This window comes from Cervus elaphus, chromosome 1, assembly GCF_910594005.1.
Source record: "Cervus elaphus chromosome 1, mCerEla1.1, whole genome shotgun sequence".
Lineage (NCBI taxonomy): Eukaryota > Metazoa > Chordata > Mammalia > Artiodactyla > Cervidae > Cervus > Cervus elaphus.
Genome location: NC_057815.1, coordinates 18,430,835 through 18,575,013, shown reverse-complemented (window position 1 = coordinate 18,575,013; position 144,179 = coordinate 18,430,835). Strand labels below are relative to the sequence as shown.

The 144,179-nt window shown below is 37.3% G+C and overlaps 2 pseudogenes; both read left to right on the top strand.

Moving 5' to 3' along the window:
• Positions 1–8,745: 8,745 nt before the first annotated feature.
• On the top strand, positions 8,746–20,461 carry LOC122681899 (annotated as a pseudogene).
• An 18,523-nt stretch (positions 20,462–38,984) lies between these two features.
• On the top strand, positions 38,985–122,150 carry LOC122681841 (annotated as a pseudogene).
• Positions 122,151–144,179: the final 22,029 nt, after the last annotated feature.

Below are 144,179 nucleotides of genomic sequence, written 5' to 3'. Positions count from 1 at the left end.
GTAGCTAAGACCTGGATGCAGCCTAAATGTGCATTGACAGAAAAGTGGATAAAGACTATATGGTATATGTATTCAATGGAATGTAACTCAGACATAATGAGGAACAACATGGTGCCATTTGCAGAGATGTCAATGAACCTAGAGGCTGTCATACAGAGTGAAACAAGTCAGATAGAGAAAAGCAGATACTGTATAATATCACTTATACATGGATTCTAGAAAAATGGTAGAGATGAAGTTATATGCAAAGCAGAAATAGACTGTTATAGAGAGCATATTAATTGTTAACTAGTGAGGTACGGAGAGTGGAATGGGATGAATTGGGAGATTGGAACTGAAATATATATGTATATATATATAATATACAACTAATGGTGACCTGCAGTATAGTACAAGGAACACTGCTCAGTGCTCTGTGGTGACCTAAATGATAAGGATACCATAAAAAGAGTAGATATATGCATGCTTATGTCTGATTTACTTTGTTGTACAGCAAAAGACTAACACAACATTGTAAAGCAATTGCACTCCAATAAAAAGTAATTAAAAATAGAAAAAGGTATGCTAGTCACTCAGTCGTGTCTGACTCTCTGTGATCCCATGGACTGCAGCCTGCCAGGCTCCTCTCTGTTCATGGAATTCTCAAGGCAGGAATACTGGAGTAGGTGGCCATTTCTTTCTTCAGGAGATCTTCCTGACCCAGGAATCAAACCCAGGTCGCCCCCATTGCAGGCAGATTCTTTACCGACTGAGCCACAAGTGAAGCCCAATTTAGGTAGTCTAGTAATATCTATGCTATGCTATGCTATGCTTAGTCACTCATTCGTGTCCGACTCTGAAAACACTGAAAAAAATAAAGGGTCACTCAGTCATGTGTGACACTGAAAAAAATAAAGGGAGAAATCCACAGGTTTGGGAAATATGTAGGTGGAGCATGTTTTTCACGAATTGAAGAAAAGTTTCAGTCACTCTAGCCACTTCAGTAAGTGCTAAGTCGCTTCAGTCGTATCCAACTCTGCAACCGCATGGATTGTAGCCTGCCAGGCATCTCTGTCCATGGGATTTTCCAGGCAAGAATACCGGAGTAGGTTGCCATGACCTTCTCCAGGGGATCTTCCCGACTCAGGGATGGAACCCACATCTTTTAAGTCTCTTGCATTGGCATGCGGGTTCTTTACTACTAGCACCACCTTGAAAGTTCAACCAGGCTTGTTTAACTGGGCATAAATGCTTTCAAGATTCAAACATATTGAAGCATATTATCAAGCATATTACCTGTCAAGCAAGCTCCTTCTGAATCACTATATGGATATTTGATATTCTGTGTATCAACTCAACAGTTGATGAACATTGAGATTATTTCTTGATTCTGCCTATTGTGCACAGTAACATTAGGAACATTCACATATGTGTCTTTGGAAGTTTTTTTCCTTTCTCCTGGGTAGATTCCCAGGAATGAAAATGCTAGTACATACAGTAATTTAACATTCCACTTTTTAAAAAGGTGTCAAAATGTTTTTCAAAGTCACTATTTTGTCCTTGTCCAGTCACTCAGTCGTTTCCAACTCTTTGCGACCCCATGGACTACGTATGCCAGGCTTCCCTGTCCTTCACCTTCTCCCAGAGTTTGCTCAAGTTCATGTCCATTGAGTCCAGGATAGAATCCAACCATCTCATCCTCTATCATTCCCTTCTCCTCCTAGCCTTAATTGTTGCCAGCATCAAGGTCTTCTCCAATGAGTCGGCTCTTCTCATCAGGAGGCCAAAGGATTGGAGTTTCAGCTTCAGCAACTGTCCTTCCAATGAGTATTCACGGTTGATTTTCTTTAAGATTCACTGGTTTTATCTCCCTGCTGTCCAAAGTGCTCTCAAGAGTCTTCTCCTACCCTGATAGCTATTGAAGATGTACCTTCTTCCCGCAGCCTGATCACCTTCAGGGCTACCAACTTTCCATTCACCTTGCTTTTCCCTTTGTATACTGTAGCATAAGATCCTTCCCCTAGCTTTTCCAGTTTTCCGTGTGAGTCAGCTTTTCCAAATTTGGGACTTGTTGGAGAACTGGGGTGAGCTGGAATGTCCCAAACTTTAGGAGACTCTGCCCGCGGAGGAGCTCTTATTAAAGTTAATGCAAATATTGTTCTCAGAATGCACCCTCTTTACTTGATTAGTGGGTTTCTCAAACGGGTCAAAAGCACTCTGTGTCCTCTGAACCCTGACTTTCTTATCCTCAGGAATTGTGTCCATGGGTTTGATCACTGAGTCCATTCCTGGGCAGTTCCGTGTGGCCATCTCTGTGAAACATATCTCACTAAAGGCGGTGTCCTCTTTCTTCAAGGCAATGCAGCTGAAACTATCCGACAAAGTTCTCCACAACTTCTTCATCTTGCCGATCTTCTCGGCCAGCTGCGGCTCAATGAGATCACACATCTGGGCGACACAGGGCTCCGGCAACTTCCTCAAACTGGTCCAGAGCAGAGCGCAGACAGCTGGAGCGCGGGGGCTGGGACGGCAGCGCCTCCTCCATCTCCTGCACCTCCCCCACCTCCTCTGGCAGATAAGTGGGATTTTTTTCAGTAAGTTGGAAAAAAAAAAAAAAAAGAATTCCAAAGAGATGGGGAAAAAAAAAAAAAAAAAAAGTTTTATTCCTCCCCCCCACCCCCCGGGTTTTTTTGTTTGTTTGTTTTTCTTTGTTTTTTTACTTCATTTCTCTTACTGTTTTCTATAGGGGACATTTGTGGTGAGAATTCTATAGTTTTAAAATATCAAGGCATGTTGCAGTCAGGAAAAAAAAAAAGAGTAGTTTACCTTTCCCCTGAAATACTGGTACTCTGACTGGATGCAGTAACTGGTGAGATTTTGAGTTCCCCTTTTTGGTGGAAAGTGAGAATATATTTTAGTTTCGTGAAAGATGGTGTAATACACTAAGGTGGAGTTTTTTCATTCTACTTTTTCTTTTGCAGTATAAAAGTTTTTTCATTGTTTTTGCATCACTGGGCTGTGAAAAGTAGTTAAGAGCTGTTAAAAGCTTGTCAGGCAAATAGGCACATAACAATGGGTATTTATCATGTTCCCTATGACAAACATCCCCTTCTCTTTTTATAGCTGGGCAATTCCTTCCCTGTGAGTGATAGTTGAAGGAATTGGTTGAATTCCTTATATAGTGAGTATTAATTCAAGTATAAGTATTAGTTGAATGGAAGCTGAAACTGCCAGATAGTTTTCTCAGGACATGGGATATAATACTGTTTCTGCCAATCCAATTCAGCAACTCTGGACTTGGAATCGAGAGACAAGGACAAGGAACCCATTATGTCAGTGTACAACATCAGTAACAGGAGCAGATGCTTGAGGTTAGAGGCAGCAAAGAATGGTACCTAGTTTTCAGCATCAACAATGATAGCACTGCACCCCATGGTGCCTATGCTCTGTGGCAAGTGCAACTGTTTTCTGATTGGACCAGTGTTACTGATTTTGATGCCTCTGTTCCCCCTAAATTTCCACCTAAATTTTCCAGTTCCAGTTATCTAGTCTTCCTGGAGTTTCAGTGAGTTATGTAACACCCTTTTGATAAATTCATTATTTTCTTTTTAAATATGTCTGTTGCTGCAGCAACTAAGTTGTCTGTTGCAGCAACTAAGAACAATGACTGATTCTGGGTTCTTCAAAGTAGCCAGCAGTCTATGAAAAGACAGTGAATGTACCTTCAGTTCAGTTCAATCTCAGTCGTATCCAACAATTTCCAACCCCATGGAACATGGTAGGCTCCCCTGTCCATCACCAACTTCTGGAGCTTGCTCAAACTCATGTCCATCAAGTTGGTGAGGTCATTCAACCATCTCATCCTCTGTCATCCCCTTCTTCTCTCGCCTTCAATCTTTCCCAGCACCAGGGTCTTTCCTAATGAGTCAGTTCTTTGCATCAGGTGAACAGAGTATTGGAGCTTCAGTTTCAGCATCAGTCCTTCCAATGACTATTCAGGGCTGATTTTATTTAGTATTAACTCTTTTTATCTCTTTGTAGCCCAGGGAACTCTCAAGAGTCTTCTCCAACACCACAGTTCAAAAGCATTAATTTTTCAGTGCTCAGCTTTCTTTATAGTTCAACTTTCACATCCATACATGACACTGGAAAAACCATAGCTTTGACTAGATGAACCTTTGTCAGCAAATTAATGTCTCTGCTTTTTATATGCTGTCTAGATTTGTCATAGCTTTTCTTCCAAGGAGCAAGTGTCTTTTAGTTTTATGGCTGCAGGCACCATCTGCAGTGATTTTGGAGACCAAGAAAATGAAGTCTCTGTCTGTTTACATTGTTTTCCCATCTATTTGCCATGACGTGATGGGACTAGATGCCATGATCTCAGTTTTTTAAATGTTGAGCTTTAAGCCAGCTTTTTCACTCTTCTCTTCCACTTTCATCAAGAGGCACATTAGTTTTTCTTAACTTTCTGCCATAAGAGTAGTGTCATCTTCATATCAGAGGTTATTGATATTTCTCCCTGCAATCTTGATTCCAGCTTGTGCTTCATCCAGTCCAGCATTTCACATGATGTACTTTGCAAATAAGTTAAGTGAGTAGGGTGAAAATATACAACCTTGACATTCTCCTTTCCAAATTTTGAACCAGTCCTTTATTCTATGTCTGGTTCTAACTGTTGCTTCTTGTCCTGCATATAGATTTCTCATGAGGCAGGTAAGGTGGTCTAGTATCTCAATCTCTTTAAGAATTTTCTACAGTTTGCTGTGATCCACACAGTCAAAGGCTTTAGTGTAGTCAGTGGGGCAGAAGTAAATTTTTTTTTATTGAATTCTGTTGATTTTTCTATGATCCAATGGATGTTGGCAATTTGATCTTTGGTTCCTCTGCCTTTTCTAAATCCAATGTGAACATTGAAAGTTCTTGGTTGATGTACTGTTTAAGCCTGGCTTGGAGAATTTTGAACATTACTTTGCTAGCATGTGAAATGAATGCAATTGTGTGATACTTTGAACATTCCTTGGCATTGTCTTTCTTTGGGGTTAGAATGAAAACTGACCCTTTCCAGTCCTGTGGCCACTGCTGAGTTTTCCAAATTTGTAGGCACATTGAGTACAGCACTTTCACAGCATCATCTTTTAGGATTTGAAATAGCTCAATTGGAATTCCATCACCTCTGCTAGCTTTGTTCACAGTGATGCTTCCTAAGGCCCACTTGATTTTGCACTACAGGAAGTCTGGCTCTAGGTGAGTGATCACACCGTCATGATTATCTGGGTCATTAAGATCTTTTTCATATAATTTTCTGGGTATCCTACCACCTCATCTTAATATCTTCTGCTTCTCTTAGGTCCATACCATTTCTGTCCTTTATTGTGTCCATTGTTGCATGAAATACTCCCTAATGTTCTATATGAAAACTCTATAATCTTTCCCATTCTATTCTTTTCCTCTTTGTCTTTGCATTGTCCTCTTAAGAAGGCTTTCTTTTCTCTCCTTGCTCTTCTTTGGCACTCTGCATTCAGATGGGTATATTTTTCCTTTTCTCCTTTGCCTTTCACTTCTCTTCTATTCTCAGCTGTCTGTAAGGCCTCCTTACAAAATCATTTTGCCTTTTTGCATTTCTTTTCCTCGGGGCTAGCTTTGATCACCACCTCCTATACAATGTTATGAACCTTTGACCATAGTTCTTCAGGCACTCTGTTTATCAGATTTAATCCACTGAATCTGTTTGTCACTTCCACTGTATAATTGTAAAGGATTTAATTTAGGTCTTACCTGAATGGTCTAGCAGTTTCCCCTGCTGCTGCTAAGTCACTTCAGTCGTGTCTGGCTCTGTGCGACCCCATAGACAACAGCCCACCAGGCCCCCCCATCCCTGGGATTCTCCAGGCAAGAACACTGGAGTGGGCTGCCATTTCCTTCTCCAATGCGTGAAAGTGAAGTCACTCAGTCATGTCTGACTCTTAGCAACCCCATGGACCACAGCCTACCAGGCTCCTCCATCCAGGGGATTTTCCAGGCAAGAGTACTGGAGTAGGGTGCCATTGCCTTCTCTGGTGGTTTCCCCTACTTCCTTCAATTTGTATGAATTTTGTAATAAGAAATTTATGATCTAAACCACAGTCCTTATCAGGAAACTTTTAAAATAGGAAGCTGATCTGTAATCACATTTGCTTACCTTGAAGTTAACAGTTTTACTTTGACCCAGAACCAATTACCAAGCAAATAAATCACAGTTCCATTAGGAAAAAGAAAATAGCATTTTTAACTGATACTTTGAAGTGAGTTTAAGTAAGTGACTATTTATAGTTGAACCAACAAGAGATAATGAAATTTTGCAGATTGGCACCTAGTGAAAAGCTTGCTCAAGGTAAAGAGAGAAACTATCGTCAGTCATAGGAGAACTGGCAGTAGGAATTTGAAAGGAGTTATAGTTACAAAAGGTCAAACTCATAGGCACAACCATGGGACCAAAGCAGATAGGAAGTTGGAGATCAGTGAAGAAGTATTCTGATCTTAAAATCACAGGCCTCCAATCAGCTGTTGTGTTCTCCCATTTCTAATCACAGGAACTAAATGAAAACTGGTGAGCAACATAGTATACCTTGAATGAAAATTAATTTACTTTTGAAATTAATTATGAGAATTTTGTGATATACCCTATCTTATTAAATTAAAATATTGGGAAAAATCCTAGGAAAATACATACAAATACATATAACACATACTAATAATAAAGAAATGTCTGTATTATCCAAGAGAAAATTAATTAAACATTCGTTTTTCTAAAGCAATTTTGAAGGATTTGGAATTAGAAAATATGATTTTTATTTAATATTATATGGTTTAGAAATGAACAGTTTCAGAATGATAACATAAGGAGGATCAAAAACTTTCTCTTGAATAAGACAGAAATTACAAACAGCCACATTAAATCTCTGGAATTTATCCTAATAGCATATAGAAAATTGAGAAATATTTAATGAAAAAATCCATTAAATTCTGGTAAAAATGGGGGCAAATTCTGAATTTGAGGAAGCATAACTCACTTTCAGCCCATCTGTAGCTCATCATGTTGGGAGCCCACTATAGGCAGAAAATAAGAGATAAAAGAAAATGGGACTTCTTCTCCTGCCAGCTTCCAATAAAAGGGTGTGGATTCTTTCTTCAGGAAGGTCAGAATCCCAGCACTTCTTATTCCTCTCATCTTAGTTTTGGAAGAGCTCTAGTCTAGACAAGAGGGACTGAGAGACCTGGGCACACATTTTCTATTCAGTTATCAACTCATAAGATAAAAGCATTATGCTAGTGCTAGGTGCACAAGCCAAGAACACTGAGTCCTAACTACCCTTGAGCCAGCTCGCTGAATGAGCAGAGGCTTTATGCTGAGAAAGGCAATTCAAGACCAGAGCTACTGCCCCTGCCTAGTGCCTCCCTCACAGAGCAGGAAGTCAATTCAAGAGCAGAAAACATTGTTTCCACTTTCTGGGTTCAGAGTTCAGTTCAGTTCAGTCGCTCAGTCGTGTCCGACTGTTTGTGACCCCATGAATCGCAGCACGCCAGGCCTCCCTGCCCATTACCTGTTGGTCTTTTAATGGACTAGAACCTGGTGGTCTGGAGTCAACAATAAGAAAGTAAGAGAGAGAAAGAGGCTGATAGCGCTTGTTAGTGCTTTAATGGACCGGAACCTGGTGGTTCCGAGAGTAAGAGAGAGAAAGAGGCTGATACCCCCTGGTTTACGCGGAAAGCCAATAGAGCCCTGTCCTTAGGGCTCGTGCCGCTGCACGTAGGCACCGGCCGCCCTCTCGAGTGGGTGAAGGCACAGTGTGCCTTCTCGAGAGGGTCTTAGAAGCCCGGGCAAGAAAGTGAGCTCAGCGGGCCTCCGCGCTCCAAGGAATTAGACGGGGGGCGGGGGGGGAGAGAGAGAGAGAGAGAGAGATGGGGACCAAAGCTCTGATGGAACAAAGGTGTTTTAATCAACATGGCGTGGGCATATATGCTGTCTTACCAGATGGTTATTCTCAGCAAAGACAAAGATTAAAATTCCTTACAAAACATCAGATGATCCCTATCAAAGAGAGAGAGTTGCAAACAATCACCTTTTACCATTTGGCTCATAAAAAGGAAGAGGGTATTTATCACTGTAATGAGAAATGCCTGGATTCCTCAGCCCCGGGAAAGGCGTGCCTCTCCACTTAATTCCTGAATATTCAGGAATCAATAAGGGCCAGAGGGTTCCTGACAGATCTAAAACAGCACACAGGAAGCCTCTTGTTCAATGCATCCTGACAATTCCCCCTATTTTATTATATTTGTAAAAAAATAAGGTCTTGACCAAATGAGTTTTGTTAGTATTAACCAACCTTATAGAAAGGCAACGATAAACAACAAATACAATTATCAAGACAACCACTAAAGTTATAGTTCTAGATGCTGTGGGTAATACTTTGGAACCATCCTTGTGGGTCTAGCCCGGATAATTTGTTCAGCTAAAGTTTCCAAGTTAGTGGAAGAGGGCAGATGTTTAGAAAAAGTTTCAAAGATTTTCTTTTGCAGTAATTGTACATTCAGAGAGTCATTATCATGTAAATGACATTTGATTTGTTCCCAATAGTAGGTACTATGATTGAATTAAACAGGAGTATCACAAAATTGGCAATTAATATAAGTTATAGATCAAGTTGTAAATTTCTTACGGCTATAACAAAAGGAAGTGGGACACAGGCCTATATAATATGAATGATTATAGCGAAAGAAATAGTTACTATGACCACGACTAGTCTCTGTGAAATCTCTGGTCGGAGTCCCAAGTTCTTGGGTGCTGGCAGCAAGTTTCCATATGTTTTATATGTCTCTAGTTCAGGCCCAATTTGTTTACTGAGGATGATGATTCGAGGAGGAGGAGGATGTCAGCCAAGAAGTCCTTTCTCATGGTAATGTTTCAACGTTGTGTTAGTAACCTTTTACATAATGTTTTTTGTTCTTTCCCTCTTTCCCTAAAGTTTCAGTAGTAAACATGGTTCACAGACAGAAAAGGGCAGCAATGCCTGAAAGTCTTCTTTTGGAGGCAGGACGAAAGCACAGGTTTATAGACCGACATTTATGCATAATTTTGCTGGGCCCATGCACAAAGGAAAGACTTCATAACCTAAAGAAATGTTAATTAGTTTTCCCTCCTCCCCAGGGTGTGAGGGTTCCAGGGAGAGGGCAGGGTGGAGGCATTGGTTGTTATGCTGGGTCTTTTCTCCGTCCATTTTATGACATGAAATAAAAGGGGGTTGGGTAAGTAAATTAGTTAATCCAGCTTGAGTGGGCGGGGGGCGGTCACAGGCCAACGGAGCATAGCGATAAGGTTTCAGGACTCTGAGGCATTCCCTGTTGAGAAATCAGATTCTTAACTTGACTAGTGAGGGTTTTTATTTGTCCCCAAGTGGGGAGATCATAGGGTTGATGTCGCTGAGGGCGGTGCTTTCTGGAGATCTTTAGAGCAGCCATGGCCTGTATTGGAACTTCTTCCTCCTGGGGTTTTTGTTGTTTCTATTTTGAATGTCGGGGGCCCCCTTGGGTTGAATTTTCTGAGGAAAAAGTTTGTTGGACCCACCTGGGGAAATACAAGCATATTCCTTTACCCATAAGATTAATTTCTCAAATTTCTATTGTTTATTGAACCCGTCTTGGTCCCAAATGGGCAGAGGAAGAGAAGTGTCCTTCAATTCCTCGAAGTTTTTCTTCTCTTGTTAAAATATTTCCCTGTGGTAGGTTTAAAAAATTTAAAACAAATAAAGCTGTATTAACAATAATTATGGGTTTAGAAAATATCTTATGTTGGAATCTAGTAAAGTCTGCTTTAGATAAGGAAGACAGTAGTGTACCTGTGTATTCCCCCTTCTTTAATTTTTTTATTTGTAACTTTAGTGTGTGATGTGTTTGTTTGACTATGTCTCATGTCTGTGGATTATAAGGAATATTTGTAATATGTTTAATAGAAAAAGATTGTAACAATTATTTAAAGTATCTAGAAATATAGGCAGGGCCAGTGTCTGTTTTAATAGAACTAGGAGTTTATGGTGGAGGTTTTTATATCTTTTAATACAAAAACTGAATATTTAGAATCAGAGACTAGATTAATGGGGTAAGGATATAGGCAAATAACTTGAATAAGAACATATAATTTATTTTGTTGAGCAGAATGAAATTTAGTGTAAAGGCAGGTTTCTAAGCAAATACAGTTTCATTAACATAGCTTAAGAGAACATTTGCATGAGTAAAACATACGGGTTTGTCAAATCTGTTTTGAGTTTTAGGCAGAACCAACTTGAAGACAGAGTCTGGGGTAAATGTATAGCACATTAACATAGCTTAAGACAAACATTTTCATAAGAAAAATGCATTGGTTAACTCAGGGTTTGAGAAAAGTTAAGTTCAAGTGAAACCAGGTGTCATTATGGCAACACAGTATTTCAAGAGAAACCTCTTTTTAAATTTGTATAGAGAAGAAATATATATATATATATATCTAGTTTTTTTTTTTTTTTCTTTTTTTCCTGCTGTTTAAGAGAGAGAAAAATGTCTGACACTTGCAGCCTATTTTTTCCATTTGGAGACCCCTGTCTTTTTTGTCTGTTAAGTCAAACTAGATCGGTCAATAAAAGACTGAAGGTTTGTGGGGGCAGGGGCCCAAAAAATCTAGTAGATATTCTAGAGGGGACTGCTTGACGGTAAAGGAGTTTAGGGCTGGTATAATCGAGGGCAGCACTGCTGGATGTTGAGGGTTTGAGGGAAAAGATGGAATTTGTCCCTGGTTTTTGTTGAAGGGGACCTGGGAGGTCTCTTGCTTGGAGTTTCCCGGAATAGGTTTTGTTTTGTTTTTTTTTTTTTAATATCAAATTTAGATTTCTACTCTTTGGCCCAATGCATTTTTCTATGGCAGTAAGGGCAGATTTTTGGAGGTTTTTTAAAAGTTTTTTTAGGGCAGCCTCTTTTTAAATGATACTTATCTCTACATGTAAAACATCTATTATTTTCTTGTTTTTAAGGCAGCAACCATTGTTTCAGCTAGCATTTGTATCTTTTGAGTTTTTGATTCTATATTGTGACAAGCCTTCAAATAATCAAAAATAGTCTCTGTATCACGAATTGGGGCTATAGACCTTTGACATTCCTGATTTGTATTTTTATAAGCAAGTAATTTTTTTAGTTGCCTTTTAGCTTCTTCTTCAATTGCTGTACAGAAATAGCAGTTTCTAATCTAGCTAAGAAATCGGCATACTTTTCATTAGGTCCCTGTAATATTTTAGTGTAGCTGCCTGTAAGCTCCCCTTGAGGAGTAATTCAATCCCAAGCTTCAAGGGCCACTGTTTTTAATTGATCATGTAACAAAGGAGGGCGTCGTATTTGAGCTTTTATAGCGTCAAATTGTCTGGTGCCAGTTAACATTTCAAAAGTAATTTGGTTTTGCCTGAACATTTTTGTTAGCATGATCTCTGGCTGTATCTTGAAACCACATTGTCCATTGAAGATACTCTCCTGGTTTAAGGAGAGCTTTTATTAAAATTTGCCAATCATAGGGAATAAAGTTTCCAATAGAAGATGCCAGAACATTTAGAATCTCTCTAGTAAAAGCTGAATGTGGCCCATACAAAGTTATGGCCCTTTTCACTTGTTGTATGTGAAAAAGGTTAATACCTTCATATTGAGGTGTTATTTGCCCCTGAGCATCAACATTTTTTAAAACTGGAAAGGCGGAGAAACCTTCAGCTTCAGAGACTTGCAATTGCAAAGCCAGCAACTCAGAGAGCCTCTGTTGGGAAGCAGGTAGATTATTGTTATTCAGAAAGGTGTTGTCAGTTTTAATGTTAAAAGGTGTCTTAGGGGAGTCTTTGTCAAAATGATCAGGTTTTATTGAGGGAGAGACTTTGGGATATGTGCCCTCTGGCAGGGGAGGAGCACTTGGAGCAACCGGCGAAGGGTTAGTAGGAAAATCTTGAAGTATCTTTTGTTGTTCTAATTGGGCCTTTTGTAAGGTATCATCATCTAATTTATATTCATGTAATAAGTGTTCTGCCTGTTGCCAATATCAGGAGGGCTAGAATTACCTTGAAATGGCAGAATCACAGTTTCAATGAGAGCCCATAGGGGCCAGAAGTCTATCAGAACTACCTTTATTAGGGAACCAAGGGTTACATTCAACCACTGTCTGAAGGCAAGCCTCTACTCTCTGGCAAGAAACCGAAAATCCCTGAACTTTAAATAAGTGCTAAAGTAAAGTAGAAAAGTGAGGGGCTTTCCAGCTGATTTACCCATGTCTTAGTACTTACCGGCCTCAATAGGCCCTGGGGGTCACTCCGTTCGAAGTCACGTGTACCAGAGTCCCTGTTCGGGCGCCACTTCTTGGTCCTTTAATGGACCGGAACCTGGTGGTTCTAAGAGTAAGAGAGAGAAAGAGGCTGACATCCCCTGGTTTACACGGAAAGCCAATAGAGTCCTGTTCTTAGGGCTCGCGCTGCTGCACATCTAAAGCATACCTAATGCTGCACAGATAATCAGCTGTTGATAAAGATGTAGTGAATCCCATAGCTCTCTAGGATCCTTCTGCCTTTCCAAGGCCTCTTTTTCTCCCATGATTTAACAGAACAACATCCCTTATAAAGCAGAAGTCTTGGCTTACTACTCTGGAAGGCATGTCGTTTCAAGTTGCAATGCTATTGTCTGGAAAATTTATGGAAGCAACTGAAACTCTTCCTAAAATATTTGATTATATGCTGCATATAGGAGCTTCTTTGATGGCTCAATGGGAAAGAATCCTCCTGCAATGCAGGAGACCCAGGTTTGATCCCTGGGCTGGGAAGATCCCCTGGAGGAGGGCATGGCAACCCACTCAGGTTATTCTTGTCTGGAGAATGCCATGGACAGAGGAGCCTGGCAAGTTACAGCCCATGGGGTCACAAACAGTTGGATACCACTGAAGTGAGTGAGCATGCATGCTGATGTGTGTGCTGCATGTAGTTATACGTGCTCATTTGTCACTGGCCAGAAAACAGTACATAGATTCTAATAAAGAAGCATAGTCACATTTTTCAATATCATATATGAAGTGATACATTTTTATGTAAGTAAAGCAAAGGATAATTTCCATTCAGTTCAGTTCAGTTGTTCAGTTGCGTCTGACTCTTTGCATCCCCGGGGACTGCAGCATGCCAGGCTTACCTGTCTATCACCAACTCCCAGAGTTTGCTCAAACTCATGTCCATCAAGTGCATGATGCCATACAAACATCTCATCCTCTCTCATCCCCTTCTCCCACCTTCAATCTTTCCAAGCAGTAGGCTCTTTTCCAATGAGTTAGTTCTTCCCATCAGGTGGCCAAACTATTGGAGTTTCAGCTTCAGCATCAGTCCTTCCAATGAATATTCAGGACTGATTTCCTTTAGGATTGATTGGTTTGATCTCCTTACAGTCCAAGGGACTCAAAAGAGTCTTCTCCAGCACCATAGTTCAAAAGCATCAATTCTTTGGCACTCAGCTTTCTTTATAGTCAAACTCTCACATCCACACATGACTTCTGGAAAAAAACCATAACTTTGACTAGACAGACTTTTGTTGGCAAAGTAATGTCTCTGCTTTTTAATGCAGTGTCTAGCTTGGTCATAGATTTTCTTCCAAGGACCAAGTGTCTTTTAATTTCATGGCTGCAGTCACCATCTTCAGTGATTTTTAACCCCCCCAAAATATAGTCTCTCACTGTTTCCATTGTTTCCCATCTATTTTCCATGAAATGATGGGACCAGATGCCATGATCTTATTTTTCTGAATGTTGAATTTTAAGCCAACTTTTTCACTCTCCACTTTCATTTTCATCAAGAGACTCTTTAGTTCTTCATCACTTTCTGATAAAAGGGTGGTGTCATCTGTATATCTGAGGTTTTTGATATTTTTCCTGGAAATCTTGATTCCAGCTTGTGCTTCTTCCAGCCCAGTGTTTTGCATGATGTGTTTTGCATATAAGTTAAATAATCAGGGAACGATATACAGCCAGCCTTGATGTACTCCTGTCCCAATTTGGAACCAGTCTGTTGTTCCATGTCTGGTTCTAACTGTTGCTTCTTAACCTGAATACAGATTTCTTAGGAGGCAGGTAAGGTGGTCTGGAATTCCCATCTCTTTCAGAATTTCCCACAGTTTGTTGTGATCCACACAATCAAAGGCTTTGGCATAGTCAATAAGCAGAAGCAGATGTTTTTCTGGAACTCTCATTTTTCTATGATCCAACGGATGTTGGCAATTCGATCTCTGGTTCCTCTGCCTTTTCTAAATCCAGCTTGAATATCTGGGAGTTATTTCATGTACTGTTGAAGTCTGGCTTGGAGAATTTTGAACATTACTCTGCCAGTGTGTGAGATGAGTACAAATATGTGGTAGTTTGAAGATTATTTTGCACTGCCTTTCTTTGGGATTAGAATGAAAACTGACTTTTTCCAGTCCTGTCACCACTGATGAGTTTTCTAAATTTGCTGGCATATTGACTTTAACATCATCATCTCTTAGGATTTGAAATAGCTCAAATGGAATTCCATTACCTCCGCTAGCTTTGTTCGTCATAGTGATGCTTCCTAAGGCCCACTTGACTTCACACTCCAGGATGTCTGGCTGTAGGTGAGTGATCATACCATCATGGTTATCTGAGCCATGACAATCTTTGTTTGTTTTTTTTTTTTTATATTTATTCTATATATCCCTGCCACTTTTTCTTAATATCTTCTGCTTCTGTTAGATCCATACCATTTCTGTCATTTATTAGTGATAAAGGATATTAGGGTAGCCTATCCCTTCTCCAGCAGATCTTCCTGACCCAGGAATTGAACTGGGGTCTCCTGCATTGCAAGAAGATTCTTTACCAACTGAGCTATCAGGGAAGCCCAATGATTTCCATTATTTAGAAGCAAAAAATAAGATTTTTCTTTTTTTTTAAAGTCAAGATGATATTTATTAGCTATGCTAGTTAGCACTTCTGGTTTTTAGCACCTTTATTTGTTAAGTTGGAAAAAATCATATCTTATGGGCTATGTGAGAACAGGAAAAAAAATATCAGTACATCTATCAAATAGTAGGTAATAAAGATAATTTCTAATATTTTTATGTCATTTGGTTATTAAACCTACTGTCATTCTGTCAATTTAGTACAGAAGATTTTTCAAATGTAATATTTAAGCATGGCATACATAATTTTCACAAACTATTAAACATGTTACCCAGTACCCAGGATAAGAAACATAACAGTGCTGTCATCCTGGAAAGTTCCCCCACCCATGTCCTAATCGTAAATCACATCCTTCACAAGGATGCTCCCATTATGGTTTGTAATATATTGATGAATTTTGACTGTTTTTGAACTTGATAACTACTTCCTAAGTCCTCAAATCTGTCAGCATGTTACATGACCAATAGGACTTTGCAGATATGATTTAAGTTAAGAATTTGAGATGGAGGAAGTGACCTAGGTTATTTAGATCGGCCCAATTGATCACACAAATATTTAAAAGCAAATAAACTTTCCTTGCTACTGTGGATGAGAAAGAGTGAAATAGAGGAAGAAAATCAGAGACATAGAGAAGAGGATACACAAATAGAGACAGAAATACAGGCAGAGCGAGAGACAGAGAGATGGCAGAAAGACAAAGAGAGAGATTCAATGAGGGGAGAAGGGTGAGGAACATTCCTGGCATTAATAATTCAGGTCTTCACCATGACATGAGGAATGCAGGGAATTTTTAGAAGCTGGGAATGGTTTCAGAAGGAAGTCTCACGTGGAGTGTGCAGAAAGGAACATAACTGCTTTAGTTTAGCCCAATGAGAGCTGATGAGGTTTTGATTTAAAAAACTGTAAGATAACAAACTCGTGCTGTTTTAAGTCACAGAATTTATGACAATTTGTTACAGCATCAATAGGAAACAATACAGTTATATTTCTATGGCTGGAATTGCTGAGTTATAGAGTCAGCTTATGCTTGAGTTTATTGGAAACTGTCAAAGAACTTCCAAGGCTGTTTTACCAGTCTATACTTCTACTAAGATTACATGAGAATTCTAATTCCTACACATCTTCGTCAATATTTGGAACTTTCTTTTGTCATTTCCATTCTTCTAGTAAAATTGTGTATACTGTGATTCTATTCTCCATTTCTCAAATAATAAGTGAAGTCAAATACTTTTCGTGTTTATGGGGCAAGTAGACTGTTATCTAGTGATGTGACTGGCAAGTCTCTTACTTATTTTTCAATGCATTTCCTTACCTAATCCTGAGAGGTTGTTTTTCTGTTTGTTTGTTTTGTTTTGTTTTTAAATATACTAGAGTATATGAGTCATAATATGAGTCATCTCTCAGACATAGTATCATCAATATTGTCACATCTTCTTATAATCTGTCAATTTTTCTTCTACTATCTTACTGGTTGGTGAAGACAAAACAAAAATGAATATGCTCTTAGCCTCTTTCTGTATTATTTAAGGAAGCTTTTGCTATTCCAAGATCATTAAGGTTTTCTCCTATGATTTTTTTTTCAATCTTTTATTTTTTGCCATTTATATTTAATGCAATCTATCCTTAAGACAAAAGTTTTAAATCTGTTACAAATGACAAAGTGAGGTATGGAGATTTAAACATTAAATAGAAAATGAAAGAAGAGATTAAATTGTGTTCTTCTGCTGTGCTTATCTACAAACACTGCTTTATCTACTGACCTTGTTAAGTCTTCCCTGATAACTCCAAAGTTGAATGGATCTTTCCCTTTCTCAGCCCCAACATTTCTCAATTCTACTCATGAGGTATACTTTTTAACAATTGTAGATATTGCATGTATTTGTATGTGTTACCTTCCCTCCTGGATTTTAGACTCTGTGATCAATGGCTGCTTCATCATACATCTCTATGGGATTCACATAATTAGCCCAACTTAGAACTGGTGGTATTTATTCCATGCTTGCTAAAATAAAGGAAAATAACCATTAATTTCTCTGCTTTACACATATAGTTCACATGGCAACAGTACTTCCTATATGACTCAAAAAAATCATGAAAACCTTATTACAAATAACAAACTTCTGGCATAAAAAAAAGGTCTGAGAAGACAAAAATCTTTTTCATGGAAATACATTTTATTTTATTTCTAAAATTTATTTATTTATTTTTGGCTGTGCTGGATCTTCATTGCTGCCTGTGAGCTTTCTCTAGTTGCAGTGAGCAAGGGCTACTCTCTAGTTGTGTGCAGATTTCTCATATGATGGCTTCTCTTGTTGAGGAAAATGGGCTCTAGGGCACATGGACTTCAGTAGTTGGGCTCCACAGTTGTAGCTTGAGGGCTCTAGAGCACAGGCTTAGAAGTTGTGGTACACAAAAGCTTGTTGCCCTGCAGCATATGGAATCTTCCCAGACCAGGGGTCAAACCCTTGTCCCTTGTGTTGACAGGCAGATTCATAACCAATAGACCTCAAGGGAAGTCTGGAAATGCATTTTATTTTAAATATAGCTGTCTGTACATGTCAATCCCCAAATCCCAATTTAGCCCTCCCGCCAACTCTTCCCCTTTGGTAACCATAAGTTTGTTCTCTAAAGATACTGATCATAACAGATCATTCACTTTAGAGATGCAATGAGAGACAAGCAAGGAACAGGAATCACAGTGACCAATAGAACTATTATATAATTGACTTCTTTAAGCTCTAAGGCCATCAGACCAAATCAAAGTAGTGCATATATTCAGCCTCCTCTATGTCTCACGTACACAAAATTTTCAAGATGGTATATATCTCAGAACCTCACTTGGGGCCCAGATTTTGTCACACATGACAAGAAAATATATCAATCATGTGGATAGTAGCTACTTAAATGACAAAACAGTACTTTATTAGCACTAATTTTTGACTATTCAGTACCTGGTCAGTAACACATAGTTGCATTCCAGTTAGTGGTGGCTAAGAAAGTGGGCACTCTAACCTAAAGTAACCAAAATTTAGAATTCACTTCTTATATAAACAAAGTTTTTTGTTGTTGTTCTTGTTGTTCCACTTTTTGGCCTTCTACCTCAAAATACTCCTACTTTTGGACAATTGTCAAGAATATTTGTGTTCTTGGAGTTTTGCATAGGAAGTTATGGACAATTAAAAAGATCCATTCCCATTCTCTAAGAGTAAAATGCTATCTCATGTCCTTCTTTAGTTATATCAGGAGCATTTTTTAGCACTTAGAAAAAGTTGTGCTGTTAAGATAAAGTGTGATTGTAACATATTTGAATAAATTAGAAGAACATATGTATCTTAGGAGAAATTGACAGAAGTGCTTGAAACACAGAGAGCTACACTATTGTTTTTTTTTTTTTTTTTTTACACTATTGTTTTTTAAATGCATGTTAGAAGATTTCATTACAAGGCAAGATCAAGTTTGATTTTTATCTAATGAACCTGAACTTTCTGCCAATATGAGTCATTTCAGCAGCACACCTGAGTTCACAGAGTACAACCACATCAGTTTCTGATAGATTAGTAGGCAATGAGAGTACTCAGCCTTGATTAAGCTGGGAGATTGCAAATTCTGATCTTGATATCAAACTCTGTCTTTTATAGGAAAATCATTCTACTCTAAACAAGGATGAGATAGTATTTTAACTAAGTGATCAAAACAGCTAATTTACAGCTAAAGCTTAATATATACCATGAAGATTCTATTTTATATTTTTACTTTCAAAAATATCTCCGAAGCAATGTTTTTCAAAGTGGTTTACTTAGTTTTGAGAAGTGGTTTTCATATCTTAAAAAAGTAAAAAACTGGATTCAAGATTCATTTTATCCTAAAGACATCATAAATCTTTAGTATTTATCCTAGTCTGGACAACAATTTTGATTTTTCACTGGAATTTTTGTTGAGACATTTTTTAGCTGTCATAACCATAGAAGACTGATAATTCTTTGTAACTAAGTCCAATACATGTTAATTTGTCCAACCCTTGAGAACAAAGGGTTACTCTCTAGTCAAGAAGAAGGCAAATGGGAAACATTGGAAGAACTTTTTATTAGTAGTGATTATTATTATTATTATTGTTTTTAATTTCAAGCATGAGCTCAAAAAGGAGTCATTGTGACTGACTTATGATTACTTTCTGTAAAAGTCTGTATCTTACTCATTTTTGTCTCCACAAGACTCAACACAGCATCTACCATCTGAGCAGAAACTGAAAAAAAAAAAGAAAAGAAAAGAAAAATGCTTCTAAGATATTTTTGCACTGTGAATGCCTAGAAGCTTAGATGCTTATCTAAGACCTACTTTATTCTATTTTCATTACATTTAAAATTTGTAGTTGTGGAAAGAAAACAGTACCCATGGATTACAGTACCTACAGCCCAGTAGGGCTATGGTGCTTACACCACCTACCCCACTCTTGGATATGCACAGACCACTCAGGCATATTGGACCATATGGACAGCCCACTAATGTCACTTATACCCAGGCTCAGATCAATGCAACCTATGGGCAGACCACATATGCAGCTTCCTATGGGGAGCCTCCCAATGGATATTCTACTTGAACTGCACCCCCAACAAGTGTACTATTAGCCTGTCCAGTACATGGTACTGCTGCTTATGATACAACCACTGCTACAGATATTACCAACCAGGCCTCTTATGCAGCTTAGTCTGCATATGACACTCAGCTTGCTCAGCTATAGAAAGCAGAGTAGCTACTATGGTCAACAAAGCAACTATGAGCAGTGGACACCTACTAGTTACACTCCATCCCCCAACTGAATGCTATAGCCAGGTTCCAAGGCAATATAGGCAAGAAAACAGCAGCTACGGCAACAGAGTTCATTCCCACAGGACCACTCCAAGAGTACTCCACTCCCGCTTACAAGCAGGAGTCTGGAGGATGTTCCTGACCAGAAGAGAATGGGAGAATAAGTGACTTGGTTAACCTGGGCAGAGGAAAAGGGAGATTTTATTGTGGAAGTATGAGCAGAGGTGGGCAGAGGGAAAGATGAGGCAGAATGGTTGCTAGAGAGTGAGGTGGCTTCAATAAGCTTGGTGGACTCATGGATGAAGGACAAGATCTTGATTTAGGCCTACCGTAGGTCCAGATGAAGACTCTGGAAACAGTGAAATTTATGTGCAAGGGCAGATTAAATGCCAGTGTGACATTAGGCAACCTGGCAGACTTCTTTAAGCAGTGCGCAGCTGTTAAAATTAAGGAGTGGACAACACATAATCCATATCTACTTGGACAAAGAAACAGGAAAACCCAAAGACCATGATGCTACAGTGTCCTATGAAGATATGCTAAAACTTCTGTAGAGTGGTTTGATGGGGGAGATTTTCAAGAGTCTCTCTTGCAAAGAAGAAGCTTCCAATGAACAGCATGTGGGAAGGAATGACACACCATGAGGACAGAGGGACACCACTACCTCCTGAGGAGGTCCAGGGGCCATGGAGGTCCTGAAGGACCCATGGATCACATGGAAGGTCATGGAGGGGACAAAGAGCCCTCCCACATAAAAGGCCCTGGGGTTCCCAAGGGGACCCATCTTGAGGAGGAAACTGGAGGTGCCCTGATTCAGGGCGTGGAAGACAGAACTTCATCCAGAGTGCAACTAGTCTAAGGCCCCAAAACCTGAAGGCTTCCTCCCGCCATCTTTCCAACTCCTAGGCAGTGGCTGTGGCAGAGGTGGCTCTGGTGGTTGGTGGGAAAGAAAAAGTGACCTCATGGACCCTGGTGGTTCCAGTTCAGTTCAGTTCAGTCACTAAATCGTGTCTGACTCTTTGCGACCCATGGACTGCAGCTGGCTAGGCCAACCTGTCCATCACCAACTTGCAGAATTTACTCAAATTCACATCCATTGAGTTGGTGATGCCATCTAACCATCCCATCTTCTGTTGTCCCCTTCTACTCCTGCATTCAAACTTTCCCAGCATCAGAGTCTTTTCAAATGAGTCAGTTCTTCACATCAGGTGGCCAAAGTATTGGAGTTTCAGCTTCAGCATCAGTCCTTCCAATGAACACCCAGGGCTGATCTCCTTTAGGATGGACTGGTGGATCTCCTTGCAGTCCAAGGGACTCTCAAGAGTCTTCTCCAACACCACAACTTAAAAGCATCAATTCTCCAGCATTCAGCTTTCTTTATAGTCCAATTCCTACATCCACACATGACCACTGGAAAAACCATAGCCTTGACTAGATGGACCATTGTGGACAAAGCAATGTATCTTCTTTTTAATATGCTATCTAAGTTGGTCATAACTTTCCTCCCAAGGAGTAAGCATCTTTTAATTTCATGGCTGCAATCACCATTTGCAGTGACCTCTTAGCTTCATCCAATTGGACCAGAATAGGCAACTTACATAAGCAAGGTTAACTGAAAGCTGGTCAGCAACTTGTGATGTGACTATTGATTTGGATTATTGGTAGTCACATTCATAGACACTTAAAGTAGGAATGTCTTGAGATAGTAAGTTTAACTTACTTTCCAAGTTCAATTAATCACGGTCTCAGGATGAAATAGATGATTCCCTCAAGTTAGAATTATTCAAGGAGGATTTACTAGAGTCAGAGAGATGTGTGCAAGGTTTGAGTGAGACAAAGAGGATATCTTTGGCAGAAGAGAGGATAACTGGAGAGTTTAGGGAAGTGAGAATAGAATAAAATGACTAGAGCATAGGGCACAGTGAAAAATGTAAGGGAATGCGTCTCAAAAGTTTTCATAAGTTTGGTAATGTGCATTGAAAACTCTCTTAACAGATGTGAAAAATTTGAGGACTCCAGAATTGTCTGAATATGATATATCTACATTTTTTCTTTCTTTCATTTTTTTCTTTTTGTAGGATAAAGTACATGTCATTGGGCCTCTGACTTGAGGAAATTCCCACATATCCCTTTAAAGAAGTTGAACCTTTCTTCCCTTCTGAGGTAAATACCAGAAAATTTTAATGATGAAATCTGTTTTCCTTGTCCAAACAGTAACCCCTGTTCCTTGCATCTTTTCTTTCCAATCTTTTTCTAGGAAGATAGAGCAAATGTGCATTTCCCTACTCCTCCAGCTAAGTACAGGAAAAGGGACAGCCTAGCAAGACAAACTCTTAGACATAGTCTCCACACTAGCAAAGCACCACAGCAAAAAGCTATGACTGAACATTTATCCATTCCAGCAAAGGCTAGGTGGGAAACCTAAATTTCCCTTATCTGGTTATATTCTGAGTGGTCCCAAAGTGATATAAGGGAAATTGAATTGAGAGCTGGAACTTTTATCCTGAAAGGACAGACCCATGGTACTAAGGGAGTTATATAAAGATCCTGGATTTCCATGCTGCCATGAACTAGTGAGATGTTGCTCTTCTTTCCTGCTAAGGTAGTGACACGGATATTTAGTAGAGTCAGAACATTGACTGCCACCAGGTGCTATTAAAGCCTCCCATCTGTAGAATCAGTAAAGCTATGTGGGGAACAATGAGGCATCTTCAACCTTTACAAATCAGGAAGTTATCACTAAAAGAATACTTGGGGACTAGAACCTCCATCCCTTTATAGCAGTAATGAGGAAACACTCCTCAGGTGTCAATAGAAGCCAGTTGAGGGACCTGAGCAGCTACTCCTACATTTGCCTATACAGACCACTGTAGGTAAACTCTGTGAACAGTGTACTTCACCAACAGGTAATTGTTTTTATGACCCAGGATCTTGTGAGTCTAAGAAGAGTATAGGAGCCTAAGTCAGAACTAAGTTTGAATTCTTTGAGGTCTCTCTAGATGGCTACTTACAGACAGTATCAGTTGGGCTTCCTCAGAGTAGAAGTCAATGGGAAGAAGGAACCATCATGCATAGAACTGGCCATGGTAAAATTCCCAATTTTTAAGTTAGCCCCCCCCCCCCTTTTTTTTTTTTAGTTGGAGGCTAGTTACTTTACAATATTGTAGTGGTTTTTGCCATACATTGACATGAATCAGCCATGTAAGTTAGCCTATTTAATCACTCATTTTCTTCATTAGCCTACAGATAACCAAAGGATGACCTTGTTGGGGGACAGCCATTTTTAGTGACTGGACTTTCTTACTCAGTTATGTAGAACAGAGTTGAGAGTGGAAGAATCAGAAATCCTTTTGAGTTAACTTAAAGATGTTCATTCCACCTCATTTTGACTCCAGTAATCTGAGGATAATAAGGTATCTGTTGAAAATCATGACAGTTAATCTATTAAGTGATTTTTTTTTTTTTAAAGACAGAATGCTCACCACTATTAGAACATAGATAATCTGGAAAGCTGAAAACATGACACAATTTTTGCTTTATGGAGTTAACTGCTCAAACTGGAACAGCAGTGAAATATCAATAGTTGCCTAGTTCAGTTCGGTTGCTCAGTCGTGTCTGACTCTTTGCGACCCCATGGACTGCAGCATGTCAGGCTTCCCTGGCCATCATCAACTCCCAGAGCTTGCTCAAACTCATGTCCATTGAGTTGGTGATGCCATCCAGCTATCTCATCCTCTGTCATCCCCTTTTCCTCCTGCCTTCCCAGCATCGGAATCTTTTCCAATGATAGTTGCCAAAATATTCCACATGGTCAAATTTCCAGAAGCAGTCAGGGGCTCATCCAGTACAATATGACCTTTGTTGCCCTAAGACAAATGGGATCATTGTTGGCAAAAGTCGTAAGTTGACTTGCAGTTGTAGTTTTTGCATTAGAATCATATAGAGTATTAATAGTGTTCCCCGTCTATGATGGTGGATGTGCTACCATATCTGATTTGATGATGGCTTCAAGTGGAGATTGTAGTGATTGGGTAGTGTTGGCTTTATCAGCAACTGGATTGTAGTTAGTTTCCTCAGAGAATGGATTTTGTTTACTGTGGAATCCACCTAAGTGACCCCAAATTTCCAATTTGCAACAGTGATTTATTTCTGCAAATTTTGACCCCTCTCCTCTCAGTGATCACTATCCTGCACTCCTGGTTACTGAATGTATGAAACTGTCATTTCCTACATTTTGTTCAGTTTTTAGTTTTTCTGAACAGAAGGGCAAATCCATCCCCTTTTACTCCACCATGTCCAAATGTGGAAACTCACTTCTCTTTCTTAGTTGAAGCAGTTAGAAGATATTTCTCAGAAGATCCTTCCTCTAGGAGAAAAATACTGGCTAAGGTGATTGGAGGTTGAAGAGGGAAACAACATAGAATATCCAGATATCAAAATTGTTCAAGGGACTGGTATGTTCTTTTGTTCTATTTTTAGGGAAATCTTAACCATCATGTGAGAACTTAGGTTGCCAAGATTTATCCCTAATTCTTAAAATGATAAACCAAAGAGATGTGCTCAAAATTTTTTAGGGGGTGGAGAGCTTCACCAATGGCATTACAAGATGCTTCTGTGAGTATGAGCTTATTGACCCCTCTTCATCTTGCCTTTCACATACTTTTCTTTGCAAATATCCTCTCTTTGCAGTGAGTTTAATTAATTACATTCTGAGCAAGGAACAGTCTCAGCATCCCAGCAACAGCTTGATGGATCACAGGCTGAAGATATAAATGACTAGTGAATATATTCAATTTATTAATTGGATTTTCCCATATAACTTCCAGCCAAATCCTTTTCAGGGCAAAAGGAAGGCCAAAACATATGCCATTAGCTCACTAACATTTTCCTTACAATTACTGGCTCTTCCCTTTGACATCTATGTGTTTGTAAATAGTCACACATCTAAACAGAGATCTCATCTCTGTCTATGTTTTAAAGTTCATCTGTTCAACATATTTTCATTTTTGGGACTGTTCCCAATAATTAGTCTAAAACAAAGTCTCACTATAATTTTACATAGTGAGACACTTTGTCTAGTTGTTGTTATATGCATTTCCTACATTTCACTCATCTTTTGAGCAGTTTTCATTTCTCAAAACTAAAATGTAAGATGTATGTCTGTGAAGGGCTTTTTTTTTTTTTTTTAAGATCTAAGTCAGTGAGCCGGGAAGAGGAACAAGAAAGGTAACTAGTGGACACTGAGGGCCTTTTTACTTATAACAACCTCTCTACTTGGGATTGTGCATTGAGTGTCTCATTCAACAACCTTGTGATATACCTGCTGTTGTTCTGAATTAATAGGTAAATAAATATAGACCAAGAAAAAGACCAAGTTCTGTGCATAGGCTTTTCTCAATTCTCCCAATTTGAAACATTTCTTATATTCTCCTCTTTTGCAAATTAAGTGTGTAAAGTCAAGCAGAGATTATACTGCTCTATTTTATTTTATATATGCTTATTTAAACACTACTAGGATTTCATTCTAATTATAATATAAGCAACTCAAAAACTAAAAAGTGGTTTTTTTTCATTTTTATTTTTATTTTCACTTTCTTTTCTTTTCTTTCTTTTTTTTTTATAATAGCAAATGAAGAAATAGACAAAGGATTAATCTCAAAAATATACAAGGAACTCCTGAAGCTCAATTCCAGAAAAATAAATGACCCAATCAAAAAATGGGCCAAAGAACTAAACAGACATTTCTCCAAAGAAGACATACAGAGGACTAACAAACACATGAAAAGGTGCTCAACATCACTCATTATTAGAGAAATGCAAATCAAAACCACAATGAGGTACCATTACACGCCAGTCAGGATGGCTGCTATCCAAAAGTCTACAAGCAATAAATGCTGGAGAGGGTGTGGAGAAAAGGGAACCCTCTTACACTGTTGGTGGGAATGCAAACTAGTACAGCCACTATGGAAAACAGTGTGGAGATTTCTTAAAAAAATGGAAATAGAACTGCCATATGACCCAGCAATCCCACTTCTCGGCATACACACTGAGGAAACCAGATCTGAAAGAGACACATGCACCCCAATGTTCATCGCAGCACTGTTTATAATAGCCAGGACATGGAAGCAACCTAGATGCCCATCAGCAGATGAATGGATAAGGAAGCTGTGGTACATATACACCATGGAATATTACTCAGCCGTTAAAAAGAATTCATTTGAATCAGTTCTAATGAGATGGATGAAACTGGAGCCCCTTATACAGAGTGAAGTAAGCCAGAAAGATAAAGAACATTACAGCATACTAGCACATATATATGGAATTTAGAAAGATGGTAACGATAATCCTATATGCAAAACAGAAAAAGAGACACAGAAGTACAGAACAGACTTTTGAACTCTGTGGGAGAAGGTGAGGGTGGGATGTTTCAAAAGAACAGCATGTATATTATCTATGGTGAAACAGATCACCAGCCCAGGTGGGATGCATGAGACAAGTGCTCGGGCCTGGTGCACTAGGAAGACCCAGAGGAATCGGGTGGAGAGGGAGGTGGGAGGGGGGATCGGGATGGGGAATACGTGTAACTCTATGGCTGATTCATATTAATGTATGACAAAACCCACACACAAAAAAATTATTTATTTATATTGTAGTGAAGAGGGAGGCGGGAGTGGGGATCGGGATGGGGAACACATGTAAATCCATGGCTGATTCATGTCAATGTATGGAAAAAAAAAAAGTGGTATTTTTAGAAGTATAAAATGCTTTGTTTTCTGAGTAACCAATAATTTTGAGTTTCACACTACATGCATATATTCAAATACACATGGAAGTGGTGGTGGTTTAGTTACTAAGTCATGTCTAACTCTTGAGACCTCATGAACTGTAGCCTGCCAGGCTCCTCTGTCCATGAGATTCCCCAGGTAAGAATATTGGAGTGGGTTGTCATTTCCTTCTCCTCAAATATACATATTACTTTGTATATTGGTAACTTTTATATTTCATGTATTATATTCTTCAACTTTTTTTAAATTTGAAATTAATCTTTAATTTCTTTCTTCATTAAACATGATATACTAACTTCTAAAATTGCTGCATGGTATTCTGTTGTGTGCTAAAGCGTAACTTTTTAATCATTCACTGCTTTACTGTTTTATACACACACACACACACACACACACACACAGTGTTTTATATTATAAATAATACTACAACCAACATCCATACAATTACATCTTTTCATATATGTAAATGTATAATTCATTTTCTTTCTCTATTTGGCCATTTTCCTCTTTTAATTTAGGAGATTGTAGTTTAATTAGCGAATGCACTATCCAGTAACATTGCCAGCTTTACCTCGTCTTGCTAAAGAATTTAAATGATCTTCTCTCTATCCCAGCACTTTTTGGGCTGACTGATATTGGCAGTCAGATAACAAACTCTTGATTCACAGCCATTCAGGTCTTAAAAGTATTGGATGTTCCAGTACTCACATTGTCAGAGCAGGTTCATAGAGTTATAGAAATTAAGAGATTGAAATGACCTTTTGGCTCCACTGTTCCATATACCTGCCAGCACAAGATTCTTCTTTATAATATAACTTATTAATAGCATGGACTGGAATATATTTCTTTAGAATTAGTTCTTCCACTCAAACAAAAAGGAAAAAGTCTTCAATGAGAAGAGGCATTCACCTAAACGAGTGATTTCAGCATCACATAAAAAATAAGGCTATAGTTTTACTGCAATGTTAACAGAATTATATTGAATGATGCTATTTAGCTTGATTTAAAATGTTCTTTATCAGTACAATTTCTCTCTTTTTCTCAGAGCAGTATTCCATTACTTAAAACTTATTACCAATAGAAAAAGTAATTCATCTCAAAGGTAAATTTTCTAATATTCCTAACTGGAGAAGTTTGATAGCTGAGGGAATGGGCCACATTCTGATTTCAAGAATAACCACTTAAAGTAAGAATAATACTGCCAAAATTGACATGCCACCCTCCTCATACACAAATATACAATTTAATGATATATAGGTTTTGTTAAATTTAGGTAAGACAAAAATGTTCAGTTCTTAGGACATTGTGTAGCACACACTCAGCAACTGTTTTTTTTTTTTTTTTCTCATCTCATTTATTCACCTTCCTTACCACCTAAATTAATCTTCAATTCTTTGTCTTAGATATTCATTCATTTATTTATAATATACTGAGTTCCAACACTATTGTGGTAAATACTACTGGTATAGTAAATGGATATGGGGACTAACTAAATGTCAGTTTGTTTTGTTCTTTTGGAAATTATAATCTATTTGGGAAATTGGTTACTAATCAAGGAATCACACACAAAAATAAAAAATAATCAACTATTGTAGGAGAAAGAAATAGGTAACATGAGAGTCCAGAGAGATTAATTTGTATAGTCAGAGCAAGACACCTAAATGATGAATCTAAGGTGGAAAATGGAGGAGAGGAAAGGCGAGAGTATCCCATCATAGAAAGAGAATACAATGAAAATTATAAGACACTGATGAAAGAAATCAAAGGACATATGCAGATGGAGAGATTCTCTGTGTTCCTGGGTGGGAAGAATCAATATTGTGAAAAAGACTATGCTACCAAATGCAATCTACAGATTCAAAAAGATCCCTATCAAATTACCAATGGCATTTTTTTCCCAGAAATAGAACAAAAAACTTCACAATTCATATGAAAGGGAGCACAAAAGACCCTGAATAGCTAAAGCAGTCTTGAGAAAGAAGAATGGAGCTGGAGGAATCAATCTTCTTGACTTCAGACAATACTACTAGCTATAGTCATCAAGACAGTATGGTACTGGCACTAAAATAGAAATATAGACCAGTGGGACAAGATAGAAAGCCCAGAAATAAACCCATGCACTTATGGGTACTTTATTTTTGACAAAGGAGGAAAGAAACAATGGGGAAAAGACAGCCTCGTCAATAAATGATGCTGGGGAAACTGGACAGCTACATGTAAAATAATGAAATTACAACACTTCTAACACCATGCACAAAGATAAACTCAAAATGGATTAAAGACCTAAAGGTAAGACCAGAAACTATAAAACTCTTAGAGGAAAACAGGCAGAACACTCAATGGCATAAATCAAAGCAAGATCCTTTATGACCCACCTCCTAGAGTAATGGAAATAAAAACAAAAGCAAACAAGTGGGACCTGATTAAACTTAAAAGCTTTCACTCAGCAAAGGAAGCTATAAGCAAGGTGAAATGAAAACCCACTGATAAAGGATTAATTTCCAAAATATACAAGCAGCTCATACAACTCAATACCAGAAAAACAAGCAACCCAATCAAAAAGTGGGGAAAAGATCTAATCAGACATTTTTCCAAAGAAGACATGCAAATGGCTAACAAACACATGAAAAGATGCTCAACAATGCTCATTATTAGAGAAATACAAATCAAAACTACAATGAGATATAACCTCACACCAGTTAGAATGGCCATCATCAAGAAGTCTATAAACAATAAATGCTGGAGATGGTGTAGAGAAAAGGGAACACTCTTGCATTGTTGGTGGGAATGTAAATTGATACAGCCATTATGGAAGATGGCATGGATATTCCCTAAAGAAAACTAGGAATAAAACCACCATATGACCCAGCAATCCCACTGCTAGGTATATACCCTGAGGAAACCAAATTGAAAAAGATACATGTATCCCATTGTATTGCAGCACTATTTACAATAGTTAGAATATAGAAGCAACTTAGAAGTCCCTCAGTAGATGAATGGATAAAGAGGTTGTGGTATGTATACACAATGGAATATTATTCAGCCATAGAAAGGAACACATTTGAGTCAGTTCTAATGAGCTGGATGAACATAGAACCTATTATACAGAGTGGAATAAATCAGAAAGAGAAAGATAGATATTGTATTCTAATGCATATATATGGAATATAGAAAAATGGTACTGAAGAATTTATTTATAGGGTAGACATAGAGAATAGACTTATGGACATGGGGAGGAGGGAGGAGAGGGTGAGATGTATGGAGAGAGTAACATGGAAACTTACATTTCCATATGTAAAACAGATAGCCAATGGGAGTTTGCTGTATGCCTCAGGAAACTCAAACAGGGTCTTTGTATCAGTCTAGAGGGGTGGGGTGGGAGGGAGATGGGAGGGAGGCTCAAAAGGGAGGGGATACATTTACCTATGACTGATTCATGTCGAGGTTGACAGAAAACAACAAAATTCTGTAAAGCAGTCATCCTTCAATTAAAAAATAAATGCATTTTTTTTAAAGAGAAAAAAATCAAGACTAAAATATTCAATAGCTAAAATGAAATACATACTAGATAGAATGAACAGCACTCTAAGTGATACATAATTGTGCATAAGTGATATGGAAAACAGAATAATGGAAATTATTCAATCAGGACAGCAGAATGAAAAACCCTTAAAAAATGAAAGCAATTTAAGAGATCTAAGGAATAACATTAAGCTTTCCAAAATTCACATTTTAAGGGTGACAGAAGAAAGAGAAGGGTGACAAAACTCTACCTGAGGAAATAAGACTGAACACTTTCCAAACTTGAAGAAGGCAGCAGGCATCCAGATTCGTGGAGCACAGAGGGTTTGAAACAGCATAAACTGTAACAATGAAATGAAACCAAATATTGAAATTATACCAATGGCAACAATGTGGATGAACCTAGACACTGTTATTCTTTTTTTTTTTTTGATACTGTTATTCTTATCAAAATAATTCAGACAAAGACAAATACTGTATGATATCTCTTAAATGTAGAATCTAAAAAAAGAAAAAATGTCAACTGATATATATGCAAAAGAAAAACAGACTGGCAGATACAGAAAGCAAACTTGTGATTATCAAATGGGAGAGGGACCGTGAAGGAACAAATTAAGGGTATGGAATTAGGAGATACAAACTACTATGTACAAAATTAGGAGCTACAAGCTACTATGTACAAAATGGATAATTAACAAGGATATCCTTTATAGCACAGAGTGTTATAGCCATTACCTTGTAATACCTTTTAATGGAGTATAATCTACCAACAATACTGAATCACTATGGTATACAAGTGAAATTATTACTGTAAATCAACTGTATTTCTATAAATACTGGGGAGGGTATGAAGAAAAGAGAATCCTCATACATTGTTGATGGGAAATTGATAAACACTGTGGAGGAGAAGGGGACGACAGAGGATAAGATAGCTGGATGGCATCACCGACTCAATGGACATGAGTTTGGGTAAACTCTGGGAGTTTGCGATGGACAGGGAGCCCTGGCATGCTGCGATTCATGGGGTAGCAGAGTCAGACATGACTTGAGTGACTGAACTGAACTGAACTGATGGAGAAGAGTATGGAGTTTCCTTAAGAAACTAAAACTAGAGCTTCCATGTGATCCAAAAAACCTACTCCTGGGCATATATCCAAAGAAAAACATGGATTGAAAGGATACATGCAACCCAATGTTCATAGTAGCACTGTTTACAATAGCCAAGACATGAAAGCAACCTAAATGTCTATTGACAGATGAAAGGATAAAGAAGATGTAATATAGGCATATAATGGAATATTACTGAGCCGTTAGTGAGAATGAAATAATGTCATTTGCAACAACATGGATGGACCTAGAGATTATCATACTATGTGAAGTAAGCCAGAGAGAGAAAGGCAAATACCATACAGTAGTGCTTATATGTGGAATCTAAAATATAATAGAAATGAACTTATTTACAAGACAGAAACAGATTTGTAGACATAGAAAACAAATTTATGGTTACCAAAGGGGAAAGCGGGAGAGATAAATCACGAGTTTGAGATTGGCAGGTACAAGCTACTGTGTATACAACTGGTGAACAACAAGTTTTATTGTTTAGCAGAGGGAACTATATTCAATCTCATAATGAACTGCAATGGAAAATAATTTTAAAATTCAATATTGTATTTAGAACATGGCATACACTATGGTTATAGATAGTAAATGACTTTGCCATAAATTTTGTGAGTAATATGTATAAGGTACGGAGTTAGAGTAGGTGAGGTTCAGAAAAAGAATGAGACTGGCACTCTACAGGAACAGATCACCTTTAATGAAGCAAGAAGGGGCAGCAGTCAGATTAGCGAGCTACTGCACTTATCTAAGAAAAGAGTAAGTATATATAGGCATGTATGTAGAAAGATACTGTCTTAAGGTGGCCTCTCCTTCTCCAAGGTTGCTGGGAGTAGTTATCTCTTAAATGGCTGGGGCAAGGAGTTCTGGAGATCGGCCAGAGGCTGGCAGGCTTGCAGATGGGCGTAGTCAACCTAATGTCTACTTTTTCTTCAGGTGAGAGAGTTCTTTGTTTTGCCTAGAAGGGTGGGGAGGATCTGGAGGGGACTTTTAACTCCAGGCTACCTTAAGCCATGCAAATTTCCTTCATTCTAGACCTTAAGGAATATATATATATATATATATATATATATATATATATATATTATATATATATATAAAGAGAAAGAGATGTGGCCGCTGTTAATGTTCAGGGCTACTTCGTGCTGATAAATGAGGGCCAGGGGTTTCTAGTCCAGGAGGAAGTCTAAGGCCTGTAGTGTTGATTTTCTTTTCTTGCCATCAGGGTTTCAAGCAAAAGAACAGTCTTGACTTGGTCTCGAGAGATGGCCCAAATCCGTTCTTGGAGAAAACTTTGAAAGAGATTGAAGAGACAGGGTCCAAATAAGAGGAATAAAATAATAAGTACCAATGGCCCCAGGAAAGGGAGCAACCAAGGGAGGATCTGTTGGAACAGGTTTTGGGGAGTGTAAAGGTTTTGTAACTCTTTTTTGCGGTGTTCAATTCTGTCTCTAAGTTCTTTGACTCTGCCCTGGACTATGCCCATTTCATTAACAAAATAGCAGCAGTCTTCCCCTAGAAAATGGCAGGCCCCTCCCTTTTCTGCAGTGAGAAGGTACAGGGCTTGCCTATTTTGTAGGGCCACAGAAGCTACTGAGTTAATTTGTCTTTGGACTGAAACAAAGGACTCTGCTACTTGCACCATATCCTCATTAAGTTCTTGGGACAGCTTGCAGTAAAAATGGGCCATGGTCGAAATGCCTCCAATCCCGATGCCGAGGGCTGCTGCTATGCCGGTCCCAATAAGGAGGGGGGCTATGACAGCTAGTCTTTTTCTGTGGGAAAGTTTCCCTTGGGGGTAGACTATTTGTTCTACCTCTTCTTCTTTGAGGAATGTTAGGCCCGGGGTCAGGAAGACCAAGAAGCAAGGTCCGGGGGGTCAAGGGGGAGACATGAATATGCATAGGTCCCACAGAGAATGAAGATTCCCAGGTTGGTGCAATTATTTGTGCTGTTCCAGAGAACCCAAGTGGAACAGAAGGAGGGAGCGGAGTTTGTAAGACCAGTGTATTTGGGACTAGAGTAGTTGATACAGTCTAGGCTTGAAGAGGCTGAGAGTAGGATGTTGTCAGAGACTGGCCCAATAAGTTGTGTGTTTTTTGTTGTTGTTGTTGGGAAGGGGAGGTATAATTGTCCTGTGAAAGCCAGGTTGAGGGTAAGGGAATTGCTATGTGTGGTGAGGGAGACAGTGACATGCATATCCAACACTGGGATGTGTGTTGTGTGTACTGTAAGAATTGGAAAGAAGAGTTGAGAAGGCGGGTAAGGTGTTGGTTATCAGAAGGAGATTTTAGGAGAGGCCATAATTGGAAAAGGAGGTCTAGGTATTTATAAGGCTCAGGGGTCACCTGTAACTGGGAAATTAAGTTTTTTTGATAACTTGTTCTTGTTTGTTTGTTTTTCTTTTCTGATTTTGATCTAGTATCCAACCCCCATCTGAGTACCCCCAGTGGGTAATGGGATAGAAACATATGTGTTTCCCCCCCCCCCCCCATTTGGCCTATGGCAGGTGCTAACGAAACTTATTCTCTTTTGTACTTTAACAGCGAGTAGGGGTTTGGACTTCCCCCCTCCCCAAGGTTCATGGTGCACGGCCTTGGAGCCATATTATAACATGAGGAATGAACATAGGAATAAATGTCTGGGAAGGCCAGGGACTAGCCAGAAGGCTGGGGAGTGCAGCAAGGATAAGGAACAGAGGAGTCATGGTTCTGTTAGTTAGGTAGTGCAGAGGAAATAGTACCCTAGGAGTAGAACACTGCTAACAATGTAGGTGATACCAACGGAAAGACGAAGGATAAGTGACCAGTCCTGAGGTGAGATAGTTATTAGGTCTATAGCAAGGACTAAGATTAAGAGTGCAGTTATAGTTAGATGGGAAGAGGCCAGTCAGGGCAAGGGGCAGAAGGTCCTTGGTGGTTGCTTGAATCTGAAGAGGAACAGTGTTCATTAGAATGTAGAATGATGTAGAGAATGAGAGTAAAGAAATCAATTTCATCTGGAGTTAGGTTGTAAAAGGTCCCCTGGAGCCACAGTTGAGACACCAGCGTGGTCAGGTCTTTGAGGGAGGTTCCTGTCAGGGTGCGGGTCCAGAGTTCTTGTAGTAATTGGGTCAGGAACAGCTGTAGGTTGAAGAGTGTCCAGATCATTCAGTGTCTTCTTGCATGGTCGACAGAGGTTGTTGTTGGGTGATTTTTAAGGAGGTAGGCCCTGTGAGAGAGACCTGATAGGGGTCAGTTAAGGAGTGCAGCGCAGGATCAGAGGTGTGAGAGAGGTATACGCAGGAGGTGACTCCAGTGGGTAATGGGATAGAAACTTTTTTTTTTTTTTTTGGCTTGAAGTTTTACTACTCTGTCTAAGGCTGACATCTCAGGCAAAGTGGGTTGTCTATTTCAATAACATGATAAGAGTTAACTACAGGCTTTTGCCTAGGCATGTTTTTATTATATCATGGTTGGAGCTGTTGGGTCAGGAACAGCTGTAGGTTGGAGTGTCCAGGTCATGCAGTGTCTTCTTGGATGGTCAGCAGAGGTTGTTGCTGGGTGACTTTTTAAGGAGGTAGGCCCTGTGACAGAGACCTGATAAGTTAAGGAGGGCAGTGCAGGATCAGAAGTGACCCATTTTAGTCGAGAGAGGTGTACCCAGGAGGTGACCTTCTCGAGTTTAGCTACAGTTGGGGTAAGCAGGATGATTTTGAATGGTCCCTGCCACTTTGAGTTTAGGTCACCCTGGGGATTATCTGATGGATAGACCATATCCCCAATTTGTAAAGGGGGCAAGGGGGCTTGGGGGTCAGGGGCAGGCAGGTTGTGGTTGATGAAATTTCCAGAGGGCATTGTGGAGTTCTGCCAGCAGAGGGAAGTGTAAGAAGCTTGGTATGGGAGGAGGTTCAGGGGGAATCCAGGAGGGAGCATGGGCCTTCTGTACATCACATCAAAGGGGCTCAGCCCCAGGGGCTTTCTGGGCAAAAGCCCGCACTTTGAGGAGAACAATTGGCAAAAGTTTAGTTCAATCCCGATGTACCTCGAGAGTTAATTTGGTAAGAGTTTCTTTGATTGTTCTGTTCATCCTTTCTACCTCTCCCGAGGACTGGAGATGATATGGAATGTGAAATTTCCAGGATATCTCTAAGGATTGGACAAGTTGTTGGGTGACCTTGGATGTAAATTCCAGGCCCTTATCAGACTGTAGGGATGAAGGCAGGCCAAATCTGGGGATGATTTCTGTGAGGAGGATTTGGGCCACAGTGTGGGCTCTTCTGTTCATAGTGGGAAATGCTTCTACCCATCCTGAAAAAATGCCCACAAGGACCAGGAGATATCTGAATCTCCAAACTGGGGGTATATGAGTAAAGTCTATCTGCCAATCCTGTGCTGGGAGGCTGCCTCGCATTTGATGGGATGGAAAGTGGGTAGGTTTAAGGTTGGAATTGGGATGAATACATTGACATGTTTGACAGGAGCGGGTAAGGTTATCTAAATATTGTTGGTCAGCAGTGGATATTGGGAAGTGGTTACGGAGGAATTGTTGGAGTGTCTTGGATGAGAGTTGAAAGAGCTGGTGTAGATAAGAGAGGATTTTTCTGGTGGTGGGAGCGTCAGATGGAGTCAGAGCTAAGATGACAGGGACTGGAGCGAGGGATGGGACAGGGCTATCTCTTTTGCCTTCTGGTCTGCAGCATTGTTGTAGGCTGATATGAGACTTCTCTTTTGATGTCCCCTACAGTGGAGGATGGTGGCTTTGTTTTGTAAGAGTGCTGCTTCTAGAAGTTTGTGGATTAGGTCTGAATTAATAATGGGGGATCCCTTTTGGGTTAGGAAACCTCTCTCTCTCCATATTAGGATGTTTGAGTGAAGTATGTTATAGACATATTTGGAGTCTGTGTGGATGTTAACCCTTAGATTTTTAGCCAGAGTCAAAGCTCTGGTGAGAGCTATCAGTTCTGCCTGTTGGGAGGTGGTGTGAGGTGGCAGAGGTGAAGCTTCAATTGTCTGGGTCATGTAATTGTGGCAAAGGTCCCCATGGATGATGGCATATCCTGCTGCAAAGGGTGGAGATTTTTGAGACCTGCCATCAACGAACCAGTGTGGAGTGTCTGGGTCTCGGATGGACTGATCTGTTACATGTTGAAAAGGGTTTTGTGTAAGATCTACTGTTAGGTTGCAGCTATGTAGGAGAGGGTCTGTTTGTAGAGGATATGGGTAATAAGCTGGTGGGGTTAAGGGGAGAGCAGGGGGAGAATGAGAGCCGAGGGTCGAGGAGAAAGGCATGAAGGATTTGCACCCTCGAAGGGGGAAGGGAGAGGAAAGCCCGATGTGATAGTAAGTCTTAGAAGGTGTGTGGAGAACAGACTGCTGAAGGGGCATGTCTAGAGAGTTTATTTGCTTCAGGTACGAGGGCTGTGATAGCAGCCATGGCCTGTATGCAGGGAGGCTACCCCTTGGTCACCATGTCAAGCTGTTTTGACAGATAGGTTATGGGAGCCCAGGTGTCTCCGGCCCGCTTACATAGAAGTCCCAGAGCCTGTCCTTGGTTGGAATGGGCAAAGACAAAGAATGGTCTGGTGTGATCTGGCAGGTGGAGAGTTGGCATTCAGAGGAAGCTCTGAGTGAGCTGGTGAATAGGATTGGCCAGAGAGGAGGGGTTAAAGAGGGACTCATCTAGACATCCTTTAGTAGCCTCATAGAGTGGCTTTGCAATGAGGGAGAAATTAGGGATCCAGATAGAGAAAAAGTTTAGGAGGCTGAGAATAGACAGGTGTTCTCTTTTTGTTATTGGAAGTAGACAGTTAATTAAGGCCTGGATTGTATCTGGGGAAATAGTTTTTTGTTGGTGGGATATGGGGAGCCCCAAGTAGGTGACGTTTGTCTGTACTTCTTGGGCCTTGGATCGGGACACCCGGAAACCCCAGTATCCCAGGGCCCCAAGGAGTTTGGCAGTATGTTGGAGACAGAGTTTTTGGGTTGGGCTACAAAGGAGGAGGTCATCTACATATTGAAAGAGATGACTTGGGGTTAGGTCAAGTGTCTGTAGGTCCTTTTGTAAAGCCTGTCCAAAAAAGTGGGGGCTGTCTCTGAACTTCCTCCTCTCTATTATTGAACACCTTGAAGGCTACTTCTAGAAGTTCTCTTTGGGGGGGGGGGGTCCTCAGGGCCCTTCTCTAGTTGTCAAAGCTTGCGTCTAATGTCAGAGGTGGACTGGCTGACTATGAAGGTATAGTAACCCAGCAGGGGTGGTGATATCTAGGTTGGTATACTTTTGGACTATCTCTATGAGGCATGCCAAGAATAAGGCTGGGTTTTCGTCTGCCCCTTGGGTGATTTCTCTGACTTTATTATAATTGACATGGATATGAGTATTTTTCTGCATTCTTTCTAGAAGGCAAGTAATCATATGATTGAGTCCCTTGATACCTGGGTCATTGGGCTGGTAAGTCCAGTGGGAATCTAATTGAGGCACTGCCTCATCAGCAACTGGGCTATCCCGGTCTTGGTTATGTAAGTGATCGGCATAGGGTTTTGCTGTTTGTCTTTTTCATCTGGAGTGAGAGTGGCATTTAAGATATCATATATGTTACTCCCTGTGAAGTTATAGGCCTGGGAGAGTCTCAGGAATTCTTTTCTGTATCTGGTAGGATTTTCAGAAAATGATCCTAACTTTTCTTCTATCTGGCTCATATCTGACAATGAAAATGGCACGTGGGCTTGGGTGGGGCCCTCTGGCCCTGCCACCTCTCTCAGGGGAAACATATGTTGGGTACGTGACCGTGTGGCAAGAGGGGAGGGAAGGGGGGGGTAGGGAGTAGCGGGTAGTGAGTAGTGGGGTAGCGGGGTTGAGGGGGAGTCAGCAGAGGTTTTGGGGTCAGTAGGTGAATTGGATGAGGGGGAAGGAGAGGGTTAGCAGGGTGGCAGATAGGGAGGGGGCTCGTCTGCTGGGTCAAACTCTGGGGGTACAGAAGATTGTGACCGGTGGTTAGTTGAAGAAGAAGAGCCCTTTTGTTTGGGAGGCAAGGTGTGTAGAAGGACCTCGTGGGTGGAGCAGTTCTTGCATAGGGAGGGCCTGCTCTGAAGAGCCCAGAAGTCTTGTGCATGTGGGACCTCTGACCCTTTGCCATTCTGTTTGAGGAAGTTAGTGAGATCTGATAAAATATTTAAATTGAAAGTCCCGAACTCAGGCCAGCGGTTTTGGTTGTCTAATTGGTATTGAGGCCAGATCTGTATACAGAGTTGTTTTAAGTGGTTAGCTTTGAGTTCAGTGAGAGAGAATGGCTAGAGATTTTTGAGAACACAGGCCAGAGGGGAATCCTTTGGGACAGATTGGCCAGATCCCATAATTGAAAGGCAAGCAGAGGCTCCTATTGGGAGCTCGAGTCGTCACCCATAGTCGTAATAGGAGTTATGACAAGAGAGCTCTGTGGCGAGGTGGAGCACCCCCCACCATCGCCTACAGAGTGGCCCTAGGCCGGGATTCCCCAGGACCTGGGGAGGACTAAGTTTTAGGGCGCCTCTAGAAAGCCATTTGGATTAGGATCTTACCTTAATTTAGGGGCTGGCTTGAATGGAGTGTTGCATGTAAAGCGGTTGAATGGCAAATGGCCTCTGTCCTGGAGTTGGTCGGTCTCGTGAAAAAAAGAGTGTAGAGAAAACAGGAAGAGAGAGAGGCCAATATTCCTCAGGGTACGTGGAGAAAATAAAGCCATTACACTGCTCATGAAAGCACAGGGCATCCTCTCGAGGAGGTCTTGAAAGCCCGGGCAGGAAAGTGAGCTCATCAGGCTTCCATGTTCTGAAGAGCTGGCCATGGAAAAGGAGAAGGAACCTCAACCTCCCGGGTTTCGGCACCAAAAATGTAAGGTACGGAGTTTGAGTAGGCAAGGTTCAGAAAAAGAACGAGACTGGCACTCTACAGGAATAGATCACCTTTAATGAGGCAAGAAGGGGCAGCAGTCAGATTAGCGAGCTGCTGCACTTTTCTAAGTATATATAAGCATGTATGTAGAAAGATACTGTCTTAAGGGGGCCTGTTCTTCTCCAAGGTTGCTGGGAGTAGTTATCTCTTAAATGGCTGGGGCAAGGAGTTCTGGAGATCGGCCAGAGGCTGGCAGGCTTGCAGCTGGGTGTAATCAATCTAATGTCTATGTTTTCTTCAGGTGAGAGAGTTCTTTGTTTTGCCTAGAATGGTGGGGAGGACCTGGAGGGGAGTTTTAACTCCAGGCTGGCTACCTTGAACCATGCAACTTTCTTCAATACGTTAAATATACTTTCATTTAAGCTGAACCTTTATCATTTTCTCATAAACCTCTCTTACTAATAAACTGCATATATACTCTGCCTAGTAGATATTCCAGCAACTATTATAGTAAAAGTATCACCATTGCCCAGCAGACACTCTCACATTTCTTTTTTATCAACATAATGCAAACTCTCCTACACAATATACTATCTATGGTGAAACAGATCACCAGCCCAGGTGGGATGCATGAGACAAGTGCTCGGGCCTGGTGCACTGGGAAGACCCAGAGGAATCGGGTGGAGAGGGAGGTGGGAGGGGGAATCGGGATGGGGAATACGTGTAAATCTATGGCTGATTCATATCAATGTATGACAAAACCCACTGAAATGTTGTGAAGTAATTAGCCTCCAACTAATAAAAAAAAAAAAAAAAAAGCATATACTCCTTATAATTTTACTCAACTGTCTTCTAAGGATAGCAATACTTTCTCATAACATTCAAATATTTGTTTCATAGAATTATAAATTGCTATTGGTGAATCATAATATCTAAAGGAGAGAATGACATAGGAGTTCTATTTGCTCTCTCCTGGTCCTCGCTAGCAATATCCACTCAACCTTGTGCAGTGTTGTCCTGAGTCTTCCTGAATTCTCACATATGGTGAGCCCATTGAAGTTATGTGATCATGTTCCAAAACCATAAGTCAGGACTGACTAAATAATGAGCTGAGAGTTGTAAAAAAAAAAAAAAAAAAAAAAGTTTCTATTTATATTAATAGTGCTCTAGCAAACTCAACAACCTAATCTCTTTTGTGTGTATCCTCTCTAACTCACATTACTTTCCTGTATTAACCACACACTCATGTTGAAAATGATAGCACATACTTTCCTATAGAGTTGCACCATTTTAAATTCCCCTCAACAGTGTTCCAATTTCTCCACATTCTCACTTACACTAATTGACTTATGTTTATTTATTGTTTTATGATAACCATTCATGACAGGTATGAGGTGATATCTCATTATGGTTTTGATTTGTATTTCCCTGATGATTAGTGATGTTGAGCATTTTCTTCACATAGAGTATTAAAGTTCATAAAAAATAAATGATAGCACATAAAGAAAGGGGACATTATAGCAATCCATAGTTTCTTTTTCTTTCAATCCTGTTCTGCTTCTCAGTAAACTGAATAAAGAGTGTTTAGAACGTGTGTTTCAGAAATTCAATAAAAACAATTTTGTACAGTGTTTCCTCTTGTAAGGTAGAATTAAATTAAATCATGTTCAAACTAAAAAAAAAAAATGATGATTCTTCATGCAAGTAAAATGGGTTTATAATTGTATAAAACTAGAATTTTATAATATGATGATAAACACTAAAATACATGATAATAATTTAAAATTTTAACTTCCCTTACTTGTAATATAATTGCAATTAAATTTTTCATTTTGCAAGATTTTAATTCACAAGCATTTGTGAGAAATAAAGCATTCTGACATTCCCTTTACTTGGTTTCCCACACGATAATATTTTGCAAAATTATAGTGCAATATCATAGATGGATATTGATATTTGTACCATCAAGATACTGAACATTTCTGAGCTCAGTTCAGTCGCTCAGTCATGTCTGACTCTTTGTGACCACATGGACTTCAGCATGTCAGGCCTCCCTGTCCATCACCAACTCCCAGAGTCTACTCAAATTTTGTCCATTGAGTCAGCGATGCCATCGAACCATCTCATCCTCTGTCATCCCCTTCTCCTCCTGCCTTCAATCTTTCCTAACATGGGGGTCTTTTCAAATTTCTAGGGATTCTTTTTTTTTTTTTTTTTTTCATTTATTTTTCTAGGGATTCTTAAATTATGAATTCATTTTTTCACAGTTATAAGACATTCTAATGCTTAACTTTGTATTAAGCAAGTTTTGATAGTTTGTGTTTTTCAGGAAGGTAGTCCAGTGTAAGTTGTCAAATATATATGTATAAATTTTTTGCAGTATTCATTTATTACACTTTTGACTTCTGGAGGGTCTGTAATTGTGTCTTGTTTCATTTCTAATATTGAGAATTAGTATTATGTTATGATACTCTGATTCTACTTAATCATTCTGTTTTATCTGGCCTCTGGGGTCTGTTGCAGAAGGAAATGGCAACCCACTCTGGTATTCTTGCCTGGAAAATCTCATGGACGGAGGAGCCTGGTAGACTACAGTTCATGGGGTCTCAAAGAGTCGGACACGACTGAGTGACTTCACTTCACTTTTACTTCTGGGGTCTGTTGACATCTGAGTGTGAGGGATTATTTCTCATTACCATTGAGTGAGGTTGGGGGTTCTGATTTCCCATAAATATCTCCATTAACATCATGGGAGCTGTTACTTATAAACTGAAAGTGTTGAAATTCCAGCTCCCCATTTGACTTTCTCTAACGTCACCTTGTTGGGGGCTGGAGGGGTACCTTTTTTTTCTCCCTGTGAGTGTAGAGATCCAGGTTACCCAGTGGATTTTCACTGGAATGGGTGAGATTGAGGCCACAGTTATTTCTATGCATTTGGCTGATGCTGAGAAGTTATTGTTTAAAAATTTTTGTCTTACTAGGCTGCCTTTTTTCTTATCCTCCTGTGAGCAGAGACAAGAGTTTTGTTTGTTTGTTTGTTTTTGTTTTTAATCTGAGACCATTGGGATACCTGAGTGTCTGGATCCTTCAGATCAAGTCTCAGGCATATAAGAACAAAAGAAAACCTAGATAATCAACACAATGTCTTTCCCAGGTCTCTAAGTATCTAGCCAGTCTGTCTTCTCTCTACATTTCATAATGTGTTTGTGTTTGTTTTATATAGTAATGTTCAGGGTTTTCAGTTGTGCTTAGCAAGCATAGTGAAAAGTATATCTACTCCATCTTTCTGGGAGCAGAATTTTATTATATTTTTTTATTTTTTTTTTTTTTTTTTATGGAAAAAAATATATGATGCCTTTAACAGAACTTTATTCTTTTTGAAATAGGGTCTGCATTTTCATTTTATATCAATACCTACAGACTATGTAGCTGGCTCTGCCTGGGTGTTTGACATGAAAGGAGGGGATTTCAGTGAGTGTTCAATATGTCATTTTGAATTTGAAGTCCTGCAGTATTAAAAAAAAAATTGATTACATCATTCTCTCTTTTTAAGTTTATCCAGTATTTTTGATCACTCTAAAGACAATACTAAATTCTTTAAGGTCTATAAGGTTTTACATGATCAGGAGTCTGACTGCCTCTAGCTTCATTTAGCATCTTTTGCTCATTACTCTTTCCTCTACAATCATCACTCTCTATCTACCAGGTTAAGTTTATTCCTAGATACAGCACAATTGGGGAAAACTGACTGGTCAGGGAATTAGGAGAAAAAACAGCCAGAGCAAACAGCAAATTCAAAAGTTCTGGTTTTATTTTGCTGTTAATGTGATTTTTTTTAAATCTAAAAACATAGATAATGATATTATTAACATTCTGGGAAAGACTGGGGTTGATCAGGTTGCTTTGGAGGGACTCAGAGAAAGGAAAATACTGAAAAATTAGGAAAGAAAATATATATATTTTTAATACTTCTTCTCTACAAGAAGAGATATGAAGTAGCAAATGTTACATATGAGAGAGGATCTTTGTTTTTATAAAGTGTATATATTCTCGTGGTTCTTTTGAGGGATCAAAGATACTGAGCATAATGTCTGACACATTGTCTTCAGTATTACAGTGACCTGCAGAGCCAAAAAATCTCCATTTCCAGCAGTTGACTAGAAATAGTACTGAGGGAAGATAGTTCTCAAACAATTAATGATTTCTTGGTTTTCCTTTTACATGGAAAAAGAACTTTTGACCACTGAAAATATTAGAGTATCTGTGACATAATTTTCCATTTATTATAACTTTCAAAGAAGTCTATAACCTAAATGAAAGTGCACATTTTCATAAGAAATCTTATTAATGGACAAATTATAAATATAAAGTATATGTTGTATGTCTCCCAGACACTTAACCATTACTGAGGTTTATTTTGCACATTTATTGTTTAAATTTTTTAATATGTATTGCACGTACTTTACCGAATTAAAGAGTATGTGCCACCATCAGATAAATATGAACACATTTAACTTTTCCATACTTCTTCCATAGTGCACAAAATTTAACTGAAAAGTTTGCCATTTTCACTAAAGACATTCTGAACCAATTCAGAAAAAGAGACCAAATGATACAAAAAATATATTTTCCCCTCTTGACTCATATTAATTTTGCATTATTTTCTCCTTAATTACAGACAGTATTCATAAAATATTTTTGTGGATATTAGTCTTAACATAAAGCTTAATAATTATGTCATGTCCCACATTTCCCTTAGGTTCTTATTCTTTGCAAAATGTATATGGACTTAAAGCACAAAAATACAAATATGTTTAGGGTACATGATATTCACAAGAAGTCAAATTACATGCGAGGCTATTCAGAACATTTGACAGAAAAAAACAGTGTCGTGTCTTAGACTGCAGAACCACCAACTGTTCGGCCTTCTTTAGTGTCAAAGGAAAACCCACTGTGCTTTACTAGTGGCCCTTAAACACTTCATCACTCAGTTTAGTGAGATTCTTCTACAGATTAAGAAATCTCAGAAATTATATTAGGTAGTTATTGCAGTAATAATGTCATGCAACAAATGATCTCAAAATCTCAGTGGTAAATTTTATTGTTTACTTTTTACCCATGGGTATTCAAGATAGCTGGGGACGCCCCTACTTCCTATTGTAGGACAGCTCAATATGTCTTTTCCATGTTTCTCATCCTTCCCCAGAACAGGTGGGCTTTTGTCATGATCATGGCAAAATTCAAATACACAAGTATAATTACTTAAGCGCATTTCAAGACCCTGCCTGCAACAATCCTTTGATTATATCAAACACACAAAGAAGTTTCTGTGAAAGCTTGGCATTTTCCCCAAGACACATTTCTTATCCTCTACTTCCTGAAAATTTCTCTGATGTATCCAACCCAGAGATTCTCCTCTATTGGTCTCCTGTATACTTATTTTTTAAGTCACTTAACAAAAATATTTCATAACATTTCCTTTAAGGTAAATTATTTTCAATGAATTTTTTATATTTGATAAAACTTCAGAATTATATCCCAATGACTGTTTCTCAATTTTTATCACATGTTTACAGCACAAAAAATTAATAAAATAAATTATTATTGACAGAAACTATGAGAAAGATCTTTAGATTAGACAGTTTTGGTTTAACTTCTGTTTGTCAATAGTGTATACATCAAGATAACTACAAAATATACATCATGTGTGTACTTTAAAAAAATAAAAATTATTATTGGGTCCATGTCCAACACAGTCAACAGGATCTCTAGCCATTGTGGTTATTCATGTACCTGGAATGATGAAAGTGCCACTTTGCCACACGATTTTACCAAGGCAAATGAAAGGAGCATAGCAAATGATGCACCATCTCCTAATTTATTCACTCAAATGTAATCTCAGGTATATTACTTCTACTTAAATTTCATTGGTGAAAGCAAGTTATATTAGTGAAAATGAGTTCAAGCTTTAACTAAATAGAAAAGACGTAAATAAAAAAAAAATCATACCTTATCACTATTGGCAAACTATGAGTAACTTTTATTAGTTATATGGAAGAAAATAAAACCTAAGGATGTAGAATAACTTCTGAAGCCACATAACTAGGAAGTAGAAAATTATTCAAGTGAACAATACTTGAAACTGTAGTGTTCAGTTCAGTTCAGTTCAGTCACTCAGTCATGTCTGACTTTTTGTGACCTCGTGAACCGCAGCACACCAGGCCTCCTTGTCCATCACCAACTCCCAGAGTCCACCCAAACCCATGTCCATTGAGTTGGTGATGCCATCCAACGATTTCATCCTCTGTCATCCCCTTCTCCCCCTGCCATCAATCTTTGCCAGCATCAAGGTCTTTTCAAATGAGTCAGCTCTTCACATCAGGTGGCCAAAGTATTGGAGTTTCAGCTTCAACATCAGTCCTTCCAACGAACACCCAGGACTGATCTCCTTTAGGATGGACTGGCTGGGTCTCTTTGCAGTCCAAGGGACTCTCAAGAGTCTTCTCCAACACCACAGTTCAAAAGCATCAATTCTTTGGTGCTCAGCTTTCTTTATAGCTCAACTCTCACATCCATACATGACTACTGGAAAAATCATAACCTTGACTAGATGGACCTTTGTTGGCAAAGTAATGTCTCTGCTTTTTAATATACTGTCTAGGTTGATCATAACTTTCCTGCCAAGGAGCAAGAGTCTTTTAGTTTCTTGGCTGCAGTCACCATCTGCAGTGATTTTGGAGCCAGAAAAATAAAGTCAGCCACAGTTTTCACTGTTTCCACATCTACTTGCCATGAAGTGATGGGACCAGATGCCATGATCTAAGTTTTCTGGATGTTGAGCTTTAAGCCAACTTTTTCACTCTCATCTTTCACTTTCATCAAGAGACTCTTTAGTTCTTCTTCACTTTCTGCCCTAAGTGTGGCATATCTGCATATCTGATGTTATTGTTATTTCTCCCAGCAGTCTTGATTCCAGCTTGTGCTTCTTCCAGCCCAGCATTTCTCATGATGTACTCTGCATGTAAGTTAAATAAGTAGGGTGACTATATATAGCCTTGACATACTCCTTTTCCTCTTTGGAACCAGTCTGTTGTTCCATGTCCAGTTCTAGCTGTTGCTTTCTGACCTGCATACAGATTTCTCAAGAGACAGGTCAGGTGGTCTGGTATTCCCATATCTTTCAGAATTTTCCACAGTTTATTGTGATCCACACAGTCAAAGGCTTTGGCATAGTCAATAAAGCAGAAATATATGTTTTTTCTTGAACTCTCTTGCTTTTTCGATGATCCAGTGGATGTTGGCAATTGGATCTCTGGTTCCTCTGCCTTTTCTAAAACCAACTTGAACATCTGGAAGTTAATGGTTCACATATTGCTGAAGCCTGGCTTGGAGAATTTTGAGCATTACGTTACTAGTGTGTGAGATGAGTGCAATTGTTTGATCATTCTTTCAGATTGTCTTTCTTTGGGATTGGAATGAAAACTGACCTTTTCCAGTCCTATGGCCACTGCTTAGTTTTCCAAATTTGCCGGCATATTGACTGCAGCACTTTCACAGCATCATCTTTCAGGATTTGAAATAGCTCAACTGGAATTCCATCACATCCACTAGCTTTGTTCATAGTGACGCTTTCTAAGGCTCACTTGACTTTACATTCCAGGATGTCTGACTCTAGGTGAGTGATCACACCATCGTGATTATGTGGGTGGTGAAGATCTTTTATGTATAGTTCTGTGTGTTCTTGCCACCTCTTCTTAATATCTTCTGCTTCTGTTAGGTCCTTGCCATTTCTGTTCTTTATTGAGCCCACCTTTGCATACAATATTCCCTTGGTATCTCTAATTTTCTTGAAGAGATCTCTAGTCTTTCCCATTCTATTGTTTTCCTCTATTTCTCGGCATTGATCACTGAGGAAGGCTTTTTTATCTCTCCTTGCTATTCTTTGGAACTCTGCATTCAAATGGGTATACCTTTCCGTTAGACCCCAAATAATCTTCTGACCATATTTTTTTCCTTATTGCAATAAAGCCTAGAATTTCTGTAATAATATGGGACAATCCTAGATTTCACCAAGTTTGTTTCCCATCTCTCAGAGACAGTTTCCCTTCATTGTCTGGTAAGAACTATCATGAAAATCATAGTTTCTGTAAATCATTTTTCTGTAGTTTTTATTTGTTTTGAGCAGAAGGGTGAATCCAGTTCATGTTACTTCATATTGGTCATAAGTGACTGATATTAATATAATTTTTATAACATGCTGAAAGTCTCTTTCTATACCATGTGAATAGAATTTATTTTATAATGAATCAGGAGCCAATCAAAAACCTTTTAAGATATATTCAAATGGAACATTTGGATTGGGAATACATGTAAATCCATGGCTGATTCATATCAATGTATGACAAAACCCACTGGAAAAAAAAAATAAAAAAAAAAAAAAAAAAAGAAATATAAGTCATTTTGCAGGCTTTAATTTGAATTTGAAAAGGAGAGATGGCAATTGTGTGTAAAATTAGGAATCAATTTATCATAAATTCACAATTTAGATAACTATATAATATTATAAATTTCAATTTTATATATATCAGGTCAATCAATCAAACAAATGGGAATGATTAAACTTGAAGCATTTGTTAAAATTGTCCAAATTTCCCTGGCATGGTAACTCTCTCAATATGTTTTTCTGAATAGACAATTAAGGACTTTTGTGGAAAAAATTTCTTTGGAATTTGATTTATTCATCTCTTTACCGTTTTTTGTTTGTTTGTTCAGTCACCAAGTCATGTCTGACTCTTTGCGATCCCATGGGTTGCAGCATGCCAGTCTTCCCTGTCCTTCACTGTCTCCCGGAGTTTGCTCAAATTCATGTTCATTGAGTTGGTGATATCATTCAACCATCTTATTCTGACACCCCCTTCTCCTCCTGCCCTCAATCATTCCCAGCATCAGGGTCTTCCAAAGATTTGGCTCTTTGCATCAGGCGGCCAAAGTATTGGAGCTTCAGCTTCAGAATCATTCCTTCCAGTGAATATTCAGGGTTGTTTTCCTTTAGGATTGACTGGGAGGTTTGATCACCTTGCTGTCCAAGGAACTCTCAAGGCATGTAGCAGGGCTCTCAGATGTGGTGCTCTGGGACAGGCAACCCAGAAGGAATGGGGGAGGGGGGCAGTGGGAAGAGTGTTCAGGATGGGGGAGCACATGCACGCCTGTGGCTGATCTGTGCCAATGTGTGTCAGGGGCCACCATAGTGTTGTGAAGTGATTGTCTTCCAATTAAAATAAATAGAAAAAAAAACTAAAGTCTTCTACAGCAGAACAATTTGAAAGCATCAGTTCTTCAATGTGCTGCCTTCTTTATGGTCTAACACTTACATCTGTATACGATTATTGAAAAAAACATAGCTTTGATTTTATGGACGTTTTGCAAAAGTGGTGTCTGTTTTTTTAAATACACTGTCTAGATTTGTCATAGTTTTTCTTCCAAGGGGCAACTGTCTTTTAATTTCATGACTGTAATCACTGTCGACAGTGATTTCAGTGTAAAAAAAAAAAAAAAAGTGTCACTGTTTCAATTTTTTCCCATTATTTGCCATGAAATGATGAAACCAGATGCCATACTCTTAGTTTTGTAAGCGTTGAGTTTTAAACAACGTTTTTCAGCCTCCTATTTCACCTTCATCAGTAGGCTCTAGATGACCATTATATCTACTACTGTGGGCAGGAATCCCTTAGAAGAAATGAAGTAGCCATCATGATCAAGAAAAGAGTCCAAAATGCAGTACTTGGATGCAATCTCAAAAACGACAGAATGACCTCAGTTCATTTCCAAGGCAAGCCATTCAATATCACAGTAACCCAAGCCTATGCCCCAACCAGTAATGCTGAAGAAGCTGAAGCTGAATGGTTCTATGAAGACCTGCAAGACCTTTTAGAACTAACACTTTAAAAAGATGTCCTTTTCATTATAGGGGACTGGAATGCAAAAGTAGGAAGACAAGAAACACCTGGGTAACAGGCAAATTTGATCTTGGGGTACGTAATGATGTAGGGCAAAGGCTAATAGAGTTTTGCCAAGAGAACACACTGGTCATAGCAAATACTCTCTTCCAAGAACACAAGAGAAGACTCTACCCATGGACATCACCAGATGGTCAACACCGAAATCAGATTGATTATATTCTTTGCAGCCAAAGATGGAGAAGCTCTATACAGTCAGCAAAAATAAGACTGGGAGCTTACTATGGCTCAGATCATGAATTCCTTTTTGCCAAATTCAGACTTAAACTGAACAAAGTAGGGAAAACCACTAGACGACTCAGGCATGACCTAAATCAAATCCCTTATGATTATACAGTGGAAGTGAGAAATAGATTTAAGGGACTAGATATGATAGACAGAGAGCCTGATGAACTATGGACGGAGGTTCGTGACACTATACAGGAGACAGGGATCAAGACCATCCCCATGGAAAAGAAATTAAAAAAAGGCAAAATGGTTGACTGAGGAGGCCTTACAAATAGCTGTGAAAAGAAGAGAAGCGAAAAGCAAAAGAGAAAAGGAAAGATATTCCCATTTGAATGCAGAGTTTCAAAGAATAGCCAGGAGAGATAAGACAGCCTTCCTCAGCAATCAATGCAAAGAAATAGAGGAAAACAACAGAATGGGAAAGACTAGAGATCTCTTCAAGAAAATTAGAGATACCAAGGAAAAATTTAATGCAAAAATGGGCTCAATAAAGGACAAAAATGGTATGGACCTAACAGAAGCAGACGATATTAAGAAGAGGTGGCAAGAATACACAGAAGAACTGTACAAAAAAGGTCTTCAGGACCCAGATAATCACAATGGTGTGATCACTCACCTGGAGCCAGACATCCTGGAATGCGAAGTCAAGTGGGCCTTAGAAAACATCTCTATGAACAAAGCTAGTGGAAGTGATGGAATTCCAGTTGAGCTATTTCAAATCCTGAAAGATGATGCTGTGAAAGTGCTGCAGTCAATATGCCGGCAAATTTGGAAAACAAAGCAGTGGCCAAAGGGCTGGAAAATGTCAGTTTTCATTCCCAATCCCAAAGAAAAGCAATCCCAAAGAATGATCAAACTACTGCACAATTGCACTCATCGCACACACTAGTAAAGTAATGCTCAAAATTCTCCAAGCCAGGCTTCAGCAATATGTGAACCATTAACTTCCAGATGTTCAAGCTGGTTTTAGAAAAGGCAGAGGAACCAGAGATCCAATTGCCAACATCCACTGGATCATTGAAAAAGCAAGAGAGTTCAAGAAAAAACATATATTTCTGCTTTATTGACTACACCAAAGCCTTCGACTGTGTGGATTGCAATAAACTGTGGAAAATTCTGAAAGAGATGGGAATGCCAGACCACCTGACCTGCCTCTTGAGAAACCTGTATGCAGGTCAGGAAGCAACAGTTAGAACTGGACATGGAACTACAGACTGGTTCAAAATAGGAAAAGGAGTTTGTCAAGGCTGTATATTGTCACCCTGCTTATTTAACTTATATGCAGAGTACATCATGAGAAACGTTGGGCTGGATGAAGCACAAGCTGGAATCAAGATTGCCGGAAGAAATATCAATAACCTCAGATATGCAGATGACACCACCTTATGGCAGAAAGTGAAGAGGAACTAAAAATCTCTTTTAGAGGAACTAAAGCTTTCTTGATGAAAGTGAAAGAGGAGAGTGAAAAAGTTGGCTTAACGCTTAACATTCAGAAAACTAAGAGCATGGCATCTGGTCCCTTCACCTCATGGGAGATAGATGGGGAGACAGTGGAAACAGTGTCAGACTTTATTTTTCTGGGCTCCAAAATCACTGCAGGTGGTGACTGCAGCCACACAGTTAAAAGACGCTTACTCCTTGAAAGGAAATTTATGATCAACCTGGATAGCATATTAAAAAGCAGAGACATTACTTTGCCAACAAAGGTCCGTCTGGCCCGGGCTATGGTTTTTCCAGTGGTCATGTATAGATGTGAGAGTTGGACTGTGAAGAAAGCTGAACGCCGAAAAATTGATGCTTTTGAACTGTGGTGTTGGAGAAGACTCTTGAGAGTCCCTTGGACTGCAAGGAGACCCAACCAGTCCATCCTAAAGGAGATCAGTCCTGGATGTTAATTGGAAGGACTGATGCTGAAGCTTAAACTCCAGTGTTTTGGCCACCTCATAAGAAGAGTTGATTCATTGGAAAAGACCCTGATGCTGGGAGGGATTGGGGGCAGGAGGAGAACTGGACATCAGAGGATGAGATGGCTGGATGGCATCACCAACTCCAAGTGCATGAGTTTGAGTGAACTCCTGCAGCTGGTGATGGACCGGGAGGCCTGGCATGCTGCAATTCATGGGGTCGCAATCAGTAGGACATGACTGAGCGATTGAGCTGAACTGAACTGTTCCTTTTACAATTAGGGTAGTATCCTCTTGAATTCCCCCCTCCCACCCCCCACCCCCTGAAATTCCCTTGCTTTTTCTATGATTTGGTTAATGTTGGTAATTTGATCCATAGTTCCTCTGCCTTTTCTAAATCCAGTTTGTACTTCTGAAATTTCTTGGTTCATGTACTGTTGAAATTTAGCTTGAAGGATTTTGACCATTACCTTGCTAGCATGTGAAATGAACAGAGTTAAATGGTAGTTTGAACTTTCTTTGGCATTGCCCTTCTTTGGAATTTTAATGAAAACTGATATTTTCCAGTCCAGTGAGATTGCTGAGTTTTCCAAATTTGCTGACATATTGATTGCAGCATTGTCACAGCATCATGTTTTAGTATTTTAAATAGTTCAAGGGGAATTCCATCACATCCATAGTTCTTCAGGCACTCTGATCTAATCCCTTGAATATATTTGTCACTTCCAACCTATAATAATAACAGATTTGATTTAGGTCATATCTGAATCAGAGAAGGCAATGGCACCCCACTCCAGTACTCTTGCCTGGAGAATCCTATGGACAGAGGAGCCTGGTGGGCTGCAGTCTATGGGGTCGCAAAGAGTCAGACAGACTGAGTGACTTCACTTTCACTTTTCACTTTCATACATTGGAGAAGGAAATGGCAACCCACTCCGTGTTCTTGCTTGGAGAATCCCGGAGACAGGGGAGCCTGGTGAGCTGCCATCTATGGGGTCGCACAGAATCGGATACGACTGAAGCGACTTAGCTGCAGCAGCAGCATATCTGAATTACCTAGTTGGTTTTCCCTACTTTCTTCAATTTAATTATGAATTTTGCAATAAGGAGCTCTGTTATGAGCCACAGCTCCAGGTCTTGTCTCTGTTGACTCAAGAGGGTCTCATCTTTGGCTTCAATGAATATAATCAGTCCGATTTTGGTATTGATCATGTGGTTGTGTTCATGTGTAGAATTGTCTCTTGTGTTGTTGGAAGAGGGTGTTTGCTATGACCAGAGTGTTCTCTTGGCAAAACTGTTAAACTTTATCCCGTCTCATTTTGTACTCCAAGGCCAAACTTGGCTATTACTCCCGGTATCTCTTGACTTCCTTCTTTTTCATTTCAATCCCCTCTGATGAAGAGGACATCTTTTGGGGTGTTAGTTCTAGAAGGTCTTTTAGCTCTTCATAGACATGTTCAACTTCAGTTTCTTCTGACATAGTGGTTGGGGCATAGACTTGGATTACTGTAATGTTGAATTGTTTGCCTTGGAAATGACCTACGATCATTTTATTATTTTTGTGGTTGAACCCAAGTACTGCATTTCTAACTCTTTTCTTGACTATGAAGGCTAGTCCATGTCTACTAAGGGATTCTTGCCCAAAGTGGTTGATGTAATGGTCAATTTAATTAAATTTTCTCATTCCCTTACTTATTATATTTTTCAACAGTTGCCTTAATCCTCTCCTTATTTTGAAATGCAAAACATCTTACAAGTCCTAGAAGAATCTTCTAGCATGCATATTTGAGTCTTACGTTCAAAGTTAGTGACTACCCTGGTGGTTCAGTTGGTGAAGAGTCTGCCTGCAATGCGGGAGACCTGGGTTCGATCCATGGGTTGGGAAGATCCCCTGGAGAAGGAAATGGCAACCCACTTCAATATTCTTGCCTGGAGACTTCCATGGACAGAGGATTCTTGTGGGCTACAGTCCATGGGGTCACAATGTTCAAAGTTAAATTTGTCTTGCAGTCTAACATAGGTGATGTTGATCCACTATTTGGAGATGTTATCTGTCACCTTAACATGAGGATCTGCTTTAAATGAAGTATATGAAAGTGTTTCTTCTAATTTTTTTTTTTTTTTAAGAGTCAGAATTGTAAGAGGCCAGAAGTATAAAATTTGAAGTCGCTCTGCTAAATTCAAATCTAAGCTCTTTCATACTAGCGCACTTAGAAAAGTACTTACATAATAAGCATACAAAAATATCTGGCTATAAGTATTTTGTTAGCTGCAAAGCAGTTTTTTCCAGGCAATTCTGCAAGTGCTTTAATGCTAACAGTGATTATTTCAACTGTCTAACTATTTAATTACCTTACATTTATATAGAGAAAAGTTCTTATATTATTAACCATTCAGCAGTAATCCCAATAAAACTTTGTGATTAATAGAGATGGAGCTAAGTCTTTCCAGTAATATACACTCTTATCACCATATGCAGGAAATATCTATGGAATAATAGTCACATAAAGTGTCACCTAATAATTATAAAATCACTTTATTAGGGGCATTATAAAAGAAGTTGCTGTATTTTCTTCTTAAATTTTTGCTGTATATGTATCAAAAATAAGAAGAAAAATATTACTTTTGAGTCCTCCTGCTTAGGTCTATATGAAAAATGTTTTCTATGTGATGTTTCAAGGCTAAACTAAAAGACAACTATTTGAAGGTCTAGATAGGACACTGTGACTCAGAAGTGATGAAGATCAACAATCCAGTAATCTCTTGAGGCCTGTTAGAGTATTTTCTGAAATGTCTCTCTATAGTGGTTGACTCTATTATCAGTAACTTGAAAGAAGTGTGTTTTCATATGTCCAGTACACACGAAGTTTAAAAATTTTAAATGTACCATAGATATATTTTTATTCTAGAACTTCTGTTTGTTAAAGTAAAATTTAATCAAAAAGAAAGAAATCACAAATTAACTGTTTTGAATACATGCTCTTAAAGAAAGGAACTATCAGACTAACCTATAAGACATCCATTCAAAGTTTTATGAGTCATTTTATTACTATAGAACTTATTTTTAAATTCTAGAGATTAAAGGCAATCACATCATTTTGGGTAGTTAGTCTTTCAGTCTTGTCTGACTCTGCAACCCCATGGATTGTAGCCCATCAGGCTCCTCTGTCCATGGGTATTCTCCAAGGCAAAAATACTGCAATGGATTGCCATACCCTCTTCCAGGGGATCTTCCCAAACCAGGGATTGAACCCAGGTCTCCCACCTTGCAGGTGGATTCTTTATCATCTGAGCCACCAGAGAAAATCAGACTAATACAGAAATATGAAATTTACATATAGCTTTTTTTTAATGTGAACTTTTCTTTAATATTTATAAATTTCGTATTGTATCCTTTGACCTTTTGCTTAATCTCTACGGGGCTTTTATATTCCAATGTTCTTGAACTTTTTCATTCAGTAGGTATTTGTGTCTATTTTGATTAATGCTTTTTTCATTTTCATGTACAACTGTATTATATAATTGAATATGTTTGGGGACTTCTTTTAGAAATTCTGATAAATATGTAGATTCTAAACCTGTACATCTTGCTGGATCCTAGATTTCTTAGCACATAAAAATATTTAATCAGGTGTCTTGGGTTGATATTGTAATCAAGCAGGACCCCATGGAGCTTTCTTGGGACAAATCCTCCACCATGTCCCCTGTCTGCCTCTTATCTGAAGAAATGCTTGGTTTCACAGGCCTCCTCTGAATCACAAAAGCCTCCTAAAGAGTTAATTATTGAAAGAATGTGAACATGGAATAAGAAAAAAAATAGCAGTTGGGCCAGGAGAACAGATAACAATTTAAATAGGAAGTCAGTCTTATATAGTCACAGAATCTTTAGTTATTCCCTGAAGGACACAGGTAACAATGTCGGATGAACATCCTTGAGTTGTTTTATGGATACTAAAATCCCCACCAGCTGAGGGAAACTAACTATGTGATGAGGATTAGCACATAGCCCCCAAACCAGCCAGAGCCTGAGGAATGATGTTGTTAACCCCTGTGATATCACTCTGTTACAATCAACAATCAGATAATTGTGCATGAGTTGATCAGGGACCCAGTGACACTGTCCCTCATGTTGCCTCTAAAACTCCTTCCCTGAAACCCATCAGAGAGTTGGAGTTTTTGAGCATATTTCTTATTTGGCATGTGCAATAAATGATGCACTTTCCTTCACCATAACCTGGTATCTGTAGATTGGCTTTATGGCACACAGGTAAGAGAACCCAAGTTTAGTTTGGTAACAATGTAAATAGCTGTTATTCATATGGCAAAAATCTTTTCAAGTGTATAGCAAAGGAATAATCAGTTTTAGAAATTCATTTTGTTAAACAAAATCAGAAAACTTTGAATTTCAGAAATTATCATGTCATATTAAAAGAATAAAGACAAATGGGAATAAGATGGTTGTACCAGATGTGATGTTGAAAAGGTTTAATACATCACAAAAGTGGAAAAAAAAAATCAGTAAAAAGAGACTTCTCATTTTTAAAATGTCTTATAGATTAGGTATAGTGAAAAGGATTTCTGGTATCTGTATATTAACTTAGTTTTTAAGCTTTATTAAAAAAAATGCACTTTTTGACTCAGGTCATGAAATTGCATTTACTGTGTGTGTATGTGTGTGTGTATTTTATAGATTTTTATATTTTGCATTTAACAGATTTTAAAGAGATTTATAGATAGCAATAAGTACACTGTTTTTCAGGCAACAGCATCCTTCAATAAAGGGCTGAAACAGTAGATCCAAAATAAATAAATAAATAAAATGTCTTAAAATTATACATTAAATTTGTAAATAAATAAATCTTCAATAAACATAAACTGAAATTCAAATCAATTTTAGAGTAACAGTGACATCAAAGTAAGTTCTATCATTTTTAAGTACTTAATATATACCAGCTAGTACAGTAAGTTATACCATTACATATCATAGCAGAAACAGGAGGCAAGTATTATTGCAAAGTTTGCTTTGAGAACAACTAAATTTCCCAAAGTGATTGAGTGGTAGAGCTTGGTCACCAATCTAGGTCTGACTGATTCCAAAATACAATATTCTTAACCATTCAGCTAGAGAAATATAATTTAGCAAAATAATGACATGCCTTTAAATATTTTGAATCAAGTAAGTTAAGAAAGAATAGAGATGTGAGAGTCTTCAAAGTTGGCAAACGTATGTAGAAATATACCTGCAGATAAAACTATAAAGTTGTGAAAACTTTCTGGATTTCAATCAAAATAAAATATAACAGAAATTTTAAAGGGTGATTTTATTGATCAAATAAGAGTATCATTCTTACAGATTGTCAAAGATTAAGCAAGACTTGTATCTATTATAGCATTATTAAGTAAAAACTTTAAAAAACTACATAAATATAATTCTAAAGAATTCACTCAGTGTAATATTATGAGATATTCACAGAATTAATACAGTTAATATATAAACTGAGGTTTTAGAAATATATTTAATATCAGAGAAAGCACCAATGTTTTTAAGGGAAAAGTAAATACAAAATTGTAAACCTAACTATGTGCTCATATACACACAAACCATATATGATTAAAAAAAAAAAAAGGAAGACCATCTTAAGAGTTAATTGTGGTTATCCATAAATGATGCTATTATGAACAAATTTTCACTTTTTCTCTGTCCTCTGTATCTGCAAAGTTTTCAAACATGATTTTAAGATGCTATTTTTCAGATGTATCAAGTAAGATTTTAAATAGTTATACTCTCAGGTCAGTTTATTTCTCTTCCTCAGTTCTTGTCTCATTGCAATAAATATTAGGTATGATGAACTAAAGGGTTTAAAACAACAGACAAGTTACAGTTTAGTTACAGCTCAAGCAGACAGAAGTTTATTAAACAGACCCTCCCAAGACATGGGAGTAGTCCAACCCCAAAGGAATTGTAATGATCTCTCTTGGCTTCCCCCTTTTTATACTTCTCATCTCTTTTGATTTTGCCCTGCGCAAAATAGTGTTTCACCTAACATAAATCAGGACAGGGGATGCAAATGGGCATACACTCAAGGCCAATTAGTAGTTACAGGTTATATAAAAACAGGCTCTACTGTCCATCTCTTCCGATAATTCAGTCTGTTATAATCAGATGTATATATGTTTAGAATATTTATGAACTCTTAATAGATTCCTAGCTGCCTAAGGTTACTTGAGGAAGCCCCTGTGGTTAATTTGCATCCACTGTGTGCCTAGGCTTAGTCACTTGGTTGAGTCCGACTCTGTGACCCCATGAACTGTAGCCCACCAGTCTCCTCTGTCCATGGAATTCTCCAGGCAAGAATACTGGAGCAGGTTGCCATTTCCTTCTCCATGTGCCTAGGGCACATGTGCAAAATTTGAAAAAGTCTCCGAGGTTATTTTGTAGTGTATCTGTGAGCTTTCCTGGGTGTGTGTGGAATGGGATGTAGATATTGGCTTGCATCATTTCTGGCTAGGCCACCCCTCATTCCTCATGCTTAACTTCTTCACAATGCTATTATAGAAATTAAAAGTTTACATATACTTGTATCAATCATTTTTTTTAAAATACAGTACTATAAATTTATAATATATATTGCTACATGGAAAATCAATTACAACATACAAACAAAATAAAGTAACAGGCCATACACCTTAAACTTACCTGGTATTACAAGTCAAATTTATTTAAGGGGGAAAAAAAAAAGAGAGAGAGAGAGAAGAAAGGAAATTGAATTTCACCAATATACTCATTCAAATTGTTTGCTTTTTTAAATTTCTGTGTTGAAGAATGTTCACTATGTGCCTGTATTCCAGATAACTTTTATTATAAATGGATGTTGAACTTTGTCTAAAGTTCCTCCTGCCTCTATTGAGATAATCATTTGCTTTTATTTTTCAATTTGTTGGTATCACATGGTTTGATTTGAGGATTTTGAAGAATCCTTGCATCCCTAGGATAAATCTCAGTGTGTGATCTTTTTAATGTATTGTTGGATTTGGGTTGCTGGTATATTTGCATCTATATTCATGAATGATATTGGGCCGTAATTTTCTTGTTTTATGGTTTCTTTTTCTGGTTTCAGTATCGAGGTGAGGGTGGCCTCATACAATAAGATGAGTGTGTCTTCCTCTTCAACATTTTTGAAACCAGTTCAGAATGATAGGTGTTAACTCTTTTCTAAATGTTTGATAGAATTTGCCTGTGAAACCATCTGGTCCTGGACTTTTGTTTGTTGGGAGTTTTTACATCACAGATTCAATTTCACTGCTTGTGGTTATTCTGTTCAGATTTTCGGTTTCTTCCTAGTTTAGTCTTTGGAGGCTGCACATAATAATTAGTCCTTTACTTTCAGGTTGTCCATTATATTGGCATATATTTGCTTATAATAATCTATTACAGTCTTTCTGTGATGTCTGATGTAACTTCCCTTTTATTTCTAATTTTATTGATTTGAGCCATATTCCTTTTTTTCTTGATGAGTCTGGCCAAATATTTAAGCAGCTTTTCATTTGATTGATATTTTATATTGTGATCTTTGTTTCTATTTGTTTCTGCTCTCTGATCTGTATGGTTTCTTTCATTCTGCTAACTCTGGGTTTTATTTGTTCTTCTTTTTCTAATTGCTTCAGGTATAAATTTAGGTTATTTGTGATTCTTCTTATTTTCTGAAGTAAGATTGTAATGTTATAGACTGCTCTCTTAGATTTTCTTTTTCCTTTTTTTTTCTTTTTATTTATTTATTTTTTGCTGTGTTCAACTCATTTCCTAATGACATGCTGTCATTTTTCTCTAGGTATTTTTTGATTTTCTGTTTGATTCTTCAGTGATCCATTGGTTGTTTAGTAACCTATTGTTTAGCTTCCTTGTTTTTTATTCTTTTTTTTTTTTAAGATTTTTTTCTCTTATAGTTGACTTTTAATCTCAAAGTGTTATAGTTGGAAAAGATGCTTGATATGCTTTTAGTTTTCTTAAATTTACTGAGGCTCATTTTGTGATACAGCATGTGATCAATCATGGAGAATATTTCTTGTGCATTTGAGAAGAGTGTGTAGTCTGCTGCCTTTGGATGGAATTATCTTAAGTAAATATAAATTATATCCATCTATTTTTTGCATCACTGACCTTCATTACTTTTACTTAAATACAGTGATTTTTGAGAGAGCAAACCAACAAACAAAAAAAACTTTACAGCAAGTATTGTACATAAACATAAACATGCATGTCTACTTGATAATTAAGCAAAATAAACTTTCAGGCACAAGATTTTAATAAACATTGAAGAATGAGACTGTGAACCTGAGACAGAAGTACTAGGAGCAACAAAAATACACTTCATAATGCTTCAAGTGGTCCCGTCATACAATCTACAGGTTGATGCCTGAGTTTCATGAATCCTACCTTTGTCAGCAAATGAAAACATTCAATTTGTCTATATCTAGTGAATATCTACATAGATGTGACATAGACAATTACTTTTTCAAAATAATGTTATAAATGCATCACATGCACACAACCACACACACACCCTACTCATTCAGTCTCTCAAATAAGGAAGTAAAAAGGATTTTGGAATTTTCAACTTTTTCCGCCACTGAAGTACATGCGTATTAACACCACACATAGAGACAAATGATTCTGCTACAAAATAAAATAGTTAATTAGTGCCATCATGACAAATGTCTAGTGTTAATTTCCCCCAAATCAGTCATTACTGTGGCTCACTTGCCATGGCTCCTCAGATTCTTCAGACTTGTTTTCACACCTCACCAAACAATCCACAGTGTGGCAGCTATTATACAGGACAAAGAATATGCAATTGTAACAATTCAGCTGAGACTCAAAGCCATGATAATCAGCATGAATAGTTTCCAACTGTCTCCAAATGCCTGGAATATTTCCTCTATATCTGCTCTGTTCTCCACCGGCTGGTTATTTCTGTTCCCTTCCCCCTAGGCTGTGAGTGATAGCTTATGGAAAATTATGTCAGATTTGTGATCTCTGAAGAAGAAGATTTAGCTTGGGGACCAGGAACCAGACTTGGTCACTCAAGAGCTTTTGTGTAGTAGAGTTTTATTAAAGTAAGAAAAGGGGCAAAGAAAGCTTCTGATATAGACATCAGAAGGGGGACAGAGAATGACCCCCTCACTAGTGTTAGCAAGGGAGTTATATACTTTAATGTTATTACAAGAAATCAAAAGAATGTCTCAAGATTGTAAAGATCTTACTAGACCCACTACCATAATTTGCATTTTAAGATAACAGGATTAGCCAGCAGGTTTTCAGGAAGGTTTTCAAAGTTAGTGGAGGTGATGGAATTCTAGTTGAGCTATTTCAAATCCTAAAAGATGATGTTGTGATGATGCTGCACTCAATATGCCAGCAAATTTGGAAAACTCACCAGTGGCCACAGGACTGGAAAAGATCAATTTTCATTCCAATCCCTAAGAAAGGCAATGCCGAAGAATGCTTAAACTACCACACAATTGCACTCATCTCACACACTAGTAAAATAATGCTCAAAATTCTCCAAGCCAGGCTTCAACAGACAGGAACCATGAATTTGCAGATGTTCAAGCTAGATTTAGAAATGGCAGAAGAACCAGAGATCAAATTGCCAACATCTTTTTTGGATCATCAATAAAGCAAGAGAATACCAGAGAAATATCTATTTCTGCTTTATTGTTTTATTATGAAAAAGCCTTTGATTGTGTAGATCACAACAAACTGTGGAAAATTCTTTCAGAGACGGGAATACCAGACCACCTGACCTGCCTCCTGAGAAATTTGTATGCAGGTCAAGAAACAACAATTAGAACCAGACACAGAACGAAGACCAGTTCCAAATCGGGAAAGGTGTATGTCAATGCTGTATACTGTCACCCTGCTTATTTAACTTATATGCAGAGTACATCATGTGAAATGCCAGGCTGGATGAAACACAAGCTGGAATCAAGATTTCCAGGAGAAATATCAGTAACCTCAGATATGCAGATGACACCACCCTTATGGTAGAAAGTGAAGAAGAACTAAAGAGCCTCATGAGGAAACTGAAAGAGGAGAGTAGAAAAGCTGGCTTAAAGCTCAACATTCAAAAAACAAAGATCATGGCATCCCTTCCCTCATTTCATGGCAAATAGATGGAAAGACAATGGAAATAGTGGCAGACTTTATTTTTGGGGGCTCCAAAATCACTGCAGATGGTGACTGCAGCCATGAAATTTAAAAAAAAAAAAAAATGCTTACTCCTTGGAAGAAAAGTTTGACCAACCTAGACAGCATATTAAAAAGCAGAGACATTACTTTGCCAACAAAGGTCCATCTAGTCAAGGCTATGGTTTTTGAAGTAGCCATGTAATGATGTGAGAGTTGGACTATAAAGAAAGCTGAGCATGGAAGAATTGATGCTTTTGAACTGTGGCCTTGGAGAAGACTCTTGAGAGTCACTTGGACTGCAAGGAGATCCAACCAGTCCATCCTAAAGGAGATCAGTCCTGAATGTTGATTGGAAGAACTGATGCTGAAGCTGAAACTCCAGTACTTTGGCCACTTGATGTGAAGAGCTGACTCTATTGAAAAGACCCTGATGATAGGAGAGATTGAAGGTGGAAGGAGAAGGGGACAACAGAGAATGAGATGGTTGGATGCCATCACCAACTCAATGGACATGAGTTTGAATAAACTCTGGTAGTTGGTGATAGACAGGGAGGCCTGGCCTGCTGCAATCCATGGTGTCACAGGGTCGGACACAACTGAGCAACTGAACTGAACTGAACTTTCAGGAAGCAGAAAATGTCCTCAAGCAGGAAACATTGTTGTTATATAATCCTTAGTACAGAGTTTAAACTGAGTTGCTTGTTGTGTAATCATCAGTTATGGACTTAAAGAAAAAAAAAAAAGTTTTTTTGTGACTAAGACTAAGGAATGAGGGGGGGGGGGAAGTTTATCCTTTTCTCCTCCTTGATAATCCCATACCCCTATCTCCACTTCAAGAGCCCCAGACCCCTTTCTCCTCCCCGGGGACCCTGGACTTCTAATCAACCTGCCTAGGAATCGACTCTCTCATGAGCATCTCCAGGTCCGTTCTTGCGGATATGCCAGGGAATAAAGATAGCAATGATGGTTCCTGCTTTGAAGTTCTCACAAATCAGAAATCAAGCAAGAGGAAGGTCCATGTGTGTGCACAGCACTGCAGTTGGTGAAACCAACAGAGGAGGTATCCATGAAAGTGGCACCAATGGATTCCACCAGGGTGGGGGCTGGGGAAGGGAGACTGAAAAGGCACAGAGTCAGGAGGAATAATTCCAGCTTGGCTGGCAGGAGGGCACTCATGACAGGTAGTTTATGAGGCCAGACTCTTCATTTCCAGAAAGAAAATATTCTTTAGTTCTGTGGGTAAATCTGGAGGGCTTTGGGAGGGAACCATTAAAGGCTTTGTGCAGAGAACAAAACTGGAGTTGTCCTAGCAGATGTTGCAATGCTGCAGAACCAGGCAAGATGGATAATGGGGGTGGGGGTGGGGTGTGAGCTCAGAGAATCTGACTCACCAAGTCCCCTGCCACCTGCAAGCACTTCCTTTTTGTCAGTATTTTCTCTTCTTTTTCTTTTCTGTTTTCTTCTCTTGTCATGATTAACTTGTGTTGCATTTATATTCCTTTTAATGGTGTATATATATATATATTGTAGATTTAAATTTTACAGTTACCATGAGGTTTCGATATAGCAGTCAAATAAGACTGTTTTAGTTGCTGTTCTTTTAGTTTCAAATGCATTTCCAATAACTTGCATTTGTATTCTCATCTTCTCACAACTGCTGGTTTTGATATCATATTTGTATGCACGTGATTTCCTACATTTACTTTATGTTTGCCTTTACTAATGAGCTTTTCCATTTGCAATTTTCTTGTTTCTAGTGGTGGCCTAGTCAAAAACTTCCTGAACATGGGAAAGGAAATAGTCAAACAAGTCCAGGAAGCACAGAGAGTCCCAGGCAGGAGAAACCCAAGGAGGAACACACCAAGAGACATAGTAATCACACTGACAATAATTAAAGATAGAGATAAAATATTTAAAGCAACAAGGGAAAAATGACAAATAACAAACAAGGGAACTCCCATCAGGTTATCAGCTGGTTTCTCAACAGAAACTCTATGGACCAGAAGGTAATGGTATGATACCTTTAAAGTGAAGAAAGAGAAGAGCCTACAATCAAGAATACTCTACGCAGCAAGATGCTCCTTCAATTTAATGGGGAAACCAAAAGCTTTCCAGACAAGCAAAAGGTAAGAGAATGCAGCACCACTGAATAACGTTAGCAGCAAATGCTGAAGAAACATCTCTAGGCAGGAAATACAAAAGAAGGGAATGACCTACAGGAAATAAACCCCAAAGAATTAAGAAAAATGGTAATAGGATCATACATATTGATAATTGCCTTAAATGTAAATGGATATGGATTAAATGTACCAACCAAAAGACATAGACTGGCTTGGGGGGGGTGGGGTATGAAAACATGTGCAAGGATGCAATTCCACTTGCCTCATCACTCTGTTAGACCCTCCAAATTGTATGTAATTATTTTATATTGTTAGGTTAATCATGTTCCCATTATGGCTTACAGTTGTAATGATCTTTTACTTTTATCTGGTTGTTGATTGTGAAATACTCTTTTTTGTGTGTGTGAAAACTGATAAACATCCTTTACTATTGTGATTATGTAGCTATTACTTAATAACATTGTGTCATGACTGGTCAACAGGAAAACAATAGAACTCTCTATCATGAAAACAATCATTTAATAGAAAAGCCTGTAATTACTTTTTAAAATCCAGATGCATATCAGAATTGTCTTGACATTTTTTGAAAAATAAAACTGCCAGATATTGCTTTTTTTTCCTCTGGAGCTCCAGATATGTTTCTAATGAGCAGCCATGTTTCAAAAACAACTGGACTATATTATCTTTTACTTCCATCTAGTCTGTTTCACTTTTTCTGTTTCACATTCAATGCTCCCATTTCTCTTAGTTTATGTTTTCCGGTTTCTTCATCTCTTCTTTTTTTAATCTTCTTTCTCAAAGCATTATCAAGCATAGTAGAAAAGTTTTTGCATACATATATAAATAATATGTATAATACATATATTTTAGAAAACTTATGTATTTTTGCCTAACTAAAAATTTTATGACATTTTATTCCACTTGTTTGAATTACCATGAATAGAATGCTAGATTTCTAATAAAAAAGAGATATGCAACAAGCAACAAAAGTTTACTGTACAGCATAGGGAACTGTAGCTAACATCTTGTAATAACCTATAATGGAAAATAATTTCAGAAATAATATATGTGTATATGTATAACTAAGTCACCTTGTTGTGCTTCTGAAACATTGTACATCAACTATACATCATATATAAAAGAAAAACAAAAACATTGGCTTCAAAGCCAGATACTATGAGGGTTCCCCCTCCATTGCCAGACCACTAGACTGGGAATCCTAACGGAGGGCTCTGAACTTCTATTCCTGTGGAAGAACATCTGTGGTATAAATATTTTCCAGTTTGTGGATCACTCACCTGGTGGGTATGAAATTAGACTTTATCACAATTTTGCCCATCCTGCTATCTCATTGTGGCTTCTCTTTTTCTTTGGATGTAAGATACCTTTTTTGATAGGTTCCAGCACTTTTTTTTCTTTTTTTGAAGCGGGGGTGGTCAATGGTTGTTCAGCAGTTGGTTGTGATTTTTTTTTTTTTCTTTTAAGAAGTGGACTCATTATCTTTCTACTCTGACATCTTGCTGGCCAATTTCTCTATCAATTGTTTTATTATATAGGATAAAGAAACAAGCATATAACTCTTCTTCACAATTTAATGCTGCTGCTGCTGCTGCTAAGTCACTTCAGTCGTGTCTGACTGTTTGCAACCTTATGGATTGTAGCCCACCAGGCTCCTCTTTCCAAGGGGTTCTCTGGGCAAGAATATTGGAATGGGTTGCCATGCCCTCCTCCAGGGGATTTTCCCCACTTAGGGATCAAACCCACATTCCTTATATCTCCTGCATTGTCAAGCTGGTTCTTTACCACTAGCATCACCTGAAAAACCCAACTTAGTTAATACTTCTATTAAATATCAACCTTCTCAAAATATTGCAAAGTTATAATGACATCAGTATTAATGAATCATGCTTTAAAGATATAATATAGGATAGGTCACTCAAAGTGAAATCTCCTTATGCATGTGTGTTGGTCTTCCACTTAGTAGGTGGGAGTAAATTCCCAGATGATGAAGACATAAACATTTCTAAGTTTTGTTTGCCACATTATCAGCAAAGGAGAAGCATTTGTGTTCAGTAAGTCAATGTTCTTAAACTCCAGGTCTTGTTTGATCCTTACCCCCAGATCTTCATGAATTCACTCTTTCTTGAAGTATTCCTGGAGTGTATACAATGATTCATAAAAACAAGTTATCAAGTTATTTTAAATAATACAATGATTTTTTCTTAAACATAATTTGCTTTGAGGACTTCTAGTAAATATTTAAAATCATATGGATATGTCTGAATGTATTAGTAAGTTTGAAAATACTTGAAAATGCTTGAAAACAACACCTTTTGAGTTATTACCATAATACTGATGAAGAGATAGAGTCAATGGGGAAAATTCAATTATTGAATCATGTATTCTGTTTTTCTTAACTTTGGCTTAAATTTCAGTGAGTCAGGGAAGCAATCTAATAATACTATGTGCAAAGAATGAATACTTTTATGGCTCCAAAGTAATTATAGATTTGGTGCTAGTTCCTTAATTTAGTTGAATTAGAATGGAAAAAAAAATGTTATGGTTATGGTTATTTCTATGGTTCATAATATTGTGAAGTTTTTTCATAGATATTTTGTGTATTTGAACCTATATTTTGAAATTGGTTTTGTTTAGCTCTGTTTCATCCTCAGAAACATATTCTCTGTATATATTCTCTTTGATTTACTCCTGGGAGTTTTATATGAGATGCTGTATTTTCTGTGTTTGCAAAGGTTTTAAAATTATTAGTCGTGGATAAAGCATGGAAAAAGCATTATTTACTATGATAATACATTTGCATAACACTACTCAATGCATTTCCACATTTGTTAAATAATTCTAACAATAATGTGAAATAAATAATGTAGTGTTTGTTCAGTTAAAGAAAGTTTTTAAAAATCTATGAGAACTGATACAGTTGGACATAGTATGCAGTAAAAAGTTTCTTCTGTGTGTGTCAGGTAGATAGCTGTTTGGTGGTGTTATTTGAAGAGATTTATCTTGAAAGTTTGCGCCAAGATTATTCTTCCACCAAAATGGTTTTCCAACATTCTTTATAAAATTTTGTTGTACACTTTTTTATATATGTAAATTATATTTCAATAAAACTATTAACAAACACTAGTCATTATGTCTTTTGTGTATTTTTTTAATTGAATATGTGTTTTGGAAGGAGTAAAACATTTATTTAGAGGACATAAATTGACAACTCACTTGTTTCAAGTTCTGATGCATAAAAGGAAGAGAAACGCTTATGGGTAGATATGTGTTACACATCTATTTGTGTTGCTTCCCACTTTTTACCAGGGGCGAATCTTTCTCTGCAAAGACTTACTGCCTTCCAGAGTAAATTAGGTTCTCACAGAGCTACTGAGAGGGAAAACTCTTGATTTATACCGATTTTGAGCAGCTGTGACAGCTATTTTATTCAATATAAAACCCCACAGTCAATCATATATAATAAAAGTGAAGCCTACATAACTCATTGAGATACAGTGAGAGCCAATTCCTTGTAAGCTGACAGAGCTTACAAACAACTAAATGGCTGTCATTTTTGAATAACCCTATATCATGAAATTTATATTTTACTTTACTACAAAGGCAACTCAGGTATTCTGCAATTTTGCAAAATTATAAGAATGGAGAGTGAACATTTTAAGTATCCAATGTAAAGGTGGAAACATACAAATTTTATGGAATAAAAGCACATTCAATAAAATGTTGGCATGGTTTCTATATTAGAAGAAGAAAAAAGAAGAGTAGGAGAATTAAATTGAAGTCTTTCTAATTTTGATTGCTAGAGCCTATGTTTTTTTGTTAAGTTTTTGTCAACATTGTATAAAAGCATCAAAAGGACTTTATGCAAATTATAAATAAACTATAGCCTGTTACAAACTCTATTAACTAATCCTTTTGGAGTTCTTATTCTAAATCTATGTTAAATACCATGGTAAATGATATAAACATATCAGAAATTAATTTAGGTCCCTGAAATTTTGTTAAATTTTGGTTATAATACAAGGCTTATAAAATGTTTAAGGCTACAAGCCCCAAAGGGATATAGGATTCAGGATAGATAAATCACGACAGGTTGGAACAGTCTTCCCAAATGTGGACTTTCACCTAGTTCTTAAAATGTGATGTTTTTTAGGGGACAACAGGAACTGGAAAGATTGATTAGCTAGAAAATTAACGCGAGAAAGCTCAAGTTATGATTGAAGCACTGTAATCATTCATTTAAATTTTGCTTAGAATCTTATTTCATATAGTATATATTGACATTTTTAATTTGCTTTTTAAATACATAGCATCACAAGTAGTTTTTTTTTTTTTTAGTAATTGTTAATAGAAGTATCTCAATAAAAAGATACCTTTAGTATTGAATGATGGAATACAAAATTAAAATTAAATAATAACAAAGTTCATGATATTAGTATATGACACTTATCCATCTATTTATCTATCTTCTGACCTTCTTGATTTTCCTTTGATTGTGACAGAATCCAGTCCTGCTAGGTTACCTTTTCACACTCACCTTAAGAGATATATGCATTGTGTGTTTTAACAAAGCAGTCTGAAGAAAGGTAACTAAAGATGTTTGTTGTTAAAAAGGAAAATATACTTTTCTTTGTGGTAACTTACTTCAGTCATGTCCAACTCTTTGCGAGCCTATGAACTGTAACCCACCAGGCTCTTCCATCCATGGGATTCTCCAGGCAAGCATACTGGAGTGGGTTTCCATGCCCTCCTCTAAGGGATCTCCTTGACCTAAGGATTGACCCCATATTTTTTACATCTCCTACACTTACTGGCAGGTTTTTACCACTAGCCTTACCTGGGAATCCTGTCCTTTGCTTTAGCTTAAGCCAGTATGCATAATTGATATATTAAAATAGAGAATATATATTCATATTAACTTATGCTGTTTCCTTGTAGATTTCCTTCCTAGTATTTTTTAGGATATATATATATATATATATATATATATATATATATATATATATATATATATATTTTTTTTTTTTTTTTTCTGAATCTTGGAAGGAAACTTTAGTTGAGAAATCAGGAAAGCATTTATATTGTAAGAATAGAAGGTTAAAGATTAACATAGAGGTATTATTGATTTGAAAGAAGAAAAGCTAATTTGTAGAGTCCAAGATTAGCGTTACCATTTCACAAGAAGGAGAGGGTCAGTCACGACCTCAGCACTAAGCCTTATCTTCACCTGTGGCCATAGACAAGGAACCACAGACTGGTTAAAAATTGGGAAAGGAGTATGTCAAAGTTGTGTATTGTCACCCTGCTTATTTAACTCATATGCAGAGTACATCATGAGAAACTCTGGGCTGGAGGAAGCACAAGATGGAATCAAGATTGCTGAGAGAAATATCAAAGACCTCAGATATACATATGCTATCACCCTAATGCTAGAAAGTGAAGAGGAACTAAAGAGCCTCTTGATGAAGGTGAAAGATGAGAGTGAAAAAGCTGGCTTAAAACTCAGCATTCAAAAAACTAAGATCATGGCATATGATCCTATCACATTGTGGCAAATAGATGGGGAAAAAATGGAAACAGTGACAAATTTTATTTTCTTAGGATTTAAAGTCACTATGGATGGTGACTACAGTCTAGAAATTAAAAGACAATTGCTCCTTGGAAGGAAGCTATGACAAATGTAGACAACATATTAAAAAGAAGAGACATCACTTTGCTCACAAAGGTCTGTGTAGTCAAAGATGTGGTTTTTCCAGTAGTCATATACAGATGTGAAAGTTGAACCATAAAGTAGACTGAGTACCAAATAATTGATTTTCAAACTGTGGTGCTGGAGAAGACTCTTGAGAGTCCCTTGGACTTCAAGGAGATCAAACCAGTCAACCCTAAAGGAAATCAACCCTGAATATTCATTGGAAGGATTGTTGCTGAAGCGCTGATAGTTTGGCCGCATGATGCAAAGAGCTGATTCATTAGAAAAGACCCTGATGCTGGGAAAGATTGAGGGCAAGAAAAGTGGATGACAGGATGAGATGGTTGGATGGCATCACCGACTCAATGGACATGAGTTTGAGCAAACTCCGGAAGACAGTGAAGGACAGGGAAGCCTGCCATGATGTGATCCATGGGATCTCAAAGAGTCAAACACAATTTAGTGACTGAACAACAACAAAATAGTCTTATCTTTGGCTAATGGTGAGTTATTCTTGTAAATAGAGTATTCAAAAACACCAAATTTAAAAAACAAAATCCTGAAAATGTCAACTTCAGCATGTGATTCCCTGTAGTACTGTGAACCTTGCTACTGATCCTTATGTTGTTATTCAAATACAATCCAGTAAGGATTTTCCTAGTAATTTCCAAAATTTGATTATTCACTACAAACTATAGTTGCTGCTAAAGAAAATTAACCATAAAATTTCATTTTTATCAAACAATTATTTTAGATCTATTTGTTGTTCAGTCTCTAAGTTGTGTCCCAACCTTTGTGATCCAATGAACTGCAGCACCCCTGCCTTCTCTGTCCTCCACTATCTCCACAGTTTGCTCAAGTTATTGAGTGAATGATACTCTCTAGCCATTTTATCCTCTGTTTCCCTCTTCTCCTTTTGCATTCAATCTTTCCCACATCAGTGTCTTTTCCAATGAGTCAGCTCTTCGCATTAGGTGGCCAAAGTACTGGAGCTTTAGCTTCAGCATCGTTCCTTCCAAGGAATATTCAGGGTTGATTTGTTTTAGGGTTGACTGGTTTGAGCTATCTATAATAATTGGTAAAGGGCATGAGGACTGTTAGAATTATTTTGAGTAATATTATTTCAGAAATTTCCAAAAAATCCTAAGATTTTTATTTCTTTCTCCCAAATTCTGAAGATTGCTATCTGAAGGGAAGGTTGTAAGATTTGCAAACACTATCACTTTGAATCTGAGTTCACACAGGAACCACTATAAATAAGAAAACTTAAAAACTATTCTTTACAGAATTTCTAAAGGTATTTTTCTGTACATCATGGTAACATTCTTAGATGATATTTGGTTTTGACTCAATTTGAGTTAACACCTGTGATTTAGTGAAATAAAGTGTATTTGTACAAACATTCAAATATGGATTGGGTTGATTGTTTTATCTCAATGCTTTTTGTGTATTGTTCCAATGGCTGAGTATCAACATACTCAAATTATATACCATCTTCATTTAATTAAAATTATTTGAAGATGTAAGGAATAACTTAATTTAGCATGGGATACAAATATTTTAAAGTTTATTTTAAATGTAAGTTTCTCAGTTGTCTCTTTTGAACTTTCAATATTCTCATTAATACCTTATAAAAAATAGGTTTAAGAAATGGCTGTATGGCAAAAACCACTACAATATTATAATGTAGCTTCCAATTAAAATAAATAGATTAAGAAAGATAATGCAGTAGTTTATACTAAAAGAAAAACTTCTAAGAATTATAATAAGCAAAATGCATTTTCATAATAGTATGAAAATGATTTATCACTCAAATAAAGCTACATTTAATATTTTTGCTTGTCTTATGGAAACTGACACATGATTTTTTCTTTCACATTTTTGTTTTCCATTTTGGTTTGCTTCCCCTGAAGCAATCTGCTTTCAGAAGGAGGTCAGGAAGGAAAAATTCTGTCTGCAGCATCATTCTGATTTCAAATCTAAAATTACATCTGCCCTGGATTTTAGAAAACACTTTTAACTAATGAAATGCTTCCTCTATTAAATTTGCTCTGATTCTATGGTTGCATTTCCATAGAAATTTGAGAAATGGCGTCACAGGTGACACTAAATGATAGTTAAGCTTTTTTTTTTTTTAACTACTTAATAGATTTCAGGTTTTTAACAGTCTTGCAGTTAAAGATAGGAACCATTTTACAAAAAGTCAATAAAATATCCTGAAATATGATTCAGTAAGTCAACATGGCTGTTTGACTTGCTATTAAATCAAATGACTATTTTCATATGATTGACATGTTACTTTCTTAATTTCATCTACTCAAAACTAATTACTTGCTTGAAGAGTGAAGAAACAATCATTTACATGTATGTTGTACAAAAAAGAGCTCATGAAGCTTTAGTAAATTGAAGCTTTATTGTTCTGTAGGAAATCACAGAGCAAGGAACAGTCTACAGTGCCATTTATCTCAAATATGTAAAAACACCATTTCCCTGTATAAAAAAATTAACATATCCAAAATAAAAATACTGCTTAGAAGCACTGATTTTTTTTTTTTTTTTAAGATATTTGTAGTGTATAAGAACAGATGGGTCACACAATTATGTACACAACCATCAAAACTACCCAGATGGGTAGTCATGAAGAAAGCAAGGTCAGAGGAAAAGGGAAGTCAAAAAGTGGATATCATAGGGCAGTTTACTAAAAAAGTAATTTATTTTACTTCCTAAAGTTTAAAAGTAATGCCAAGAAGTCTTTTCATGCAAAATAGTCATGGCATAAGGTATCAAAAGCAAGCTAATTTTTTCTTACTGTTGTTTAGTCCCTAAATCATATCCAACTCTTTGTGACTCCATGGACTACAGCACGCCAGGCCTCCCTGTCCTTCATCATCTCTCAGAGTTTGCCGAAGTCCATTCAATCAGTGATACCATCCAACCATTCCATCCTCTGCCACTCTCTTCTCTGTCTGCCTTCAAGCTTTCCCAGCATCAGAGTCTTTTCCAATGAGTCAGCTATTCTCATCAGGTGGCCAAGGTATTGAAGTTTCAGCTTCAGCTTTACTCTTTTAAATGAGTATTTAGAGTTGATTTGCTTTAGGATTGACTGGTTTGATCTTACTCTCCATGGGACTCTCAAGAGTCTTCTCCAGAACCACAGTTTGAAAGCCTCAGTTCTTCAGCACTCTGCCTTTACAGTCCAACTCTCATATCAGTAGCTGACTACTAGATTGACCATAGTCTAGACTATACAGACTTTTGCTGACAAAGTGATGGTTTTGCTTTTGATATGCTATCTAGGTTTGTCAGAGCTTTCCTTCCAAGAAGCAATTGTCTTCTAATTCCATGGCTGCAGTCACCATTCACAGTTACTCTAAAGCCCAAGAGGAAATCTGTCACTACTTTCCCCTTTCCCCTTCTATTTGCCATAAAGTGACAAGACTGGATATCATGGTCTTAGATTTGTTGTTGTTGTTTCAGTTTTAAGCTGACTTTTTAACTATTCTTTTTCAACTTCATTGAGAGGCTCTTTAGTTCCTCTTCACTTTCTGCAATTCAAGTGGTATCATCTGCATTACTAAGGTTTTTGATCATTCTCCTGGCAATCTTGATTCCAGTTTGTAACTCATCAGGTCAGGCATTTTGCATGATGTGTTCTGCATGAGTTAAATAAGCAGGGTGACAATATACAGCCTTGTCATACTCCATTCTCAATTCTGAACCAGTCAGGTTCTAACTTTTGCTTTTTGACCTGCATATGGGTTTCTCAGGAGACAAGATGGTCTGATATTCCCATCTCTTTAAGAGGTTTTCACAGTTTTGTTATTATCCACAAAGTCAAAGACTTTAGTTTAATCAAGGAAACAGAAGTACATGCTTTTCTGGAATTATCTTGCTTTCTCTATGATCCATCAAACATTAGCAATTTGATCTCTGATTCCTCTGCCTTTTCTAAACCCAGTTATACATTTTAAAGTTCTCAATTCAGGTACTACTAGTAAAGGCTAGCTTGAAGGATTTTGAGCATAACCTTACTAGCATGAGAAGTGAGCAGAACTGCTTGATACTTTGATCATTCTTTAGTACTGCTTTACTTGGAAATTGGGATGAAAATTGACATTTTCCTGTCCTGTGACCACTGCTGAGTTTTCCAAATTTGCTGACATGTTTAGTGCAGTATTTTAATAACATCATCTTTTAGGATGTTAAATGGCTCTGCTGGAATTTCACCACCTCCACTAGCTTTATTGACAGCAGCACTTCCTAAGGCCCACTTGACCTCATATTCCAGGATCTTCACCTCTAGGTGAATGACCACACTCTCGTGGTTATCCAGGTCATTAAGATCTTCTTTTGTAAAGTTTTTCTGTATATTCTTGCCATCTTTTCTTGATCTCTTCTGCTTCTTTTAGGTCTTTACCATCTCTGCCCTTTATTGTGACCATCATTGCTTGAAATGTTTCTTTGATACCTCCAATTTTCTTGAAGAGATCTCTCATCTTTCCTCTTTTGCTGTTTTTCTCTATTTCATTGCATTGTTCATTGAGGAAGGTTTTCTTGTCTCTCCTTGCTATTCTTTCAAACTCTGATTTTAGTTGGGTGTACCTTTCCCTTTCTCCCTGGCTTTTCACCTCTCTTCTTTCCTCAGCTATTTGTAAAGCTTCCTCAGACAACCACTTTTCTTTATTGCATTTCTTTTTATTCGGGATGGTTTTGGTTAGTGTCACCTGTACAATATTGCAAACCTCTGTCCATAGTTCTTTATGCACTGTGTTTACCAGATCTAATCTCTTGAATCTATTTGTCACCTCCACTATATAATCATAGGTGATTTGATTTAGCTTGTACCTGATTAGCCTAGTGGAGTCCCTGATTTCTTTAGCTTAAGTCTAAATTTTGCTATAAGGAGCTGATAATCTGAGCCACAGTCAGTTCCAGGTCTTGATTTTGCTGACTATATACAGCTTCTCCATCTTCAGATGCAAATAATGAGATCAGTCTGACTTCAGTATTGGTCATCTGGTGATATCCATTTGTAAATTTATCTCTTGTGTTATTGGAAAAATATGTTTGCCATGACCAGTGTGTTTTCTTGGCAGAATTCTGTTAGTCTCTGCCCTGCTTCATTTTGTACACCAAGGCCAAACTTGCCTGTTATTTCAGGTATCTCTTGGCTACCTACTTTTGTATTCTTATTCCCTATGATGAATAGGGTATCTTTTTTTGTGTGTGTGTGTGTGTGTGTGTGTGTTAATTCTAGGAGGATTTGTAGGTCTTCATAGAAGTGATCAGCCTCAGCTTCTTTGGCATTGGTGGTTGGGGCATAGACTTAGATTACTGTGATGTTGAATGGTTTGCCTTGGAAATGAACTGAGATCATTTTACTGTTTTTGAGGTTGTACCTAAGTACTGCATTTCAGACTCTTTTGTTGATTATGAGGGCTATTCCATTTCTTTTATGGGACTCTTGCCCACAGCAGTAGATATAATAATCATCTGAATTGAATTTGCCCATTGCACCCATTTTAGTTCACTGATTTCTAAGATGTTGATATTTACTCTAGCTATCTCCTGCCTGACTCCATCCAATTTACCTTGATTCACAGAACTAACATTCGAAGTTCCTATGCAATACTGGTCCTTATAGCACTGGATTTACTTTCATCACCAGACACATCCACAACTGAGCTTTGACCCAGCTGCTTCATTCTTTCTGGGGTATTAGAAATTGTCCTTTGCTCTTCCCAGTAGCATACTGGACACCTTCCAACCTGGGGGACTCATGTTTTTGCATCATATCTTTTTGCCTTTTTATACAGTTCATGGGATTCTCATGGGAAAAATATTGGGATGGTTTGCCATTTCCTCCTTCCATGGGTCATTTTGTCAGAGCTCTCCATTATGACCTGTCAACCTTGGGTGGCCCTGCACAGCATAGCTAATAGCATCATTGAATTACACAAATCCCTTCACCATGACAAGGCTTTGGTCCATGAAGGGGAACTTTTTAGGTGTATGCAAGAAAAAAAAAAAAAAAATCCCTGTTAGTTGCCCATAAGATACCTCACATTGTTCAGAAAATATATAAGGATGTTCTTTGCCCTTGTTTTTGCAGACCACTTTTCAATGTTCTCTGGAGTGTATTCCTGTCATGATTCTCAAGGCTCAAGAAATCCCTTACTTAGCTAATAAAACATAGCTATGCTGTATCTTTATCTCTACACACCAGTTCCTTATAATTGCTAGAGTAAGAATTAGCTTATTTAAGAACTTAATTTTGGCTACTAAGCGATTATAAGGTTAAAGAAAGCTCCCCCCACACATGTACTTGTCATTGTTTTCCTTAGTGACTAGGAGCTTGGACTGGGTAATCTTAGCCAAATTATCCAATCTTCATCATTCCAAGTTTCTTCATTTATAAAATAAGTGCAATACAATTTCTTTATGAGACCATTATGAAGATTCATTAAGATAAACTTTACAAAATGTTTATAATGACATCTAGTCTATAGTAAACACTCAGTGAATATTTAAGAGTTACTGTTGTGTTGTTCAAATTGCTGTTGTTATTGTCCCCAATGAGCACATGTTAACAGTGGAGGGCTGAAGATAAAATCCTGCATCATAAATTTGCTTGTATTTAGTTATTCATTTATGTATCCCTAGTAGATAGATGGTGTTTCACACATTCAGTGAATTCTCAGTAAGTATTCTTTCAGAACTTTACTGTTGAAGCTAAAATATATTGCAGATTGTAGATATTTTAAATCAGTTAGGAAGAGAATAAGAATGATTGTTTCAAGACTGGAACAAATGAATCTGTCCCCAAGATGTGTGTCTGGGAGTGAGCTAACAATTATGGCTCTCTGGGAAGTCGATGGGAACTCCAGGGTCTGCTACTTCATCTGTGTTGATTTTTTTTTTTTTTTTCCTCTTGGAGCATAGGCAGTTGAGTTCCCATGGAAGGTGAGGTAAGTAGAATTGGAAGGGTGAAGACAACAAACCTACAGAGTTCTGAACTAAAGGCAATAAAATATCCTTTACTGAAGATGTTCAATGCTATTTTATCTCATCTTTGGCAAAGGATAAAATGCACATTTTCTCATCTCAATGACCATGAGTAAAAAAAGTGTCTATTCTTTGTGAATGGAAAATTATTACTGTTTCTATGAGGAAGTATCTAGGCAAGTTTGTCTTCTGCTTAATGCTACAGACAATAACTAGGCAAAAAAAAAAAAATATATATATATATATATATATACATTCACTGAAATGACCTACACTTTCCACCAGATGCTGAGCCACAGAAAGGGCATCAGATTATCTGTCAAAAGCTAGCAATGAATAGTTAATACCCAAGCAGTGAAACTATAAGTAATAACTGACTCCCCCACTTCTACCTGTGTATCTTAAGAAAGTTTTCTTTGAGGGGAAAAATTTTCTCATATGTAAAATGGAAAAAATAAAATATAATATATATCTCACTAGAATTTTTGAAGATGAGTTAATCCTTGTAGAACCTTTAGAACAGTGACACGGTCTGTGTTAGCACCCAAGTAATAGCAAAGAACAAGTTTTTACTCTCCCAAGGAAAAACCACCTCATAGACATTGGTTATTAAATATCAACAAATCAGATAGTTAGTTTTGTCTCTTACTTATTCACACTTCAGAAATACTAGCTAACTGATGTTGCACTGAAGGTCTTATTTAGCACCAATTGAAATCTGGTCTTGCATTTCGATTTGTAGGTTAAGTTTGAGAAACTATGCCTGGAGAGGGAGACTGATGAATTTTCAGTTTCTTCCACATCTACATGTTCTAAAACAATGCCTTCATGCAACTCACCCAGCCCTGTTGAAGAGGAGGATTTAGTTTTGCAGATGGAAACTATAAGCATAATATTAGATTAATTTTAAGTTACCTCAGTTTACTTTTAATAATCCTTGAAAGTGGAAGTGAAAGTCACTCAGTCATGTCCAACTCTTTGCAACCGCAGAATTCTCCAGGCCAGAATACTGGAGTGGGTAGCCTTTCCTTTTTCCAGGGGATCTTCCCAACCCACAGATTGAACCCAGGTCTCCTGCATTGCAGGCAGATGCTTTACCAACTGAGCCACAAGGGAAGCCCTAATAATCCTTGAGACAAGCATAAAAACACAGACTCACAAAGGTGAACAGGACTTTATTGTCATTGAGTTCAAAATTCACATTTAACACTTGGAAGAAATGTGTCTTCCTCTGATTTCCTTAAATAAAACCTTCCTTACCATTTTGAAAGCCTGGAATGGGAATCTTGGTCCTCAGACACAGCTGCCTGCTACAAAGGCTCCTGTTAACTTGTTCTGAGCAGGAGATGACGGAAGGCAATTCAGGACAATGTCATGTCCAATCCTTTGTGAACATGTAGTGCTTCATCCAACTCACTCCAGCAATAGGTAGAATTTAATCAACACAGATGTGAAGCTTCTTGGGTTCTAAAGAACAATACAATTAATGTAATGTAGATGTAAATCTCTTACTGACTTTTAATTCTCTTGTATTTATTAATTTGTGACCTGAAATTAAAATTTCTTCAACTTTAAAGTATCCATGTCAATATCTTTATCTACTTGCAGTGAGTTCTGAATAATTGTACATCACACATGACAATGCTGAGGTTTTGCAGTTCAGATTTAGAATGACATGATGACAAATATAAAAGTAACTGGACATAATGCATTTAATTTGCTAATAGATGACAAAAATCAAATTTAGACTGCACATACCATCATTCACAGAAGCCCCTAGTACACATAAGGCAGACAACTAGCCAGGGGGAATGCAGTGGCCCAGATAGTGCAAATGGCAATTTTGACCTGAGGTAAACAGGCAGCACACTGTCACATTTTAGATGACAGAACAAGAGGCTATCTAGGGCTCTGGAGAATTTAGATTTTTCTAAACTATTCTCATGAATTTTTAGGCTTCCATGACTACTCAGAAGGAAGATATTGCCATCTGACTTCACCATCTTAAAAAAGAGAGAGAGAGATTGTATAATTACATAATAGAAAATGGAAAAGGGGAATGTTATTATTGTTTTAAATATTAGTGTATTTGCACATTGCTTAAAAACAACGAAATATGCATGTGTATGTGCATAAAAGATACATATTGCAAGTCAAGTGTACTTTAATTATAAATAAATGAATACCAACTGAAAGAAAAAAAGAATAAACTGTAGTCCTTGCAAATAATAAAAAAGTCACATTTTCCCCTTATATATTTAGTATTTTGTTTTTACTTTTTAATTTCCATGAAGTTGAGTTTACAATGCATAGATGTTTTCTTTAGAGATGAACTAAAGAATTCCAAAAAAAATATTGTTAGTTTTTTTTTAATGATATAGATTATCTTATATTCTCAGTGAAGCCTTGAGCCTTAAGTGACATTATAAAAAAAAAATCCTTAAGATAATGAAATCCTAATCTTCAACAAAAGACTATCAATGTATTGTACCATCTATATGATAATTCATTTATAATATTGTCAATTAACTAGGACACAGTCTAGTATATCTAGCTTAGACAGAAATCCTGAAATAATTTCTATGGTACATGGAAATAATTATCTTCATATTATTTTTTGAGAGTGGGAAAAGAAAACAAACAAACACACAAAAACATCTTTTACCTAAGTAGGGCAGTGGGATTTGTTTGAAATCAGTTCAAAATTTAATTCTAAAGTAGGGTACTTGTTATTCTCAGTTCAAAGCAGACCCTTCTATTTCTCTGGAGTTCTCTTCCCTGTCCATGATGTTCATAAGAGAAGTCCTCCTATGTTTTGCATGGTTTGGTTACCTGCCTTTGACTATGCACTTTCTGAGCAGAGACAGCTGACTTTGATACTCTGCTTATATATTAATTTTTCCAATCTTTGAGCCAGATCAGGTATTGAGGTATTCTGCTTTCTCTACCATTTTTAAGATACACCTGAAATTGTTTGAACGTACTGAATATTTCAGCTCCAAAGATTTTTTTTCTTTAACAATAGCCATTTTTTTTTTTTATGGATAAGGACAGAAAGCATGAATCATTGAAATTGAAGAACATGACATGCATACTTTAATAGTATTTTGGTAAGAATCTCTTAACTCATCTTCACTGTGTCTATGTGACATACTTACTTTGAAAAGAAGTTCACAGACACATACTTTGATTTTGCTCAGTTTGTTCACTAAAATTCAGTTAAGACATGGAATCAATTTTATTTTTTCTTTATGTACATACTCATATTTCAAGAAGAGCTTCCTAATAAAGGTGTTACTCCATTTCTCAAACCAGAACTCCATTGAACTCAATTGTCCTTTTTGTTGCTCCAGCTCATGAGACACTTATGTATTGTGATCTGCACCCCAAATTCTATCATCAAACAAGAGGTGACTATTATATCCTACTTTCTTTAGACCTTTCCTACAGCATTTCTCAGAAAGAGAGTTTTCTTTCTACTTATTTATGCACATTTCTCACTAAACATTTCCTACTCATTTTTACATTCATGGTCTTTGCCATATTGTTGCTGAATGAATTACTTTAATAACACATTTATTAGTATATGCAAATATAAAATTTGCCACTTAGTTTTGTGACTTGTGTATGCATTTAATTACATTAAACCTCAGTTTCCTTGTTATACCTAAAGGCAATAATGCCTTCTCAGTTTATCCGAAAGAAATCTGAGGTTTAAGTAATTTAAATATGCCAAGACCATTTTAAAATTGTATAAGATATAGATATGAATGACATAAGAATTAAATAATCATTCATATAGACTTGACTTCTCTCTTGCATTTAATGTTTCCTTTGTCAGAATAACTTTTTTTTTCCCCTTTTTTTCCAAGTAAGGCATTGAAGTTCACGTTTCACGTATTGTTAAAGCTTGGCTTGGAGAATTTTGAGCATTATTTTACTAGCATATGAGATGAGTGTTTTGGCATTGCCTTTCATTAAGAGTGGAATGAAAACTGATCTTTTCTAGTCCTGTGGCCACTGACGAGTTTTCCAAGTTTGTTGGCATATTGAGTGCAGCACTTTCACAGCATCATCTTTTAGAATTTGAAGCAGGTCAACTGGAATACCATCACCACCACTCGCTTTGTTCGTAGTGATGCTTCCTAAGGCCCACTTGACTTCACATTCCAGGATGTCTGGCTCTAGGTGAGTGACCACACCATTGTGATTATGTGGGTCATGAAGATATTTTCTGTACAGTTCTTCTGTGTATTCTTGCCACCTCTTCTTAATATCTTCTTCTTCTCTTAGGTCCATACCATTTTTGTCATTTATTTTGACCATGAGCCCATGTTTGTGTGAAATGTTCCCGTGGTATCTCTAATTTTCATGAAGAGATCGCTAGTCTTTCCCATTCTATTGTTTTCCTCTATTTCTTTGTACTGATCATTGAAGAAGGCTTTCTTATCTCTACTTGCTATTCTTTGGAACTCTGCATTCAGATGGGTATACCTTTCCTTTTCTCCTTTGCTTTTAGCTTCTCTTCTTTTCACAGCTATTTGTAAGGCCTCCCCAGACAGCCATTTTGCTTTTATGCATTTCTTTTTCTTGGCGATGATCTTGATCCCTGTCTCCTGTATGATGTCATGAACCTCCGTCCATAGTTCATTAGGCACTCTGTCTATTAGATCTAGTCCCTTGAATCTATTTCTCACTTCTACTGTATAATCATTAGGGATTTGATTTAGGTTATACCTGAATGGTCTCCTGGTTTTCCCTACTTTCTTCAATTCAAGTCTGAATTTGGCTAAGGAGTTCATGATCTGAGCCACAGTCAGCTCCCAGTCTTGTTTTTGCTGACTGTATAGAGTTTCTCCATCTTTGGCTGCAAAGAATATAATCAATCTGATTTCGGTGTTGACTGTCTGGTGATGTCCATGTGTAGAGTCTTCTCTTGTGTTGTTGGAAGAGGGTGTTTGCTATGACAAGTGTGTTCTTTTGGTAAAACTCTATTAGCCATTCCCCTGCTTTATTCCGTACTCCAAGGCCAAATTTGCCTGTTACTCCAAGTGTTTCTTGACTTCCTACTTTTGCATTCCAGTCCCCTATAATGAAAAGGACATCTTTTTTTGTGTTAATTCTAGAAGGTATTGTAGGTCTTCATAGAACCGTTCAAATTCAGCTTCTTCAGTATTAGATGTTCAAGCTGGTATTAGAAAAAGCAGAGAATGGGAGATCAAAATGCCAACATTTGCTGGATCATCAAAAAAGCAAGAGAGTTAAAATAATAAAAAAAAAAATCTATTTCTGCTTTATTGACTATGCCAAAGGCTTTGATTGTGTGGACCACTATAAACTGTGGAAAATTCTGAAAGAGATGGGAATACCAGACCACCTGACCTGCCTCTTGAGAAATCTGTATGCAGGTCAGGAAGCAACAGTTAGAACTGGACATGGTACAACAGACTGGTTCCATATAGGAAAAGGAGTATGTCAAGGCTGTATATTGTCCCCCTTCTTCTTTAACTTATATGCAGAGTACATCATGAGAAATGCTAGGCTGGATGAAGCACAAGCTGGAATCAAGATTGCCAGGAGAAGTAACAATAATCTCAGATATGCAGCTGACACCACCCTTATGGAAGAAAGTGAAGAAGAACTTTGACAAAAGTAAAAGAGGAGAGTAAAAAAGTGGTTTAAAGCTCAACATTCAGAAAACTAAGATCATGGCATCTGGTCCCATCTCTTCATAGCAAATAGATGGAGAGACTGTGGAAACAGTGGTAGACTTCATTTTGGGGGGCTCCAAAATCACTGCAGATAGTGATTGCAGCCATGAAATTAAAAGACTTACTCCTTGGAAGGAAAGTTCTGATCAACCTAGACAGCATACTAAAAATCAGAGACATTACTTTGCCAACAAAGGTCCATCTAGTCAAAGCTATGCTTTTTCCAGTAGTCATGTATGGATGTGAGAGTTGGAGTATAAAGAAACCTGAACACTGAAAAATTGATGCTTTTGAACTGTGGTGTTGGAGAAGACTCTTGATAGTCCCTTGGACTGCAAGGAGATCTAACTAGTCCATCCTAAAGGAGATCAGTTTTGAGTGTTCATTGGAAAGACTGATGTTGAAGCTTAAACTCCAAAACTTTGGCCACCTGATACGAAGAGCTGACTCATTTGAAAGGGGCCTGCTGCTGGGAAAGATTGAAGGCGGAAGGAGAAGGGCACAACAGAGGATGAGATGGTTGGATGGCATCACCGACTCAATGGACATGAGTTTGAGTAAACTCTGGTTGTTGGTGATGGTCAGGGAGGCCTGGTGTGCTGCAGTTAATGATGTCACAGAGAGTCAGACACAACTGAGTGACTGAACTGAACTGAAGCTATTGAAATTAAAAATAAAGGTTTGAGAAGATCTACTAAAATATGATTTTGAAAATAAGTTAGAGACTTAAAAACATGTGGCATATTATGATTCTATTTAAACTGTGAACATATGAAGGCTTCCCAGGTGACGCTAGTGGTAAAGAACATGCCTGCCAATGCAGGAAACCTAGGAGACACAGATTCAATCCTTCGGTTGGGAAGATCCTCTAGAGAAAGGCACAGAACCCACTCCAATATCCTTGCCTGGAGTATCCCATGAATGGAGGAGTCTGGTGGGCTATGGTCCATAGGGTTTCAAAGAGTCAAATACAACTGAAACGACTTAGTATGCACAGAGAAATATATGAAAATATGCTCAAAAATTGTCTATGATTTCAAGCGGGGTTCACATTAATTTTAGAAAGCTTCTGTTATTTATATTCTGACAGAGAATTTATCATTTTTAAAGCTACAGAAGAATAAAATTAACACACACACACACATATGTAGAAAAAAGTCTTTTGCTTTACTGTTTTCCTTTCTCACATGTAATTCACTCTTCAAAATTCTGCTTTGTGCTTGATAACCCCACCAGTCTGTGAAAACATTCTTGCAGAAATATCAGTGGTTCCTTGGTCACCAAATGTAATAGACTTTTAAACTCTTAATTTATAAGACATACCTAAGCTATATGACTCCCTCTTTCTCCTGAAACTTTTCCTCATTTGTTTTGAACAACATATGTTATACCTTGTGTCCTTTTACTTCTCTGAACAATCATTCAGTGCACTCTTTTAGCTGTTTTTCTTCTTTGGTTTTTTAAATGATAACTTTCAGTAAAGGATAAAATAATGACTCTCATACAGATATAAAAATGAATATATGGGAAAGATCTACATATTTATGATGGAACTAGACAGATGTTATAACTGGTTCAAAAGAGAATTTAAAAACAAACACCAAAATAAAAACTAAAACTAAAAACAGACACAAAAATAGACCAAAAATATGGAAATGAACCTGTAAACAGTGACAAGATTTTTTTTTTTTCACAAGGTAGAAAGGGAGATAATGGAATCTCCACCAGAAAAGACAGCATTTGTATGTCTATCAGTGATGTACAATTTACAAACTGTTGCAAAATATCTCAAAGTCAAATAAAGTTTAGAATTAAGTGGTTCCTGGAAGATTGTGCTATATGTGGAGAATGCATAGTTTGTTTTGGAAATTTACTTTTTCCCCCTACAGTCTCCTATTAATATTGTTTATCTATATTCTGGTGTTTTCTCATTTTACACAATATCAGTTCCATGTGTTTGTGTGCTTAGCTGCTCAGTCATGTCCGACTCTTGTGACCCTATGAACTGTAGCCTGCCATGCTCCTCTGTCCATGGGATTCTCCAGGCAAGAGTACTGGAGTGGGGTGCCATTTCCTTCTCCATCAATTCCATACTGAATTTATATACAAACAGTTTTATTTGTTTTTTAGAACCATTCAAGGATTGATTTGGTTATCCTTCCACTTCTTATGTTAATTTTAATTATAATAAATTACTCTCGATCACTGTGTATAATCCTTTAAATGTATTATTGTGTTTGATTTGCTAATACTTTGTTAAAGATGTTTACATCTATGTCCACCAGGGATATTGGTCTGCAGTTTTCTCTTCACGTAGTGTTCTTGCTTGGCTTTGATATTAGGGTGATGTGGTCTGCATAAAATTATTTCAAAAGTGTTCTCTCCTCTGTTCTTTGTTAGAATTTAAGAAGGGTTGATATTCTTTAAATGTTTGGCAGAAAGCATCAGTGAAGTTATCTCTTTTTTTTCTTTTTAAGTTATCTCTTAATGAATTTTTCTTTATTAAGATACTTTTAATTACTAACTCAATCTCCTTACTAGTAACTGATCTGTTCAGCCTTTTTATTTCTGATTCATTCTTATTAGGTTGTATGTCTTTAAGAGTTTATTCATTTCTTCTAGGTAGTTTAATATGTTGCTGTAAAGTTGTGCATAAGTAGCCTCTTAAGATTCTTTGCATTTTTGTGGTGAAGTTGCTCAGTCATGTCTGACTCTTTGCAATCCCATGGACTGTAGCCTACCAGGCTCCTCCATCCATGGAATCTTCCAGGAAAGAGTACTGGAGTGGGTTGCCATTTCTTTCTCCAGGGGATCTTCCCAACCCAGGGATCGAACCCGGGTCTCTTGCATTGCAGTCAGACACTTTGCCATCTGAGCCACCAAGGTATCAGTTATAAAAATCTCCTCTTTCATATATAACTTTATATATTGGAGACATTTCTGTCTTTTTCTTGATGAATCTAGCTGAAGATTTGTCTATTTTGTTTAACTTTTTCAAAACCTGTTTTATTACATTGATAATTTATATTGTCTTTTAACTATTTCATTTATTTTCATTCAGATAGTTGATGCTTCTTTCCTTCTACTAACTTTAGCTTAGTTTTTCTTCTCTGTGTAATTCCTTGCAGTGTAAAGTTAAATTGTTTATTTGAGGTCTTTCCTGTTTCTTAATGTGGATGTTTATGACTATGAAATTACCTAGGGCTGCTTTTGCATTCTATAAATTTCACTATATTGCATTTCCATTTTCATCTGTATCAAATTTTTTATAGATCTTTTTATTTGTTCTTTGACCACTGGCAGCATGTTATTTAATATCTATGCTTGTGAATAACATTCTTCATAATAATAATTGATAATATAGTAGTTTATTTTATTTCTAGTTTACACCACAGGGGTCAGGGGGAAAAAAAAACCTTGATATGATTTTAATGTTCTTATTTATTAAGACACATTGTATGGCCTAACAAATGATCTATCTTGGAGAATGTTCAGTGTGCACTTAAGAAGACTTTATATCCCTTTGCTGTTGATTAGAATACTCTGTATATATTTGTTAGGTCCTTTAGGCCTAATGCAGTGTTTAAGTCCATTGTTTATTGATTTTTCTGTCTGGATAATCTATCCATTGTTGAAAGTCCCTACTATTGAATTCCCTACTATTATTGTATTGCTATTTTTCCTTTTATATGAAGTATTATTTATTTATGTATTTAAGTGCTTCTATGTTGAGAGCATAAATATTTACAGATGTTATATTTTCTTCATTCAAGAGTATATGCCCTTTTTGTTGCTGTTCAGTCACCAAATCATGTCTGACTCTTAGTAACCCTGTGAACTGCAGTATGTCAGGCTTCTCTGTCCCTCACCATCTCCGGAAATTTGCCCAAGTTCATGTCCATTGATTTGGTGATGCCATCCAACCATCTCATCCTCTTTCACTCTTTTCTCCTTCTACCCTTACCATTACAAAAAAAAAAACAAAAAACAAAAAACACTCTTTTGCATTTGCAACTTATAGCAATGTGATTCAGTTTTACTTGTTCTTTTAAGAGATGTATGTCTGCTTCTCTGTATTCTACAAGGGAGTGAAAAGGTATGGACATATCAAAATGATACTGCTTAATTCTTTTGGATTATCTGCATCCTTAGTGAATGTTACTCAGTCATGTCTGACTCTTTGTCACCCCGTAGACTACACAGTTCATAGATTTCTCCAGGCCAGAATACTGAATGAGCAACCTTTCCCTTCTCCAGGGGATCTTCCCAATCCAGGGATTGAACCTCAGTTTCCCACAGTGCAGGCTGATTCTTTACCAGCTAAACCACCAGGGAAGCCCAAGAATACTGGAGTGGGTAGCAGTCTATCCCTTCACCAGTGGATCTTCCCTACCCAGGAATTGAACCAGAGTTTCCTGCACTGCAGGTGGATTCTTTACAACCAGGGAAGTCCCTTATTTCTCAACCCAGGGACTGAACTCAGGCCTCCTGCATTGCAGACAGATGTTTTACCTTCTGAGCCACCAGGGAAATAACTTCTGCTAATATTGTTGTGTAGATATGGCAGGCATTAGCCCTTACAAAATTGAATTATAGAAGCATCATTTATTTATTTTATTAAAGTGTAGTTAATTTGCTGTATTATAATAGTTTCAGGAGTACAGCATAGTGATTTATTTTTTTTTTGCAGATTATACTCATTTAAAATTATTATAAGACAAAAGCTGTAATTCCCTGTGCTGTACACTATGTCCTTGTTGCTTATCCATTTTACACATCTAATGGCAGTTTGTATCACTTAATACCATATCTCTATCTTGCTTCTTCATTTTCACTCATCCCTGTGATATCCACTGGTTTTATCTGTGAGTCAGTTTCTCTTTTGTAATACACAATTAAACATTTTATTCTTTACATAGTTATTTCCTTCAGATAAATACCCAGAAGTGGAACTGCTGTTTCACATGGTAGTTCAATTTTTGATTTTTTGAGTAATTTCCATACTGTTTACATAGTGGCTGCACCCGTTTACATTAGCACCAACCATACACACTGGTTGAACAGCCTTTTTGGTATGAAGACCAATTCAAAAAAATTAAAAGCACACATATATACAATAAGACTTCTCAACGTTTTCATATATATATAATTTTTTTCTCTATTGAAATTATGCTTTTTAAACCCAGATAATAAAACACTATCTGTAATTGCAAATAAACATTGTCTTTTTTTTTTTTTTTAACTGAAGAATTTCCCTTTTTGATGAAAATTTAGAAACTATGTGTTTGACGTGAATTGTAAAATACCTGTAGTGGTTATCTTTTAACAGATTTTAAGTGAAATGGAACTTTATGGCTTCGGGATGTGGTTTGAACAGTGAGTGAAGAAAGTAAATTGGCCTCATAATTCAGTTCAGAATTTAAAGGTTCTGAGCAGACAGGAGCTGCCATTGGGAATGGAAAGCAAGGTTGAATAGGAATGGCTCACAGATAATGTGGTTCATCGTGTTTCAGGGTGGCTCAGATGGTAAAGCGTCTGCCTGCAATGCGGGAGACCCAGGTTTGATCCCAAGGTCAGGAAGATCCCCTGGAGAAGGAAATGGCAACCCACTCCAGTATTCTTGCCTGGAAAATTCCATGGATGGAGGAACCTGGTGGGCTACAGTCCATAGGGTTGCAAACAGTTGGACACGACTGAGAGACTTCACTCACACACTTAACATGAGTTATGATGTGCAGAATTCATCTTTCTCTGGCTGACATGTTTCACTAAGCAAAATACTCTCTAGGTTAATCCACATTTTTGCAATTGGCAAAATTTAATTTTTTAATAATGAGTAATATTCCATTATATATGTAGATAGAGGTATGGATATAGATATATAGATATTGCAATCCTTATCCACTCATCTGTTGAAGGGCACTGGGGTTGCTTCATATCTTGGTTATTAAAATAACGCTGCTATGAATGGTGGGGTGCATGCATCTTTTTGAATTAATGTTTCTTTTTTTTTTTTTCCAGATATACACCGAGGAATGAAATTTCTGGGCCATACCCTGTTCTATATTTAGTTTTTTGAGGATCCTCAGTACTATTTTCCATAGTGGCTGCACCACTTAACATTCCAGTCAATATTATACAGGGGTCTCTTTTCTCTATATCCTTATCAACATTTGTTATTTGTAGACCTTTTGATAATAGCCATTTAGGCAAGGGTGAGGCAAGATCACACGGTGATTTTGATTGGAATTTTTCCAGTAATTAGCAATATTTAGTATGGTTTCATGTGCCTGATAGCCATCTATATATCTTTTTTAGAGAAATGTCTATTCAGGACTTTTGCCCATTTTTAATAAGTTTTTTTTTGCTTGTTTGTTTTTGTTTTATATTGAATTGTAGGAACTATTTATATGCTTTGAATATTAATCCCTTATTTGATATCTCATTTGCAATTATTTTTTCTATTTCATAAGTTGTATTTTTATTTTCTCAATGGCATATTTGGTTGTGCAAATGTTTTTAAGTTTAGTTAGGTTTCATTTGTTTATTTTTGCTTTAATTTCTTACACTGATCAAAAAAGAAAACAACAACAACAACAAAAAAACTCTTGCTACTACTTATGTCAAAGAGTATTCTGCCTGTTTTATTTTAGGAGTTTCCTGGCCTCTGTTCTTGCACTTATTAGGCCTTTAATGCATTCATTCTACTCATAATTTAAGCAGAAACTCACAGTTGTATTGTTAATTCAAGATCATGAATGACATTTTCATTCAGGAAAATAATAGAAGAGAGAGAGTAAGAGAATAGTACGAGAATAGTAAGAGAATAGATTTCATGAATGTAGATTGGGGCTTCACAAATTATTAATATAGAGCTTAATTGAAGAAAATAATTGCTGTATAGACTACAAAAATGTGTCACAAAATACATTTGTAACTGATATAATTAGAGGAATGTCTTTCACTTTGGGAAGGATTTCTATTGTGTGGATCATTAAAATGCCATAAAATTTAGTTTGAAATATCAAACATGAAATTTATAAATGATCAGTTTTTAATCTCTTTGAATTAGAAATGGAAATACATCAATAATTGTTCAGTTACTTTTTTGTACCTATTGAAAACAGATTTTTTTTTTTTTTTAATCTAGAATGTCTCTAATTCTGCTGCTCACTCCTCTCCAGACCTATTCTTTTCTACCACTTTAGAGAATAATGTTTTGATGTTATAAATCCCTTTCTCTTCCTATATTTTCTCCAGCTTTTGGAAATAAAAGCACACCCCCCCCAAAAAAAAAAAAAAGTCACAAACTTCTTAAAGGTGCATAAGACAAGATGTCTGCCAGAATGGTGGAATGGGAGAAAAAAGTGAGAAAAAAATTAGCTCAAAATTTATCTTACCATGCTCTCAAAGAATTTTATTTTGGGACTATTTCACATCCACAAAGTTACTAATTTTAATTAATCTTCATTAGAAATCACCTCCCCCACCTCACCACACACACAATCAGGTGTGTGTCAACTCATTTGATTTTTTCAGACCTGAAAGTAGTTCAGCCAGCCAAAGTTAAAATGGATATAAATATGGACTTTTTATTATAGTAGGTTAAGATTTTGTAGTTCAGTAGCTCAGCAGTGTCCAACTCTTTGTGACCTCATAGACTGCAGCATGCCAGACTTCCCCATCCTTCACCATCTCCTGGAGTTTACTCAAACTCATGTCCATCAAGTCAGTGATGTCATCTAACCATCTCATCCTCTGTCATCCCCTTCTCCTCCTGCCTTTAATCTTTCCCAGCACCAAGGCCTTTTCTAATGAGGCGACTCTTCACATCAGGTGGCCAAAGTATTGGAGCTTCAACTTCAGCATCAGTCCTTCTAATGAATATTCAGGGTTGATTTCCTTTAGGATTGACTGGTTTGATCTCCTTGCTGTCCAAGGGATTCTCTCAAGAGTCTTCTCCAACACCACACTTCAAAAGCATCCGTCCTTTAATTTCATGGCTGCAGTCACCATCTGCAGTGATTTTGGAGCCCAAGAACATACATCTGTCACATTTTCTATTGTTTCCCCATCTATTTGCCATGAAGTGATAGGACAGGAAGCCATGACCGTAGTGTTTTGAATGTTGCGTTTTAAGCCAGCTTTTCACTCCCTTCTTACACTTTCAGCAAGAGGTTCTTTAGTTCCTCTTCATTTTCTGCAATAAGGGTGGTATAATCTGCATATCAGTGATTATTTATATTTCTACCTGCAATCTTGATTCCAGTTTGAGCTTCATCCAGTCTGACATTTCACATGATGTACTCTGCATATAAGTTAAATAAGCAGGGTAACAATATGCAACCTTGGCCTACTCCTTTCCCAATTTTGAATCAGCCCTTTGTTCTATGTCTGGTTCTAACTGTTGCTTCTTGACTTTCATACAGATTTGTCAGGAGACAGATAAGGTCTGGTATTTCCATCTCTTTACCACTAGGAAGAGTACTACCTTTCTCTTTACTACCTGGGGAGCCCAATATATTCTTTAAATATTCATTCAATGTACAGTATTTCATTGTACAACATCTGCCCATCCCTTCTTCATTGTTAACATTCTTCACTGTTAAGCATTTAGGTTACTTCTAAGTCCTGGCAACAGTATATAGTGTTGCAGTGTACATTGGAGTACAAGTATCTTTTCTTTTTTTTTTTTTTTTCACTTAATGTGATTATTTTTTTTTCTTTTTTTTTTTTTTTTATTAGTTGGAGGCTAATTACTTCACAACATTTCAGTGGGTTTTGTCATACATTGATGTGAATCAGCCATAGAGTTACACGTATTCCCCATCCTGATATCTTTTCAAATAAGGATTTTCTCCAGGTATACGCTTAGGAGTGGTATTGTTTTCCCATATGGTATCCCTGTGTGTGCACATTAAGTCACCTAGGTTTGGTCCAACTCTTTGTGACCCCATGGGCCTCCCAGGATACTCTGCCCATGGGATTCTCCAGAAAAGAATACTGGAGTGAGTTTGAATTGCCATGGCCTCCTTCAGGGCATCTTCCTAACCCAGGGATTTAACCCGTGTCCCTTACATTTCCTGCTTTAGCAGGCATATTTTTACCACTAGAGTCCCCTGAGAAACCTATGGCAGTTCTATTTCTAGCTTTTTAATGTACTTCCACACTGTTCTCCATAGTGGCTGTACCAATTTGCATTCTTTTTAACAGTGTAGAAGAGTTCCTTTTCTCCACACCCTCTCCAGCATATATTCTTTGGTTTTTTGATGATGGCCAATCTGACCATTATGAGGTGATACTTTTTAGTTTTGATTTGGATTTCTCCAATAAGTAATGATGTTAAACAACTTTTCTCATGCTTCTTGGCCTTCTGCATGTCTTCATTGGAGAAATGTTACTTAGATCTTCTGTCTATTGTTGTATGGGTTGCTTGATTTTTTGATACTGAACAGCATGAGCTGTTTGTACATTTCAGAGATTAATCCCTTGTTGTTCACTTCATTTGCAGATATTTTCTCCCATTATGTAGGTTGTCTTTTTGTTTTGTTTATGTGCAAAAGCTTTTAAGTTTAATTGCATCCCATTTGCTTATTTTTATTTTCATTACTCTAAGAGGTGGAACAAAAAAGATCTTTCAGAGTTATGACAGAGATCATGCTGACTATATTTTCCTCTAAGAGTTTTATAGTATCCACTCTTACATTCACGTCTTTAATTCATTTTCAGTGAATTTTTGTGTATGGTGTTAGAGAGTGTTCTAATTTAATTACATTTAGCTGTCCAGTTTTCCCAGTACCATTTATTGAAGATACTGTCTTTTCTCCATTGTGTATTCTTGCATTCTTTATTACAAATTAGGTGATCCTAGGTGCATAAGTTTATCTGTGGGCTTTCTATCTAGCTCCATTGATCTATATTTCTGTTTTTATGCCAGAACCATACTGTTTTGATGACTATGTAGCTTTTTGGTGTGGTCTGAAGTCAGGAAGACTGCTTCCTCCAGGTTCCTTTTTCTTTCTCAAGATTACTTTGGCTATTCAGTGTTGTTAGTGTCTTTCTATAAATTTTAAGACATTTTTGTTCTAGTTCTGGAAGAATGGCATTGAGTTTGATAGGGATTGCACTGAATCAATAGATTATTTTGAGAAATATAGTCGCTTTGACAATACTTATCCTCCCAACCCAAGAAGAATGTCATCTGTTTGTATTATCTTTGATTCATTCTCCTTTCATCAGTATTTTACAGTTTTCTGTGTACAGATCTTTTGCCTCCTAAGGTAATTTTATTCCTATTCTATTCTTTTTGATCCAGTGGTAAATGGAGTTGTTTCTGGTTTAGCATTATTGTTGTATAGGAATGCAATAAAGTATGTGCATTAATTTTGTATCCTGTACCATTATCAAAATCATTGATGAACTGTATTATTTTTCTGGTAGCATCTTTAGGATTTTCTGTGTATAGCGTCATTGCATCTGCAAAGAGTGACAGTTCTTCTTTTCCAATTTAGATTTTTATCATTTTTTTTCCTTATTGCTATGGTAGGAACTCTTAAACTACATTGAATAAGATTAGTAAGGGTGGACATCATTGTGTAGTTCCTGATCTTAGAGGAAACACTTTCAGTTTTGTTTTGTTTTGTTTTTTCCTTTACTGTTGAGAATAAGGAAGTAATTCTTAACAAGCTATTTTCTAATGGTTTAACATAGAGAAAGCTGACAGAAATCTCTCAGTCTTCTCTGAAAGAGGCCTCTCTGCATACTTTAAAAACTGCTGACTGAGTGTCAAGCTTTTAATTAAGCAAGCATCACCAACAAAGGTCCATATAATCAAAGCTATTGTTTTCCCAGTAGTCATGTATGGATGTGAGAGTTGGACCATAAAGAAGGCTGCACGCTGAAGAATTGCTGCTTTTGAACTGTGGTGTTGGAGAGTCCCTTGGACTGGAAGGAGATGAAACCAGTCAATCCTAAAGGAAATCAATCCTTAATATTCATTGGAACAATTGATGCTGAAACTGAAGCTCCAATACTTTGGCCACCTGATGTGAAGAGCCAACTTATTAGAAAAGGCCCTGATGCTGGGAAAGACTGAAGACAGGAGAAAGGGATGACAGAGGACTAAATGGTTGGATGGCATCACCAACTCAATGGACAAGAGTTTGAGCAAGCTCTGGGAGATGGTGAAGGACAGGATAGCTGGGAGTTCTGCAGTCCATGGGATCACAGTCAGACATGACTGAGTGACTAAACAAGATAATCTAGAATACGACTGTAATCAATCTCCTGAGACCAGGAGGCCCATGGGTATAGTCTTGTGTTCTTCCTCTTACCCACTCCAGGTACCTAGATCCTCCCTAGAAGGAGTTTTTGCACAACCTGGCTCTTGAGCTTATACACTAGCCACCCAGAGGATGTACTCTTTGATTAACTGGCTCAAGTAGCCTGAGGAACTTCCACTCCCTGGCTCTGAAAACCTGTAGCAAAGAAAGAAATAGCTCTTAACCAGTTATCCTTCAGGGCTTAGTGTAGATAGTCTTTCCCTGAAAGAATTATATTTGCATATTTTAAAATCACTTCCTGCTCAGGAGGTGTCTTCCAAACTAGGTGCTGACTTCCTGTCTTCCTGTCTTCCAATCTTGGTGCTGACTGAGATAATCTCCTTTGGGATACCAACTTGACTCGGCACGATTTCAACTACTGAGAGCTATTAAACAAAGATGGTAACTTGGACTATCACAAAAGATTGAGAAAGAATCAAGAGCTTGGGCTGGGCTGAAAAATAGTATTCATCTTCTATCTGAAACCATTCTTTCAAGACCAAAAGAAGTGGTCTTATATCTAATGTGTAGAAACAAACATAGAATCAAGGAAAATGAAGAAACAGAAATATGTTTCAAACAAAAGAACATGATACAACTCTAGAAATAGATCTCAAAGAAATGGCCATAAATGATTTACCTGATAAAGATACAAAAAATAAAATATTAAGAATAGCTGTAACTATAATAATTTGTTAATCAACTCAGAAGGTATAAATATAAAACATGACATCAAAAACATAAAATGGGAGGGGAAGTAAAATGCAGACCTTTAGTATTTATTCCTAGTTAAGTTTATACCAACCTAAAATAGAGAGGTATAAACACAAGATTTTATTGAAGTCTTATGTTACCCACAATGCAAAAATCTACAGTGGATACACAATCAGAAAGAGAAAGGAATGCAAGCATACTACTACAGGAAATCATCAAATATTAAAAGAAAACAACATGTGAAGGAGAAAAGAACACTGAAGTTACAAAATAGCTGGTAAACAATTTAAAACATAACAATAGTAAGGTTATATGTATCAATAGTTACTTTAAATGCAAATGGATTAAATTTTTCAATCAAAAGATCAAATGGTTGAATGGATAAAAAACAGAACTTCCTACAAGAAACTTACTTCATGTTAAGAAGATACACAGATTAAAATGAAGCATTGTAAAAAGATAATTCCATGTGAATGAAAACCAAAAGAAAGCAGTGGGAGCTATACTTAAAAACAAATGAAAAAGAATTTAAGCAAGGCTATAATGAGAATAAAAGAAGGTCATTATGTAATGATAAGAGGGTCAATCTAACAAGAGGCTACATTTGTAAAGATGCATGTACCCAACATAGGAGAACCTAAATATATAAAACAAATCTTAACAGAACTGAAAGGAGAAACAGATGCAATACAATAATAGTAGGGGACTTAATTAATATCACTTCCAACAATGGATAGATCATCCAAACAGAAAATCAATAAGCAAATATTAAATTTAAACTATACTTTAGATCAAATAAGTTTATAGACTTTGATAGAATATTTCATCCAACAGCAACAAAATACACATTTTTCAACTTTGTTTTGAAAGGTTGTTGCTGAATGATAAGACACTGGCAATTCTTGGCCTCCGGAGGAGACAAATTCAATCTGGGGCCAGAGACAAGGCTGGGTCGCTCAGAGCTTTTGTGTAATAAAGTTTTATTAAAGTATAAAGGAGATAGAGAAAGCTTCTGACATAGGCATCAGAAGGGGGCAGAAAGAGTACCCCCATGCTCGTCTTCAGCTGGATGTTATGTAGTCACTAGCAGTCTGTTAATGAAAAGAAAGGAATGTCTTAAAACTCAGAATGACACCAGGCCCCTCATCCATAAGATGCATTTTGGGATAATCTTGGCACCAGATGATTCATCCTGGGCCATAAAATGATTGATTTGAATCTTATAGAAGGGCAGATTACCATACAAATAGTTTTGTTTACATAGATTAGGGGAACAATATCTGAGTATAACATACTGGTTTGTCAAGTAGATTTTGAGCCATTAGGTGGAACCCGACTTAAAGACAGAGTCAGGTAAATGCATAGCATATTAACATAACTTAAGACAAACATTTCCATAAGAAAAATGCATTGGTTAACACAAGGTTTGAGAATAGTTAGCTTCAGGTGAAACCAGATGTCATTATGGCAACACAGTATTTTAAGAGAAACCTCCTTTTAAATTTGTATAGAGAAGAAAAAAAAAAAAAAAAAATATATATATATATATATATATATATATATATCTATCTAGTGTTTCCTCCTGCCGCTTAAGAAAAGTAAAAATGTCTGACACTTGCAGTCTATTTCCTCCGTTTGGAGACCCTTGGCCTTCCTGCCTGTTACCTTTTCAGTTCTTTCTCAAGATTTCTTTGACTTTTCAAGATTCTTTGTAGCTCCATGTAAATTGAAGGGATTAAATCCAAAATACAAAATAAGTCATTCAATTATATAGCAAAAGGGAAAAAAATGATTAAAAATGAACAGATAAATTTAATAGACGTTTTTCTGGAAAAAAATCTAAATGGCCAACAGGTATATGAAAAGGTGCTCAATATCACTAAACAACAGGAAAATGCAAATCATAAGCACAAATCTCACATCTGTTAGAATGGCTGTTACCAAATGACAAGAGATAACAAGTGCTGGTAAGGGTGTGGAGAAAAAGGAATTATTGTGACTTGTTTGTCAAAATACAAACTGACAATGGAAAAGAGTATGGAGTTTCCTCAAACAATTAAAAATGGAATTAAGCATACTTATATCAAATTATCATGATTTTGTATTTTATATATCTTGTAATTTTATGTTAATTATACCTCAACAAATCTGAAATTTTAAAATATCATAAATATTAATAATATGACAAAAACAAAATCCTGTCTCATATTGCTGATGTAGAGCTCTTTAATTCATTTTGTATTAAAATTAATGTAGTTTCATATATACTTTCTGTACAGATAAATTCCATTAAATTCCAACTTAAGAGTGTGGAGAAAAAAGAATTATTGCATGGTGCTGGTGAGTATGAAAATTACTACAGCCATTATGGAACATAATGTAGAGTTTCCTCAAAAAATTAAATAGAACTGTTATGTGATGTAGCATTTTCTCTTCTGGGTACATACATAATGGAAAATGAAATCAGATGTTGGTCAGAGTAGGTGCTTCGTGCTTAGCCGTTCAGTTGTGTCTGACTCTTTGTGACCCATCGCACTGTAGCCTGACAGGGTCCTTAGTCCAAAGGATTTTTTCAGCAAGAATACTGGAGTGGGTTGACCTTTCCTTCTTCAGGGAATCTTCCTGATCCATGGATCAGGTCCACATCTCCTGCGTCTCCTGCACTGTAGGTGGATTCTTAACCCACCGAGCCACCACGGAATACAGAATTGCAATCGTATGGGAGTCTAGAGATCGAATGTACAGCATGATGACTGTTAGCAACATTAAACTGCATACAGAAAATTGCAAAGCATAGATTTCAAGTGCTCTCACCACACATTCAAGAAAATGCAAATATATGACAAGATAAATATGTTGATTAGCTTGAATGCAGTAATTATTTCATTAACTATATGTATATTAAAATAGGTTTCATAAATACATACAACTTGTATTAAAAAATAAATAATGCATTGTGATTTTGTTTTCAAATATATGCTATAAGTTCATACTTAAAATGAAAAATGTTTTAAACTGTTTTAATAATGTTAAATCCAGTACCATGAATAACCTTTACATGATTCTGACTAACTGGCATAAAGGAATCATTCATCTGCTAAGTCTATACCTGTACAGTATTTGCTCTCTATGTAGTAGCTCCCTTATAGTATTAAGTTTTTGAAAGTGTAATTTCAGTTTAGTATATTTTTGTTGTACAATTTGAAGTACAAAGGAAAAAGGAATAAAAACAAAATAATGAGGCTCTCAATACAGCAATCAAGTTGGAAATTCACCAACTAAAAATTGTTTCAGAATCAGCACTTACTATACATTTTAAACAAAAATCTCTTTAAAGAAATTACAGTCTAGATATTTCACATAAAAATATAGACAACAGAACTGTTTCATTAGAAAACAAAGTAAAACCATACTGCTCGGCAAGTGAAGTAATTATTGTGTTCAAGTCATCTTCCCCATTTTTACATTATAAAAACTTATGACCTAATTTCTTATTTTCATCTCCAGAGATGCTGTATATACATATAAGCATTTTAGATTGATGTCATGCTTACCTACTTTCACAATAGCAATATATATTTCATATCTCAATTTGGGAAAGAGTAGAATAAACCCACATTAATTTAGCAGTAGCTAGTAACAATGTATTAGTATTTGTGCTACCACATTCTCTACCAATATTTTTATGAAAAAAAAAAAAACTTGTAGTTTAAAATTTTTTTCTGTTGTAGTGATGCAAAAATAAATACATTTTAACTAATATTTATTTCTCAACTATTAATATTTTATTTCTTATAATACTTGGCTCATTCAATAATTAATCAAATTTATATGAAAAATATAGCTTTTTGATTTATTTACCTTATATTTTTAAATAATCATAGATTCATAGGAAGTAATAAAAATAGGAACAAAATGTAGATATCAGTGAAAATGGCATTGTAGGGAACTCCAAATTTCTGTCTCACCAATAAAAAATAACAGATACTATTCAACTGGCAAAAACTGTTATATTGAATTTTTTTGGAATTTTGTATATTCCTCAAAAGGTTACAGTAAATTGAGGAAAGGTTAATAAAGAAGAACTGAATCTCCAGAGAGTTTGGTAACATTTTATCCTACTTAGATCCTGTTCTCTGCTTCCCAACTTGGAAGTGGTCTTGAAGATTCTGGTCTGCATTCCCAGTATAAGTGTCTAATAATAGAGAGAGTAGACTGAAACTTACCCACCAAGAATTGTGCTTCCTCATTCTGACATGTCTCATGACTCCCTGAGGGCATAGCCCAAATGGCCTATCTCTATTTTGCCTAGCTCACAACTCTTCTAAGGCTGAGAAAGCTACCCAATAACGTTTATCAAAAGTATTTAAGGGCAAATGTAATAACTGTTGCTGCAAATATTATAAGCAAGGGATAACCATTGGAAAAGGTAATTGATTCATAAAAAGTTGCACATAGAGTTACCTAGCATGTCCACTGCTAGGTATTTCCAAAACATTTAAAAATATGTGTTAAATGAAACAAACACTTGTAAATGAATATTTGTAGCAGCATTATTAGTAATAACCAAAAAGTGGCAACAAACCATCAGTCATGTGATCAATAGATTTTAAAAAGTCATAAATCTGTACAATACAATACTATTTGGTCATTAAAAAAAAAAAAAAAGAATAATACATGCCATAGCATGGATGAACCTTGAAAAACTTATACTGATGAAAGAATCCGGACATAATAGTCCACATATGGTTCAGTTCAGTTCAGTTGCTCAGTCCTGTCCGACTCTTTGTGACCCCATGAACTGCAGCACTCCAGTCTTCCCTGTCCATCAGCAATTCCTGGAGCTTGCTCAGACTCATGTCCATTGAGTCAGTGATGCCACCCAACTATCTCATTCTTTCTCATCCCCCTTTTCTGCTTCAGTGTTTTCCAGCATCAGGGTCTTTTCCAATGAGTCAGTTCTTTGCATCACGTGGCCAAAGTATTGGAGCTTCAGCTTCAGCATCAGTCGTTCCAATGAATATTCAGGACTGATTTCCTTTAGGATTGACTAGTTTGATCTCCACGCTGTCCAAGTGACTCTCAACAGTCCTCTCCAACACCACAGTTCAAAAACATCAGTTCTTGGGTGCTCAGCTTTCTTTATACTCCTACTCTCAGATCTGTACTTGACTACTGGAAAAACCATAGCTTTGACTAGATGGACCTTTGTCGGTAAAGTAATGTCTCTGCTTTTTAATCTGCTGTCTAAGTTTGTCATTGCTTTTATTTCAAGGAACAAGCATCTTTTAATTGCATGACTGCAGTCATCATCTGCAGAGATTTTGGAGCCCAAGAAAATAAAGTCTGTCACTTTTTCCGCTATTTCTCCATCTTTTGCCATGAAGGGATGGGACTGGATGCCATGATTTTTGTTTTTTGAATGCTGAGCTTTAAATCAGCCTCTTCACTCTCCTCTTTCACTTTTATCAAGAGGTTTTTGAGTTCCTCTTCACTTTCTGCCATAAGGGTGGTGTCATCTGCATATCTGAGGTTACTGATATTTCTCACATATGGTATGATTCCACTTATAGGAAAAATGTAGCATTGGCAGCTCTTTAGAGACAGAAAGTTTAGTTGCCACAGGCTGAGGAAAGGGGAAATGAGGAGTTTAATAGGCAAGGAATTTCCTTTTAAGATGACAAAAATATTTTGAACTTAGGTAAGGGTGATGGTTACCCAATTCTCTGAACATATTAAAAGCTACTGAATATACTAAAACTCAACATTAAAAAACTAAGATCATGGTATCTGGTCCCATTACTTCATGGCAAATAGTTGGGGAAAAAGTGAAAACAGTGGCAGATTTTATTTTTGTGGGCTCCAAAATCACTGCAGATGGTGATTACAGTCTTGAAATTAAAAGACAGCGGCTCCCTGGCAGAAAAGCTATGACAACCTTAGAAAGCATATTAAAAAGCAGAGACTTCACTTTGCTGACAAAGTTTCATATTGTCAAAGCTGTGATTTTTCCAATAGTATGTGATTTTTCATGTACAGATTTTGGACCATAAAGAAGGCTGAACACCAACAAATTAATGCTTTCACACTGTGGTGCTGGAGGAGACTCTTGAAAGTCCTTTGGACAGCAAGGAGATCAAGCCAGTCAAACCTAAAGAAAATCAGTCCTGAATATTCATTGGAAGGACTGATGCTGAAGCTGAAGCTCCAGTACTTTGATCACCTGATGTAAAGAGCCAACTCATTGGAAAATACCTGATGCTAGGAAAGATTGAAGGTAGGAGGACAAGGGGGTAACAGAGGATGAGATGATTTGATGGCATTATTGACACAATGGAAATGAATATGAGCAAACTCTGGGAGATAGTGAAGGACAGGAAAGTCTGGTGTGCTGCAGTCCATAGGATCTCAAATAGTTGGACATGACTTACCTACTGAACAACAGCACTGAGTTTTAATATTTAAAATAGTTAAAAGAGTGGATTTAGTTTTGTGAATTTTATCACATATGCATGTTCACACACACACACACACAAGTTTTTCTGGGCCATGGGTGAAAGTATAGGTTGTTTAGGTGTGACTTCCGTGCTGTATTTCAGGGCACTAGGGACACTCAGATACCATAGATCTTCCCTTAATTCTGTGCCAATATGCAAAGCCCCTTCCCCATAACCTGTCCTTTTTGTTTCTATTACAGTGTGCAGTACATCATTTATTTATGTGGTTATTTCATTCCTGTCTTTATCCACCATATACAGTCTCATCCAAGCTATTTAACACTGAGTTCTCATATTAAAATGTCAACAAGTACTCACTGAATAGAGGAATATAAAACAGGAGGGGGAAAAATGCACCAAGAGATCCTGTGTAACATTTATACTTTTTTTTTTTTTTTGCCAGTGGTAAAATTTTGTGTAACTGTAGTACAATATTAAAATGAGAAAATTGACATTGACAAAATGCATAGGTCTTACTCTGGTTCACTAATCTTACACGCAGTCATTGTGCATGTATGGCTCTATACAATTTCAGTATATGTGATTTCAGTAACCACCATCACTGTTATGTTAATGAATTGGTGTACTCTTGTAAAGCTACATCCAACTCCCATTTCCTCAACTCTGTTAGCAAACACCCTCTTCCAACAATACAAGAGAAGACGCGACACATGGACATCATCAGATGGCCAACACCAAAATCAGATTGATTATATTCTTTGCAGCCAAAGATAGAGAAGCTCTATACAGTCAGCAAAAACAAGACAAGAAGCTGACTGTGGCTCAGATCAAGAACTCCTTATTGCCAAATTCAGACTTAAACTGAAGAAAGTAGGGAAAACCAGTAGACCATTCAGGTATGACCTAAATCAAATCCCTTATGATTATACAGTGGAAGTGAGAAATAGATTTAAGGGACTAGATATGATAGACAGAGCCTGATGAACTATGGACGGAGGTTCATGACATTGTACAGGAGACAGGGATCAAGACCATACACAAGGAAAAGAAATGCAAAAAGGCAAAATGGTTGTCTGAGGAGGCCTTACTAATAGTTGTGAAAAGAAGTGAAAAGCAAAGGAGAAAAGGAAAGATATTCCCATTTGAATGCAGAGTTCCAAAGAATAGCCAGGAGAGATAAGAAAGCCTTCCTCAGCGATCAATGCAAAGAAAGAGAGGAAAACAACAGAATGGGAAAGACTAGAGATCTCTTCAAGAAAATTAGACATACCAAGGGAACATTTCATGCAAAGATGGGTTCACTAAATGACAGAAATGGTATGGACCTAACAGAAGCAGAAGATATTAAGAAGAGGTGGCAAGAATACACAGAAGTACTGTACACAAAAGATCTTCACGACCCAGATAATCACAATGGTGTGATCACTCACCTAGAGCCAGACATCCTGGAATGTGCAGTCAAGTGGGCCTTAGAAAGCATCACTATGAACAAAGCTAGTGGATGTGCTGGAATTCCAGATAAGCTATTTCAAACCCTGAAAGATGATGCTGTGAAAGTGCTGCAGTCAATATGCCAGCAAATTTGCAAAACTCAGCTGTGGCCACAGGACTGGAAAAGGTCCGTTTTCATTCTAATCCCTAAGAAAGGCAATCCCAAAGAATGCTCAAACTACCGCACAATTACACTCATCTCACATGCTAGTAAAGTAATGCTCAAAATTCTCCAAGCCAGGCTTCAGCAATAAGCGAACAGAGAACTTCCAGATGTTCAAGCTGGTTTTAGAAAAAGCAGAGGAACCAGAGATCAAATTGCCAATATCTGCTGGATCATCAAAAAAGCAAGACAGTTCCAGAAAAACATCTATTTCTGCTTTATGGACTACGCGAAAACCTTCAACTGTGTGGATCACAATAAACTGTGGAAAATTCTGAAAGAGGTGGGAATGCCAGACCACCTGACCTGCCTCTTGAGAAACCTGTATGCATGTCAGGAAGCAGCAGTTAGAACTGGACATGGAACTACAAACTGGTTCCAAATAGGAAAAGGAGTAGTTCAAGGCTGTATATTGTCACCCTGCTTGTTTAACTTATATGCAGAGTACATCATGAGTAACGTTGGACTGGAAGAAGCACAAGCTGGAATCAAGATTGCCTGGAGAAATATCAATAACCTCAGATATGCAGATGACATCACCTTTATGGAAGAGAGTGAAGAGGAACTAAAAAGCCTCTTGATGAAAGTGAAAGAGAAGAGTGAAAAAGTTGGCTGAAAGCTCAACATTCAGAAAACTAAGATCACAGCATCTGGTCCCATCGCTTCATGGGAAATAGATAGGGAGACAGTGGAAACAGTATCAGACTTCATTTTTTTGGGCTCCAGAATCACTGCAGATGGTGACTGCAGCCATGAAAAAAAAAAAAAAAAAAGCTTACTCCTTGGAAGGAAAGTTATGACCAAATTAGATAGCATATTAAAAAGCAGAGACATTACTTTGCCAACAAAGGTCTGTCTGGTCAAGACTATGTCTTTTCCAGTGGTCATGTATGGATGTGAGAGTTGGACTGTGAATAAAGCTGAGCACCAAAAAATTGATGCTTTTGAACTGTGATGTTGGACAAGACTCTTGAGAGTCCCTTGCACTGCAAGGAGATTCACCAGTCCATCCTAAAGGAGATCAGTCCTGGGTGTTCATTGGAAGGACTGATGCTGAAGCTGAAACTCCAGTACTTTGGCCACCTCATGCAAAGAGTTGACTCATTGGAAAAGACCCTGATGCTGGGAGGGATTGGGGGCAGGAGGAGAATGGTGCGACAGAGGATGAGATGGCTGGATGGCATCACCGACTCAATGCGCATGAGTTTGAGTAAACTCCGGGAGTTGGTGATGGACAGGGAGGCCTGGCGTGCTGCGATTCATGGGGTCGCAAAGAGTCGGACACGACTGAGCAACTGAACTGAACTGTTCTCTGACAAAACTGGTCTTCTCTTCATCTCTGTATTTTGTTCTTATTCCAAGGGTATTAAAAACATGGTATCAAATAGTATGTAATCTTTGAGCTGACGTTTTTACTCAGCATACGTGTCTTGCTATCTACCAAAGTTGCTCTATTAATGGTCCATTCTTTTATATCACTGCATAGTATTGCATGGTGTAGATGTGCTGTTTTTATTTACTCATTTGCAGATCAAATAATAATTTAATTACTTCCAGCTTGCTGTTGTGATGAATAAGCTGGTTTTTTTTTGTGAACATAAACTTCATTTGTCTGGAAAAAGTGTCCAAGAAGGTCCAGCTTTTGATAGTATTATCCCACGAATTTGAAAACAAATAGAATACTAAAGAAAAAGACCAGCTGAATGAAAAAAATAAAAAGTATTTTAGTAGTATTAAAAACATTTTTAGAAGGAAGACAGGCAATAAACAAGCAAATAATTTTTAAAGGTAATTGCAGGTCACATTACATTCTGTGAAAGAAATCATCTGGGATGCAATGGAGAGAGACCGGGTAGGATTCTAGATAGAGCAGTCAAAGGGTAATCTAAGGGGATACTAACAACTACTGGAACATATAAACATATCTTTTGATTAGAAGCAACTCTTTAAATGTTTCTTTAGTTAGATAATGCTGTAACTTCAAAGACTTTCATGATACAGAAAGTATATTATCAATAAACTGCCATCCATAGGAGCTATTAGCAAGGTTCTTATTTGAGATAAGTTGTACTTCAAAGCCTAAAGTCTACCTAAGTGAAAATGTTAGTTGCTCAGTTGTTCTGACTTTTTGTGACTCCATGAACAGTAACCTGCCAGGCTCCTCTCTCTACAGGATTCTCTAGGCAAGAATCCTGGAGTGGATTGTCATTTCCTTCTCCAGGGTATCTTCCTGACCCAGGGATAGGACCTGGGTCTCCCTCATTGGAAGCAGATTCTTTACCATCTGAGCCACCAGAGAAGTCCAATCTACATAGATCATACATAAAGTAGGAACACATTGGGAAAAAAATACAAAACAAAAATGAGTTGGGGAAGATGGCAACTTTTAGAAGAGCCTGTTTACTCTCCTGTATAAGTGTAATCATGATATAAAAAGATGGAATTGTGTCAGTAAACCTGTTTGAAGACAGATTGTATGCTGAGACTTTAAGATTCAAGTCATTCATTAGTCTATTGTGGAGATCTGTTTTAGAAACATGTCTTATTTTCCAAACTGTGGAGGCAATAGTAAATATTATTCTCATCCTATGATTTTGAATTTTTGGATGTAAAAAAGTCCTTAAAGAAATAGGCTTATCGTGGATTGGGGACTACACTTAATTAACTTTCTGGCCAAGACAGCGTAACATTTTCCTTAGCATGACTAAACTTTAGACAGTTTTCATTTTTTTTCCTCACTATAGCACCATGACCCCATCTTCTTAGAGCATTTACTTTAGAAAATTTAAATTTTAGATTCTCATCTGTTCTTTGAGATGTAAATCTTTTTTTTTTTTTTTTTTTTGGTTTCCCCAGTCTCTAACCAGTTTTACTAACCAGCAATGTCTTTCTCAAAGACCTGGAAGTTATCTCTTTGAAGAAAGATAGTGTCCTGGGCCTCCCTGGGGGCTCAGTGGTAAAGAATCCACCTGCCAATGTAGGAAACATGGGTTCTATCCCTGGTCTGGAATGATCCTACATGCTGCAGAGCAGCTAAGCCTGTGTGTCACAACTATTGAGCCTGTGATCTAGAACCCCAGAGCTGCAACTATGGAGACCACATGCTGAAACTACTGAAGCCAGTGCTTCACAACAAGAGAAGCCACTGCAATGAGAAGCCCATGTTCTGTAGTGAAGAGTAGCCCCCTTTTCTCCACAACTAAAGACAAGCCTGTGCAGTAACAAAGACTCAGCACAGCCAAAAATAAGCAAATTAAATTAATTAAAAAAAGAAAGAGAGATAATGTGCCATCTCCAGTCTTGAGGAGAAGGCAGGAGCTGAAATTTTATGAGCACCAATCAGCAAACACAGATAACTGAATACATTCACCCATCTCTCCACTAACATCTCTTAGCACTTTTTCACTAGCTCACTCCAGTGCTTAAAAATTCTCCCTCAATTTGTATCAGTGGAGTTGATTTCAATCTTTCTCCCCTATTGCAATGAATTATTTTTTGCCTATTTTACTGGTCTGGTGAAATTTTTCTTTCATAGTTGCTCAAGCAATATTCTGAATATAGGATACATTTAAGTTACAACCTATTGTTTCCTAAAGTTGCTTAATACTTTCATGCTTAGTCACATAGATTATTGACTATGTGAACAGTTAAATGTTGAGTGAGGGCAGAGTCTGGACTGGAAGACTGGCATGCAAACCGGTTGGAGTTTAAGTTCATGGAGATTAATAAAGGTAGAATTGTCAGATAGAAATACTATGACAACTCAGGAGGGGACTTGGGTACCCTGAGACTAGGTAAAGCAAGATGGAGGAAGAGTGGGCACTGCACTGCAGAAAAGAAAGCAATAGAGTGAGGAATTTTAGCAGCACAAACACCAAACAGTAGATTGAGAGTGGGTATGGGGGTGGAAGAGGTAGGCAAAGAGAAAGAGGTCCAAGCATATGCTTTAAATAAAGAGCAAAACTTAGCTACAGTCTGTATATGGCATAGGACTCTAGCCATAAAAACTATCCCTCCTTCCCAGAGAAGTTACTGAGTCAGCCCCAGACAACCAGAAATTATTACAGCTTGCATTTTAAGAACGAGTACCTCCAAAGAGATATAATCCCATTAGTGAAATTTATTACCTTTCATTTATGCTTATACTTATGTTGAGATTTTTTTGTCTGAAATTATCTTCTCTGCCCTTTCTAACCTTTTACCCATTGTTTAAGATTCAAATCATAGACCCTTTCTTTATAGTGTATCTCTAAGTTATTTGTTCCTACTCTCTGTGTTTTGTGCAACTGTTTGTTCCATATGCTTACCTTAAATATTAAAGAGTTGCTGGTGAGAAGCATCCTCTACCAGACTGTCTGTACCTTAAGGTCAAGGACCATATTTTTATCTTCCTTTGTATCTGAAACTGCTGCACAGTTCTTGACACCTAGTTTCTGCTGATAAATGTTAAACCAAGCATGGCAAAATGGACAAGAACTAGGAAAAAAAAAAAACACAAAAAAACTTCAGCTTAATTTTAATATTATATCTTTATCAACAAGTGAGAATGATTTCTACCTCCCCCCCCCCCCCAATTTGGTTGTATTAGAATAGTTTTGACTAATGAAGGACAATCAATTGACTCTTTTTGGGAAAGGAGTGGAAAATCACCACCTTCAGAAGCTGAGCAGTTTGGTTTCATGTGCCCTCTAGATCCTGGCCTCTCTCTTACTTCCACCCTCTTTCTCACCCAACATGTGGCTATGTAAGCTTTTGCCATAACTATATACCTGAATCGTTTAGTCTTAATTTTAATTTGTTAAACAATCAATGGATTTTTCTTTGTTTTAATTTTTATTTTATATTGGAGCTTAGTTGATCACTGACTCCATGGACATGAATTTGAGCAAACTCCAGGAGTTTGTGAAGAACTGAGAACTCTGGCTTTCTGCAGTCTATGGCATCACAAAGAGTCAGACACAACTTAGCGACTGAACAAAAACAACAAATATTTGATGAACAATATTGTGCTAGTGGTAATAGGGACGAAGGGTAGGTAATAGTAACAGGTAATAGTAGGTAATAATAGGTAATAGTGAGAGGGTAATAGGCAGGAAGTCCAGAGGTCCCCAAGTGGCAGGAAGAAATAAACTGCAAGTGGCAGACATTAATTTTCCTTCTCTACACAAAATTAAAAGAGGCTTCTTTTAATTCTGTCCTGATGACACCTGGCTCTGCCCAAGCTAACCAATGTGTTTTTCTTATGGAAATGTTTTTCTTAACCTATGTTAATGAAACCATGTATTTGCTTTGGAATTTGCCTTTCTTCAAAATGTTTCCACCTAAGACTGAGACTTTTTTCTTTTCTCAAACCTTGGGCTGATAATGACTCAACAAACCAGTATTCCTGTCAATTGTTTTATGGCCAGGGTGGAGGGAAAAGGGGGATGGATGGCACACCTCATGCCATTCTATCTCAAAAATACATATTGTGGGAGAGGGGCCTGGTGAAACTCCCTCAGCCTTGAGGTGTATCTTTTATCTGATTAATAGCTTTCTAACAGACATAAAATGCCTTGCTAAAAACTAGCAAGTGGGCACTCTTTCTGTCCCCTTCTGAAGTATATGTCAGATACTTTACCTATCTCTAGTATTCCTTAATAAAACTTTGCTACACAAAAAGCCCCACGTAGTCAAATCTCATCTCTGACCCTGGATCAAAATCCTCTCCTCCAGAGGTCATGAATCCCAGAGTAACACATGACTCACAGCAGCAACGTTTCATTCGTTGTAGGTATACAGCAAAGTGGGCTTCTCCGATGGGCTCCAATGGGCTTCTTCAAACAGGGCAAAGAATTCACCTACAATGCAGGAGATACAGGAAACTCCAGTGTGATCCCTGGGTTAGGAAGATCCCCTAGAGGAGGAAATGGCAGTCCACTCCAGTATTCTTGTCTGGGAAATCTCATGGACAGAGGAGCTTGGGAATCTACAGTCTGTAAGATCACAAAGAGTAAGACACAACTGAACACTGATGGATGAATGGATGTAGCAAAGTAATTCACATTTATATACATGTATCTATTCTTTTTCATTTTTTCCCCCATTTAGTTTATTACAGAATGTTAGGCAGAGTTCCTTTTGCTATGAGGTAGGTCCTTATTGGTTATCTATTTTAAATGCAACAGTGTATACTTGTCAACTGAAACTCCCAACCTATCCCTTCTCCCAACCTTTTCCTACCTGGTAACCATAAGCTCATTCTCTAAATCTGTGAGTCTGTTTCTGTTCATGCTCATTGCAGCACTGTTTATAATAATCAAGGCATGAAAGCAATCTGAATATATCTGTGAACAAATGAATGGATAAAATGTGTTACATATATTGGAGAAAGAAATGGCAACCCACTCTAGTTCTTGCCTAGGAAGGATACAGTTGAATATTCCTCAGCAATCACAGAGAATAAAACAATGCCATTTTCAGCAGCCGGGATGGACCCAGAGATTAAAATACTAAGTGAAGTCAGATAGAGAGAGACAAGGATCATATAGTATCACTTACATATGGAATCACATTTTTCTGTTTTTCATGATAGCTTGATCCTTCAACTAAATACCTATCTGCCTAAAATGAAGATGCAGGTACAAGGACAAAGAAAAACGTTTGTCAGTGGTCCAGGCTCAAAGACAATTATGTTATTTTTTAATTTAATTTTTATTGGAGTATGGTTGTTTTACAATGTTGTTTTATTTATTTATTTATTTTACAATGTTGTTTTAGTTTCTATTGTAGAGCAAAAAGAATCAGCAATGCATATACATATACCCCATCCCTTCTGGACTTCTTTCTCATTCAGTTCTCCACAGTGCTTTAGTAGAGTTCTTGTGCTATACATGATCTTCTCATTATTTATCTAAATATAGTGGCAGACTGGTTCCAAATTGGGAAAGGAGTATGTCAAGTTTGTATATGATCATCCTGTTTATTTAGCCTGTATGCAGAATACATCACATGAAATGCCAGGCTGGATGAAGCACAAACTGGAATTAAGAATCCCTGGAGAAATGTCAATAACCTCAGAAATGAAGATGACACCACCCTTATGGCAGAAAGTGAAGAACTAACGAACCTCTTGATAAAAGTGAAAGAGGAGAGTGAAAAAGTTGGCTTGAAACTCAACATTCAGACAACTAAGATCATGGCATCTGGTCCTATCACTTCATGGCAAATAGATGGGGAAACATTGGAAACAGCGAGAGACTTTATTTTGGGGGGCTCCAAAATGACTGCAGATGGTGACTTCAGCCATGAAATTAAAAGATGCTTACTCCTTGGAAGGAAAACTATGATACCTAGACAGCATATTAAAAAAAAAAAAAAAAAAAAAAACAGAGGCATTACTTGGCTAAAAAAAGTCCTTCTAGTCAAAACTTTGATTTTTTCCAGAAGTCATGCATGGATGGGAGAGTTGGACTACAAAGATAGCTGAGGGCCAAATAAATATTGCTTTTGAACTATGGTGTTGGAGAATACTCTCGAGAGTCCCTTACAGTGCAAGAAGATCAAACCAGTCAATCCTAAAGGAAATCAGTCTTGAATATTCATTTGAAGGACTGATGCTGAAGCTGAAACTCTGATACTTTGGCCATATGATGTGAAGAAATGACTCATTGGAAAAGACCCTGACGCTGGGAAAGTTTGAAGGCAGGAGGAGAAGGGAATGACAGAAGATGAGATGGCGGGATGGCATCACTGACTCGATGGACATGAGGTTGAACAAGCCCTGGGCATTGATGATGGACAGGAAAGCCTGGCGTGCTGCAGTCCATGTGGTCGCAAAGAATCAGACATGACTGATTGACTAAAGTGACCTATGTCCCTAATGTGGAAACTATATACCAATGCTTGGAAAATTCACAGTTTATGATACTCAGAACTTTCAACAATTCGAATGTTTTAAGTTCCTTGTTAGTGGAGATATTTATATTTTAAGTGGAGTTCTTATATCTGAGTAATGACTTTATTGGACTAGATGAAAATTAGGTTTCCTTCCCAGTGTTTACATGAGACTATTTTGTTGGGTCTGAGAAATAAATCAATGTTGTTACCACTAATAAAAACGGAATTTTATGGTGGTGTCAGTAAAAAGCAGCAACTAAAAGAAAGAGTACTCAATTTCTTTTAGTCATTTTAAAATGAAATGATTTTCTTACTGTATTAAGCTTTGTGGTGGTTGGCAGTAAGAATTTCTGAGGAATGAATGCCCATGCAACCAAAAGATCTTCATGGTAATGGATGTTACTATTTAATGAATTATTTTTTCTTTTAGCACCACAAGAAAAGCAAGCTTCTCAGTCTTGGAAATGAAAAGTTTGTCCTCATGTTCACTTACATAAACTGAAGACAGCAAAGGCAAATGTGGTGATATGTTTTGAAAGACTTTCCACTCCAATGAGATACTGGGGACTCACTCAATTTAAGTTCTTGTTACAAATGCCCTAAGATCAGAACAAAGGTATAAAATGTCACTTAGTCATGTTATCTAACTAAGTGGTGCTTACATTCCATTTCCTCTCTGTTCCATCACATTCTGAACTCCTATTCACCAACCAACCGAAGCCCAGATTCTAGAGTGTATATTCAGATCTAGTACATGTTTTCAGTCTCATGTATTAGCTTTTTCCTCCATAGGACACATTTCCATGTCCATGTTCAAGCTAGCAGCCACCCACTGTATAATTTTAAAGGCCCGTTTTGTATGGACTGTGGAAGCAAAATTAAGATGCCTGAGATAACTCAGTTTGTTATATATTATATATGTTATTAATGTATTAATTCATCTATTTTGCAGACATATTCAGTGATGGAAAAGGAGGGTCAGGCACTCCTCACACTTATCTACAACAAAGAATTTGTTTAGATGAGATCAAGTGCCTTCAGGGTGGTACAGCCATAGATATGATAAAAACTCTCCAAAAGCAGAAATAGAAGGAACATACCTCAACATAATAAAAGCTGTATATGACAAACCCACAACAAACATTATCCTCAATGGTGAAAAATTGAAAGCATTTCCCCTAAAATCAGGAACAAGACAAGGGTGCCCACTCTCACCACTACTATTCAACATAGTTTTGGAAGTGTTGGCCACAGCAATCAGGGCAGAAAAATAAATAAACGGGGTCCAGATAGGAAAAGAAAAAGTGAAACTCTCACTGTTTGCAGATGACATGATCCTCTACATAGAAAACCATAAAGGCACTACCAGAAAATTACTAGAGCTAATCAGTGAATATAGTAAAGTTTCAGGATATAAAATTAACACACAGAAATCACTTGCATTCCTATACACTAACAAAGAGAAAACAGAAAGAGAAATTAAGGAAACAATACCATTCACCATTGCAACAAAAAGAATAAAATACTTAGGAGTATATCTACCTAAAGAAACAAAAGCAGTCAAATGGAAAAGAAAGCTGTGGTACACATTCACAATGGAATATTACTCAGCCATTACAAATAATACATTTGAATCAGTTCTAATGAGATGGATAAAACTGGAGCCCATTATACAGAGTGAAGTAAGCCAGAAAGATAAACACCAAGAAGGTGAGGGTGGGATGATCTGAGAGAACAGCATCAAAATATGTATATTATCAAGTGTGAAACAGATCACCAGTCCAGGTTGGATACATGAGACTAGTGCTTGGGGCTGGTGCACTGGGATGATCCAGAGGGATGGGATGGAGAGCGAGGTGGGTTCGGGATGGGGAATACATGTAAATTCATGACTGATTCATGTCAACGTATGGCAAAAACCACTGCAATATTGTAAAGTAATTGGTCTCCAACTAATAAAAATAAATGGAAAATAATAAGTAAATAAATAAATAATAAATAAATAAACTCCACAGTGGCCGCCTGAAGCTCTCTCACTGACCCTGTGCCTTCAAGTCAGTCCTCTAAGAGCCAAAGTGCTAGGCAGAAGCATCAGATTGGCTACTTTTAGGTCAGATGTCCATGCTCTGACTGCCGGAGGAATAGAGAGAAATATCTGCACCTCCATCCGTTTTTGTGAAAAATAAATCACGCTGTGTCCCACCTGCCTTTGGATTCGTTCCAAATAAGAATGTTAGGAAGATGGTCAGCGAAACAACAAATACCCACTACAGAAGCTGTGGATGGGTGCTTACAGAGGGGCAGGGTCAATTCACTCAGTTATACAGGATATTGGGATGAGAGAGTGAAGAAGCAGTGATCCAGTGTCAGTGGGAGAAATCTTACTCTGAGAGACACTCACCAATACAAAAAATTAAGTATGAAATTAGAATGGAAATTTTCAGACATGCAAGATCTCAAAATATCTCATGTTTTACATCCTTTTAAGAAGCTTCCTGGACATGTACTACACCAAACAAGGAAATAAGCCAAGAAAGATAAAGGAATAGGAACCAGGAAGCAATGTATCCAAGGTAAAAGAACTGTGTGAAGAATTCTTAGGATGAGGGTGAGGAAGCCCCCACATCACAGCTGAGCAACAGACCCAGACAACCACCAGCTCCTAGTGGAGCACTAGGACAGAGGACTCTGGGAAGTGGGACATGTATAGGAATGTGGATATGTGCATGGAGATATTTGGGGATACATTAGCAATAGATGCATAAAAAAACAAAGTAAATGAAAAATAAGTTAATTACTAACTCCAAATAAGATATAAAATTCTACAAGGAATGTAATGTCTACTATAATTCAATTGTAAATATTACAATTATAATAATGCAAACACTGAATTTTGATCTAATAAGAAATTGTGATAAAATCAGATTCTGGGATTTTCTTCAAAATAGTGTGAGATGACAGGGAGAGTACGTGGAGTATGGATAGGGCATGACCAGTTATAGTTTAATGGTTGTTGAGGTTGGGTAACGGATATATGAGGGTTCGTTATACAATATCCCTTCTGTGGGTAGTTGAAAATTCTGTGTAATAAAATGCTTTGAAAAAAAAAAAAAGAATTTGTTTATCTTTCTAAATGATATGGGGCTTCCCCAGTGGCTCAGTGGGTAAACAATCCACTTGCAATGCAGGAGACACAGGAGGCTCCAGTTTGATCCCTGGGTAGAGAAGATCCCCTGGAGGAGGGCATGGAAACCCACTCCAGTGTTTTTGCCTGAAGAATCCCATGGACAGAGGAGCCTGGCAAGCTACAGTTCACAAGGTTGCAAAGAGTCGGACACAACTGAAGTGACTTAGCATGCACACATGCTAATCAGTATGGTTCTGAAGTTGACCTTTTGGGAATGCAAGATTTTCTTCAAAACCTTGGGTACTCTGTGGTTGTTAAAGAGAATCTCACAGCTCTAGAAATGGACCAGGAAAGTGTAACAATCTTCCTTCTCTCCTAAGCAGTTTTGAACATCTTCCTTAACAGGTGTAAGTACAAAATACATGTTATATAATTCATATTTGCTCCATAATTGATCCCCTGAATTTTAGCCTCCTTCTGTGCAGTCTCAGAGGAAATACTTAGAGCCACACTCTATAGTATTTCACTAAATATGTTTGATCTTCTAAAGTTCTCAGTCTGCAAGTCATCTATTACTTGGTGCTCTGGGCCCTGAAATGTATTGATATCTACAGAATGAGTTTTTGAGACTTTCATACTTTCAATACCTTGTGTATAAAAGTAAAATCAAGTGTGCAGAGCAACAATAACAACAACAACGAAAACCTGCACACACACATATAGACATAAAGAAAAAATTGTGATTCTCGTCCTCCCAAAAGTATCCCAGATGGCTTTAGACAAACCTTTTTAAAGCTAACATTCTCCTATTACATGATGAAGGAATTTGTTGTATTTCTAAATTTTTGTCAAAATTCTCTCTTTCTCTGCCTCTGTCTCCTTTTTCTTGCTCTCTTTTCTTTTTTTCTTTTTTAATGAAAACGTACAGGAACTCCAATTTGTAAAACAGATGAAAGCAAAGTTCTATTTGAGACACGTCATCTCCCTTGCCCCTCATTTACTCCATCTCCCAACATCTTCCTAACTGTAAAGTTCTATTGAAAACCATTGAGCTAGATACTATGTAAAATCTCTACTAACTTTAGTATTTTACACATTTTCTATTTGTCAGAATATGATTTCACTTACAATTCAATTCAGTCTACATCACCTTATTCTTTAGTGCCTGTTCCTTTTTATGAACATCATCTAGTATTTTAGTGTAAACTATAAAAGAAGAGTACATCAATAGTAATTCTGGAGTCTATTTCAGGAAACAGATACAGCACTAAGGGAATTTGCTGCTCAGCAAGAACACCAATCCTCAGATAGCATATTCCTGGTATTTATGTCACATGGAGTCCTGAATGAAATTTGTGGGACAAAGCACATGGAAAAAGAGCCAGATATTCTTCATGATTGGAGAAGGAAATGGCAACCCTCTCCAGTACTCTTGCCTGGAAAATCCCATGGACAGAGGAGCCTGTTAGTCTGCAGTCCATGGGGTCGCTGAGAGTCGGACATGACTGAGCGACTTCCCTTTCAATTTTCACTTTTGTGCATTGGAGAAGGAAATGGCAACTCACTCTAGTGTTTTTGCCTGGAGAATCCCAGGGACGGGGAGTCTGGTGGGCTGCCGTCTATGGGGTCGCACAGAGTCGGACACAACTGAAGTGACTTGGCAGCAGAAGCATTCTTCATGATAATACCATCCTCCAAATTTTCAACAGCAATCACTACCAGAGTCTAAAAGACAAACCCAAGGTCCTCATCATGCAGGCCTGCCGAGGCAATGAGTCTGAGTTCAGGAACCTTGGGGAGTGGTTGTGTAGGTTTTTCTGTTAGTCTGGTGTCTAGCCTTCATTTCCCCAAGGATGGGAAGAGAAAAACATTTCAGTACAACTCTTGGGTCCAGTCCAGGAAGAAACTCTATTAAGCCCGTACCATTTTTTTCTTTCTTTCTTTTCTTTTTTTTTTTTTTTAAAGAAGTGATAAGTAACCTAGAATAATGAGGAATATTCCAATCATTTCGGACTTGGTTATCAACATGGTCAATCTAAACTTAAGTGACCTATGTATTGTTCCCAGTTAGTGAGGCAGATTTTCCATTCTCCAGTGGCTCAGTGGTAAAGAATCCACCTACCAATGCAGGAGACACAGGAGACAGTGGGTTTGGGAAGATCCTTCGGTTGAGAAGATCACCTAGAGGAGGAAAGGAGGATATAACAACCCACTCCAGTATTCTTGCCTGGAGAATTCCGTGACAGAGAAGCCTGTTGGTCTACAGTCCATGAAGGTGCAAAGAGTTGGACACGGCTGAGCAACTAAACAACAACAACAAGATATTTGCATTTTTAGTAAATGCCATGTTAAAATATATTTTAGCAAAAGTATAACCACAAAAGCAATTTTCTGTGTGTTTGTGTGTGTTAATATTAATATGACATCTTTTATAAGATATGGATGTCTCTTTCAGAAGGTGCTGGGTGTTTGGGTGACTGACACAGGAAAAGACTCTGAATATAAGTATGACCAGTTCTTGCAATATTCCATCTGGGATGCTGCTATTAAAGAAAGGTGTGTGTCAAAGGACTTCATTGCTTTCAAATCTTTGCCTCCATGTAAATATATAGGCAACCTATTAGTTTCTGGATCTTGGGCTTGGTTATGATAATATCTTATCACTTAGAACATTTATTTCCTAAATAATGAGTTAGTTAGGTGGAGAAGATTTTTAAATATTGAGATTTTCATAATAAGAAACCTGTAAATATTGATACTGGGGGAAATTTAGAAAATATATAGGACTAGGGTGAGGATGCAGATTTAAAATAGTCTCAAACAGACTGTGTGAAAAATAAGGGGTTATTTTTAGATATAGCAATAACACAGAATTGTATCATCTCAGATTTGGTCCACCTGATGATCTACTAACAACTAAATGAGCCAACCAGTAAAACTGCAGGGCTTACTCAACACACGCTAATAACCTTTCGGTCTGTTATTTGAATTTAGTCTTAGGTTAATAGTTACGTGCCTGACTTCATGAGCATGTAACCAGGGACCAAAAACCCTTCTTTGGCAGGAAAGTCATTAAAAAGCTAACTTATACAAGTTCTAAATGCTAAAATGTAGTAATTTCAAATTTTAATGTGCATGGAAATCATTGAAAATCTCATTAAAATGTAGATTCCTGATTTGGTATGTCTGGATCAGAGTCTGAGGTGCTTTATTTATTTATTTTAAGCTTAATGGTGATGCCAGAGCTGTTGGTTCATGGTGATATGTGAACAGGAAGGAATTAGAGGAACTTCTGAGTCTACTTGGGGAAATAGGAAGAAGACTATGCAGGAAACATCCACTCCACCACTGGAATAATTCTACTTCTTTTTGTTTTACATATTTGAATTTTAATAGTATTTTATATGAAAGAAGACCTCTGTGCTTTTAGCTAAAAAGCAAGCTTAAAAAGTATATACTGTCTGATACATACTCTGAGAGTGTTTAATTGAAGAAATAAGGTGTAATATGTGAAGAAATAAAGAGTAATATGTGAAATTTATGCATCAACATGTTTTACATATAACTATGTCCTGATACTGTATTAGGTGCAGACATGGTTACTGAACATCATAGAGTATATGGTTAGGCCAGAAAGGCAGATTTAATTGAGGGAAAATATCCATTATGTTTAACAGAAATAAATAATAATTGTCAACTGAGATGAGTACTTTAAAGGAGAACATTGTGCTCACATTTGGAAGTGGAAGGAGTGAACAATGATAAGAGCATGAAAAACAAAATCAAATGGATTCACTTATGTCATAGGATTTTAAAATGGAGGGGAGAGGCTGTTAAGAACGTAAACCTTATACACATCCTCACCAGTTGAAACATGAACTTTTGAGCTGGACCAAACTACAAATATTCCAAATATTTGAGTAACTCTATGAGAATAACTGCTATTGCTCCAGCAAAGGACATTTGCTGAGTAGCATTAGCAAACAATCATGTTCAGCCAAAACTAGCTTTCTGCCTGCAACACCAATCAAAATTATTTGTAAGCAAATTATGTAGACACTCCCTTTTTTGTCTTTAAAAACTTCTGATTTTGATCCTTAGTGGGAAACTATTTGATTGTTGTTCAATTGCCAAGTCATGTCTGACTCTGTGACCCCCTTGAAACATACCAGGCTTCCTTGTCTTTCACTTCCTCCCAGAGCTTGTTCAAATTCATGTTCATTGAGGCAGTGATGCCATCCAACCACCTCATCCTCTGTCACCCCTTTCTGCTCCTGCCCTCAATGTTTCCCAGCTTTGGGATCTTTTCCAATTAATTGGTTCTTCACATCACATGGCCAAAGTATGGAAGTTTCAGCTTCAGTATAATTCCTTCCAATGAATATTCAGGGTTGATTTGTTTTATTCATCTGGATTCATTCCTGAATTCATCTCCTTGTAGTCCAAGGGACTCTCAAGAGTCTTTCAGCACCATAATTTGAAAGTATCAATTCTTTGGCACTCAGTCTTCTTTATGGTCCAACTCTCACATCCATACTTGATTACTGGCGGGGGGGGGGGGGGGGGGGGGGGGGGGGGCGGGCGGCAGAATGTAGCTTTGACTATATGGATCTTTGCAGTTTCTACTTTTTTTTTTTTAAATCATGATTATACAGTGGAGGTGACAAATAAATTCAAGGGATTAGATCTGGTAAGCAGAGTGCCTGAAGAACTAACTACAGAGACAGAGGTTTGTAACCTTGTACAGGAATACCAAACCATCCCAAAGGCCCCGGAGTGGGGCGGGGGGGTGGGGGGGGGATGCAAAAAGGCAAAGTCTTAGGAGGCTTTACAAATAGCTGAGGAAAGAAGAGAGGTGAAAAGCAAGGGGCAAAGGGAAAGAAGCAACCAACTGAAAGCAGAGTTCCAGAGAACAGCAAGGACAGATAAGAAACCCTTCTTTATTGAGCAACGCAAAGAAGTAGATGGAAAAAATAGAATGTGAAAGACTAGAGATCTCCTCAAGAAAATTGAAGATGTCACTGGAACATTTCATTCAAGGATGAGCATGATAAAGGACAGAAACCATAAAGACCTAACAGAAACAGAAGAGATTAAGAAGAGGTGGCAAGAATACGCTAAAGAACTATACCAAATAATAATAATAATAATAACAGTAATAGCGATGTCTTAATGACTGGGATAACCATTATGGTTTGGACACTTACCTAGAGCCAGACATCCTGGAGTATGAAGTCACTTGGGCCTTAGGAAGCATTATTGCAAAGAAAGCTAGGTAGATGATGTAATCCCAATTAAAATCCTAAAAGATGCTGCTGCTGAAATGCTGCACTCAATATGTCAGCAAATTTGGAAAATTCAGCAGTGGCCACAGGTATAGAAAATGTCAGTTTTCATTCCAATCTCAAAGAAGGGCAATGCCAAAGAATGGTCAAACTAGCATACAATTGTGCATATTTCACATGCTGGTAAGGATATGCTCAAAATTCTTCTAGCTACGCTTCAGCAGTATGTGGACCAAGAACTTCCAGAGCTACAAGCTGAGTTTAGAAAGGGCAGAGGGACAGTATTTGGATTTCTACCCAAATCTTTGTACCCTGAATAGCACAATTTTGATCCCAAATAAATGCTTCTGCTTTATTTTTCCTCTTAACATTTTTAGATTGCCAAGGGTAAGAGAGGAATATTCCAGACAGGGGGAAAAAAAAAAAATCCATTGTACAAGAAGGACTTGAGAAAGAAATGAGGTTAAAAAAAGAGAACAAGCAAGGTTAAAGCACAGAACCAGGTGCTAGTAATCAGAGGGAATTTGAAGAAGAACAAAAAAGTCACAAAATTTGAGGCCTTTTATGTTAGTGAAGAATTTGGTCTTTTATACTAATCTATTTTATTACTAATTTTCCTTTATACTTCTAATAATTTTACTTTATATTATTTCATTGCTTGTGCTGAGTCATGTCTGATTCTTTGCAGTCCCATGGACTATAGCCCCCCAAGATATTCTGTCCATGGAATTTTCCAGGCAAGAATACTGGAGTGGGTGGCCACTTCCTACTCCAGATGATTTTCTTGACCCAGGGATCGAACCTGAATCTTTTGTGTCTCCTGCCTTGGCAGGCTGAATCTTTACCACTAGTGACACCTGTGAAGTCCAGGAAGGATTTGATCTTTTATACTAACATATTTTATTACTAATTTTACTTTATACTATTACTAATTTCACTTTATACTGTTTCATTACTTAAGTGAACTTAAAGCAATGAAATGATAAGATTTTCTTGCTTTTTTTTTCTTTTTAAAAGTTTTGCTAAAATATAGTTGATATACAATGTTATGTTAGTTTCAAGTGAAGAGCAAAGTGATTCTTTCTTTAATTTTGTTTCATTGTAGGTTATTTCAAGAATTTGGTCATAGTTTCCTCACTATATAGCAGATCGTTGTTGGTTATCTACTCATATATAGTAGTATATATTTTAATCCCAAAGTTTAAGGTATTCCTTCTCCTTCCCCATTTAACCATAGGTTTCTTTTATATGTCTATAAGTCTATTTCTATTTTGTAAATAAGTTCACTTATATTCTTTTTTTAGGGTCCACATATCAAAATCATGATATTTGTCTTTGACTTACTTCACTTAGTATGATTATCTCTAGGTCCATTTATGTTGCTCCAAATGGTATTATCTCATTGTTTTTAATGGCTGAACAGTATTTCATTCTGTACACACACACACAGTAGATGTTCTTTATTCATTTATCTGTCAGTGTATACTTACATAGCTTCCATGCCTTGGCTATTGTAAATAGTTCTGCTGTGAACATTGGGGCAAATGTATCTTGTTGGATTATGTTTTCTTTGATCTTTGCCTAGAAGCGATATTGCAGGCTCATATGGAAACTCTGTTTTTAGATTTTAAAGGACTTCCATACTGTTTTCCATGGTGACTAAACCAATTTATATCCCCACCAACAGTGTAGGAGAGTTGTCATTTCTTCCACACCATCTCCAGCATTTATTATTTATAGACTTGATGCTGACCGTTCTGACTGGTTGAGGTGCTATCTAATTACAGTTTTGATTTGCATTTCTCTAATAATTAGCTATGCTGAGCATCTTCTCATGTGCCTTCTGGGCATCTGTATGTCTCTTTTAAAATGATCACTCTGAGAATTTTGTGAAGAATGAATTACAGTACAATAAGTGTATATGTAGGGAGATAATTAAAATACTATTGCAGTACTACAAGCCATAGTTGATAAACATAATCTTGGGATGAGGTAAGTGGTTGGATCCAGGAAATAATTAGCATATAAAATTAACATGGCCTATTAGTTTAGTATGTCTGCTGCAAATGAAGTGATGATTGAAGTGACTCAAGTTTGCAAGTGGACAATTCTGGTATATTCATTGAAGTGAGAATCCTGAAAGAAATTTTGAGGTGTCTTTGGCATATTTCAAGATGAAATGGAGAGTAGAGAGTTACACAACTATATATTTCAGAGGAGAGAACTACCCTAGAATTTTGGGAAATGCTAGCCTAAATATGATACTTAATATTCTAAAAAATGGACAAGCTTATCTAGTAACATAATATAATGAGAATAAATCCTAAAGCTAAAGTTTGAAAAAAAAAAACCTCTAGAGTTCAATATCTGAGACAGAAATATTAGTCAGCAAATTACATTCAGAATGTATGGTTAGGGAATAAGAAAACTAGGAGCATATGTTGTCAGAGTTACAAAGAAATAATTTGTTGGAGTTATCAATATTTTCTGATGTAAATGGGAGACCAGGTAAAAGGTGAGGCCTCATAAATGGTCATTAGACTTCATTAACTGGAGGTCATGGATAACCTTAGGGAAAGTCATTTGGTAAAATTGGTGTGGGAAAGAGAAGGCAGATAGGAGTGAGCAGACTAGGAGGAAATAATGTTAACTAGAGATAAATTGGAGAAATTTAACTACAAAAAAAGAAGGAAAAATAGGAAAGTAGTTGTAAATATAGTGATAATAAAGACAATATTAGCTTTTTTATGATAGAAAATTGACCACATTGCAATCATAAAGAGAGGTAGCAATTCAAGATAATTCACTCAGTAAAACAGTAAGTGCAAAAAATTATAGTGTAAAAATAGTATGGATGAAGAGGAGGCTCAGAATCAAGGACTATCAAGATCTGTTTTCTTTTTTTCTATTATACAGTAAGTGCTTAAGTGGTTTATGTTATTTTCTACTACCTGCAATCCTAGAGCCCATAATGTTGATCCTGCCTAGTAAGAAAGTTAAGGGAAATTATAATTGAGGATCAATGATGATTTCTCTGGGCCTGTTATTGAAACATCTCAACACTATCCAGATTTGACCTCCCTCCTTTCTGTAAAGCACCAAAATCAAACTTTGTTCAAAAGCTATGACTCTTGAGAGTCTTGTACATTTATATGGTAGCTGAATCACCCATTATTTTAAAACCTTTGTTTTCAGATAATGTTTCTTGGAGATGTGACACAAATGTCCCTCTCTTTATTTGCCTATTATCTATTACTTCAAAGAATATTCTTGGTGTCATCATCTGAAAGAGATTTTTTGAAAGGTAGGGATCTTCTTGTCTTTTTTTAATGTTATGCTTTATAAAACTGTGTAGAACTGTTTGCAAACCTTTTTCTCTGAACCCTGAAACTCTTAAGTCATCTTAGTGCTCCTTCCTATACTCCAAGTTTATTTAAGAGAAAGTTTTTGAAGCACACTACATTGAACAAGAGTGAGCTTCTCTGATTCTAATAACCTTGTTTATTCAAGGAATGTTTCTGAAAGTATAATTTTATTTGTGTCTGTACTATCTCCAAAAAAAAGCTAAAAATTTCTTCAATTTATACTATCTGACCACAGCCTTAATAAGAACTATATACTGTATACTCACTCACTCCTGAAAAGAAGTCTGGATTTTCCTTTTAGAAATTTTCCAAAAGATTTCTTTACTATTTTAGGTTCAACATTCATTTGATACTCCAAATGTACCGACCCAGATGCCTGTGATTGAAAAAGGATCCATGACATGATATTTCTACCTCTTCTCTGGGAGTTAAAATCATGCAAAGTGTCTCAGGTAAATGTATCCAAGAAGTGGATTTGGGTGCACCCTGATCAGAGTCTATACAAAAAGTCTGGATAGAATGGAGAACAATGACAGAGTGGTGCGGCCCAGTAGTCACTGAGACTCACCTTATCTGCCTTTTCTTACTGGCCTCTGGTTGTGAAACTGTGGTTTTATGCTACTTTGGCCATAGTATAATGACTGCACATGAAATGAAAAGTCCAATGGTAGCCCACTAGAAAACATTTCAGTCCTCATTTCTCTCAAGGATGTACTCAGTGAGAATAAAATACATAGTTCTGATCCAGGCACCTAACCAAATAATTGGACCTGCTGTATACAGCAGGTGTTTGGCTTTCTCAGTAAGAAGTTAGTTTTGCTGAGTCACGTCCCTTCTCTGTTTGTGATGAGGGTGGCCTGGATCATGGTATCAAATGTTACTGCTGGTTCTATGCTTAGGCAAAGAGGCCCTAGTGTAGATCTTCCTGGTTGGGAATGGCAGGTCCATAGGCCTTTTGTGAAGATACACCTCACAGTAGAGATAAGTTCTACTTAAGTCTTATCTCCAAGAGCCCAATTACTCATGTTTTCTCTGTTATTTTTTTCCAGAAAAAAAAAATTATAGTTTTTATGAATTTACTATTTAAAAAGGTCAACTTTTGATCAAGAATATTTTTGAATAAACTTCCCAAATGCCCACTCTCCAAGAACACTAGGGCAAAATCACTCCTGCATATTGCTGCTGATTTAATGGTTCATAAATTCTTGAATAATGTTTGTTTTTTCATTTTATCATAAAGATAAGGCATGCTAATTACAAAACAAATTTTAAGTATAGAAAAACAGCAATTTTATTAAACAGATAATACTTGCTAACCGTTTTAGTATTTCTAGTTGTAAGTCTAAACACTTTTGCAATTTTGTATTGTCAAAGTCTATTACATGCATACATGAAACAATACTGATAATGACTGACAGAAGAATGAAGATAAATGTTCATTTTGATATTGCCACCAATTTAATACATAAAGGTAGTCAATTTCTTTGACACATTTTTGTTATAATTTTAACACCTTAATTAGTTCAGTCTTTATGTGAATTATTAATTCATATTATTTTTCAATTTTGTTTCAAATTTTGTGTTCTTTTTTCCTTATCAACTTGTGTAAATCATTCCTGTATAATAACTTATTAGACCATGGTCCTATGTGAGAAGATATTTCTTAGTTGTTTGGTATCGTATTTTGTGTATGATATTATGTGACATTGGCATTTTCAGTAATTAAATCCATTTATATGTTTTCTATGTTTGCTTCTATTTTTAAATTAAATGTTGTACTGCTTCATTAATAATGTTTAGAATTGTTTAAGATTTTTTCTTTCATTAAATTATATGTTATTTGCTATGAATTGTTACATACTATAGCTAGGGACTGAAGAGGGCAATGGCACCCCATTCCAGTACTCTTGCCTGGAAAATCCCATGGATGGAGGAGCCTGGTAGGCTGCAGCCCATGGGGTCGCTAAGAGTCAGAGACGACTGAGAGACTTCACTTTCACTTTTCACTTTCATGCATTGGAGAAGGAAATGACAACCCACTCCAGTGTTATTGCCTGGAGAATCCCAGGATGGGGGAGCCTGGTGGGCTGCCGTCTATAGGGTCGCACAGAGTTGGACACGACTAAAGTGACTCAGCAGCAGGAGCATAGCTAAGGATATTATTGATACTTTTCAATGAATTACAAATTGCAAGGGAAATACTAGCTGATTCATCCTTCCTTTTCTTACTAATTTCTTTAATATTAATTAGAAGGTGCTCTGAGCTATTCATTTTTGGAGACTATATAATAAAGATATTCTATTTTGATATTTAGATTAGGGAATCTTTGACTACAAGGGATTGGAATCCACTCAAACTAGCTTTAAAAAAAAGTAGTCTTTTAAGTTTAAATAGGCCCCACTTGTTTATTTTTGTTTTTATTTCCATTATTCTGGATGTGGGTCACAGAGGATCTTGCTATGATTTAGGTTATACAGTGTTCTGCGTATGTTTTCTGCTAACAGTTTTATGTTTCTGGTCTTACATTTAGGTCTTTAACCCATTTTGAGTTTATCTTTGTGTATGGTGTTCGGAAGTGCTCTAAATTTCATTCTTTTACTTGTAATTGTGCAGTTCTCCCAGCACCACTTGTTGAAGAGACTATCTTTCCCCCATTGTATATTCTTGCCTCCTCCCATTGTAAAAGTGCAAGGGTTAATCTCTGGGCTTTCTGTCTTGTTCCATTGGTCTATATTTCTGTTTCTGTGCCAGTATTAATTAAACTTAAAGCTTTAAAAGATAACCCTCAGAATGGGAGAAAACAATAGCAAATTAAACAACTGACAAAGGATTAATTTCCAAAATGTACAGGCAGCTCACACAACTCGATACCGTAAAATCAAACAACCCAATCAATAAGTGGAAAAAGATCTAAACAAGCATTTCTCCAAATAAGACATACAGATGGTTAATAATTACATGAAAAGATGCTCAATATTGATCATTATTAGAGAAATGCACATCAAAACTACAATGATATATCACCTCACACTGGTCAGAATGGCCATCATCAAAAAATCCACAAACAAGTATTGGAGAAGGTATGAAGAAAAGTGAACCCTTTTGCACTGCTGGTAGGAATGTAAATTGATATAGCTGCTAAGGAAGACAGTAAAGCAAGTCCTTAAAAAAACAAGCAAAAGACTAACAATAAAACTACCATATGATCAAGCAATACCACCACTTCTAGGCAAATACCCTGAGGAATCAAAATTGAAAAAGACACACCTATACCCCAATATTCATTGAAGCACTATTTATAATAGGACATGGAAGCAATCTAGATTTCCATTGACAGATGAATGGATAAAGAAGCTGTGGTACATATATGCAATGGAATACTACTCAGCCACAGAAAGGAACACATTTTGAATCCATTCTAATGAGGTGGATGAACCTAGAGCCTATTATACCCAGTGAAGTATATCAGAAAGAGAAAATATCTTGTGCATTAATGCATATATATGGAGTCTAGAAAGATGATACTGATGAATCTATTTGCAGGGCAGCAATGGAGATGCAGACATAGAGAAAAGACTTATGGGCATTAGTCAGGGGTAGGAAGGACAAGGTGAGACAAATGGAGAGATTAGTATGGAAGCATATACACTACCATATGTAAAATAGGTAGTCAATGGAAATTTGCCATGTGACTCAGAGAACTCAAATCAGGGCTCTGTAACAGCTTAGGATGGTGGGAAAGGGTGACTGGTAGGAGGGAAGTTCAAGAAGGATGGGACATATCTACACCTATGTCTGATTCATGTTGATGTATGGCAGAAATCAAACCAATGTTGTAAAGCAATTATGCTTCAATTAAAAATAAATAAACACATAAATACCAGTCTTAATGTAAGCATCTAACAAGTATTCTGATATTCCTACACATGGGGAAAAAAAAAACAGCTATGTCTCTGGAAATCTGGTCTATAAAATTGAAAATCAGGAAATCAATCTCTCTGATTAGTCCCTCAGATGCAGAATGAGTCTTTCTTTTAAATCTTACATCTATAAAATTTTTATGCTAATTTTTATGCTAATTGTTAGCATTTTAAATAAATTAGTTAACTTCTCTGACTCAAGTTTCCAAATATGAAGTGGATACACCAAAACTTGACCCATATAGAGCAGGTACAATTTTACGCATATGAAGTGCCTCATTGTTACACCATCTGTCACAGAGGGCAGTTTTTGTAGCAGAAATCATCACTCTTACATGCACTGATTTATCTTTCAGGCTATGTCAAATCACATTCCTAATTACTGTTGTTTTATAATCTTTATTAGTTTTTCCCTATTCACAATCTTCTTATTCTTGTATTGTAATACTTCCAGATGAATTTTGGAGAGATATTATAAGTTTTCTGACAACTAAAAGGGGGGTTTAATAGGTTTTAAATATGCACATTCCTATGGCTGTGCTTTATATAATTATTAAGCTATATATTCTAATTTTATCTTTAAGCAAAAGTTTATATTTTCCTTCGTACAACCTGCTCAAATTTTTGGACAAAGTTCTTCCCGGACAAATTGCATTTTCTTACAGTTTTGAATGAAAATATTTTTCCTCCATGATTTTCAATTGATTATTCCTGTGACTGTTAAGAAAATGACAGGCTTAAAATATATATATATGCATATATATATATAAGTTTAACTCAGCAGCCATATTGAACATTCATTGGTGTAGAAGCTCTGTTTTTCATTTCAAAATTTTACATATAAAATTTTATTACCTGCAAATCATAAATGTCTTTTCCTTGTCAGTTAGTATTCACAGCTTTCATTTCAAATCCATAAACTTTTATGTTGATCATATACCTCTATGTAAAATAAACATTACAATAGTGGTAGTGGGCATTCTTAATTTTTTTAGTGGAAACATTAGTGTTTTATCATTAAGTCTAGCTTTTTGTTGATTTAAGCAAGATTTTTTTATAATTGTATTTTTATACTGATATTTTAATATGATTTGTCTTCCCGTAAGAGGTGAATATTATTTGGGCCCTTATGTCAACTAGAGGAAATAGACACAAAATATGACCTTTCTATTTTGAACTACTGATACAATATATTAACAGGTGTTCCATTATCAAGCAATGATTATATCACTGAGATGAAATCTTCTTTGACATGGAAGAGGAAGAGATGAAAAAGTACATGTCCAATCTGTTTCAGAGAGGCTTTTCTTCTGGTAAGCCATTAATAACAATGTATTACAAAAGCAACTCAGCTCCAGTGGAAGCTGAGAAATTTAATGTTTATTGCAGGTTGCCATATGCCTAAGCAAAAACAAACTAACAAACAAAAAAGGAGTTGCTACTAGAAAAGGAAAATGAAAACCTATCAGGTCTAAACAATATCTCTATCATACATTGTTTTCATATTTAATGGCTACCTAATATTCCATCTAATGGATATGTTTGAATGTATTTTACTAGTTTAGGTGATTTCCAAATTTAATATCTTCAGTAATTTAAAAATAAACATTTCCTTGTAAATATACATCTAATTTCTCTCTGATAATATTTTTGGCACATATTCTCAGAACTAAATTGATAGAGTCAAAGCATTAAAATTTAAATTTTCTATGTAAAGTATAATTTAAAAAATCATCCAAATATTCACTCCCCATGAGCCAAAGGAGTTCATGATCTGAGGCACAGTCATCTCCCAGTCTTGTTTCTGCTAACTGTGTAGAGCTTCTCCATCTTTGGCTGCAAAGAATATAATCAGTCTGATTTTGGTACTGACCATCTGGTGATGTCCATGTGCAAAGTCTTCTCTTGTGTTGCTGGAAGAGGGTGTTGCTATGACCAGTGTGTTCTCTTAGAAAAACTCTATTAGCTTTTGCCTTGCTTCATTTTTCATGCCAAAGCCAAATTTGCCAGTCTCTGGCACAGAAAAGATATGCAATTTATGATTAGGTGAATGAATAAATCTATAAGAGAATAGAAAGCTAGAGAGCTAGACTATGTAGTACATTTTGATAATAGCTTTACAATACCAACTTGTTTTCTCAATAAAAAACAGGTTTTACTTTAGTTGAGGATTTTTTGAAAATCATTTTATCAAACCTCTTCCAATTTTTATAGATTCCTCTTAAGAATATATACTAATGTCCTAGAAATTCATGCTTTTTTGTACAAACATTTTTCATTATATAAACATTGTTTTTGTGTTTGTTCCCTGCCTAATTCAATAACGGCCATTGGGGATACAACAATGAAAAAGATAGATATGTTTGCTACATAAGAGTGAAAGTGAAAGTAGGTCAGCCCTGTATGACTCTTTGCGACCCCAGGGACTATGTCCATGAAATTGTCCAAGTCGGAATACTGGAGTGGATAGCCTTTCCTTTCTCCATGGGATCTTCTCAACCCCAGGATCGATCACAGGTCTTCCACACTGCGGGCAGATTATTTACCAGCTGAGCCACAAGAGAAGCCCAAGAATATGGGACTGGGTAGCCTATTATTTCTCCAGCAGATCTTCCCAATCTAGGAATCAAACCAGGGTCTCCAGCATTGCAGGCAGATTCTTTACCAACTGAGTTATGAAGGATACAATCTAAAACAAGACCAGGAGACAACTGTGGCTCATATCATGAACTACTTATTGCAAAATTCAGACTTAAATTGAAGACAATAGGGAAAACCATTAGATCATTAAGGTATGACCTAAATAAAATCCCTTGCAGTTATACAGTGGAAGTAAAAAATAGATTCAAGGGATTAGATGTGATAGACAGAGTGCCTGAAGAACTATGGATGGAGGTCCCTAACATTGTACAGGAGGCTCTGATCAAAACCATCCCCAAGAAAAAGAAATACAAAAAGGCAAAATGGTTGTCTGAAGAGCCATTACAGATAGCTGAGAAAAGAAGAGAAGTGAAAGGTAAATGCTTATTTAGCATAAAGATCTAAAACACGTTGCTGTCAAATGAATGTATCCCCCCAAATTTCATATGTTGACTTCCTAATGCTCAATGTTATGGTATTAGAAATTGAGGCTTTAGGAGATTCTCAGGTTAATAGGGTGGCATTCTCATAAATGAGATTAGTGCCCTTATAAAAGTGATTTCAGAGAGACCCTTTCCCCATATAATGATATGAGGGGAAATCTGTCACCAGAGTAGGGATTACGCCTGACCCTGCTGTTACCCTGATCTCAGACTTGGAACCTCCAGAACTTATGCAGTTTAAGCTCATTTATTTGTAAGTCACCCAGTCTGTGGTATTCTGTTACAGCAGCCCAAATATTAAAATGCATATCATGTTCTAAACTGAACTATAAATCATTTCCATCACCACACTTCCCCTTGCCAGAATCCTAGCTTTGTAAGTTAGTTGCTTCTATTTCCCCTTTTGACATAAAATAAATCAACAAATCTGTCAAATTTACTGTGTAGTTTCCAAATTTGCTTTGTCTTCCTGTACTCACTCTCACTAGTTCATGTCAAACCCTCTTTATTTTTCACTTGATATCCCACGTGGACTCATACTGGCCAACATAAATTCATATTTGTCTTTCTCTAATATATTAGACTATCATTAGAGAGATTGCTCTAAAATAAATGTCATTCATCAATTCATCAGTTTCCTATTCTTTTCAGAGCAAAATACAAACATTGTCATAACTTGAAAACTCTATTGTGTCCTTACCTTCAGCTTTCCTCTTCTATTTTGAACCCCAGCTCTATTGAAATATACTTGCAAGTCTCCATCCCATACTCTATGTGCCTCTGCATGCCTTTCTGGGGATTAATGTTGCTTCTCTGGAACAACTACATTTTCCAAACCTAGACCTTTATCTATTAATCTCTGATCTTTTCTCATGATATTATTTTCAGTAATAACAACAGAAGTAGCAACAAAAATAGTAGCAACATGAGTAAACATGAGAACATATTCATTTTAAATATTTTATTTATACTAGGAAACATTTTAAAAATATTTTCTTATTGAAGGTTCAGTTCCTCAGGGAAATTTTCTTTGTTATTTTCTACCAGCTCCTGGGTACTCTTCCAACATGTTTTCACATGTCATTCATCATTCATCAGTTCCCCACTCATTTCAAAGCAAAATACAAACATATTATCATAATTCACAAACTCTATTATGTCCTTACTTGTTTCAATTTTTTCTCTTCTGTTTTGAATCATAGCTATACTGAAATACTTGCAATTCAAAGGCTGTTAAATAGCTAACTGGTAGCTACAATTGTGTCAGGTACCCCTGGAGGAGGAAATGGCAACCCACTCCAGTATTCTTGCCTGGGAAATCCCATGAACAGAGGAGTCTGATGGGCTACAGTCCATGAGGTCCCAAAGAGTCAGACATGACTGAGCATCTCAACACCATCATTGTGTCAAATACAGTTCCCCTGCAATTCTGATAAAGCAGGCATGTGTCATTGGCTCTAGACATCTCCCTTTGTCACCCTTCCTTGATCTGACCTCAACTCTGATCTTCATCACCAAAACTTTGGCTTTAAAGGTCGATATAGCAAGAGAGAAGCTGGATTTATTAATATTATAGACAGCAAGACCCAGAATGGCTGGGTAAAAGAGAATGGCTCTTTACCATGCTTACACCTGTTTAAGGTGTTAAATATTTCAATGTTCTTCCTTCTTGCTTAGTGTTTTATTTGACTTGATAAGCCATGTTTTCAGTTTTATTTAGTCTGAAAGTCTTTCCATTTCATCTTCTGGGACAGCATCTCAGTTAGTATATTGAAAACTATCACTTCATAAACATAATTTCCCAAATAATAATTCTCAACTAATGGTGTGGCCTGTTGTCTCGAAAGAAGAAGAGAAGAAGAAAAATGCTTCTGAGCAGAATAATGTCAAGACTATTATTTTCAAGTCAGGTCAAAATCGAAGTAAATGGATAAATTCACATTCCTTAGTTAGTCTAATGCATGTATTCTTTTTTTTTTTTTCTTACTTTTAAATTTATTTATCCTTAATTAGAGGACAATTGCCTTACAGTATTGTTTTGGTTTCTGCCATACATCAACATAAACCAGTCATAGGTAGACATACATCCCCTCTTGCTTGAACCTATCTCCCACATCCTAACCCATCCCTCTAGGCTGTCACATAGTACTGGTTTGAGCCCAGCTATCTATTTTGCAAATGGTAATGTATAAATTTCCATGCTACTCTCTCAATTCATCCCACCCTTTCCTTCCCTTACTGTGTGCACATGTCTGTTGTCTATGTCTGCATCCCCATTGCTGTATTGAAAATAAGTTCATTAGTAGCATCTTTCTAGATTCCATATATATGCATTAATATACAAAATTTGTTTTTTCTCTTTCTGACTTACTTCACTCTATAAAATAGGTTCTAGGTTCATCTACTTCTTTAGAACTGACTCAAATGTGTTTTTAAATGTAAGACCAGAAACTATAAAACTCTTAGAGGAAAACAGGCAGAACATTCTTTAACATAAATCACAGCAAGATCCTCTATGATCCGTCTTCTAGAGTAATGGAAATAAAAAACAAAAATAAACAAGTGGGAACTAATTACACTTAAAAGCTTTGGCACAACAAAGGAAATGATAAACAAGGTGAAAAGATAATCCTCAGAATGAGAGAAAATAATGACAAATGAAAAGCTGACAAATGATTAATCTCCAAAATATACAAGCAGCTCATGTAGCTCAATACCAGAAAAACAAAAAGCCCATATATTTTTTAGAAGAAATTTAATACACTTAAAACTCATGTGTTTGCCCTTGATTAATCTAAGAAGAATTTATCTTCAAGTTTTACTGGTGGAGAGAATGAAAAAGATTTCCTATTTGAAGTGAATGGAGCCCCTGGCTTTTATCAGAGTAACCAACCTTAGGCTGAAGAAGCCTCCATTAACAAATCAGTCTGAGGCACCAGAATTTGGAACATCCAGAAAGGAAAAGGGAATCTGGGATCTTTTGAGAGTTTAAGGATGGCAAGTAGGAACAATGTTCTTATTAAAGAAGATCTAAAGACCTTTTAAAGAAGCCCTTAAAAAAATCCAAATTTTGAAGATAAAAAGAAATTATATGTGATACTTGCATATAACACATGTAGTTTCCCTAAACTAGTGTGCACGTATACACATACAGAGGAGGAAGAACACCTCTCTCATCTCTCACTATGTCTTGTTTTGGTATGTTTCCATAACCCTTTCATGTCAGAAACATTCAATCTTCTATTGGATTTGAATGTATCTTTGGTCTGACATAACAAGTTTCAGGAAGAATCACTCTGATTTCTAAAAACTTTAGAACTGGAAAAGTAGAGGAACAACCTTCTTACCTATGTAAAAAAAACTATATAGAGAGATTAGAAACCTGAGCATTAGAAACCAGGAGAACAATTTTCCTGATCTTTCTTCATTAAGCAATATGTAATATCTTCATAAGATTAAAAATGATACAGTTAAAAAGGCCTGCTATATTAAGCTCATGTTAGATACCCTGTCTCTTTTTTGCATGCTCCTTACTGTCATCCTTCTTTCTAACTTTTCTTTATTCAAATAATAGCCTGAGTAATCTTAGTCTGAAATACAAAATCCTTAACAGAATTTCCTGACTTCTCTAATGAATACTGTTCATTTTACAATGATGTTTTTGTTTGTTTGTTTGTTTGTTTTAAATTCTTCTCCCACATACCCCACTATAGAGTATTGAATAGAGTTCCCAATGCTATAGAGCAGACTTTTATTAGTTATCTGTTTTATATACAGTTGGAGAAGGAAATGGCAACCCACTCCGGTACGCTTGCCTGGAAAATCTCAAGGACGGAGGAGCCTGGAAGGCTACAGTCCCACCGGTCGCAGAGTCGGACACGACTGAGCGACTTCACTTCCACTTTCACTTATATACAGTAGCGTGCGTGTGTTCATCCCAGCCTCCCAGTTTACCCCTCCCCCATACTTATCTTCCAGTAACCATAAGTTTGTTTTCTGCATCCAGAATTCTCCTTCCATTTTATAAATTAACTCATATGTGCCTGTTTTCAGATTTCACATCTAAGTGACATCATATGATAGTTGTCTTTCATGTCTGAATGTCACTCAGTATGAAAATCTCTAAAGCCCATCCCTGCTGTGACATATGGTGTTATTTTGCTCTTTTTTTATGACTGAGTAATAGCCCATTGTATATATGCAGCACCTATTCTTTCTCTGCTGATGAACATTTAGGTGGTTTCCATGTCCTGGCTATTTTAAGTAGTGCTGTAATGAACACTGGGTCACATGTATCTTTTTCAATTATGGTTTTCTCCAGGTATATGCCCAGGAGAAGGATTGCTGTGCCAGAAGGTAGTTCTACTTTTAGTGTTTTTAAGGAACCTCTAGACTGTTCTCCATAGTGGCTATACCAATTTACATTCTCATCAATAGTATAGGAGGGTTCCCTTTTCTCCACACCCCTTCCAGCATTTATTCTTTGGTGATTTTTTGATGATGGCCTTTCTGATTGATGGGAGGTGATACCTCATTTTTGTTTTGTTTTGCATTTCTCTAATAATTAGTGATGCTAATTTTATATGCTTTTTATCCTGTATCTTTAATCCAATTTTCTGTTGATGCGCAAGGCTGTGATTCCTCCCTGTTGTTTGACCTGGGGCCAAACTATGGTGCAGTTAATGAAGACAATGGTGACCTCCCTCAAAATGCCCCATGCATGCACTGCTGCACTCAGTGCCCCCAAACCTGCAGCAGGCCCCCGCTGACCCACGCCTCTGCTGGAGACTCCTGGACACTCACGGGCAAGTCTGGGTCACTCTCTTTTGGGGGTCACTGTTCCTTTCTCTTTGGTCCTGGTGTACACAAGGTTTTGTTTGTGCCCTCCAAGAGTCTGTTTCCCCAGTCCTGTGTTGGTGGCTCCATGGCGGGGTTGATGGTGACCTCCTCCAAGAGGGCTGATGCCATACCCAGGTCTACTGCACCCAGAGCCCTTGACCTGGCAGCAGCCCACTTCTGACCCATCCCTACACAGGAGACACTCAAACACAGTTCTTGCTCAGTCTCTGTGGGGTCCTTGGATCCTGGTGCACACAAGGTTTTTTTGAGCACTCCAAGCATCTCTGGCTGGCATGGGGTTTCATTCTAAATGCAATTCCACCACTCCTACCATCTTGCTGGGGCTTCTCCTTTGCCTTTGGACATGGGGTATCTTTTTTTGGTGAGATCCAACATTCTCCTGTCAACAGTTGCTCAGCAGCGATTTGTAATTTTGGAGTTCTTGCTCAGTAGTATCCCATCTCTTTGTGGGCTGTTTGTAGTCCACCAGGCGCTTTTGTCCATGGGTTTCTCCAGGCAAGAATACTGGAATGAGTTGCTGTTTCCTCCTCCAGGGGATCTTCCTGACCTAGGAATTGAGCTCACATTCTTGTGAATCTTCACTGCATGCAGATTCTTCAGCACTGAGCCACCAAGCTTCCCAGGTGGCTCAATGATGGAGAATCTTCCTGCTCAAAAGCTTACCACATGGTGCAGAATCTTCCTGCCAATGCAGGAGACATAGAAGATATGGATTCGCTCCCTGGGTCAGGAAGATGCCCTGGAGGAAGAAATAACAACCCACCCCAATATTTTTACTGAGAAAATCCTATGGATAGAGGAGCCTGGTGGGCTACAGTCCAGTGGGTCACAAAGAGACAGGACACTACTGAGCATACACACATGCACATTGAATTATAACTAAGACAGGAAAATGTTTTTAATCTCTGTATTCCCAATATTTAGAGTGATACCTGGCACAGATTTAAAATACATAACTCCTCATTAATTAATATTTTCACATACTTGAAAATAGCTACCAACTATTTTCTGGTTTTACATTTTCCCTTAGGCAAGCAATCTTCTATTCTTCCTGATATTTTTTCACAAGAATTTCATCATTGGAGGTCAAGACTGGTGGAAGAGTAGAAAGACATGGGCATGGAGCTCATTTCTGCCCACAAATACAACAAGGATGTATCTACTAATCGAACAAGTCTCACAGAGGACCAGCTGAACACTAGCAGAGGACCTTGGACACCTAAAATGAAAAAAAAAAAAAAAAATCTCAGTGTAACCAAGTAGGATGAAAGAAGGAAGAGGAGGGAAAAAGAGGATCAAAATGGCACCCCTACAGAGGGAGGGTAGCTGAAGGTGAGGAGAACTTCCTGCATCCGAAGAAGCCCTTAACCCCTAACTGGATCAGTTGGGACAAAAGGGGAGTTTTGAGGGTTATCAGAAGAGAGTGCAACAACTTAGACTGGGAGGCAGGAGAGAGTTATACCTACACAGATGGTCTGCACTGCAGTCCTGCACACCCCAGCCTTTAAGATAGGTGTCTACCTGTGCACATAAGGACTGGGTGTTAGAACGTGTGGTTTAGAGATTAAACCCAGGAAGGGAATTAATGTCGGCTGGAAGAATACAGTCTGAGGTGACAGAACTGAGGAAATCTACAACCAGGAATGCTCCTGGAGAAAATCCAGACAACCATAGAAGCAAAGTTCCATTATTGAGTGACACATAAGGAAGATAACTGTCATTGCAGCCTGTCTCTCCACACACTGGCCCGTGACTTCTCAGGCATTAAGAAGTGCCCACACCAGAGCTGACTCTTGCATGTCCATGAACACTGACTCCTCAGGTGTCCGTCACCACCAGGGCTCCTAAGACAGTTGTTATGCTGTTTCCAAGCACTATCCCAAACAAGGCAGACTCCTGTGTTGGCCTCAGGAGCAGACCTTTGTGAGTGGCCCACATGCAGAGGTGGGGCTAAAACCACAATGGTGTCCCAGGAGACATGCAACTAAGGGCAAACCATGAACTGACACCCCTATGGTCAGCCTTGTAATCTCAGCACCTATGGGATGTTTGAATATACAACAATTGCTTCCACAGCCAAGATAGGCTTAACTTTAACAGCTTTAGACTTTGTGGCACATATACGTGGGAGTTGGGCCAGGCAAAAATCAGAGCTGCCCCCATAGCACCCACAACAGGTCCATATATGTCACTTGCAGTCCTGGGACTTGATTTCAGTGGATCTACACTGGTGTCCTGGTGGAAAAGACATCCAAGAGGTGTTGTTTAGTCACTCAGTCATGTCTGACTCTTTGGGACCCGATGGACTGCAGCACACCAGTCTTCCCTGTCCTTTACTGTCTCCTGGAGTTTGTTCAGACTCATGGTCATTGAGTAAATGATGCTATCCATCTCGTCCTCTGTGGCCTGCTTCTCTTTCTGCCATCAATCTTTCCCAACATGAGGGTCTTTTTTAATGAGTAAACTGCTCACATCAGGTAGCCAAATTATTGAAGTTTTAGCTTCAATGTCAGTCCTTCCAATGAATATTCAATCCTTTAGGATTGTCTGGTTTGATCTCCTTGCAGTCCAAGGGACTCTTAAGAGTCTTTTTCAGCATCACAATAGGAAAACATAAATTCTTCAGCACTCAGCCTTCTTTATGTCCCAACTCTCACACCCATACATGACTACTGGAAAACAAACAAACAAACAAACAAAGAAAAAAAAAACAACGTAGCTTTGCTTATGTAGATCTTGTCAGTAAAGTGATGTCTCTGCTCTTTAATATACTATTTAGGTTTGACATAGCTTTTCTTCTGAGGAGCAAGTGTCTTTTAATTTCATGGCTGCAATCACCATCCACAGTGATTTTGGAAAATAATCAAAGAAAATAAAGTATTAAAGAAAATTTTTAAAAAAGTCTTAAAGAAAATAAAGGCTGTCACTGTTTTAATTTTTCCCCATCTATCTGCTATGAAGTGATGGGATCTGAGAGATAACAGTGCCAACTGCTGGCATACCCACAGTTAAGGTGAAGTTGAGAGCAGTGCCAACAACAGCATAATTTGTGAGCCCTTATAATGGGCTAAAGGTGACACAACAGAGCACACCCACAGGGGAACAACTCCAGAGAAGGAATACTCAGTGGCTTCCTTCCCAGTAACTATCCTCCAATCCCACCTAGCTTGGACCACAGAACAGAAACATAGTTTAAAAAAGATATGGGGTCCTCTACTTCAACAACAAGGGAGCACACCCTACTGCTGACAGGGCAGTGACAACCACAAAACAAAGAGGAGGCCCCATTCAATATCCAGGGCAGGCTCTGGACATCACACCATCAGCCACACCTCCTAGAAAAGGAAACATGGCAAGCATACAATAAGGAAAGTGATGGCAGACATCTATACTAAAAAAGCTCTCACATTAAAAAATACTAAACTGACACAAGCTACACAGATACACACCCACATAAAATAGCCTGCCATCACAGTGTAAAGGTCTGGCCCGGAACAGAAGAAACCCCAGAGCATCTACTCTTAAAGGCTAGCAGGGAATCAGTGCAAAAGCCCCACAGGGCTGGGAAACAGAGACTCCACTCTTCAAGTGTGCACACATGGTTTCATGCACACTGGGATACAACTCAAAGCAATATGTACATAGAAACCTGGGGCCACACCAACCTAAGCTTTTCTGAGTGTCTTCTGGGGAGGCAGAGGTTGACTATCACTCACTGTGAGGGCAAGGGCACTGGTAATAGAAGCCCCAGGGAAGTTAGTAGAAAGGAAGACACCATAAGAATCAGAGCAGGTGTAAACAAAATAGAGATGAAGGAAGTAATAGCAAAGATCAATGAAACTAAAAGCAAGTTCATTGAGAAGATTAAAAAAAAAAATTACAACTTTAGCCTGACTCATCAAGAAAAATAAATGCTAATGACTCAAATCAATAAAATGAGAAATGACAGAAAGAGAAGTTACATCACCACAGAAATACAAAGGATCACAAGCGTCTACTATAAGCAAATATATGCTAATGGACAGCCTTGAAGAAATGGACAGATTCTTAGAAAGTTACAGTCTTTCAAGACAACAAGGAAGAAATAGAAAGTAGGATCAGACAAATCACAAGTACTGAAACTGAAACTGTGATTAAAAACTTCCAGTAAGCTAACATCCAGGACCAGATGGCTTCATGGATGAATTCTATCAAACATTTAGAGAAGAATTAAAGCCTATCTTCTTCAAACTATTTCAAAAATTGCAGAAGAAAGAACACTTCCAAGCTTATTCAACAAGGCTACCATCCCTTGAACTCAAAACCAGAAAAAGATATCACATACACAGAAAAAAACTACAGGCCAATATCACTGATGAACATGGACCCAAAAAATTCCAAAAAAATACTAGGAAACAAAATCCAGTAGCACATTAAAATGATCATACACTGGTGCCAATTCAGATGCATCCCTGGGATGCAATGATTCTTCAACATATATAAATCAATGAATGTGCAGCACTACATTAATAAGCTGAAGAATAAAAAACAATCATCTCAATAGATGTAGGAAAATCTTTTGAGAAAATCCAAGCCCACTAGGGATTAAAAACTCTCCAGAAAATGGACATAGAGGGAGCCTACCTCAACAAAATAAAATCCATATATGACAAACTCATGGACAATCATTCTCAATTGTGAAAAACTGAAAGCATTTCCTTTAAGATCAGGAATAAGGCATGAATATCCACTGTCTCCACTTGTATTTAACATAGTTTTGGTGTTCCTAGCCATAGCAATCAGAAAATAAAAATAAATTTAAAAAGTCCAAATTGGAAAAGAAGCAAAACTGTCATTGTTTGCAGATGACATGGTACTATATAGAGAAAATCCTAAACATGCTCCAGGAAAGGTACTAGATATCATCAATGAATTTAGCAAAGGTTCAGAATACAAAATTTATACACAGAAACCCCTTGTATTTCTATACAGTAACTACAAAAGATCAGAAAAATAAATTAAGAAAACGATCCCATTTACTGACAAATCAAGAAGAGTAAAATATCTAGGAATAAGCCTATCTAAGGAGGCAAAATGCTTATACTCAGAAAAATATAGACACTAATGAAAGAAATCAAAGACAACACAAACAGATGGAGAGACAGACAGACCATGTTCTTGGATCGGAAGAATCAATATTGTCAAAATGATTCCACTACCCAAAGTAATCCATAGATTCAATATAATCCCTATCAAATTACCAACAGCATTTTTCACAGCATTAGAACAACAAAAATTGCAACTTATATGGAAACAAAAAAGATATGTTCAAGGCAATCTTGAGGAAAAACAAAAGCAAAAAAAGCAGAGCTGGACAAATAAAGTCCTTGACTTCAGACTATACTACAGATCTCTAATAATCAAAGTAGTATGGTACTGGCATAAAAACAGAAATATAGATCAAAAGAATAGGATAGAAATTTCAGAAATAAACCCATGCGCATATGGGAACCTAGTCTATGGCAAGGAGGCAAGAACTTACAACAGGAAAATGACAGTCTCTTCAATGAATGGTGCTGAGAAAACATGTAAAGGAATACAATTAGAATATTGTTCAACACCATTAACAAAAATACATTCAAAATGGATTAAAGACCTAAATGCAAGACCAGATACCATAAAACTCATAGAGGAAACATAGGCAGAACACTCTTGGACATGAATCATTAGATCTTTTTTGATTCCCTCTGAGACTGAAAATAACAAAAATAGACAAGTGAGATCCAATTAAACTCAGCTTTTGTACAGTAAACAAAACCATCAACAAAGGGAAAAAAATGAAAACCCAGAGATTATGAGAGAAAATATTTGAAAAGGAAGCAACTGAGCGATTAATCTGCAAATTATAAAAACAGCAGATGAAGCTCAATTTAAAAAAAAAAAAAAAAAAAAAACAGAAAATGGGCAGAACACCTTAATGGACACTTCTGCAAAGAAGACATACAGATGGCCAAGAGACACATGAAAAGATGCTCAATATCACTAAGTATTAGAGAAAGGCAAATCAAAACTGCAATGAGATATCACCTTCAGTTCAGTTCAGTCGCTCAGTCGTGCCTGACTCTTTGTGACCCTGTGAATCGCAGCACGCCAGGCCTCCCTGTCCATCACCAATTCCGAGTTTACTCAAACTCATGCCCATCGAGTCAGTGATGCCATCCAGCCAACCTTACACCAGTTGAAATGGCTATCATTAAAGAATCTACAAATAATACATTTTGGAGAGGGTATGGAGATAAGGGAACCCTCCTACACTATTGGTGGGAATGTAAATTGGCAGAACCACTATGGGGAACGGTATTGCGATTCCTTCAAAAACTAAAAATAGAACTGTCATATGATCCAGTAAACCCAATTTTGAGGATATATTTAGAGAAAACAATAATTCAGGACTGTTCAGTGCAACACTATTTTCGATGGCCAGAACATGGAAGCAACTTAAATGTGGATAGAGTATGGATAAGGAAGATGTGATACATATATAGAATGAAATATTACTCAGCCATAAAAAAGAATGAATTTCATTTTGAATGACATGGATGGATCTAGAAACTGCCATATTGAGTGAAGTAAGTCAGACAGAGATAGACACATATATGATATCACTTATATGTACAATCTAAAGACATGGTACAAATGAACCTATTTATAAAACAGTCATTGAATCACAGATGTATATAAAAACTTGTGATTCCCAAAAGGGAAAGGTAGGGAGTGATAACTTGAGAGATTGGGATTGACATATATACAGTGCTATGTATAGAAGAGATAACTAATACAATAACTATAATACTGCATATAGCACAGGGAACTCTACTCAATATTCTGTAATGACCTATATGGGAATAGAATCTAAAAAAGTGTGGATACATGTGTATGCATAACTGACTCACCTTGCTGTACAATGAAACTAACACAACACTGCAAATCAACTATACTCCACAAAGTTACAAATAAACAGTAAACATTAGAGAGTGAACTTTGATTAGCGGGAGTTGGGAGGAGGGTGGTGGGAGACTGTGACTGGCATGCACATGCTGGTACATTGTAAGTGGGTAACCAACAGGGAGAGGGAGCTCTGCTCAACATTGTGTAACAAAGAAAATGGGGGAAAAATTAAATGAATAGATACATGTATATATAATAAATAAATAACATGATCACATCAAAAAAGAATGATTTCATTTTTTAATCAACAAGTTTATCAAGTTGTCTATGTCTCTACCCACCTACTTGTTTGTCCCCGCCTACTAAAAAGAAAAGTATATTCTTCCTCTGATCTGAGGATGATACCACTGCTTATGCTCTGAGTCCCCTTCCCTCTCACACACAGAAATTTTACTCAAGCATTTGTTCCACCATGCTTTCTACAGTGTCAATTTCTCCTTCATTCCCTTCTGTGTCATTCCCACTGATATATCACATGCTTTAGTGTTAATGTTATCCCTTAAAAACACTTTCCCTTGACTATGCTTTCCCTCCAGTTATTTCCCATTACTCTGCTCCACTTCTTAGCACAGACCTTAAAGGCATTGTCCGTTGTCACTATTTTCATTTTCCCAACTCTGATTTGTTTTTTTTATTTTATGCAAAAAAAAAAAAAAGTGACCATTATCCTCACCAGTTAAATAAAAATACTTGCTACAAAGGTTACTACTGACTACTTTTTGCTTTCTTAGCATTTAATGTGGTGGGACACATCTTTCTAGAAAAATGTTCTCTAGACTTCTGTGATGCTGCATTTTCAAGCCATTCTTTCTAAATCTGTCTGTCTACATTGCTGGCTTTTCCTCTGCTGTCAGACATCTAAAAGTGAGATTAGTTATATTAGAACCTCTGTTTTTCTTTATCAACATCTCTCCTTAGGTGGCCTCTTTTAGGTGGTAACATCATCTTAAATACTACCTACATGCTGATGAATTCCAAGATTTATTCCCATCCCTGATTCCTCTGTGATTTAACTAGTTGTATACCATTTGATTATTCAACATTTTCTCTTGGATGTACCATTTTCTAAATTAAGGATACAAAGGACTTCTGATATGCTCTCCTATAAATCTCTTTCTCCTGATACCATCTTCTATAAATCTGTTTCTCCTAAGGTTTCTCTCACCACAAGTTTTCTCTGCCTCAGTAATTGATACATTTCACCCAGTTGCTACGTTAAAAACCTAGAATTGTTCTTGATTCATTCATCTCTTCATTAGCCCACATCCAATCCATCTATAGTTTCTGTTGACTCTTCTCTCCAATATCACTCCTAAACATAACTACTTGCTATCACCTTTATTACTACAACCCCAACCTAAAAGCTATTATCTCTTAACTGAAACATTTAAATAGCTTAGAAGTAGATTTTCTAATTCGATGCATAAATAATTTTATTTATTTAAATAAATAAATTCCTTTGCTTAAATAATTCTAATGGCTTTCTATTGCAAATACAATCCAAATCCTTTCCCATTCTCTAAGAGGCCCCAAATAGTATGGTAGTCGTTCTCTGACTTTTTAACAGATCCTCCACCCAGGTCCCCCTCATTTCCTGCTCTCCAGAAAGACCAGCTTTTCTTACTACCCCTCTACATGACAAGACCATTATTGACTCACAGCCTTTGTTCTTGCTTTCTCTTTCGACGGAATGTTTTTTACCTTAAAACGTGGCACAATTCCCTCTCTGTTGTTCAGGTGAAATATCACCCCAAAGAGTTCTCATAACTGTTCACTCTCGTGTGTACCCTTTCCCCCAACAACAGCATCTGTTTCTATGGTCTAATCCTCTTTCTTGTGTACATTCCCTAAAATTATACTGTTTACTTTTGCATGTTTATTGTATATCTGCACCGACTACACTGTATGAAAGCAGAAAATTTATCTTGCTTACTGCTATAAATCTACTTTATAGATTTTCATTTAGTAGATGAATATACAATGTGTCAGTTCAGTTCAGTTCAGTCACTCAGTCATGTCCGACTCTTTGCAACCAAATGGACTGCAGCACGCCAGGCTTGCCTGTCCATCACCAACTCCCAGGGATTGTTCAACCTCATGTCCATCGAGTCAGTGATGCCATCTTATCCTCTGTTGTCCCCTTCTACTCCCAACTTCAATCTTTCCCAGAAGCAGGGTCTTTTCAAATAAATCAGTTCTTTCCATCAGGTGACCAAAGACTTGGAGTTTCAGCTTCAACATCAGTCCTTCCAATCAATATTCAGGACTGACTTCCTTTAGGATGGACTGGTTGGATTTCCTTGCAGTCTAAGGGCCTCTCAAAAGTCTTCTCCAACACCACAGTTCAAAAGCATCAATTCTTTGGCACTCAGCTTTCTTCATAGTCCAACTCTCATGTCCATATATGACTACTGGAAAAACCATTGCCTTGAATAGACGGACCTTTGTTGGCAAAGTAATGTCTCTGCTTTTTAATATGCTGTCTAGGTTGGTCATAACTTCTCTTCCAAGGAGCAAGAGTCTTTTAGTTTCATGGCTGCAGTCACCATCTGCAGTGATTTTGGAGCCCCCCCAAAAAATAGTCTGTCACTTTTTCTACCGTTTCTCCATCTATTTGCCATGAAGTGATGGAACTGGATGCCATGATCTTAGTTTGTTGAATGCTGAGTTTTAAGAAAGCTTTTTCACTCTCCTCTTTCACTTTCATCAAGATGCTCTTCAGTTCCTCTTCACTTTCTGCCATAACGGTGGTGTCATCTGCATATCAGAGGTTATTTATATATCTGTCTGCAATCTTGATTCCAGCTTGTGCTTCATTCAGCCCAGAATTTCACATAATGTACTGTGCATATAAGTTAAATAAGCAGGGTGACAATATACAGCCTTGACGTACTCCTTTCCTGATTTGGAACCAGTCTGTTGTTCCATGTCCAATTTTAACTGTTGCTTTTTGACCTGCATACAGATTTCTCAGGAGGCAGGTAAGGTGGTCTGATATTCCCATCTCTCTTGAAGAATTTTCCACAGTTTGTTGTGGTCCACACAGTCAAAGGCTTTGGATAAGTCAGTAAAGCAGAAGTAGATAGTAAATGTTTTTCTGGAACTCTCTTGTTTTTCTGATGATCCAACGGATGTTGCCAATTTGATGTCTGATTCCATTGCCTTTATTAAACTCAGCTTGAACATCTGGAAGTTCATGGTTCACATACTTTTGAAATCTGGCTTGGAGAACTTTGAGCATTACTTTGTTAGCGTGTGAGATGAGTGCAATTGTGCTGTAGTTGGAGCATTTTTTGGCATTGTCTTTCTTTGGGATTGGAATGAAAACTGACCTTTGCCAGTTCTGTGGCCACTGTTGAGTTTTCCAAATTTGCTGGCGTATTGAGTGCAGCACTTTCACAGTATCATTTTTTAGGATTTGAAATAGCTCAACTGGAATTCCTTTGCGTCCACTAGCTTTGTCTTTATTGTTGCTTCCTAAGGCCAGCTTGACTTCGCATTCAAGGATGTCTGGCTCTAGGTGAGTGATGACACCATCGTGATTATCTGGGTCATGAAGATCTTTTTTGTGTAGTTCTTCTGTGTATTCTTGCCACCTCTTCTTAATATC